Genomic DNA, 136,409 nt, shown 5'->3' on the forward strand with positions numbered 1-136,409 from the left:
TTCTTTCCGGCATCGCTCCCAAAATTCCACCCAGTTTCCACTGCCCACTGGCGGAATTCGGTGCTATACACCTACGCATCCCTTTTCCCTTGGCGCAACTTACGAATCGCGGTATCGGCAGACGATGCACGATCCGGGTCATCATAAAGAATGGCCATGCTGTTAAAGAAAGTGTCTAGGGAATAACGAGCAGGATCTGAGGAAGGCAGCCTGAGGGCCCAAATTTGGGGGTCACCCAAAAGCAGGGTCATTATGAACCTTACTTTCTCCTCATCAGATTGGAAAGAATGAGGAAAGAAACTAAGGTACAGCTTACATGCCTCTTTGAAGACAAAAAATTTAGTGCGATCCCCACTGAACCTTTGGGGAACACAATTTTGGGTTCATGGGGTTTAGATGAGTTACCCCAATTGGCAGAAGAACCCACAGGAGATGCAGGAACAGGATTAGGCGGCTGCTGCGAAGGCCCCAACTGGCGGGTCAGATTGTGGAACCCTTGAAGCAAGTAGTTCTGCTTTTGCTCTTGCTCCTCCATACGTTGCAGCAAGGTAGTGAGCAACATCTCAGTGGAAGTTTGAGGAGATGGTGTAGCAGAGGCAGCAGCGGCTTCGTGACCGTCGTCCTCCATGGCCCGTGATAATGTCACGACCGGCACCCAATACCAGAACAAGTGCCAAACACCCTGGTCTCGGCTCGGCTTCACCAGTAGTGTGACCACCGTTGGGCTTCGGGAGGAGCCCTCAGCTTACTTGGGTGCCACCTGAACTTAATGAGAGGTGCAAGGCAAGATGTTCTGGCTGGCAAAGGGGCACGGCTGTTAGCAGAGCCTTTTGGGCCAAAGGTCACAAATGGATCAGGCAAGAGAATCGTCAGACAGGCTGGGTCGAGGCAGGCAGATATCAAGAATCGTCAGGCAGGCAAAGGTCAAAGCCGGGTAATCAAACAGATGGGATCAGGCTGAAAGAGTAGTCGAGATGCAGGCAAAGGTCAGAGTACGGATATCAGAATTGTCAGGGACAGGCAGGGATCAAAACCGGGAATCACAGATAACGTTTACAGGAACAAACAGCACAAGGCTTCAGGAACCACTAGAATAAAGATTCTATCACCCTCTGGAAGCCCTTTCAGTCTATTTATATGGTTTAAATTTGGCGCCATTGCGCGCTGGCGTCATCACGCCAGCGCACCTGTGCCTTTAAGGGACGCGGAGGCGCACGCGCCCATAGTGGAGCAAGATGGCGCTGGAGCATGCCCGCCGCACAGGTATTCCTATTACACAAAGTTTGTTGAGTAATTTCTCTTTTTTCTTTTACCTTTCAAAATTACATTAACTATATGTTGACCTTGGGGATGTGGCCATAGAGTGGGCGTGACCGCTTCACGTGGCGCCTGTTTTTGTCCCTCTTTCAGGTTCTCAAATGTTGGGAGGTATGGACTAGTCCCTGTATCAACTTGTACTATGAGCTATCTTCCATAACCCTGTATTCCCTTATTTGCTAAAAAGTCATCCAACCCCTTCTTAAAGCTATCTAATGTATCAGCCTGTACAACTGATTCAGGGAGAGAATTCGGCAAAACTCGCCTGCACACCCTGGCCCTCCTTAATAGCTGTTGCTAGGTGCTCAGTCCTTAGGGGATGTGGTCAAAGTAAATTGGGTTCAATACACTCACGATTAGTTGAAATTGTACGTTTTTCTTGGTGCTGCTATCTTCCAGGCACGTGACCCAATGCGAAAAATTGACAGGAATAGGAGAAAAAAGAAGATGCACTCTACACTGTACAAGATGTTGTTGAGGGTGACTAGGGGCACTAGATGTGATACATGAGATCAATAACGTTGTGCTTGACATCTGATACTTGATGACCACAACACGGGAGGATAATTCTGGATGTTTTGTCGGGTTGCCCTTAATATCTGGAGAACTGATAGCCTATGGGACTGCTAAGTATGACAGCTATAAGAGTGGTTGGCAAGATGGCTGACACAAGCTTCAGGACTAGTTGACAAGCTGGCGACGCAGGTTGGACGTCATACGGACACTAACGTGATGTTGCAAACGGAGGACACATCAGGGGAGGTGGAGACTGTGGGGTATTTATGCATATGTGGGGTTTTATGCATATGCGTGTGTATTTCTTCACTGACAAAAGGGGGGGAAGCCCCACAAGTATAGGATTCTCCAAACAAAGTACTGGCACACAATAGCGTTGCAAAGGGCTATACCCCTACATGTTTAGGGTTGCCACCTGGCCAGTAAATATTTTGGCTAATCCCAATGTTATTAATAGGGAAAAAAGATAAATATATAGGAAGGCCGGCTAATCCCAATGTTATTAATAGGGAAAAAAGATAAAAATATAGGAAGGCCGGTATTTTTTTTTTTCAAGAAAAGGTGGCAACCCCATACATGTTTATTGAGTCAGACAAATGGTTCAAAACGTTTCTGGGGCTGGCCCATTCGTCAGGTAAGAGAATTCCACATCTTACCAGCTCTCACTGTAAAAAATCCCTTCCAAATATTTATCAAGAACCTCCTAAATCGGAATGGGGGATCTTGTGTCAGCTGGAAAGACCTACTCGTAAATACAGCATTAGAGAGATTATTATAAGATCCCTTTTATATCTATACATAGTTATCATATCACCCCATAAGTGCCTCTTCTCCAGCGTGAACAACCCCAATTTGGCCAGTCTTTCCTCATAGCTAAGATTTCCCATACATTTTACCAGCTTAGTTGCCCTTCTCTGTACCCGCTGTAATTGAGCAATGTCCTGTTTGAGCAATGGAAACCAAAACTTGAGAACGTTTGTGAATTAGAAATAGCTTCCTTCCTTTTTTAGAACAATCAACTCTTTTCTATACCCTTTTGCTGAATGTTGAAGTCTGTCATTTTGAAAGACATCTGTAATACATTGTCCAGGCAAATACTGTATTTGACCAAACTGCCAATCATATTCTGCATTGTAAGGAGGATTATTTCAGAAACTGTACAGAATTTTAAAATCTATAGAAAGAAAGGAAATGATACCCTTGATTATCTACTAATATTTATATCCACTTTGTTAGTTATAGCAGAGGTCTGACTAGAGTCAGTATAAGTTACTTTAAAAAAAGTATTTTTTCTATAGAGAGAAAAAGGGAAGAGTACCCCGCTTTAACAAGTCAATAAATATAATAGCTCACTAAAAAAACCCAATTCTTCACCACATAATATAACCAACCAAACAAGTTTAAAAGTTGTTAAAATATTAAGCTATACAGTACCATTTATGGTATGTTTAGGGAGGTATATATCTCTAAAGTGCAGTGCAATAATTCCAATTAATTAGTTTAAACAAGTAATTAATTATTCTAATTAAAAAGAAGATCAGTCAATTTCTTAAGCTGGCCATAGACACAAAGATCCGATCGTACAAATCGAGGATTCGTACGATATTCGGACCGTGTGTGGAGAATCCCGACATTTTTCATCCGGCGGACATCAGTCGTTTGGTCAATCGGACAGGTTAGAAAATTTCTGTCGGCTGCGGATAATATCTCTGCGTGTATTGCCGATCGTACGATTTTCAGAGGGAGACTGTCACTAGCTTTGGTCGGACATAACTTTCGTACGATTGCTGTCAGGGGCAGAACATCGGCTGATCTGTTCTTACTACTTCTGAATGGTAAGACTTTGATCTTTATGGTTAGTGGCAGGTCGGGAGATGGGAATGTCCGATCGTACGTTGATTCGTATGATCGGATCTTTGCGTCTGTGGCCAGCTTTAGAGTGTTTATTAATTAATTAATTAATTCTAACATAAAGTGCGTGTATTAAGTCATTCAGATTCATCAATGAACTGAAAATTCATTGCTCTAAAATGCAGTGCAAGGACTATAAATTAAATTCCAATCCCCAATTGATGGTGATGAATAAATAAATAAGAAATATGTGACACAAAATAATATAGGATATACTATAGAACCATTTTGCTCAATTCATGAAATAGTAGTGAGAAATTGAAATGAAAGCAGGTGGAGTTGTCCCAAAACTTGCTGAGTAATATTTTCTTTCCCTGGGACACCACAAAGCTGGAGAAGGCAGGATAACCGGGACTGTGGTCTTGTAAGTAGGGATGTAGCGAACTGTTCTGCTGCGAACTAGTTCGCGCGAACTTCGACCGTTCGCGTCCGCCGAATGTTCGCGAACGTTTGGGAACGTTCGCATTTTGAGTTCGCGTTCGACCATTCGACCATTCGAATTCCTTCGACCGCTAAAAATCGAACGATTTCCATTCGTTCGAACGATTGTAAGCATTCGATCGAATGAAAAGCATTCGATCGAATGGCTTCGATCGTTCGATTCGAATGAAAATCCTTCGATCGAATGATTAAAATCCTTCGATCGTTCGAATCGAACGATTTTAGCGGGTGTTCGAAGTTCGCAAACTGTCCGCGAACGTTCACATTTTTTGCCGGCGTTCGCGAACACCAAATCAGCAGTTCGCTACATCCCTACTTGTAAGTTGCTTTATGTTGCTGCTTTGCTGGGGCCATGAGAGTTTGTGTGGGTTTCTCACACTCCAAAAAATATAGACAGGTTTAAAAGATTGTAAGATCCAGCAGAGCAGTACAATACAAGTTATGACATGTGAGAATGCGTTACTGCCACCTTGTGGTCTGTTTCTAAATCTATAAAAGTAAACCATGTAGTATTAATAGTAAAAACAAAGTTTATAAACATTGAAGTGTCTATTAAATATTAAAATGAATCACAATATTTATATTATAATACATATATTTGCAGTACAAATAACAAGTTAAAGTGATACTAACACATTAGATAGGAACATGCCAATCTTACTTGTTTTGAAACACAGCAATGTTCTTTTCTAGTCAATGGCAGTTTAGGCTAATGGTATCCAATAGCACTGGCTGCTGGTTCAAAATGTAAGGGCTAAAATAATCACCCACTGCTGTGAGTGAGCAGTGTTCCAATCTCTATTCAGGGAAGACATACATGGGTATTATAGTTTGGTGCAAAGATTTAGAATCCCCAAAGCTTTTGCCATAAAGCTGGTTAGATTGTTTGTGCCACTGATGTAAAGGGAAGATGGTACAGTCCGAACAGCCAGTCTGCATACAGAAATGGGCACTTGCCCTGGGAGACACAAAACGCATAGGGCCAATGGGGATGTTGTCCTTTTTTAAATTAATTTTCAATAAATAATATATATTTATACTATTTTTGGTGGCCCTTGTTGAGTTTTTGAGTGACTAAATGCTCCATGGTTTCTGCTATAGGTTTATCTGCCCCTCAAGCTTGGGGTTTGGGGCCCTAAAAAGGGAAAAAAGTCTGGTGGGCCCTGGGCTCTTGTGGGCCTCGGCGACCCAGATCCGTTGCCACGCGCATGTGCACAAACCCAGTGTTGCACGCATACGCACAAACGTGGTGCAGCAAGTGGCAGGGGGGCTGGAGAGGGGCCCTGGGGGGCCCCGAGCACCCCAGTCCGACCCTATTACTTGCTAACAAGTTACTATGTAAATTCATTTTTAGGCTGGAAAGAAGGGGCAAACTCAGAAGGCGAGAAAGTACAGGTGCAGATCTTAAAGTCTTGAATATGTAATGTCACTGCTTTCTTACCTTATCTCTAGAAAGCGATCAATAACATTTAGGGGCACATTTACTAAGCTCGAGTGAAGGATTCGAATGAATGAATTTCAAAGTTTTTTTTGGGGTACTTCGACCATCGAATAGGCTACTACGACCTTCGACTTCGATTTGAACGATTTGAAGTAAAAATCGTTCGACTATTCGACCATTCGATAGTCGAAGTACTGTCTGTTAAAAAAAACTTTGACTACATACTTCGGCAGTTTAAACCTACCGAGGTACAATGTTAGCCTATGGGGACCTTCCCCATCCCTTTTCTAAGCTTTTTTTGATCGAAGAAAAATCCTTCAATCCTTCAATCCTTCAATCGTTCGATTCTAAGGATTTTATCGTTTTACTTTGCGCAAAATCCTTCGAATTCGATATTCTAATTCGAAGGATTTTACTTCGAGGGACGAATTCAAAGGTTTATTAACCCTCGATATTCGACCCTTAGTAAATGTGCCCCTTAGGGTTGGTTCACAAGGGAAGATTTGTCTCCCGCGTTTTTAAAAAGCGAGTCTCGGCGCTAAGCCGCTCACTTATTTTACAGGCGAATATTTCTAGCGATTCCTAACCCACTGTGCATTGCAAGACTATCTCCACCCATAGGGGGAAATTCACTAACGGGCGAAAATTCGTCAGTGACGGCTTCGCCGCCTTCGCCACACTTTGCCAGGCGCAACTTTGCACAGACAATGCTAATTCATCAAGTTGCAAAGTTTCGTCGCCGGCGCCGAACGCTTGCGAACTTGCGCTAGCGTTACTACGGCAGGCATAGCGAAGTTGCGCTAGCGTTAGATAATTTGCATATGGCGGGAAGTTAAATTTTAATGGACGTATATGTTGCAGCAAATACAGTACACTACACAAGCCCAGGGAACCTTAATAAAAGAAAATAGAGTTGTTATATTGCCCTACACATAAGCCCACTGTATATAGTTTATGTGCCATATGTATGGAAATATAGGGAGGAAGGAGGGTACCCAAAAAAAATGTACAATCTTTTTCAGCCTGTCACCCTGTAAAAAGGAAAAGACGCCAGCGTTTTTTGGGACTTAGAAAAAATGTCCAATTTTTTTTGGACCAAGTCCTATCTACTCTATTGCACTTCGCCTGGTCTGAGGTGGCGAAGGCAAGTCTGGCGATAGAGGTAACGTTCAGTAAAAACTTCACTTTTCGCCAGAGCAAAAATACGCCTGGCATTAGAGTGCGAAGTTGCGCTTGAGTAATTACGCCAGTGAAGTGCCGAATTTTTGCCAGCGTTAGCCACTTTGCCCTTTAGTAAATTTGCCCCATAGGGCATACCACACTGCATCATGGGATAGCAGGCAGAAGCGGAATACTGTGTTTTTCTTGGCGTGTTTTCTCAGCATCTTCTCCATTTGGTTCTTTGAAAATGGAAAATAGTGATTTGGCTATTTTATTTTTTCTTTTATACTTCTATTATTATTTGCTAGAGAAAGAAAGACATGAAAGAGCTGCTGCTAGAAAATATTGGACACATCCCATCACAGATCAGTAGTTAAAGAATAACCTGTCAATGCAGAGTGCATTTTAGTGCAGAAATGTTAAAATATGTATTTTAGTGCCCAAATCTGCTCTGTGTATAAACTGAAAGGCTTATTTGGTGCCTGTAAACTTTCACATATACAAGCGAGGAAAAATGACCTGTGTGCCATCAGCCTAAGCATTTACTAAAAATCATTTAATTATCAAATAAAACCAAATGGATTGTTTTGCTACCAATATGGATTTATGCATCTTAGATAACAGATAACAAGTTACTGTTTTATTTTTACAGAGAAAAATGAGTCATTTTTAAAAACTAGAATTACAGGTATGGGATTTGTTATCCAGAAAGCTTGGGACCTGGGGTTTTCCAGAAAATGAATATTTCTGTAATTTGGATCTGCATACCAAAGTCTACTAGAAAATAATGTAAACATTAAATAAACCAAATAGGCTGTTTTTGCTTCAAATAAGGAATTAGATCTTAGTTTAGATCAAGGACAAAATACTGTTTTATTATTACAGAGTATAAAGCAAAACATTTTAAAAATTTTAATTATTTGATTATAATGATGTCTATGGGAGACAGCCTTTCCGTAATTTGGATCTTTCTGGATAATGGGTTTCCAGATAATGAATCCTTTACCAGTATTTACTTAATATGAACTGTATGAAGATAGCCTTCCCCTAATTCAGAGATTTCTGGATAACAGGTTTCTAGGTAAGGGATCCCATACCTGTATTATAAAACTATTATTATCTTTAAATTGTTAATATCAAAGCAAAGTGCCATTGTGCTCAGCTGAACACTATGGGGCAGATTTATCAAAGGTCGAGGTGAATTTTCGAATGAAAAAAAAAATCGAATTTCGAGCTATTTTTTGACTATGGAATAGTCGAAATTCGATTGGAATTTGAAAAAAATTGAAAATTAGAATATCGAAATTTATCATGTACTGTCTCTTTAAAAATTCAACTTCGACTGTTCGCCATCTAAAACCTGCCGAATTGCTGTTTTAGCCTATGGGGTCCTCCTAGAACCTATTTGGAGTTAATTGAAAAATCTAAGATTTTTTTGGGGAAAACCTTTGAATCGAATTCGATCGAATGCGATATTGGTTCTATTCGTACGGTTCAAATATGGCCAAATACAGACCTATTCGGTCGAGTTTTTTCAATTCGAAATTCGACCCTTGATAAATATGCCCCTATGAGTAATATTACACAAAAAAAAGTATGACTCCATTTGAAGGGCTCTGCATGACATTTAGCCATTAGTTCAACACCCCAAACACCATACTGGGAACTGGGAATAATTTGCAATTTGTTTTCATTTTTTATTATTGAAGGTTTTTGAGTTATTTAGCTTTTTATTCAGCAGCTATTCAATTTGCATCTTAACCAATCTGGTAACTAGGGTGCAAATTACCCTAGCAACCATGCATTGATTTGAATAAGAGACTGGAATATGAATAGGAGAGGGAATGAATATAAGGATCGAGGTAATAAAAAGTAACAATAACAATACATTTATTTACAGAGCATTTATTATTTTAGAAGGGAGTCAGCGATGCCCATTTGAAAGCTGCAAGGAGTCAGAAGAAAAAGGCAAATAACTATAAAACTATAAAAAATAAACAATGAAAACCATTGAAAAATTGCTTAGAACTGGCTATTCTACAACATAATAAAAGTTACCTTAAAGGTGAGCCACCCCTTTAAAAGTGTATCTCGAGAACAAACCATTTTAAAAAGTGGATATGGTGGATGCATAGTAACATAGTAAGTTAGGGGGAAAAAGACACACAACCATCAAGTTCAACCTTTTATGTCTGTATATAACCTGCCTAACTGCTAGTTGATCCAGAGAAAGGGGAAAAAAAACCCTTCTAAAGCCTCTCCAATTTGCCTCAGAGGGGAGAAGAATTCCTTCCTGACTCCAAGATGGCAATCGGACTAGTCTCTGGATCACCTTGTACTATTAGCTAACTTTTTCATAACCCTATATTTCCTCACTTGCTAAAAAGCCATCCAACCCCTTAAAGCTATCTAATGTTTCAGCCTGTACAGCTGATTCAGGGAGAGAATTCCACATCTTCACTGCTCTTACTGTAGAAAAAAACCCTTCCGAATATTTAGGCAGAACCTCCTTTCTTCTAACCAGAATGGGTGCCCAAGGGGCTTTTTACGTGGGCTTTTTTAGTGAAAATTAGCCAAAATGACAATTTGCAGGGACATCTCTAGTATACCAAAAGGTGAAGCAGACAATTCGCTAGTAAAAAAGCTTGTGAAAAAGAAGTTTTGCAACGTTTCGCTCGGGCAAGGGTAGTTACTCTGCAATCGTTATTCCTCCAGTGGAAACAACCTCAACTTGGCCAGACTTCTTTATAACTGAGACTGTCCATACATTTTACCAGCTTAGTTGGCCTTCTCTGGACCCTCTTACATTCAATAATATCCCATTTGAGCTCAGGAGACCATATTCGTACCAGCACTCTGTACAGTGGAATAATAACCCCTTCTCCCGAAAATCTATGCCCCTTTTAATACAAGACCTTTATTGCCCTTGCAGCTGCTGACTGACATTGCTCGCTACAGGCAAGTTTATTATCTACAATACCTCCAAGGTCCTTTTCCATTATGGATTATGAATTTTATCTGCCATTTAGCCTTCCAGATTTCCAGTTTGTCAAGATCCTGCTGCAAGGATGCCACATGCTGGATGGAATTAATTGGATTGCATAGTTTTGTGTCATCTGCAAACACTGATAAATTACTAATTGGTTAGTAATAACAGTGGTGAGGTTTGACATTTTCAGAAAATGCTGTTGACAGAAGCAGGAAAAAGCTGAATTAAAGTGCTACAGCTATAGGATTCCTTATCCAGAAACCAGTTATTCTGAAAGTTTGAAGTATGGGAAGGACATCTCCCATAGAGTCCATTTTAAGAATTCTAATTTTAAAAAACTATTTTTTTTTTTCTGTAATAATAAAACAGTAGCTTTTACTTGCTGGTATGCTGCATGAATCCATATTGGCATCAAACCAATCCTGTTGGGTTTACTGAATGTTAAATCAAGAACAGATCCTTTATTTGGAAAACTCCTGGTCCCAAGCATTCTGGCTGATGGATCCCATACCTGTATTCTTCATTTACTATCTGAGATTTGTACTTGCAGGCTTATTAGGAGCAGTATTTCAGTTAATGCCGTACGTCATAAAGATACTCAAATTATTAAAATAGTGGTTCTAAAAGTTTGCATTTTAACTACATTTTTGTGACATTGTGCTTATGAGTATTTTTTATTTCAGCCACAAGATATTCACTTTGATCAGTAAAGATGAAACACAATTGAAATATACATATGAAATACATTTGCTTAATTTGCTTCAACAATAGTTCCTACAGTGGGTGGGTTCCTGTTTGCAAGTGTGTGATTGGACAATGGCAGCCCTGTCAGCTTGTTTTCAGGATGTTTAAACAAACAGACTGCATAGTATGTACTTCAGCTTGAACAGTCACAACATTTAACTGGTTCATTTCTCTGTTGTCAGAAATTATGGTAAGAATTTACCATTTAAAACTGTGGTATGAAGGGTATTGTATGCCATTTTTTCTTCTATGCAAAAAGTCATCACATAGATAAAGAATAATAACCAATAATGAGTTGCTGCATCTTGTCTAATATTTTTATTGATTGTAGTTTTGATGCCATTCATAAATCGTTGCATACATATATGGCATGAAGACTGTTGCTGCCAAAATTATATATTGGTAATGGCTAACTATGTAAAGCTGGCCACAGATGCAAAGATCCGATTGTACGAATCAACGTACGATCGGACTTTCCCATCTCCCGACCTGCCACTTACAATAAAGATCAAAGTCTTACCATTCAGAAGTAGTAAGAACAGATCAGCCAATGTACTACCTCTGACAGCAATCGTACGATAGTTACAGTATGTCTGACAAAGCTAGTGACAGTCTCCCTCTGAAAATCGTAAGATCGGCAATACATGCAGAAATATTACCCGCAGCCGACAGAAATTTTCTAACCTGTCCGATCGGCTAAACGACCGATCTCCGCCAGACGAAAAATGTCGGGACTCTCCACGCGCGGTCTGAATATCATACAAATCCTCGATTTGTACGATCGTATCTTTGTGTCTATGGCCAACTTAAGTGCAGGTAGGTTGCGTGTGTATTGACTGTAGTCCAAACATTTTACTGAACACCAATGTATTTACTCTGCCTCTTCTGCTGCTTTGTTCACAAGTGCACACAATCTTCACTCTGAAAAATTGCATGTGCTGGTCATGGTCACAGCTTGATTAACGAAAAAACATGGCAACTTGCACCAAAAAATTGCACTTTGAACACTGCATTGCTGTCATAAATAAGCATTTTTTACAAGATTCAAATTTCTTAGGTCTCCTACACACAGGCAGTTTGCCCTGATTTTGCCTGCAGTGAATCTCTCCTGCGTTCCACCACAGGGGACAAAATGCAGCCCATTCTTCTTGATCACGCCATACTCACACACACAGACGCATCCAAGCACCGAACGCAGGTGGAAAGCAACTTGATACAGTGGAACACAAGGGAGATCCAATCCAAGGGAACACAGGGAGAAATGCTTGTGTATAAAAGCCCTTAGGTGAATTCAATCTGCACCCTCAAAGTCTGTTTATATTAAAGCACTTGACGGGTGCAGCGTCGATTCCACACCTATCCCTCTACCTCCCCCCACACATCACAATTCTCCTACCCCCAAATAATACATACACACCACTGGTTTGGAGAGAGATGGCCGCAGTTGTTTATTTAACACAATAATACAATTATAACCATGTATAACGTTTTTTAAACTTTGAACAACCATTTGTATAACAAATTTTTAAACCTTTAACATATTATTCCCCCACCCGGGGAGGAGGGAATGGGGGTGGGGTATCTGTACCCAAACTGCCAAGATAGGTTCCTATTCCTTTCTCCCAACCCTAAACCGGGCTGCATACCACACTATGAGGACCCAGGCCTACCAGGCTACTTCCACTGCCTATGACAGACCCCCCTTTTAACTTCCCCTGGGGGTCCTTGCAAAGATACCCCCCGCAACTACGACTAACACACATAATATAGGGAGGGAGGGTGGGATGCTGCATCCTTCTTCCTCCACGTCCCGGCGCCGAATGGTAAGTATTACCGCTGTTCTTTCCTCTTCTCATTCGCCCGGGACTCCCAGCCAATCAGCACCTGCAACAGAAAAAAGGGGGAGGGGTGGGGATAGCTGTCTCCTAAGGCCCCGTCAAGACCCTGTTGCCCCTATTCGGGCCATGGGGTCCCCGAATAAAAGTAGACACATTTTGTAAAGGACAAATCCATAAATCCATAAATTGTGGAGGAAAATCTGCCCATGGACTTCAATGCATGTGACAAATTTTTTGGCGTTTCGTAAATTTTTGACGAACCTGTATGTACTGAAAAGAGGTGCTTATAATATAGAGCTGTCAACTCATCCTATTTTGGGGGAATTACCCGATTTTGGAGCCCTCCCCCTGAACTCCTGTCATCCTACTGAATTCTCCCAATATGGAGTGGGTGCACATGCGCGGGTAGAATTCAGAAGAGCAAATGCGCATGTGCGTGACATCACTTTTGGGAATCTGTTCAAACGCATGATGTCATGTCTGGTTTTTGCCAAAAATGTTCACTTATCTCCCGGATGCCTTTTCTTTAAAGTTGACAGTGATGATAATACATGCAAAAAACTTTGCTAATATCACCACTCTGAGAGCTGCATGAAAAAATGCCAGAAATTGGATGGTGAGAAATATAGATATAAAAGTCAGTTTTTTAACATGAGCTACTAAAATTTGTGATTTCATTGGGGATGTATTATGATGACTTTGTGTGATTATAAATGTATTATTAGTGATTCCATTTACAGAATTGAATATATTGTGAACATGATTGATTACTGATATTACTTTAATGGAAATAATTATATATCATAACACATTATATACTCGTATTTTTTGAACTATTCATTATTTTGGCCATTAGCAGTGTCACCAAGAAAATCCTCAACTTTCATAGCCGATTATATAGTTAACCTAAATGGGTGATGATATGCAGACAATTTTTACAAATATTAGTAAACAGATGACAATATTATTGTGCAGGGGAAAAATATCTTTACCACAAAGAATAGCATTTTGTTATTTTTGAAGATCTTAAACACGATGAGTAAGCAACCAAATGTTGTTTTTATTTAGCTGCAGGTCTGAGGAGTTTTTTGAATGGGATCACTATTGCAGAAACATCCAGTGACGAGATTTGATCTTTTGTACTTGTACTTGGGTACTTGTGAACTTCATGGGAAAGCCTTAATTCTCCATCCATGCTCTGCTGTCCCCAGAACAGCAATATGCAATATGTAAAATTTGATGTTAAAAGGGTTAATGAGTTACCACCCACCCAGAGTCACTCCCCTTCTTGTACACTTCCATGCACACAGCACTGCCTTTCTGTGTGTCCATATAGTCTCAGCTTCACTTGCTCTGTAAGTATGCTTCTGGGGAAATGTAAGGATTTTATGTATGTCTGTAACTGGCAAATTGCAATATATTGGCAAGCTATTTATTACTATGTATTCATTGGTAACAATCGTACTTTCTTTTTCTCCGCCAACAATGAACATGTGCTCGAAGCTTCAAGGAATGTAGCTGTTTAACTATTTTACTGCTAGGTACTTCCTGCTCTTCATGGTGTTGGAGTGCTCTAGATATGTATTGTAGTTCCCTAAAACTTTACTTTCTTTGATTTGGTGTGGGGAAGGGGTTCTGCTGTTCCAGATTTCCAGTAAAAAGCACTAAAATCTTATTTGCTTTTTGCAGGATAGGCACCACAAAGCCACTTGTACTCATATGTAGCTAACTCACAGATAAAAATAGTTCCTCCTCCTGCTGCATTGTATATTTTATCTCTTATATTGCACCATGTAAAATAGACTTTCCCACTGTTTATATTATTACTTCACCACTTTCTATACATCTCATTACATATGGGCAGATAAGTGGGCACATTACACTGCTACTCTTCTTAATCACTAGTTTTATGGTACACTTCACCAAAATAGGATTTCTTCTCAGATCACTGCATGATTTATTTTTTGTTTAGTTTTCTAAGGTTATGATGAAATGCAAAATGTCAGCGTGTCCCTGTTCTTAGCTGCTGATACGTTTTAAATAATGCCCCAGTTATGTATCAGAGGTGTAGTCACAGCAGCTGTACTGTGGGAGACAGGGTAGATAGCTCTTATCAGCTTTTTGCAACAGTTAATAGAGAATGCATCATCCACATCTGAACACCAACAGTTGCTCCTGTAGGGCCAAAAGCAGAAAAAATTATTATATACTTATAAATATGATGTGGAGTTATATTGCCCTTGTAGTAATTGAGTTTCCTTAAAAACCATTTAGCTCCATTGCAGGAGTGAAGGCAGACTTGCAGGATCCTCTTTTTGTCCAGTTTGCATTGTTGTTAATAGGCTTTTTAGAATACAGTGATTAACTGGTTATTATTAATAATTAACTTGATAGATTCATATGTCATATGGCTTGAATACCAGTGCTGCCAAAATGATAAGCTGGTAATGGCTCATAGTGTATTGTGAACCATGGTGGCCAAAGCACCCTTCCTATTGAATGGGAAATAATCTCAGGTATTCTCAGACACCATAGAGTTTGAATGCGTCCACCAGTATTACAAATAATTTCCAGTATATTATGTTAACAAAAAGAGGGGGAAAAGACAGAGAATGGCACACAGAGATAAAGGGTAATATAGAGGGAAAGGTATATGGTGGAGATAAAAAAGAGGGGAAGGAGAAAATAGGACATGGTGAGGGGGGGGGAATGGCCATACTTGTACAGATGTTGTAGTTATATACAAGGTTTTGTGTTATTTTCAGAACTTGTAGAAGCATTTTGATTTGTAGAGCTCAAAGAAAATCTAATACTTCTTTGTGTAGTGACAATTGTGTTGTCAAATGGCAAAAAAAAACAGCAGTGACCAATGGTGGCAAAGGATGGTGGTTCCTTACTGCTGTCTTCCAATTTATGGGCAGTTAGCAGATTTCATGTTAATGTGCCATTGTTCCATATACAGTTTGTTGATAATATCTTTGCATGCATGGCAGCCTTAAGAGAAAAGAATAGCATGGGAATGTGAAGCTAAAATGGCACATAGAAGGTGGAGAAACAAGTGAGATGGTGAACAGAAAGAAGTAATGAGAAAAACTATGTGTAAGTGACAGATAAAACAGAAACGACTGATACCAATTAGTATTGGGAAGTTCTAATTTCTATGAAAATATAGTCGAAGGAGAGAAACTAATAAACACATGTAAATATAAAGAGAGCTCAAAAATAAGGGAGCAGAGACGCAAATAATAATCAGGCCATGTTCTATGCTATATTCTGCTGTATTAGAAGTTGTGGGGCCTAAGAAAACTTAAATTATGATGTCTTCCTTATGCTTTGTTTTCTGAAGTTAAAATAGTTTATACATACCTATACCATATCTCATTTAATGCGTCTCCTGACTGTGGTCACCATGGTAATAGTATTTTTATTATTTGGCCACTAGAGCTTGGCTATGACCATATTGACAGCCACAGGACAGTTTTACTTGAGAAACAATGATATCACTGAAGGAAAATTGTGGTTTTCATCATACCACATTTTTTAACATTAGTTGATTTGTCTAGAGTTTCTGCTGACTGTACTTTTTGTCTATTGTTTTAATTAAAAAATATCTATGTATTTTGTTATTTCTTGCACTAAACAGGGTAACAACTGACATTAAAAGTTGTATTCCAACTTTTTGGTTTTCACATGCTGGTTAAAACAAATAACCATTCCACTCTCTGTATAATGTGCTACACTGATAAGCTCTTTGTATGATGTGCTGCATTTTAAAAGCCTAAAAAGGCTGCAGCTGGTGGAATAGAGGTGGTGTTGGTTTGTACAGAGGGCTTCTCAGTAGACTGGTAAGAACCAGAAAGTTGAAATGTCACTTACTTTTGTTTTCATTCTTTGCCCTGTTTAGTGTAATGTATCTTCAGACCTTTATACTTGTATGCATAAGTTTGCCTAAGAACATTGAAAAACACCAGTAAGATTGTGGTATGGTGCTCCGGACAATTTTGCTTTTTTCCGGACATTTTTTTTTGTTCATGAAAATATACTTTAATTTCATTTGTCTCCATTGGTGCAACTGAAGCTCAACACATACATGCTTAGTTATCACGACTTGCTTTAACTCACCCCGATCCATTGATACCCCTCAGCCTCCACAAATGAATGATATTTGGGTTATTCATACTACAGCTCTTTTCCTCTCTGTACTGTAAAGCCTTCACTATCTATGGCTCCCATTCTCTCAACCTATTACCCTTTGTAGTTAAAGTGGTGGTTCATCTTTCAGTTAACTTTACATTATTTATTTGTTATTATTTGCCTTTTTCTTCTCTCTTTCAAGCTTTGAAATGGGGGGGGCATGCTGCATTAATGTGAAATGAACTGAAAAAACTGTAACTTCCATATATAAACTTTTGTGCTGTTCAAATATAATATCCAACTGTCCAAATGTTAATTTAGCAAAAGACTCTGTATGGAGCAAATATATGAGAAGCCTTCCCCACATAAAGTTTTATTGTTTTTTGCTTCTACTTTTGCATTGTATCTTTTTTACATGTTCTTCTTCTCCCCTCCATTTCCAGTTTTCTCAGATTTAAGTTTTAGCTATGCAGAACTGAAAATTCTAAAAATGCAACAAAATCACTACAAATGTACTAAAACCAGAGAATTAAAGTACAAAGGGTATTGCATTATGCCATATGTGATTATGGTCTTCTCACTTGCAGTAAATTAATATTTACTTAATTAATTTACTTAATTAATAGCCCAAAAACACACAATACAGTAAGAAAAATGAAAAGTTTATAAGCATGTGAGTGCATATTGTCTAAGAATGTGCAAGCACTATAGGTTGCGAAAGGCTCCCACACCCCAAAAAAGTATGTGATTATAAGTGTAAATGTAAGTTGTGTAACAAATGTGTGTTTGTGCATTGACATTTACTTGGCAAAGCAGGAGGATCCCTGGATACGGAGAAAGACTGCTGCTCATGTGGATTATTGAAGGGGAGCCACTCAGGAGGATACAGGAGATACACGCAGCAGCAGATATGTTGTTTTGACATTGCTGCTGCTTAGGGAACCATCAGAACATAGAAGTTACTTTATTCTATGATCTGTGACACTTAGGGGCCCATTTATTAAAACTCAAATTTATCTGGATGCGTTTTTAAAGGGGAAACTCACATTTTTCGAGGGAAAAAAAACCTTGAATTTTTAGAGCTATATTATACTGCTAAAAAGCTGCTAAAAATCTGAATCCAAAACTCAGAATCTCAAATCTGTCAAGGTCATTTCTTTCTCCATAAAGTGTTAAGGTGGCCATACACAGGGAGATTTGGTGATGTTGCCAAATGAGCGGATCACTCCCCGATTTGCCCACATTGAGGGCTGATGCGATTGTGGGCTCTAGGGCCAAATTATCTGATCAGTTGGAGGCCACATGGGCGTTCGGATCGTGGGACCACATCAACTAAAAGATGTGACGAGTTTTTTTAGCCGCCCAATTGACATTTGGCCGACTTTCAGCCAGATATCGATCGGGGACTCCGGTCGGATGGCCCCACACGGGCCAATAAGCTGCCGACTCGGTCTGTCGGCAGCTTTTATCGCCCCATGTATGGGGGCCTTTAGCTTGTAGACGGATCTGCAATGTCTGCCGGCTTGTTATGCCTCAATCAAGCCTATTCTGAAACGGCTGCCCTCCTGTTTTTTTAATTACCACTGTTTTCCCATTCACCTAGGTTCTAAACTGCTTACAAATCTTGTATTTTATTATAATACTAACTTTCTCCAAATTCATAATCTGATGGACCATATGCAATCTGCTTTTTGATCTGCACATTCTAGTGAGACTGCCTTATGTAGAGATGAAAATGATTTGTAAATTTCCAAAGGGCACTATTCTCATTCTGATTTAATACTGTCACCAATTGTTTTTTAATGCAAATTCTCCATTCTCTTTGTATCCCAAATGAAGCCGTGTCCTCATCATCTTTCTATGTTCCTTCTGCTTACAAATCCTCTTCTCAAGTTCAGCTTGTGTTGTGGTACCTCAGGGTTCTTTGCTTGGTGCTCTGTTGTTCTCCCTGTACACAATCTATTGGCCTTATCTGTTCATTTAGCCTAAAATATCACTTGTATGCAGATGACATCCAGATATATTTAGACACCCCTTTATTAATCACTGCCATTTCGACCTTGATCTTTAACTGCCTCCTTATTATTTCCTCCTGGATACATCAGCACCACCTCAAACAAACCTAACTGAAAGAGAGCTTATAGACATTCCACCCATATTAATGCCACTGCCAGAACTTACCTTATCCTATCCTGTTAATACTGAACCGAATCCGAACCCTCATTTGCATATGCAAATTAGGGGCGGGAAGGGGAAAACATTTTTTACTTCCTTGTTTTCTGACAAAAAGTCACGCAATTTCCCTCCCCAACCCTAATTTGCATATGCAAATTAGGATTCGGATTCGGTTCAGCCTGGTAGAAGGATTCGGCTGAATCCGAATCTTGCTGAAAAAGGCCGAATCCTGGCCGAATCCCGAACCGAAACCTGGATTCCGTGCATCCCTACTTACTACATCTCTTCACTTGTGTCCCTGTGTATTCCTGGTCAACGTCTCTGTACCTCTTAGAGGTATCCTCTTTTTATACCATTGACCTCCAGTGCTTTCTCTTGTTTTAAACCTTTCTGTTTTTTTCTGGAAGTCCATCCCTGAATTCTTCCATAAGGAACACTCCCTCAACCTTTTCAAAAAGAGACTCAGATCCTACCCTTTGGAGCACTAGAACAATATCTGGTAAATCTTTGCCCTTAAGGGTCTATGCCCAAACTTGTGCACAGAAGATCTTTTACCATTCTATTTGTGCTTGTATGTTATCTACCCACTTACTAATGGGGCAGAAATCTTTTCTTACATGTCGCTTAAACGCTGGATGTTTTTATTTATTTTTTGCAGTCTATGTCCTCCCTGTTTGTACTTTTCTCCATTGTTAAAATGTACAGCACTGTGTATACTAGTTGTGTTAAAAAGATTTAAATACACATAAATCAGCCTGCATCCCAGTGTAATAATCAGTCACCCTGTTCATATTCTAGCATGTTGCCATGTTGGACACATCCCTTGCATTTGCCCAAAAAACAGCTCACAGTAGTATGTCAATGTATTATAGTGCTGATCAGCATCACAAAGGCTACAAAATCAGTTTTTTGAGTATTTACATTATTTTTATTATAGAATGTACTGAACAATTGTTTCAAGTGAAAGGTCCAGGGCATGAGTACTCAAACCTGCATAGTAATTGAGTGAGCGCATTAAAGAAATATAGGCGCAAAATAATTAATTGCTTGAATTGGTTGGGAATCATCATCCAGGTTTCAGCATTTCTGAATTTTGTGTGTACCATTGATTCCATTGAATTGTAGTTCACATAATATATAAATGAATGCAGGTTGCACATCACTTTTATATAGATTTTTTCTTCCCTTTAGTTACCTTCACCCTCTTGCTATTATTATTTGCATCTTTTTTTCTGCTGTCTCCCACACACATAATCCTCCCCCTTTCAGGCTTCTCCTTCTGTGTAACACCCCCTTCTCCCACGTAAACAGTTTTTAGTCCTTCACTCATTTCTCTCTGTTTCTTCTCTCCTAGCTCTTGAAACTCACAGATTTCTCCAGTAGCAAGAGCAGTGGTGCTGATCTACAAAAAGGTAACACATGCATTTTTACTTTAGAATATTGATACCTTAATCTTGATATGGAAAACCTGAAATAAAGTGAAAAAACGCTTTGAGCATACTCCTTTATATATGTCTGATGGAAAAATCACCTTGCTTAACTAAAACAGGATACATTGAGGTCTCACCAGCTGCTCATGCAGTCATGCTCACTCCCAAAACAGGTATACAGTCACAAATCTAGCTATGTTTACGCCTTAATTATTTGTATATTCCAAATTGTAACATTAAGCAAGGTCTTAAAATATGAGGAAGATATAGTAATAATTTATTATTATGTATGCTGATATATAGACCATCGGACACTAAAATGTCACATTCACCTGACACCCAGGGGATATACAACACTCACCTGTACCTTTTTGGTAGCTGTGACATTTTCACCTTCTAATGCATGGTATAAGTTCATATTGATATAATAAAAATCACTTTTTACACCTGATTACAAAAATGTCCTGAAAGTCTCCTATTCTGGTCCTTTCATTGCTTTCCAAAGTAAATAATATTTGCTATGTTAATTATGCTGCTAATGCAGATTATATGGAGCATGTGCTAGGTGATTAACAAACTTAGTTGCTGCAACAACCACCCTGTCTAGGAGTACAGATTTGTGAGGCTGCATTCATTTTTTCCTTGGAGGGGGGAGGGATATTTGCATTTCAGAGCAAATATAGGAAGATAATTTAAAAATATTTCCAGAAAAAATCTGATATGACAAACACTGAAATATATGAGATTAAGCACTGTTATTTTTATAGTTGTCAGCCATTACATTTGTTTTCCAAGCACAAACATGTTTGATAATGTACACCTTTAACATAATGTATGTATAGTTGATTTTATATCTATTCATCATTTTCTTTGGTTCTGTATATTTAATGTTTAAAGACCCAATGATGCCCTCCCCTCTGCACTTACCTCCTGCTTTGGAGCCTAGCAAAGGTCCACATTGCCAGTTCTCAGAGCACAACTCCATTTTTTATGCAAAAAGAAAAATTGTGCTCATTTGGGTTTTTTTCTGTCCCATTTGCCATTCCAATTGTGTTTTAAATTATTACCTTCTATATTAAAGGGGAAATCACTAGGTGTGCTAATCACTTACCTGATACTCTGGGCTGGTGCTTGGAGTGGCCACAAAAGAACCAAAATGAACTGATAGAGCACAAATTGGTTCACCTACTAGTCCAAGTAAGTCCACACAGCCCTTCACTTCTCCATATTTCAATAGCATTTTTATTGATCATTCCACAGAACAGTTCTGGATTAGTGTAAAATCTAACTTCCTGCATTAGGCAGGGCTGCTTTTATAACTGGGCAAAAGGAGGCATTTAGTAAATAATACATTCTTAGTGTTAGAAAATATATAGGCAAGGCACCAAATGTGCCTTTACTTTTTTAATGATTAAATAAATATATACTTATATCATATAAGATGTAAAAGCTTTCACAGTAGTTACCAGGTCACACAGGCTTCAAAATCCTTAATTCTCAATTAAACGCCAATAAAGAAAAGAAGATTTTAAAGCTCATGGCCCCTGGCAACTACTGTAAAGATTTTTATTGTGGGATTTTGGCTATACTCAACTGAAGAGCAACAACTGCTGACCAGAGAGTTTCATTGGGGCAGATTTACTAAAGGGCGAAGTGGCCGTCGTTAGCAACAATTCGGCAGAAATCTCATCCGCAGGGACATCGCCAATTTACTAACAGGCATAGATGGCAATTTGGTAGCGCAAGAGACCGTCGCGCAGTTTCACCCTATCGTCAGGCACGTTTTTGCTCCACAAATTCACTAAAGTCGAATTTTACAGAACATTACATCTTTCACAAGGGTTTCCTTTGCCACCTTAGACCTGGCGCACTGATAAGATGAGCTTCATCCTCCTCAATCTTATGTCATCCTAGTCAATCATATGTCAGTGACATATCCTGTATGCCGGAAAGTCATAAAAGTTGTAAAAATGCTGGCGTCTTTTTATTTTTGTGTTAACATTTATTTCCAACTATTTGAGAGGCATGGCCCATTTGTTTTAAGGTGGTCTCATGTCTAGGACATTAGAGAATCTCTTTTGTCTTTATTTTGCTTCCTTGGACACTTGTAATAATAAGTGGACACTTCAAGCATTTGCACAAACATCTCTAATAAAGACGTCCATCTGACCTATACGCCTTATTCAAATTGACCTCAGTGTAACAGTACTAACGAAGTTTTGCAGAAATGATCGCTAGTGAATGTTCTCTATGAAATGCTTGTACTGCCGAGTTACGCTAGCAAAAAGTCAACAGTGTTCGGCTGCTGAGACGCAACTTCGCATTTTTTGTGAATTAGCGTAGTGGTAGCATATTAGCACCTGGCAAAGTGGCGCAGAGTGTGGCTGAGCCTTCGCTGATGAAAATTTGCCCTTTATTGAATTTGCCCCTTTGACTTACACAGGGGTGCTCCGCCAAAGAGGCGAGTTGAAAAACTCGCCTCAGGCGGCAGCACCAGATAAGTTACCAGGGGAGGCAAAAAGCCATTCCTGCTATCTTTAAGAGCCGAATTTCCATTTATTTTTTAAACCTGAAATTTGACTTTATTAGTGTGAGAAAGCGCAATTGTGCTCTCAGGGTTTACGGCCTCTCCCTGGACAGGTGTCTCCTGCCTCAGAAACGGAGCTGGACTTACATCAAAATAAATTTGTTTCAGTTGGCTTACAAGTTATTTCTCTGTTACTGAATTTAAGTCAGGTTTGTTAACCTGGGACACACCATGACTCTATTTGGTGTCGTTAGCCTTGTTTATGAGCTAGCTATATGAGTGCTGCCTGCTACTGGCTTGTAGGGGAGGGCAGGATGAATGAGCCTCTTGCTGATGCCACAGTAAGACAGTAATTTACTGTCAAGGACCAGTGTGAGCCTCCTCCTAATACCGGTCTGTAACTCCCTCCATCCATTTGTGCCAGCTCTTTCAGGTATCCATATTTAATCTGGATATATTGCTGAATCGGTTTAGACTAATTTTACGTTGTGTCGAATTACATCTTCATTATCCTATAAATGAACATTAAATACAGATGGAAGCAATACAAGAAACTCTTTGACAGATTAGACAAGGATTACATCTTGGTGAATGGATCTGCAAACTAAACACATGGAGTAAATCCTGAATTGGTCGATTTATAGCAAAAACACTTTTGCCATCTGCAATCATTTCACTTAGGACGTGACCCCACTAAATTCAAGGAAAGGAAGGGATTAATAACAAGGAGCTTAGCTACTGGAATGCTGCATATATTAAATGACCTCAGGTATTTCTTGCATTTGTTATCTCTAAACCTGAATTTAAAGAGGAATGTATCCAAACATCTTGGGGTATGGGCAGCAAATCTTGCCTTATCAAGCAATTGATTTTTTCACAGTGCTAAACAAATATAAAATCAATATTCAGCTGGGAATATTTGCCATAAACACAGAACCGGATGGTTTATCTTCACATTTGCCAAGAGATATGTCTTATGCTGCAGCAGTTACTCAGAATTCCATTGGAAGTGTCCATGGAACACAGAATTGTGAAATTGAGATTCAAATTTGTATTGCAGAACAAGCAACTATTTTGGGCTAATGAGTAATGACTAAACTATTTCACTTGCTGTTAGCTGGCAAAGTCAAATGCCCTTATATCAGTATATTAACTTTAAGGCTGTGTCCAGTGTTGTGGGTTTCCCTTGAAATAAGATAACAATATACTGATAGATCCAATAGATTAAATCCTATAGGAATCATGGTTAAAATGGTACACTGCCTTAATTTCTGTGTTTTCAGGTAGTAATCCTCTATAGTTCTATAGATTACTATGGCACTTGCTTGAATGGTAAAGTTCAACAGGTGACATCAACTTTAATTGTTATGTTTGCTCAGGCTCACTTTATGAATGTGTTTCCTGTTCATAGCTTTTAAAAATAAATACACTGCACAACAAAATGTGCTTGATAAATCTACTGTGACACTAAATGACTCTTCATGGGTAAAAAAAAAAAAAAACAAGATTAGCAGTACTATTTCTTGCATGACACATGATTGTCATCCTCAACACTCGTGAACAGTTTTTTAATTTCCAAGATGCAGTCTATTGGTAGACAATTCTCCTCTGACTTTGGTGTGGAAATGAGTATGAAAATCAGGATCTGCTGACCTGCCCCACCCCTGGGCCTCTTGTCAAACTAATACCACAAAATTCCCTCTTAATAGGAATGAGTTATGACATAAACCCTTTAAGAGGAGTTGAGACTATTGTTAGCTGTATACTTTGCATTAAAGAAAAACATAAAACACTAACAGAAGACTGTTCATAGTTAATAAATTCTTATGGATTATTCATGGAGATGCCCCTCATTTAAAAACTGGCCAAAACACACAATTATTGCAGTGATCTTATTGTCTGAAAGCAGTTCTTAATGAAGCTCTCACTTTGTAACCTATAGTAATTGAATGTTTAATCATAAAACAGCATTGGCAAACAACAGGATCTTCTACCTACTCCCCTTTCTATTTATGCAGCATTCTTTGGGTATGTTGGCCCACCAAATAACAATCCAGGGAATGAAGATATGTCTGCAACTCTATGGATATCCTGGAACTGTTTTTCTTTAACGTTTTGCTAGCAATTATTTGCTCAATGTTCCAGGTGCCCCCTGTCTATGTGCAGTCTTGTTTTCTGCAACTGACACTAGCAAGGTCTTTAAATTATTGAACATTTGGCTCTGCAGGGATGCAAATTCCTCTTGAGAAGTAACCTCAATTCTCCTTCTGTTATAAAAACTTCTCTTCTCCCTACCTTTAAATCAACAGCATAGCTAGCAGGAGAAGTTAATGCTAAAATTCAGTTTAATATTCAGATAATAACTGTTATTAACTTGTCCTCCCTGTGTGTACATTTATATATTGTACTTTTATTTATATTGTTCTTTTAGGCACTGTATGCTGCTGAGGCTCCTTAACCGTGCTTTATAAATAAAGTTATAGATACATACATATTGCAACAGGTCTTATAGATTTAGACTGACTTGCAGTTTAAAAGTTTGCTCAAAAATAAATTCAATAAATGTAATAGTATATTGTTACTGATATACGTATAGTCTTAAAATCCTACTGAATAACTGAATTGCAGGCAGTATTAAGTGGAGGGAAAAGTTCCCCAGCCGCCTCAGTCATGTTATTTTATTTAGTTTTTTTATGCATCTGATAATTTCAACAACTTGACCTATGAAAAAAAAACAATATCTTTTTATCATTTCTATAAAATGTGTGTGTCTATATGCATTTGGGGGGTATATAGATATATTTATAATATATAAATCCATAATACACTGGACGTACAGGGCTTATAGGGGTCAGGCAGTGGCTTAACGAGTGTAGCCAGGCCCCCTGCAAAAATATCTTCAGAGGGGCCCAACGCACTCTTTTAAGGTGGCCATACACGGGCAGATAAAGCTGCCGATATTGGTAGTTTAGACCAATTTCACTAAGACATTAGGGTTTATCTTGATGGACATGGTTTTTCAGCCACATCTACTAATTAACTGGTAACAAAGAAAGTGAAATATTGCCATGTACTTTTTCACACTATATTATAGACTATTTTATCAATATTTTCTTATGCGTATATGTTTCCCTTTGCTAAAAATGAGAAATTTGTGTTTAATGTCATGAAATGACCCATCCAACACAAAACTCATCAAACTGAAATTCCCAGGGTTACTAGTAGACCAACAAAGTGAATTAAGGCTAACTACATTGATTAGAAATTCTGTCTGAAAAACATGCTTAATATTATACTCCCAACGCTATCTGTACACCCACTCCTTATCATCTGTGTCCCTACATGTATGTGATCCCATAAAGATGCCTCTGTGTTGTCATGGCAATGCTATGGAAACTTTACTGTGTTGCTAAGTGGGAGGCATTATGTTGCTATTTGTGTAGAAGAGTGTGTCAGATCAATTTATGTTATAATCATATCTGTGGTGTTGACCAATTAAACTTATAGTATGTCACTAGAGAGCTGCTGTGAAAGATGTTTTTGCATTTTCTGATGTATGGGTTGTAAACTTCATTTTGCAAGGTTATCCCAGGTATATAATGTACTGCAATGTGCTATCCCCACTGCCTTCCATGTGCTATTCAGTTATCTCAAAAGCTGCTTGCTGTTCTTCCCTTGTCTACCAAGTCTGTGTACATTGTTGTATATGGCCTCCTCTTACCTACAGAGTTCTCTCAATTTCTGAAATAAAATACAGACTTTAAAAGGGGTGGTTCGCCTTTAAGTTAACTTTTAGCATGTTATAGAATAGCTATTTTAAGCTACTTTTTAATTGGTCTTCATTTTTTTCTTTTTTTTATATTTTTTGATTTTGTTTTTTTTTTTTGCCTTCCTCCTCTGACTCTTTTCAGCTTTCATATAGTGGCAACTGACCCCATCTAAAAACAAATGCTCTGTAAGGCTACAAATATTGTAAATCCTTTGTTTATTCCTCATCTTTCTATTCAGGCCCTCTCATATTCATGTTCCAGTCTCTTATTCAGTGCATGGTTGCTAGGGTAATTTTGACACGAGAAACCAGATTGCAGAATTACTAACTGGAGATCTGCTGAATAAAAAGCTAAATACCTCAAAAAACACAAATAATAAAAAATTACATTGTGTCAGAATATCACTTTCTACACAATACTAAAATTTATTGTAAAGGTGAACAATCCCTTTAAGTAGCCTCATGTCTGCTCTACATAATATATGCTCAGCAGGGGACCCAAACTAAATGAGAATTAAATATATTGCAATATATGGACAAACAATCTCTGTTTTGTTTAAAGGGTAAGGCATTTTTTAGTAGCTATATGCACAAACGTCTTAAATACATTGATAATGGGTTTACTGCAGAGGACCTCTTGTATTTGCCTAACTGAGAATTATGCCAGCATGCACAGTATTTATTATAACACATAAACATTTTACTTTGTTATGTGCTAATGGGTGGCGAATGTTGGATGTAGGGAAAATAAATCCATTTACTGGGGTCAGTGGCTGGAGTGAATGCAATTTTCTCACAACCCTTTCCTGCTGCTTGTGTTGCCGAGATCCTAAAATCAGTTAAAACTACAAGAATGTGGAAATAAGTGCCAAGGCATATGTTGTTAAGTGATACTGTTAAAGTTTTTAGAGGGGACTAAATCATTTTGTTATAGAGATATACAGGAATGGGACCTGTTATCCAGAATGCCCAAATATCAACAACCACCGTACAGCTTCCACTACCACTCTTAATTCAGCAGCGAGATAAGATTAAGATTACCAATTAACAATAGTTCAATTATAGTAGAAGTTAATTAAGCCTGCATGACTTTAGGGTAAGGGCACACTGGGCGATTCAGGGAAATTTAGTCGCTTGGTGACTAATCGCCACGACTTTGCGGTGACCAATCTCCCTCCCTTGCGCTGGCTAAAATGAAAAATCACCGGCGATAAGCACTCGTTTTCCGAAGTTGCCTCACGAGGAAACTTCAGGCAACTTCAAAAAACGAATCGCCACGTGTGCTTAACGCCGGCGATTTTTCATTTTAGCCAGTGCAAGAGTGAGGGAAGGCGTTTGCAGAGATTGGTCGCACAAAGTCGCAGCGATTAGTCGCCAGGCGAATAAATCTCCCCGAATCGCCCAGTGTGCCCTTACCCTTAGTGATTATATTACATTATCTAATGAGGCTGAGAAAACATAGACCAATTAGTCTCAATTGGATCCATGATGAATCTAATCCCAACAACTAATTGGGCTTTCTCAATTATCAATTCATATATATTAGCGTAAATCAATTAATTACAAATAAAGTGCTCAGTGCTAATGAGACCAATGATGAATTCATCCAATTAAATATAAAGTCCTCTGTGCTTATCCACCATTAATAAATTCATCTGATTATAAAAAGTGCCAGTTCATTTTCCACACCAAACGTATTTAATCAATTCCCGAAACGTGTGATAATCAATATTGCACAATTTTTAAAAAAAAAAAAAAAACTAATTCATGAATTCCAATTATTATAAAATCCAGCCACAATTCATATACTGTAAAAACATGAGTATGAAAAGGAAAAGAGAATTAGATCTGTCCTGATTTCTACTATAAGAAATTGTTTACTGTTATCCAGAATGCTTGGGACCTGGGTTTTCCGGATCACAGCTCTTTCTGTAATTTGGATCTTCATACCTTAAGTCTGCTAGAAAATCATATAAACCTTAAATGAACCCTATAAGCTGGTTTTGCTTCCAATAAAGATTAATTGTATCTTAGCTGGGACCAAGTACAAGCTACTGTTTTATTATTACAGAGAAAAAGAAAATTATTGTTAACATTTTAAATTATTTGATTATGATGGAGTCTATGGGAGGCAGCCTTTCTGTAATTCAGAGCTTTCTGGATAATGGGTTTCGGGATAACGGATATATATATATATATATATATATATATATATATATATATATATATATATATATATATATATATATATATCATAAAGAAAACGCACTCACAGGTCTTTATAGTGCCAAAAGAAATTTCAATTTATTCCTTCAATGTTTCAGCTCTTAAGCTGAAACGTTGAAGGAATAAATTGAAATTTCTTTTGGCACTATAAAGACCCGTGACTGCGGTTTTCTTTATGCTATAGTTAGATATTCACTATTTTATAACCAGCACCCAGGCATTGTTGTATGATTTGTGTGTGCACCAGTATTATTTATAAATTATTAAATTATAAGGATATTAAAAGTTACCGAGGAGTTTCATGACCATATAAAAACACGAGTGTTCTTATACAGGTCATGGAACTCCGAGGTAACTTCTAATATCCTCATATTTTGCAACTGGGGGTACTTTATTTATTATAATACACAAATTTTAGTGAGTCATGTGACAGAAATGACATCAGAACTCACCATTTATAACTGATGACATCACTACTCACCGTTTATAAGGATATAATTTACAAGATATTCATGGCTTTTGTGTATTATATATATATATATGTGTGTGTTCAGAAAGTACCTGCACTCAATCCCTTCTGATTTATGGTGGGTCACCTTGATAAAGGCCCCAATGTGGGCCGAAACGTTGGACACGTGAGTGATGATTTAATAAAATTCACTTTGATTGAACTACTTGGAGTGCGGGTCCATTCTGAAGATTATTTTTATATTATATATATATATAATTATATATTATATATATATAATATTGTATCTAGTGATATCAGATTTGGAGTCAGGAAAGCATGTAAAACATGATTAAATGCGGTGTAAACTGTTATTAAGCCAGTGCTAAAAATGTGGTCAGACTTGATGCATTGGCCACTTGGAAAGTAAAAATATTATTGGGTTATACATTATTACATATATCGCTGAGTGTCCATAGTGGTTTAAGGCATTTTTTTTTTGTTTCTTATTCAGAAGAGGGCTTCACTTTAATTGCTTGCTGTCGAATCTTAGACAAATATTTCAGACTCTTTTATGAGATTGCTGGTAGAAAGAAAGGGATCTCATTAGATATCAATCTTATGTAGTTTCCCAATCATTGCATTTATTTAGACCAAGTTTTCTTTGTTACAGCCTCAACAAAATAGTTTCACTTTGCCAAAACACCCAAAGTAATAATGAGTGAGAAAGAGGGCAATGCAGACAGTCTCTTTCTGAAAGAGGACTCAGCCAAGGACTCAAGCCAAGACGGACGTGTTAACAATTGGCAACATGCAATGAGAAAAAGAGTATCGCGTACAGGCAAGCACATTCGGGAAATGACCTGGAAAAAACTCTGGGGATTCCTCAGACGGAATGCCTTTGTGATACTCACCATTGCAGCGGTGATTCTTGGTAAGGCATGGTGATGTGGAAAATTTTCACATAAGCCCTGGCACTGTAACACTTTTGAGAATTGTTCCCTACATTTCTTTACATTTGTAACGGCTATCTTTAGGTCAGGTTGCAGTTTTAAGTGCATAGAAAGCTTTCCCCACATTTCTTTACATTTGTCTTCAGCTCAGTCCTTTGCGACCTTTAAAGGAGAACTAAACCCTAAAAATTAATATGGTTAAAATGCTAAGTTTAACACGCTGAACTTAAACCAACATAACGTTTCAGTATCTCAATAGCAGCAATGATCCAGGACTTGAAGGAACAGTAACAACAAAAACTGAAAGTGTTTTAAAGTAATAAAAATATAATGTACTGTTGCCCTGCACTGGTAAAACTGCTGTGCTTTGCTTCAGAAACACTATTATTGTTTATATAAATAAGCTGATGTGTAGCAATGGGGACAGCCATTCAAAGGAGAAAAGGCTCAGGTTACACAGCAGATAAGCTCTGTAGAACATAATGGTGTTTATATGAACTATAGTAGTGTTTCTTAAGCAAACACAGCAGTTTTACCAGTACAGGGCAACAATAAATGATATGTTCATAGACTTTAATTTTTTGGTGTTACTGTTCCCTTAAAACTTGTCACAGGGGGTCACCATCTTAGAAGGTGTCTGTGACACTCATATGCTCTGTGGGCTCTGAGCAGCTGTTGAGAAGCTAAGCTTAGGGACCGTCGCAAATTTACAAGCACAAAATGAGGTTTGTCTGTAATATAAGATGATGCTACAAGGCTGATTATTACATTCTGATGCTAATTGCACTGGTTTCTGAGCTGAGGTGTAGTAATTATCTGTAGTAAGCAATAATCAGCTTTATATTGTGACACTTATATTCAGTATATACAGTATATTGTGATTTGGTCCCTAAGTTCAGTGACGGCAGCACAAAGCATGTGCAGTAAATCAGCAGAAAAGAAGATGGAGATCTACAGTGGCATCTTTACTGGCACAGATCTTTCCTGCTAACGGGCCACAGTTGCCTTGGGCTGGTACAGAAGCGCAAAACATAATGTGCAACATTTCTACCCTACTTCTTTAGTTAAGCTTTATTTCTAATTTTAAATAAATGACTGAGTGTAGTATTGCTAGTCTAGCTCCACCATGTACTTTTATATGCTGATTTTTGGGAGCAGAGATGGCATTGAATCCCATATTTATCAGACTGTTAGGTAAGAATTTTGAGTCATTATTGGACAGCTGCATAAATTAACTTTGTATGTGTTTTTAGGTATTGTATTGGCCTTTGCATTGCGACCTTACAAAATGACCTATCGTGAGATAAAATACTTTTCCTTCCCTGGTGAGCTGCTGATGCGGATGCTGCAGATGCTGGTCCTGCCCCTGATTGTGTCCAGCTTGGTGACAGGTGAGGCTTTAACAATTTGTGTGGTTCATGGTTTATACTCAACTGCCATATTCATTGATTAGAAAAATTGTATTGAAATAGCTTGCGGCTGACATTACCTTTTTTTTTTTTAAATCATTGCTGGAATTTTACTTGATAACTTGATTTTAAAAAATTATACCTTTGTGCGTACAACATGTTTTTCTTTTGATTCTATTCTCGTTCCACAGCTATGCTAGTGCATTAGTTTTCAAGAAGACAGTTTTCATTGTATAAGGTGGATAATGTTCTGTACCAGTATGTAAGTTTGATGGCAAAGTGAGGTATTTCCAGTGATTGAGGAAGATTGATCCAGACCTCCTTTTACAGACTGTATGTTGAATATGTTTTTGGTTTTTGTTTCTTTTCTTCTTCTTTTTTTGCTCTGTAAGGATTTTTACTCCATAGTATGGCAAAACATTTTTTCATCTGTTCTAGGAATGGCATCTCTGGACAGCAAGGCATCAGGCAAGATGGGCCTGCGAGCTGTAGTATATTATACTGTAACTACATTCATCGCTGTCTTTATTGGCATTGTCATGGTGATCATTATCCACCCAGGCAAAGGCACCAAAGAGAACCTAAAATCCCAGGGAAAAATTGAGAGAATTCAGGCAACAGATGCTATTCTGGATCTAATCAGGTAACATAATTATTAGCATTTTATTATTCTAAATTTAAATAGAACTAACATATTACACAACACAAAGAATGTTAATCACTCACATTCATTCTAGTTTAAATGCCCTATGAAATGCACACACATTAAAATCTCTTTCATCAAGAACAAGTTAACTTCCTAAATCGTTTGTCAGACACAGATCACCATTACTTGGTCCTGCTTTTTTAGTATAAAAAAATTGCATTGATTGTCTGACAAGTAGGTCCAAATGGATCAGGTTGGAGCCAAGCTGTTTGGATGTGTCCAGTTTAGAAGAGAGAAAATTATATCTGTATCATATATTATTCTCTGTAATAATAGTATGGTAACTAGTACTTAAAGGGTTAGTTACCTAAATGAGAGACTGGGAGGCGAATAGAAGAGCGCCTGTAAAATGAATGGAAGATGAATAGAAGAGGGCTTGAATTCTGGAAACAGTCAGAAGAGAAAGGCAAATAATTCAAAAACTATAAAAAACGAAGTCCAGTTGAAAAGTTGCTAAACATAGTTATACAAATTAGGGAAAACTGTTTTTAATGGCAAATAGTGTGTGGCACTACACCAGGTAAACCTCTTAGAGCATGTTATACCACAGACCAGATTTGCTTTACCATATTATATCATAACATTGTGATGTGATGAAAAGGAAGGGGTGACTATGGCCTATAGCCCTGTGGAAATATATGCTTTAAATAGAGGGTTGTTTAAAAAGATGTGAACAAAGAAAGTTAACAAACCCCAAACACCAGGATTAAAAAGGTAAACAGCTATCAATGTAACATAAAGCTAGTTTCACTTCCAGCAGCTAAATGTTATCTAAATCAATATCATGTCCTCTCTCAGACACCCTGCTGTCCCTCCCCTGCCAAGAGACATCTATCAGCAGATAATTAAAACTCTAGTTTTATTGTATTGGCCTGGCATTTTATACCTGTTTGGTGACTTACTGTTTTATATAATACCTATTTGTCAGATACCAACGGTCATAACCTACCCTCAAGTGTCTGCTTTTGTCTTGTATATGACACTATAAACCTTCTAATCCTTACGCTATAAAACTTCTAATCCTTATGTTATTACTGCTACTGACAGGTGGGAGTGGCCCTGTAGATATTTAATAAATCTAACATCTCTTTTGCTCTTTCATTTTTTCTTTAAAGGAATATGTTCCCTCCCAATTTAGTGGAAGCTTGTTTCAAACAGGTCAGTGAATGAAATATGTTTGAATAATAAATTTGCATTAAATAGGCTAAAGCTTGTTAATTATTTCATGTCCTACATCACCATTTGCTGAACCATTTGGAAATCTCCATGAGACCATCTAGTTGTATAGAGAAAGTACTTAGTAACCATGGACTTTTAAAATAGCATGTCATTATGTATGTTATGAGATTGTATGATATTGTACCTAATCACATGACACTTGAAATTCTCAGCCCTCCTCTATCTTTAAACATAAATGTTTAAGTACTTCTTCTTATCTTCCATGTGCTTCTTCTTTCTTCTAATCTTCTGTGTGCTCTTTAGGGCAATGGCACCCTGTGTGATTCCAGGTGTATAAAAGCTTTGTAAGCAGGCAACAAAATGCTCAGACAATCTCCTCATTGATTTCAGTGGCAAGCGTCTAAACTTATATATGCAAATGTGGGTCGCGTGATTTTTTGCTCCGAAACACAACAGTCACTGACAGGGTGGTTGAACTGTGAGTCCAAACAAATGCCATTGAAATCAATGGAGAGTGAGTCAAAGAATTTTGTCTTACACACAGTTTTGTGCCTGAGCAACAAAACATCTATAGGGGAATGTAATATGTTTAAAAAAGTTTGCAAAGACTCCCTCGCAAAGTTTCGGACAAAACTGGTTTTACCGAACCTGCACAGTGAATATAATAAAGCCATGTTATCCAGATTGGTTTTCTCCAGAGTTGTACCTCAGCAACTATGCCCTGTTTCCATTTCTCCTTTTCTATTTAATTTTTTCAACTGTTCTTAAGAGTCTCTCCCCTATAACCTATTCCCCAATTCCCTATCAATTTTCTAATTCAAATTTTTTATTAAAGAGCATGATGAATGTGGTATATTACTCAGAAGCTGCCTATCTTGTCTGTTACCTGCCTCTGACAGCAGCATATGCTGCAGACACATGTAGCAGTTTATAATTAAATTATAGTTTTCAATTAAATTATATTAAAATTATTGTCACACCTGGACTCCCAAAACCCAAAATAAGACTCTGGTCACAGCTCACGGCTCATATTCATACCAAATCAGAATATGAATCGTAGTCAGGGACAGGCAAAAAGGTCAAGACAGGTAGTAAGTATCAATGTCAGAAACAGGCAAGGGGTCACACAAGAATCAGAATAGTATTGCACCCAGGAACTAACAGCAAACAGAACATACGTTGGGCAATGTATATAATTTCGCTCCTTGCCCAATTACATCATTATGCCGGCATGTCATTGTGCAGCTCTTGAACTCTAAAAAACTGCAAGGGATCTGGGTGCGCACACACAAAGATTGCGGGCGTCACCGCGAACGGAGCGGCGGGCGTCTCCGCTGTCCGCTGGATCACCAGTTATCCTAACATTTATCCTTTATTTATACATGCATAAATAAGTCTCTGTATCCTGGAGGATTTTACTTGGGCTATTTTCTTTGAATTTAACACCACCACTGCTATTATAAAGGATGCTATTCTATCCTTTGTTAAGAAACAGCTGGGATGATCAGTGCAAGATTAGCTACATAGACCTCTGAAAAAAACTGCTTAGGGTATGTATAAATTACCAGTAAACACTACATGTGAAAAATATCTATGACCCTATCAACATATTCTTTCATACGTAACAAGGTGTGGTTACAGCTCTTAATGTTAAGCTTCAGAGATTGCCTTGTGTGAGTAACTCATCCTTTGGCCCCTTCAAGCAGGGAACAAAATATAAGACATTGAACATATGGTGGTAGCAAGGACAGATGTGTCTCTTGGCTTGTTTATCTATTCTGAGCTGCAGAGGATGAAAAGAAACAGACTTTGTAATGTGAAAACCAATATTATTTAAATGTTGCGTTTAGGCTGACTACCTCAAAACAATATACAGTTTCACTATTATATTATTACTTTACACATTTCCTTTATGCTTCTATATAATCTCTGTTTTAGTACAAAACCCAGTACAGTACAAGAGTGTACACGGTACCAGTGTCCACAGATCAGAATTACACCGTGGCTACAGAACAGCTGAATATCAGCAGTATTTTGGAAAATGTGACTCGGGCAATGGGAACACTACAAAAGATGGTGGAATTGGAGGAAGTGGTGCCAGTCGCTGGATCAGCAAGAGGTGTGAATGCACTGGGTCTTGTGGTCTTCTCCATGTGCTTTGGGCTGGTGATTGGAAACATGAAGGAGCAAGGAAGAGCTCTTAAAGAATTTTTTGACTGTCTCAATGAGGCCATAATGAGGCTTGTTTCAATCATAATATGGTGAGACCAAATAAGAAATAGTTTTTTTTTTTTTACAAGAGAACCCTTTATAAGAAACCATTTTAAGAGCACTGTAAAACCTATAAACAATGTTCCCTCCAATCTGTCTGCTTGTACTATGACACAGGGTACTAAAAGTGTGTGCTCAGGGAGAGAGGTAACATTCTGTAAAATCCGCACTATAGAGAATTTGCGGAGCAACAACCATTCACCTGAGCGAAAAGTCGACAGGCGATAGAGTGCGAACAAACGCTAGCGATGGTCTCTTTCGATAGCGAATTGTCGCCTGCGCCTGTTAGTGAATTGGCGATGTCCCAGCGAATGTAAGTCACCAATAAATCTAAAAAATTTTGGTGCAAACAGCCCACAAGACCTTAGAGTAAATGTATCAGACCATGTACAAAATTCAGGGACATCTATAATAAATTGCAGGGCTGTACAGATTGTATTAAATTCAACTGCAACCAGTGCAGCCATTCTAGCTGGGTTCTCATGTTGTAATCCTGCTTTAGAGGGAATATTGTATGAAAATGTAATGGTTTATTCAGTAGTTATTGCCAACTACTCCCTTCTTCCCTTTGGTGTTATAATTCTCAGATGTGAGGGAAGTGGTCATCACTAATCCCATAACTAATTTGTCAATATTTACATAGGTATGCACCAATTGGTATTATGTTCCTGATTTCTGGGAAGATTTTGGAGATGGATGATCTTTTGGTAATGGGAGGTCAGCTTGGCATGTATACAATTACTGTCATTATAGGACTTCTTATACATGCATTGGTGGTGCTCCCTCTGCTGTTTTTCATTGTCACACGAAGAAACCCATGGCCATTTATTGGTGGATTACTCCAGGCTCTTATAACTGCACTGGGGACATCATCAAGGTGAGATGGGAAGGAAAAGTAAATTAATGTAAATGTATTTATTTATACTTAAAAGGCACTTTAACTAAGGCTGTTGGGAGAAATCGTTATTACATAAATAATGTTTGATATAGTTACTCTTCTCGATTTTCCAAATTTACCAGCCAAAAGGAAGTTTCATCTACTAACTAATTTGAGACATGATTCAACTGAACAACAGCTCTGGGCAACAGTGTAGGTAATCTGTTTGTCCGATATGTAATAGACTAGTAACTGCTGAAGATCTAGGTCTAAACAGATGAGTGGCTTGCACAATACTTTTTTTTTAATCTAAAATATATACACAGTTTTAAAAAATGTGTTTCTGCTTTTTTATTTTGCATTTCACAAATAGAGATCATAGTAACAATGGCATGCAATATCAGTGAAAGCTGTAGAGGTATTGTGTTTTCTGATATTAAACAAGAAGAAGCAGTGAAAAAAAGGCAGGGGGGTTGACACAGTAATGCCTTGTTTAATCTTTAAAGGAAAGGCAAAAATTAAGTAATGCTGCTCCGAGTCCTCTGTCAAAAGAAATACAGCATTTCTTTCCTTTATTGTGTACACATGGGCTTCTGTATCAGACTTCCTGTTTTCAGCATAAACCTCCAGGGGAGGGCTTGAGCATGCTCAGTTTGCTCCTCTCCCCCTCCCTCCTCCCATCCCTGCTGTAATCTGAGCTCAGAGCTGTAAGTGAGCAGGTAGAGCAGCGATCCCCAACCAGTAGCTCGTGAGCAACATGTTGCTCTCCAACTCCTTGGATGTTGCTCCCAGTGGCCTCAAAGCAGGTGCTTGTTTTCGAATTCCTGGCTTGGAGGCAAGTTTTGGTTGTATAAAAACCAGGTGCACTGCCAAACAGAGTCTCAATGTAGGTTGACAATCCACATAGGGACTACTAAATGGCCAATCACAGCAATTATTTGGCACCCCAAGAACATTTTTCATGCTTGTGTTGCTCTCCAACTCCTTTTACTTCTGAATGTTGCTCACGGGTTCAAAAGGTTGGGGATCCCTGAGGTAGAGACTCAGGCAGGAAGTGATGTCACACCAAGCTTATATGGCAGCTTCTATCCTAAACAAACGGAGACAGTGTCTAGAGCTGTTTACTAAGGTATGGTAAAGCATTCTGCAGAATAAATATAGCGTTTTAGCTCACACTTTTGTGGCTAATCTGTTGGCAATAAACTGTCTTGGAGCTTTCCTTTTCCTTTAAGAGAACCCAATGTTGCTAGGGAACATTTTCCAACAATATATTCCAACTGGGGGAAAAGGAGTATAACAATAAATAGATATGGTGGCTTTAATTTATTAAAGGAGAAGGAAAGTCATAATTACTTGCAAGTGCCAAAATGTGCACCCCCCAAGTGGTTGTAATCACTTACCTGATACCCCCTGCTGGTGCTCCTATTAGGAGAAAACTGCCCGGCCGGGAGTTCTTCTCTGTGAGCACCACAGAGTGATCTTCTGCTTCTTCTTTTTTCAAAATCCCGGGGCCAACAAACTGCCTATTTTGTTTAAGTTTGGCTTTTCACTGGGCATGTGTACCTGCAAAAAGAAAGAAAAAGCAGGAAGAAGGTTAACTCCATGGTACTCACTGGAAGCACCTGGGCTTGTGCAGTTTTCTGCTTATAGGAGCCCTGGCCCAGAGTATCAGGTAAGTGAATACAATCACTGGGGGTACCTAACATTTGGCACTCCCCAGGAATTGTTTCCTTTCCTTCTCCTTTAATGAAACCTCATTTTAAAAAAAAAGTAGCTGGCTTGCCTACTAATCCCAATAATTTCATTTAAAACAAAATATATCTAAAAGAAAATAATCATATCAAAGAACAATTCATTCTGATTGATAGGCTGAAAAAGTTCAGAAATTATTGCACAAATATGGAAATGTTAAAAAACAATTCCTTTCCTGGTTAAAGAGCAGCAATGTTGAGTGCATGGAGGTAGATATGGAGTGATTTTTAGTAAGTGTGTGACATCCCATATGGAGTGCTGTGCACAATATGACACATGGTTGGATAAATTAATGGTAATCATAGTGTCCCATACACACATGTTATATGAGAACAACTTATTGCATCTGTTACTGCTTATATTGTCCCATATGACCTGGCACTGAACAGCTTTTATTGCAGCAGCAATGTCTTTATCAACATCTGATCACAGTCCCATACGAGAACGCTGCTGTTGGTCCCGCTGCTGGCTATATCTGCTCACTGATTCCAAGCACCAGCCATTTCTCCCCCATATGCCCCAAAATTAGGAACTGTCCCAATGAAGTTTCTCCAGAAACAAGAGCTCACTTGCTGTCACACTTATTCTGTCCACGTGCCTCAATCACTCACACCTCACTACTCCCTAATGGCTGTCACACACTCCTCCTTCACTTTGCATTCCACCAGTCCAAGGAGTGCTATATACAGATGTTCTGAATCAATTTAGTGTTATTAATATTCAAAAATGGTATTACAATGCCATTCAGTTACTTGTTTCACCCTTATTGGGCTTCATCGGGCAACAAGTAATTTCTAAATATTTTGGCAAATCTTAATTAGGCACCTCACCTTTTTCAACCCACCGTTGAACACTGAATTGGAAAATTTCCCCATACCTAAAACAATTTACCCCTTACAACACGAACTTGTTAAATCCGTAAGACCACTAAGAGAGAGGAGCAGCCAAAGGGTCTTTATCTCTCTGTTATAGTCTATTTACATTTATTATATAGTCCATACTAAAAATTCTCTTGTTTAGTGCTGATTATTATAGCAATTGTATGTTTTTTTCCACCTCAGCTCTGCAACACTCCCCATCACATTTAAATGTTTGGAGGAGAACAATGGCGTGGACAAGCGAGTTACCAGGTTTGTGCTGCCGGTGGGTGCCACAATTAACATGGACGGAACGGCACTATACGAGGCATTGGCTGCTATTTTCATTGCACAAGTCAACAACTATGAGCTAAACTTTGGACAGATCATCACTATCAGGTGATCAGTACTACCTACTCTGTGTAGTGTTTTGTGTAATTCAGAATTGCAAACTACTTTACTCAGTGTTATTTCACAGTTCAAAACCTTGTAAGACTTTTACTTTATGGAATTCATTAATTTTGATATTGTTAAAACATGTATAGCTACTATTTTATTTGCATACATGATTATGCTTCATTTTAACTCCTACAAGTCATGGGAGTGGTTTGGTACTATATCTACAACCATAGTTTAACAGGTTGGCAAGATAACAAAATGCAATGGTATATGACAGTCATATAGTTTTTTTTCCTTCCTGCTTATAAGGAGAAAATTGATCATAACTTTTTTCATGATTGTAATTCAATTATTTAAAAGGATACTTTTATTCAGGAAAATCATATGGGTTGTTTTCAGGCAAAAACAAACATTTTTATGATAGTGATAGTTGATGATAGTTTTTAGAGGTTTTAAAAAAATAATTCAGCAAAATATATGGCAGAATCTATTCAAGTATACATAGGTGTCAGAACTGGGAGGCACAACTAGGCTGTGACACCCCCAAAATTCCTAGTGTGATGTTGAATCTTTAAAAAAGTTTAAAACATGGTGTCTTTAAGGTGGTGGCCCTGCCCAGTCTCATGAGCTGCTGGTGTAGCTATGAAAAGCCCAACATCTGATTCATAACTTCACAAAATCAGGCTGCTTTTAGAGAAGTGCAAAGATATAAATTGGGTGCTAAGATTTCATACCTACAAGCAGCTTGTGAGACTGGGCAGGATCACCGCCTATGAGCCACCAATTTTTCAAACCTTATTTAAAAAACACTTGTTCTTGGAGTGCACTTACCCACTGCTTCTTACTGTAATTAATGGTCACACTGCTTCTCACTTTATATAATGTATTTAAATGTATGAGTGTCATTACCTTTTTTTTTCATGTATATGGTTGCAAGGGACCCACTTCCGACTGTACCCCATTGTCTCTCATTATATATAATAATACAACCTTATGTCATCTAAATAAACCATTTTTATAAAAATATACTTTTTAATAGTATGTTCCATTGGGTAATCCTAAATAGAAAATTGGCATTTCAAGTTCTAGGAGCAGCCCATTGGGATCATACAATTTATGGCGAACACAAAAAAAAACAATGGTACACATACGTTAGGTCACATCAGCCAATTACTGGACAACATACTGTCTTTTGCTGCCACACTTCTTCACAGCTGCATTATTTCTGGTCAGGCGATCTCTGAGGGAGCACACAGACCATCACAAAATGATGGCTCAAGGTAAAAGATGTAAAACACCAGTTTTTTACTGATATATATATTTTAGTTTGGTAAAATTCTTTAGAAGGCCATTTAATATGATATAAACTATCCATTGGTTACATATGAATTCTCGGAGTATGTTGTTCCTTTAGGAAGTGTTTTATTCAAAAGTATGTATGTACTTTAAAAGTGGGTGTGGGTTTAATTTTAAAATGGGTGGTGCTTAACTTACAAAATATTATAATTTTTTCAGCTGTTGCCATTTATGCACAATTTGAGAGTTGCATTAGTTTGAACACAAGTTTTTACTTATGGCTTTTGGTTGCTTTTTGTAGTTTATTAAAATTGCTACTTAGACTCATTTATATATATTGTATAAAAATATCACTGATCCTTTGTCAATGATATATTAATATTTTTGTGCCTACTGTTTATTTGTTTTACTGTTCTGTACTATAAATAAATACATGATGACAATAGTACAGACACTTTCGGAATATCACATCAGCCAGGCGCCTGTTGTAACGTTCCATTAATGATACCAAGCGTATCTCTGTGTCAGCAAGATCAGTTTCTACTGATTCTCTGCTCATACTTTACAGAGGGACAGCTAAATCCAGACAAACGTCTTTGCCTGCAGCTCGTTTTTTCTGTCTAACAACAACCACAGGGTACAACAATAACAACAATATATAGCTTACAAAAATGCAGCAAAATGAAAAAAATGTCAGTCTCTTAGAATATTTCTTGCCGACCCCTTTCACAGTCTCTCAACTGTATATGAATCCACAATCGAATATATATATACCCCCAGAGGGGATATGTATAGGAAGCGGTCAGCGCCTGTGGCAACAGAAATAAAAAACAGGCATAGCGCAATATGTTTAAAATATAAAATATCACCCTGTGCGTGCACTAGGATGTTGAATAGGTGTATTTTCCCCTTCTCCTTCGTGAAGCTACTAGTGAGGGTATGAAATGACAATACAGGTGAGAGGAAAAGAGGTAAGTGCTTTCCCTGTATGGATGAGAAAATCTTTCCCAAGGATAAAGTGCCTCCACCTTCTGTACAAAATGCCTACTTACAAACCACTGCCGTGGTATGGTGCATGTAACATGAAAACCCTTCTGGTCACTCCCTCTGAATTCGCTGCTCCTTCCGAGTTCCCAAACAGGAGTAAAAGCGATAATAGTGTAAAACCATTTATTTAAAACTACTAAAAACAATTAAAAAATCACACTCACATTTACCCTCACGGGTTTTTTGCGTATTGAGTCCCAATATACAGTTTTTCTGGGGTTCCCAGAGGCAGTCCTATCAGCTCGCTCCAAAATACTGTCAGCTCACTCCAGGCCCAGCATTAGCAGAATTGAGTCCCAAAGTCCTTTCCAGTTTCTTCCTCTAGTCACTTGATGATATTCCAGTTGCAACTCAGCATGGAAAACTCAGCATGGAAAACCCAGAAACAGACTGGAAAAGGAGAAGGGGAAAATACACCTATTCAACATCCTAGTGCACGCACAGGGTGATATTTTATATTTTAAACATATTGCGCTATGCCTGTTTTTTATTTCTGTTGCCACAGGCGCTGACCGCTTCCTATACATATCCCCTCTGGGGGTATATATATATTCGATTGTGAACAACCACAGGGTGTACACAGTTTAGGCTCTGTGTCAACAATTTCTTGGTTTCTATGACTCTCACTCTGTTTAACTGTTCTTCTAACACTGATTAATGCTAAAATGTTAAAAAAATATATATGACAGCTAGTTTAGACTATTTACACCAGTTATGAAATATATATATATATATATATATATATATATATATATATATATATATATATATATATATATATATATATATATATATATATATATATATATATATATATATATATAAATTCTTTACTAAACACATTGTACAAGTCCAATGTTTCATTCCTTATTAGGACCTTTATCAAGGAAAAGTCCTAATTAGTTTATTTAGGTTTTTATCCTAACCAATCAACTTTAAAGTACATTATCCAGGAACCTAAAGACTTTGCTACTGATCAGTTCTGTTTAAATTATACTGCAGCAATTAGTTTTTGTGAATAAAATATCAACCTAACCTCCTTTGGTATAATGCTGTTCACCTAATGATTCTGAATTAAGTAGTAATAATTAAAGCTATTTTAAATGCATTCATATGGAAAGTATGTATTTCTAATTATCATTCATTTATGCACTAATAATGTATCACCAGTATACAAAATAAAATTCCCAATAAACTCTGATTTTTATTTTATTTTTTTATTTTTCCCCATGCATTTCACTCCATGGAGAGCAGGATCTCTGTAGGCATGCATACTTATTCCCATTATTTTCTTTCCACAGTATCACAGCTACTGCAGCCAGTATTGGAGCCGCCGGCATCCCTCAGGCTGGACTGGTAACCATGGTGATTGTTCTGACATCAGTGGGGCTCCCCACAGAGGATATCACTCTTATTATTGCTGTGGATTGGTTTCTGTGAGTGTCAAATGCATACTTTTCTTACAGTTTTAGGAATATATTGGTGCCAAGAAAAGATCTTGGTTGGAAATATTTAGCCATAAATTGCTTTACAAGTGCGGAGCAATAGTACCTTGTTTAATGATACCAGAGCAGGCCCGGATTGGTAATTTGTGGGATCTGGCAAATGCCAGAGGGGCTGCTCTTCAATGTCACTATTTAGTGAGCTGGTTGAGGACTGTTAAGGCCTATTCTGACTCCCAGTCCAGACCTGTACCAGAAGGTGTTGGCAGAATTGCCATTCTTAATTTAATTGAGGAAAGACAGGAAATTCCTTATATTGAATTCCCAGCATAACTTATGTAAAAAGAAAAATCAGCAGTTCTAGTGACCTAAAGCAATTGATGTGAAGTAGCTTGGCAAGCAAACATCTGATTGGTTGAGATGGGATATTTGAAACTGATATTGCATAGTATACATTGTATATTACTAGTTTTTTCTGAAAGATGGAGTACATGTAATCCATCTGTCTACTGCCTAAATTTAAAATCATGGGGGGTGCTAAATGTTAAGCACCTCCAAATTATTATAATCACTTAGCTGATACCCTGGACTCCTGTTAGAAGAAAACTGCACTGGCCCAGGTTTCCTCTGAAAGAGCACCATAGAGAGTACATCTTATTGCGCATTTTCATTCATCAATGGCCCCAGACTAACACACGTGCAGTCAATCTGGCTTTTTACTTAAAGTTTGCCTTTTCACTCTACTGTGTGTACTTTGCATGAAGAAGCACCCCCCCCCCATAATAAATAACACTACCTCTCTTTTAATGCCAATAAAATGCTAATATTTATTTCAGTTAATATTTGAAGCTCTGATTAAGAAGGAGAAATAGAAGAGAAATAGAATGTATTAAGTATAGTTGCTCATTGTAGCATCTTCTAAAAACAACCGCACTATTTTTCTTGGTTGTCATTGCGAATACTACTTTCAATATCTGAATAAGTAAGCAACTGTAATTAGACACTCTAATATTGTAGAACTTCTGTCACACAGCCATACATGTATAGGAGTTTAGAAGCTGAGATTTCTGTTTCTTCTATGCCTTTCAGAGACCGCCTGCGGACAACAACCAATGTGCTTGGAGACTCTCTAGGGGCAGGTATTGTTGAGCATCTCTCCAGACATGAACTGAAGAGGCAAGATGTTGAGATTGGCAACTCTGTTCTAGAGGAGTGTGAGAAACCTTACCAGCTCATCTGTGCTGAAAATGACATCCAGAAGCACCCTAACTGTGAGACATCCATGTGAAGACAAATGCTGTTATTGGCTTATGCCATACACTGATCTATTCAGGGCATTCTTATCTTTGTCCATGACATCTGAATCAGTCTATCCATGCACTGTTTGAGGTTCTCAGCATTTTTGGAGAAATCTCTTTTTTAAAAGAAGATTCCAAATTTACAGTACTTGTGGGGAAGTTTTGATATTCAACAAATATCTCTGTGGGCAATAGTTAGAAAAAAGGACAATGGTGATAAAATATGTTTAATTCCTTGCAATTAGCAGACACTAAGGTATGAAACCACCCTGCCTATTAGAACATTTTCACAACATGACCCTTTTGACAGCTATGGATACAGCAAATACGTAACAAAAGAGGGTTATTAATAGTTGCTGTCGTGCATTGAACATCTTATTAGTATTACACTTAAATGTTAAGCCCTCTGTACTATGTGTTGATTTTTTGTAACTGAAAATTCCAAGCATTGAAAATTGTCTGTGTATGGAGAAATTGTTTCAGCCATTCTAGCAGATCAAAATGCATTGATCAGTCATGTAAATTACTTTTAACCAATCTCTGTCCAATCAAAAACTTTGCATTAGGAAATTGTTCCGCGATCATGAAATTGGTAAAAAAAATGTATCCATTACATCTGGGGCCTCTAGCTGAAAGAGAGAGATGTAATACAAATGTCTGTTTTAGTTCCTGTCTGAGATAGTACATTACCACACATACAGGGGAATGTAATAAAAGTCGCAAAGAGCAAAACAATTCGCACCAATAAGACTAAAAATCCACATCTCGCAATGTAATATTGTTCCTTAAACTGTTATTGCATTGCGAATTTTAATTGCGCATTGCGAATTTTAATTGCGCACTCATAAGAAGTGCTTGAAGGTGTCGTAATCTTTTGGAGCAAACATAACGACTTTTTCAGTAAGAAGTTTTATTACATTGACTGCGCATTGGCGCAAACTATAAAATTCGCAAATGGTCTTTCACTGTCGGAAGTGGTCGCTAAACAGTTTCCGGGCACGCAAAAGCTATATTAAATTCGCACAAAGCAAAATTTGTTCGCGCAAAGGCATAACTTTTCGCATTGCGAATAGTTTTTCCGTTAGCGATTTTTATTACATTCCCCCGATAGTGGCAAAAACTGTGCTGCAATATTAACATACAAACCTAATAACTGCAATGAAATTCTCATAAACTTGCTTAAGATTTTGCTGAAGTCTCACTACAGGTTGTGGTTTGAAGACCAGGGATAGCTTATGACCTTTAAGGCCTTTTTACCTAATATATTTATTTTATCTACCCAATCTACTATGTCTTGGCCAGTAAATTAAACTCATGGAGCATCAGCTCTGCTAACACTACAGGCCCTATTCAGTTCTGTTATACATTATTACTGTGAATACAAGCAACAGTTTATACAGTTTGCATTGTCCACAGTTCTAAAAACTTGCCATATTAAACTGAGATGGAAGCAGTTGGAAATGTTTAAGCCTAAGATCAAGGTATAGGATATTTAGGATGATTCCTGTTTTAAAGTTGAGGTCACGCCAATTATTGTGCTACGTGAAAGCTGATACCCCCCTTTACCTCCAATGTATACATTTTATAGATTTTACACACCATTAAAAATATAAATAGAGGTTCTGCACAGAGAGAAATATTAATCACCCTATCTGTGTCGATTATGCTTTCTTTGTTTGGGTTTCCTTCCACAACACATAAAGGCAAGTTCAATTATAAAATTGACCCTAGGAAGGAAGGGTTGGCCATACACTATGAGCCGAACGATCGGATTACTAAACTGCGAATGGGTGCCGAGGGGTCGCAGGACCACATCAACTAGCTGATGCGGTCCTGGATCACAGAAATAAATCTATTTTTGGCCTGATATCGATCAGGAGGACCCATTGGGAGCCCTCACACATGGGCAGATAAGATGCAGAATATCAGCAGCTTTAGTCTGCAAGTGTATGGCCACCTTTAGACTTAAACTTAGATAATAAGATCAACTGGGTCAGGAACTAGGATGGGAATGATGAAAGTGGTGAGTAACATGTTGGCATTATATAAAGTATAATATTAATCTATGACACAAATTACCTTAGAAATGGCAGAATTCTTGCTTGATTGTGTCAAACAATAACTCTCTCTGATGGGGGTTGTCCTCATTTTATTCAGAACTGAAGACCCCCCACAAAGCCAAAATATATTCAAAATCCATAACTGGTCAAAATATTCCTTTAAACTGTATTTCATTTTGTATATTTACATTTGCCCAATGGTATGTTCTATAGTCAACCTGTTAGGATCAGACAATAAACGACGTACCAAATGTATCAGGCTCATCAGTATAGCTGCCCATCAGTAGAGTAGTCCAATGGCAGAGAGGATCTGTAACTTCAGAAATGTCCATTTTCGATCCATATGTTTCTGATTTTGGCCAGCCCTATGTGATTGACTGCACAGCACACAGCCAGTTTCAGATATGTTAAATAATCCATACATTTTAGCTCAGATGCTGTTCAGTAACATCAAATGGCTAGAAAATAATGGATGCTCATACCTAAAAAGAACTGGCTCAATCTAATACTGGACAATAATTCTACTTTGTATATTTCTATATATGTAGATACATATGTTAACCTTTATGTGATTTTGTGTTAAATATAGGAAATATTTATTTGCTTGGTAGTGTTGGGAATATAAATGAAAGTGGTGTTAATGGCTTTTATCAATGGTGCATGTGGTATTTCTGAAGGTGACTGAGTGATTAAATTACCTAGGCTATATTCTTTTTCGCAATCTAGAACACTGGTTGCCAGTTGACCCATAATTTGATATAATAAGCCTACAAAAATATATGTACATGCTTCAGGACAAATAAAAGCCGTTTGGGGGGAAATAACTATTTTTAAAGTCTGCAATTTGCAAAGACATTGGGAGACTAGTAATTTTCTGGACCTCCACTGGATTGTTAAATAGTCTATGACAGAGGAGCAAGAGTTTTCTATAGGCTACATATGTGAAGTCATGTGTTCTAGTGTCAAAAATCTACCTAAACCCTTCTTAATAACAAGTGAGCCGTGCCATTATTCCGACAGGACTCCTGACAAAGGAACACACAAATGCTGGCCTTGTGATATATGAATAACCAGGGTAATTTGTTTACCAAAACTTTTGTCTAACAATCCTATTTTACACAGATACTTGAAATGATTCTTGATGTTAAATAGTGGTGGATATTTTGTCTTTTTTAAATCTCGTTACTTTTACATTTTCTTTTCATACTTTACATGGAAAAAAACGATTTTTTATCCCGTTACCCGCTTTCTGTGTCCTAGACATTAACCACAGTATGCAACCACAAACGGCAGTGATGTGAAAGTGATGGAAATGGTTTCCTAGGCCTGTATTGATCAGTGTTTAAGTAATCAGTGGAAATGTTTGGTTGTGCTTTTCCAAGCTGTGAAATGTTTCTCTTTACTGTGGGTCCGTGAATAAGGCCTTTGAGTGGCGACACTGCAGCTGCTAAGTAAACGAACAATAATCAGCAAAACTGACACACTTCTGTTATGGAGCACGTCATTCATATTTCATGTGTTACCAAGGGTGTCAGTAGCTGTTATACTGATTTTTATATGTAAAAAGCCATGCTGTGAAATGTGCCAGTGTATAAAACTCAGGGGCAGATGTTGCCCACCTCCAATATTTTTTTTCCTATAGGTTTGATTTTTTAATATATAAAATCTTTTTGTGATCAGTTATCAAGGCTTTTCAGTGCTCCCCACACTGGGGGCTTTACCAAAAAAAACATGTTCCACCTTACTCAAGGCAAAAACTATTCTATCGTATAGTCTGCTCAGTCCAATTTGGTGGAAAATTCTGAAAAGCTTATAACAAATCTGTAGTGATGACCGAATCTGTTCCGTTTCGCCAAAAAAAATTGCGAAACTCAGAAAAAATTCACGAAATGGTGAAAAATTTGCTAAACAAATTGAAGTTAATGGACGTCAAAATAATTTTGACACTCAACAATTTTTACACGCACAACTTTTTTGTCCAAATGCATAAAAGTCAATGGGGCTCATTTATAAACTTCGCGCAAGGCAGGATGATTCGCACAGTGAAAATATGTGTCCTGCGCCTGGTTATATTTATAAAGCTGAATAAGAGTGTGCTATGAGATTTGCGAATTTGTTTTTCACACTACGAATGTCTAGAAGAGCTTTTTAAATTTGAAAAATCGCAAATTGCGAAAATACTCGCAAAACAGTTTCGCAAATTGCAAACTTCAGTTACTGTACTCACGCACAGACCCGTCTCATTTGCAAAAAATTATTCACAATGCGAATTCGCAAAAACTGGAAAGATGGGCACAGCAGTGCAATATTTTAGCTTTCAGGAAAAAGCATGGGCAAAACAACCATTTGCGAATAAAAATGCGCTGCACGAACTTTATAAATGAACCCCACTGTGTGTCAAAAAATTTTCAACGCGTGACAATTTTTATGCGCACAGCTTTTTCTGTCGCAGCAAATTTTTGCAGCAATTTCACGAAAAAAATTCACAGGTGGCGAAGTGCAGAAATGCGCAGCAAGTCCATGCCTGGCGAATAAATTTGCCCATCACTGCAAATCAGGTCTATAGGAAACTCAAGTAACCTGACCTTTAATAAATGTGCTCCCCTCCCGGTGTCTGCATAGTCAGTAGTCTGTTCATAAGTAAACTTTTAAGCTTTTTTGTATTCTTTTATAGTATTATGTTTTCAGTGAAATGCTATGTTGTTACAGATATTGCTGATCTGGTTGAACTTGTCAAAATAAATATTTTGTTGTTTATTAAGATGTCCGTTGCCTTATTCATGATCTGATGCACAAGCGTATAACATGGATACATGATTGATAACATTGCTGTCAGCCATTGCAAAATGATATAACTCAGCAAACAAGTGTTAACTCCAAATCTTACACTATTTGATCAGGTTGGGCTTCCAAGAGTACCTAAGAGAACAGTATTTTCCCCTAGTTGGGTACTGTCATCCACTATCCTGCCCCAGCCAGAAGCCCCACCCAATGGGCAACACCACAGCCTTACAGGGAAAAACATTCATCTAACCAGCTCTGATACAGCTCTTTTTTTCTATGTGTTATGTTGAACAAGTGGCAAGATCCTTGGATAATGGCTACTTGAAGCAGCCCCTAGCAACTATTGGTTACAGGCAAGCCCATCCTTAAAAAAATGCACAGCATAGTGAAGTAAGTATAGTAGTAGATAAAATAGATACTTACAAACTGGTATATTTTGGATATAATGAGGTTGGATAAGATGTTATGTCACTGAATCAGTATAGGACTGAGCCACCATGGTATGAATTGCTAGTGGGAGCCATTTGGCCTTGTATGATTATTGTATCCCATAGCCATTCCCCATTTCTATATGAGTACAAAGGGGAGAAATGAAGAAATGATGTATGAGAGTACATAAAAACAAGAGACTAGGAGAACAAAGAAGGTAGATGGAGAGGAGAAAAAAATAATTTGAATGACTCTAAAGACAAAAACCCACATTAAAGCATTAAAAAAAGAGAGACAGTGACGTGTTAAGTGTAAAGGATTTTACAACATGAAAACAGACATGTCATGCTCAGAAAGAACTTCAGTATGGTGCAAGAGACAGGCAGGATGACATAGTCAAGAAGAAAAGGAAATACGTCAGCACTAACTATGCAAGAGAGAGACATACATCAGCTATAGCCTGCTCCTTCTCATATCCATATTTTTTTGTGTGTGTGTGTGTGTTCGTGTCATTTTGAACGTAGTGCTGGTGCATCATACATTTACGGTCCTTGTCTTACTTTGCTGTATTAATGCACGAGTGTCCTGTTGACAGATCGTTGAGAAACTAAGAATTTATGCAACAGAGGCTGACTGTTATTGCACATCACAGTCATTACATCATACTGTTATATGGTACAGCCCTGAAGTGGTTACATAGTTAATTTGGATTGAAAAAAGAACAAACTCCATCAAGTTCAACCCCTCCGAATGAACATATATACACACACTTGTACAGATCAATCTAAGCACTAACTTTTATATAGTGAATAAAGTACCCCCTCTTGTAAAATATAAGGATATTATGTTACCGAGGAGTTTTCATGACCATATAAAAACACGAGGCAGAACACGAAATGACATCACCATTTATAACTGATGACATCAGAACTCACCGTTTATAAGGCTATAATTTACAAGATATTCGTGGCTTTTGTGTATTATATATATATATATATATATATATATATATATATATATATATATATATATATATATATATAACAAACAAGGGAAAGTTGTGCTCACCACTATTTTTTAAAACCATTAGGCGGGGGTGCAATGAGGCTGTGACCACAAAATAAATATAGTCAAATACAAGAGTCCTCTGCACTCAACCCATTATCAATATATTTAAGACAGTGACATTTTGTGCATACTGCTACTAAAAAATGCCTTACCCTTTAAACAAAACAGGGATTGTTTGTCCATATATTGCAATATATTTAAGCTGGCCAACTACGTCAAAGTCATCCCATATCTGGCCAGTCCTATGCTCAATTTTATCTGATTCATTAAGAATTCTATTGCTTCATTATACATTTTACAAAGGGACTAAGTTTTACCTGCAACTTACTTGCTGCTTTCAAAGTAAACCCCCATACTTGGCTGCCCTTTTATTAGACACCAGTGGGATCACCTGACTATAGTTGGGAAGGGTGGGAGCTACAACATGGAGCTGGTCACTGCTCCTGTATAACTATAACAAACAAGGGAAAGTTGTGCTCACCACTTTCCCAAGTATGGGGGTTTACTTTGAAAGCAGCAAGAAAGCAGCAAGTAAGTTGCAGGTCCCTTTGTAAAATGTATAATGAAGCAATAGAATTCTTAATGAATCAGATAAAATTGAGCATAGGACTGGCCAGATATGGGATGACTTTGACGTAGTTGGCCAGCTTAAATATATTGCAATATATGGACAAACAATCCCTGTTTTGTTTAAAGGGTAAGGCATTTTTTAGTAGCAGTATGCACAAAATGTCGCTGTCTTAAATATATTGATAATGGGTTGAGTGCAGAGGACTCTTGTATTTGACTATATGTATTTTGTGGTCACAGCCTCATTGCACCCCCGCCTAATGGTTTTAAAAAATAGTGGTGAGCACAACTTTCCCTTGTTTGTTATAGTTATACAGGAGCAGTGACCAGCTCCATGTTGTAGCTCCCACCCTTCCCAGCTATAGTCAGGTGATCCCACTGGTGTCTAATAAAAGGGCAGCCAAGTATGGGGGTTTACTTTGAAAGCAGCAAGTAAGTTGCAGGTAAAACCTAGTCCCTTTGTAAAATGTATAATGAAGCAATAGAATTCTTAATGAATCAGATAGAATTGAGCATAGGACTGGCCAGATATGCGATGACTTTGACGTAGTTGGCCAGCTTAAATATATTGCAATATATGGACAAACAATCCCTGTTTTGTTTAAAGGGTAAGGCATTTTTTAGTAGCAGTATGCACAAAATGTCTCTGTCTTAAATATATTGATAATGGGTTGAGTGCAGAGGACTCTTGTATTTGACTATATATATATATATATATATATATATATATATATATATATACTCCTGTAGAATATCTTGTGAAAAGCTATACGTCTATTCAAATAAGCATGAAAAAAGCCAACGTGACATTCCAGTCCACACAGAGACCTTTCTCAAGGCAACCATGCAAACATCTCAAACAAACATATTTACCAATAAACCAATCAATAGGAAGTGACATCATCACCACCATAAAGTGACTATTACCCATAATTAATGCAAAGTGATCAGTGCTTTAAAGTGACATATGCGTGTTAAAGCTTGTTCATCCATAATTGTTAATAAAACATCATGAGCATAAATTTCAATCATGAGAATCAAAAAAAATTTTTTTTTAAAAAATGCTTTGACATAAAACATTAAACAAGTGCCAATCTTAACCAGTAGTATAAACATATTTACACAAATGCAATTATCAGTGTCTCTGTGAATCTGAAACAGAATCAATGGGCTACTTGAAAGAACATGGGTGTCCACAGATAGGAGTGGGGGGGTACTTGCCCCACCCTGGACTTAAAATTACCATTAAAGGACATGTAAACCCCCTCCACAAAAATGTAATCAGTGACCAGCCTCTTTGAAATCTTTGGATAGCTGCCACTCTGGTTGTTAAAAGGCTAACATTAAGGCTGCAGCATCCCTTTAATCACTTAGAAATCCTTCTCCTCCTCACTCAGCCCCCTCCCTCAGGAATTGGCTTTGATTTTTGATTTATTAGCATGCTCAGTTCTCAGCTCAGATTATTTAACACACAATCCAGTCTAACAGCCAATGAAGAGATGGCATTGCTGGTTCCCATAGAAACTCTGCTCTTGCTGTCTGATCCTATTTTTTTCTCCTAAACACCTCTCCTGAGCTCAGTTTAACCATTAAAGTGCTCAACCCCAGCAGAACTGTTTATCAAAGTTTGTTGTGCCTGTGTAAAGCTGCATTCTGCATTGCATGAACTTTACAGTATACATGTCTCAATGTTACTGTTGATGTGTCAGAGGGGAAAATGGCCTCCGGGTGAAAGCTTCAATTTGTTTTTGGAAAATATGATGGTGCTGGCAAATGGAGGGGGTATATGCAGTACAAATGATGTGGCTTGTGTGGGGAAGACATGTCCAACTTATATACATGGTAGGAAAATGTAGGCTTTACATGTGCTTTAAGAACCTGCAATAAGCTTATAGAAGGCTTAAAACTTGTGGTCAGCACCCCTTCAAATAATGGACCCGTCCCAATGCCTATTCTACTGCTCAGAGCAGCAGTCAGGTTTAGCTCCGCCCCTTCCCTCTGTGAGAAGCTTCCTGCTCCTCAGCTGTGTGAGGAATGAGAGAATCACAGTAGAGAATCTCCTCCCAGGGCAGAGGAGTGTGAATCTATGGTGTTAAGCTTAGAGGGTGAATGCCAGTGTATGTGTGTGTGTGTCAATGCCAGCTTATGTGTCTGTCTCTGTGTGTATCTGTGTATGTTCGTAAAATTAACTGTTAGGGTCAGATTTATCAAGGGTTGAATTTCAAATTTATGGGTGTTTCAAAGAACTCACATCAACTCCCATAAACTTGACATTTTAAAAAAAACAACCAATCTAAATTCATTTAAAAAATAAAAATTTTTAAAAATGGGTGAATATGATCGAGCTACAAATTCAACTCGAATTCGATTCATATGGTTTTTTTTTAAAAAAAGGTTTTTTTCAATAGTCCACCAAACCACTCCAAATTGATTGTAGGAGGTCCCCCATAGGCTAACACACCAATTTGGCAGGTTTTAGATGGCGAATAGTCAAATTTAAATTAATAAGGGGACAGTACATGATAAATTTCAAAAACATTTTTAAATGCGAATCAAATTTGGACTATTCCCTAGTCGCATTACACTAAAATAAACTCGAAATTTAAATTAAAAAATAATAATTTTTAATTTGACCCTTAGGGGCAGATTTATCAAGGGTTGAATTTCGAGGGTTAAAAAACCCTCGAAGTAAAATCCTTCGAATATCGAATTCAAAGGATTTTAGTGCAAAATGTTCGATCAAACGATCGAATAAAAATTGTTCGATCGACGATAAAATCGTTCAAATCAAAAGATTTGAATGATTTTAAGCGATCAATCAAATGATTTTTATTCGATCATAAAAAGTGCCCAAAACCTATCTACAATGTCCCCATAGGCTAACATTCAATTCGGTAGCTTTTATTTGACAAAGTATTGAGCTGAAGGATTTAAAGAGGCAGTACTTTGATTATCGAATGGTCGAACGATTTTTACTTCGAAACGTTCGATTCGATCGAATTTGACCAATTCGATGGTCGAAGTACCCAAAAAATTACTTTGAATATTTTTGGATTCGGACTATTCACTCGAGTTTAGTAAATCTGCCCCTAGTGTAGTGTTAATGTGTGTAAGGGCAACTGTGTGTCTGACTATAATGAACCTGTGTATAGCTGTTGAATCTTATAGGTACAGGTTGGCTGTGGGTTTTGCCTGCAACCAGTCTCACAGTGTATTTGGGGACTGCCAGGAGGGCCCCCAAGGCTCCAGTCCGACCCTGCCTGCTGCTCCATTGTATCCCCAACTATCCATGGCCTCACTCTATTCACTGTCCTCTTTTACCCTTTCCCTTCTCATTCTCCTGAGTTACCCCCACACTCACCTCTCAGTTGCTAATAACCCTCTGCCTCACTCTATATATCTATATAGAAATATCTATAATATTATTATAATATACATTGTTGCACCTCAGTCCCTCTCTCCTCCTGTCCTGTATCCACCTCATTGTTATTTTTGGATGACTCTTTTAACCCTTTTGCCACTTTGGTAGGAAAGCAGCTTTCCCTAGACTGAAACAGAATGTATAAACATAGATTCTATGCTAGTGACATTTTGTTGTGCACAATCTCTTGCTGCTGTTGTTACTCTACTTCATGTACAGTAGAACCCCAATTTTAAATTTTTTAGGGCACCAGAAAAAATGGTGTAAAGGCAGGGAATTGTATTATGCATTGTATATATTGGTGGGACCACAAAAAATGATAAAACATATGGAAAAAATTATGATATGTAAAATGGAGACTTCACTGTATATATCCAGCTGTAACTAGAACTCTAGAGGGAATAACATTCTACAAACCGCTGGCTAGTAATTGTGCTCAGAAAGTAGAAAATATCAAGTGCTGTCCTGACAAACAAGGAGTTTGTGTCACTAATAGAATGGCAATGATATACATGTGCAACTACTTTATATATTTATAGAAAATCAGTTGTTAGGTCTGTATGGAAACCAAAATATGGGGGGGTACAAGTAACTTGTGTAATATGTTTTCTTCCTTGCCTCAAAATTTACTGCTGATGCCCATGCTGAAAGAACCCAGATTTCTTAAGCTTAGGTAAAAGTCAGTTTTGTGTATTGTGTAAGCTGCTGCACATCCTGATATTGTGTCACGGCTAATGTCATTGCATCCGAAACATTTCATTGCAAAAAAGGAACTGCAGTCATATGTCTGGGGTCACTGATCATGATGAGGCAGCAGTGATACTTCAGGATCCCTTTAGGTATGTCATTTATTGATTGATTGATATATATATATATATATATATATATATATTTATATTTCCTATAGATTATATCCTTATAAACAGTCCTAAGTGATGTCTTTAGTTTTAATTAGTACCTAGTGATGTCATTTGTGTCAATTAAACATTTATATTATGACAAATAAAGTAAACTCTGATGTGAAATATGAGGATGCTAGAAGTCACCTCAATGTTTCATGACCTGTATAATATGTCTCCTGCCTTTATAAAGTTATGGAAATCCTTATATTTGACATTAAGGGGTACAATATATATATATATATATATATATATATATATATATATATATATATATATATATATATATATATATATATATATTTACATTTGCCACCAGACTATATTTTCCCAGTTCAGTCTCTTAAAATAAAAAAAAAATCATTGAAGCCAGTGTTTTTAATAGGGAAGAAAAGGTATGTAGATGAAAAGGTATTCTATCGGAAAAGAGGGTAACGCTATCCATATGTTTCAAGTCTTGATAAATGATGATTTTGGGCATTTTTGGACATTGGTCTGTGTTTGTATGTGTATTGTGCCTAGCACAGTTCATATTATGGTAATATAGCCCCTCTGTGTTTTGGTTGTTGGCAGGTTTACAGCAACTGCAAATGAGATATATCTGCCAACAATGTTCTTGTGCTTTACATAAATGATATAAGTGCTTCTGATGCCACATTTTTTACAGTATACTGTAATAGTACAGTATGTTTACATGTATATGGAGCCCTTTTTAGTTTTGTTATATAACTGGCCTTAGAAGAAAATAAATTGGATTGGAAATAAAAGCCACGCTGACAAATCACTACCAGGCTACCTTACTAACAATGAGTAAATTGCCACTAGAGCAGTAACCCATAGAAATGAACCAGCAATTTGTTTTAATCAGTCCTCAGCTGGTTAGACCCTGAGAACAGAAATCTGATTGGGTGACATCAATAGTCCCCAACCAGTAGCCTCAAAGCAGGTGCTTAGTTTTCAATTCCTCGCTTAGAGGCAAGCTTTGGTTCCATAAAAACCAGGTGTAAAGCCAAACAGAGCCTCCTGTAGGCTGCCAGTCCACACAGAGGCTACCAAATAGCCAATCATGTTCGTTATTTGAAGGGTTGTACCGAATCCAGGATTCATCCTTTTTCAGCAGGATTCGTATTCGGCAGAATCCTTCTGCCCAGCCGAACCGAATCCTAATTTGCATATGCAAATTAGGGGCTGGGAGGGAAATCGCTTGACTTTTTGTCAGAAAACAAGGAAGTAAAAAATGTTTTCCACTTCCCATATGCAAATTAGGGTTCTGATTCGGTTCGGTATTTGACTGAATCTTTCACGAAGGATTCGGGGGTTCGGCCGAATCCAGAATAGTGGATTCGGTGCATCCCTAGTTATTTGGCACACCCAGAAACTTTTTTAATGCATGTGTTGCTCCTCAACTCTTTTTACACTTGAATGTGGCTCACAGGTAAAAAAAAGTTTGGGGACACCTGGGTTACATCAATGGTGCAAATGTTGCTCAGTGTCTGAACACTAAGTGGAAAAAAAAAGCAAATGCAATGGGAACAAACAGAAATATCTTGAAATTATTCTGCTATATTATTTCTTTTCTTACTGTTTTTTCGGCAGCACTTTGTGAAGTTTGGACAGAGAAAGATATTAATGGAGTCTGAAATCACCTATGCAGAAATTCGCTTTCCCCAAGAACCCGGGGGCTCAAAACTGACTGGAGGCAAAATAAGTATGGTTCTATGTACCTGTGCCTTCTGGGAAATATAATTATAGAGTTTTGTTGTCACACAATGCTGAACACTCCATGCTTTCTGCAGACCTCCAAATAGTTCCCTTGTCCCAGTCCTTCTTCTTCTGCCCCCTGGACAGGTCCTGACTGAGACTCAAACTAGGCCCTGGCATTTAAAAAACACAGAGCCCTGAACATCCCCTAACAGGCCCAATAACTGGTGACAGTCTATGGCTCCTGCTGGTATTGGCCAGAATTTACAGGCATGTCCTTTAGTAAGACTAAGGTGCCTATTTACTAACATTCAGATTTATTTTCAAACATCAACATTTTTTCCTCTAAAAATTCTTTTTTTTGTAACTCTGAAAAATGTAATTAAAAAATGTGAGATTTATAAAGTGTAAAAACCAGGAAAAACTCTAATACAAAACTTTGCCAAGTAAACGCAGTTGAGGTCCCGAAATAGTCAATGGGAGCTACGCAGATCCGGTTGGACCTTTTTCTTTAGCCATTCAGAAGTTTTTGGATTCTTTTCGCTGGTAATTGTCTGTAAAACTCCCATTTTTTGCGGTTTTCAGACTTTTATTCGGATCGTTCAGCATTTTTTCTTGTCCCTACCTTTTATATTAAGATATTTTGATAAAGATATTTAAGATATTTTAATAAATTATATGGCATTTGTGGCATTCGTTAATTAGTTTATTTGTGGTTTCAAAAACCTCGAAAAACACTAACATGAGAATATTGATAAATGGGCCTGCCCATATAGTACAAAGCTATTTTTTTCCATTGGATTCTCAGAGGATTCTTCCTGATTGAATATTTTTACAACTTTCAGAATCGCCATTGAAGAAGCTTCCTACATCCAAGAGACAACATCTACTTGTGGTACTCACCTGTTGCTCCCTCTTCTTCTTCTGTTTCATAGTGATGACTATAATGTGTGAGTAACAGGTTTCTTGCAGCTAAATCTGAAGTATTTGATCAGAGTTTAAGGATGTCTCCAAAGGCATATGCAAGGAAAGTAAACATATATATTACATTATACAGGTCTGGGACCTATTATCCAGAATGCTCAGCTTTTACAGACTAAGGATCTTTCCATAATTTGGAAATTCTTTTCTTAAAGGGTTTGTTCACCTTCCAAACTCTTTTTTCAGTTCAATTGTTTTCAAATTGTTCACCAGAAATAAAGAGATTTTCATCTTTTATTTTTTACCGTTTTTCCAAAATCTAAGTTTAAAGTTTAATGTCCCTGTGAGTCTGGCAGCTCAGTAATTTAGGTACAGATTCTAAACTGTTACAATTTTGCAACATTTAGTTGATACATTTCTCAGCATCATCTCTGGGGTATTAGCAACTATTGTATCAATTCTAGCAGCTGCCTGTAATGAAACCCAGAGATTCTGCTCAGCAGGGACAAAGATAAGAAATGTATCAACTAAATGTATCAATTTAGGACAGTTGAGAGAGTCGGATACCCCCCCCCCGAGCTGCTTTAGAAGGTCAAAAGATGAAACTTTACACTTAAATATTAGAAAATAGAAAGTAATTATAAAAAATATGTATTTCTGGTAAACTATCTGAAACCAACTGAATTAAAAAAAAGTGTTGGAAGGTGAACAACCCCTTTAAGTTTGCTTAAAAATAAAATTGTAAAAACCCAATAGCATTGTTTCTCACCCATAAGGATTAATTCTATCTAAGTTGGAAGTACAAGGTACAGTTTTGTTACAGAGAAAAATGAGACAGATTTTAACATTTTAATTTTGAATTATTTAAATATAATGGAGTCTGTGGGAAACGACTTTCCCATAATTCAGAGCTTTCTGGATAGCGGGTTTCCGTATAATGGATCCTTATTTGATGTACATGAAAGGGCTTGTTCCCTTAAATTAGTTTGATGTCAAGAGTGATATTCTCTGGCACTTGGTTTTAATTTTTTATTATTTGTGGTTTTTGAGTTATTTAGCTTTTTATTCAGCAGCTCTCCAGTTTGCAATTTCAGCAATCTGGTTGCTAAGGTCCAAATTACATATTAAACAAAAAGAACCTTGTAAAGTGGGGAGTTATGGTTCCACAGTCATTGGGACCCTTCCCTCAAACTTACTAGCAAACTAATTCAGGCTCCAAACTTTCACTTAAAGTTACATAGTTAGCACAAATAGCAAGTTAAAACTTAACTTTTAATAAGACCAATAAGAACAAGCACTGGGCCATACCCACACACCACACCACTCTAAGTAAAAACAAAAAATTTACTGCTGCCAACACACGTGAGCAGTGCAGGTCTGTGACCTTAAAAAACATGCATTAAAAACTTGCATACAGGTTAACCATGAGGGTGCTATATGGGTTAGTTCTAAGTGGTAGGTATACAGTGAACATGCCAACATACAAAAAAATTTTGATAGCCCACTACCGCGCCAACACAATGGCTTCTTCAGGGGCATAGTTTACTTATGTCCCTGAAGAAGCCATTGTGTTGGCGAAACGCGTAGAGTTGCATAGGTGGACAGTGGGGAACCTAACTCCCATCCGTTCCCCACGTAGACAGGTAGAATTAGGAATTCAAGAAGGGAGGGGACATGTTCACTCTATACCTGCCACTTAGAACTAGTGGGGGAAGGGTCCCAATGACTGTGGAACCATAACTCTCCACTTTACAAGGCTCTTTTTATTTAATATGTAATTGTTTTCAAACCTGCGGGATCTCTTCTACTTAGTTCTCACTTACCTAGCTCCCTATCTATATTGATAAGGTCCAAATTACCCTAGGAACCTTGCATTGATTTGAACAAGAGACTGGAATATGAATGAGAGGGCCTGAATAGAAAGATGAGTAATTAAAAGTAGTAATAACAATACAGTAAATGTGTAGCTTTGCAGAGCATTTGTTTTTTTAAGAAATGGTCGGTGACCACCCTTTGAAAGCTGGAAAGATTCAAAAGAAGGCCAATAATAATTTAAAATCTATAAAAAATAAAAGTATTGCTTAGAATTAGCAATTCGTTTAGTTAAAGGCAAACCACTCCTTTAAGGGAACAGTGAATTATATAGATGAAATTATTTTCAGACTGTAGCAGAAAGATGCAGAAATTAGTTGATGCAATGGAACATGACCTTTTATATTCTCCCTCAGATATCTTGGCATCTGTTAACCTTCCTAAAGCATCAGAGGAATACAAAGCCATTAATTCTACCCTTCTGCAGCACCGGGCACAGTCTGAAGAGCTTCAGCTCAATTACACCAAGTTTTTGAGATGCATGATCGTCAGTAGCCAATCTTGTGAGGTGACAAACAGTTCAAACAGTAAGTGGCCTCCATAAAGCACGGTTAGAGGGAGGTGAGCAAGCAAAACTGCTCATACATCCACACAGTTTGGTGGATATTATAGCATGCAGAAAATGTTTAGGCAAAGAGAATCTGAGGTTTTTGCAAGCTACGCTGTGAGTTTTAACTTGTGAAATCTGTGGTTGTTATCAGTGGTCTAACTAGAGTGCACTGGGCCCCTCTGCAAAAAATTCTTCAGAGGGGCCCTGCGCACTCCGATCCCCATCCTCCCACCCATTTTCCGTACTGCCTCTGCCCCGCCCACAACCCACCTCCGCCCGCCCCAACTCCGCCCACTCCCCCACAACTTGCGTCCACCTTACTCGCCACAGGTAAGAGAGCAGCTGGGGAGGAGTTTTTTCTATTAGCTATAGAGAAAGCAGCCCCAACAGTCTAGGCCCCCTTGCGACTGCTGGGTCTGCTTCCTCTATACAGTAGTTACGCGTCTAAATCTCAGTATTTTAAGAAAGGCACATGTTGCAACAAAACACAGAAAGAAATCGCCAATGCTGGTCTAACTCACGCTGTGCCGGTGGTCTAGCTGCTGTAAACACCTTTGTGCCAGTGCTTGGTCTAACCCACATTCTGGAGTTGATCAGCTGCTATAAATGATAAAATGCCTATATTTGTACACAAAGAGAAAGAGAGAATTTGCCAGTGCACGGTTTGCTTTTAAAAATAATTATGGGATCAGTTATCCGGAAACCCGTTATCCAGAAAGTTCCAAAATACGTAAAGTCTCCCATAGACTCCATTATAATCAAACAATCCAAATTTTTAAAATGATTTCCTTTTTCTCTATAATATTAAAACAGTACCTTGTACTTGATCCAAACTAAGATATAATAAATCTTTATTGGAATCAAAACCCACCTTTTGTGGTTTATTAAATGGTTAAATGATTTTTAAGCAGTCTTAAGGTATGAAGATCTAAATTACAGAAAGACCCGTTATCCGGAAAGCCCCAGGTCCTGATCATTCTGTATAATAGGTCCCATACCTGTACAAAAAATGTACCACACTTTGGCCAACATATGTAAACTCACATGCCATGTCAAGGCTCCTCGTTGTACTTAAGAAAAGTTTAAAAAACGCGGCGCAGACCGTGTTAAAAACGCTGCAGAAAAATGTATGTGTGGCCATTCCATAAGGCTACGTACACACGTGTGGATTCTGGCTGTAGTTTAAAAAAGCCGTCTGCTGTGTAAATACACACCGGTCGGCTTTTTGAAAACCACAGTGAAAATCCGTACGTGTCCATAGCCTAAGAGGAAATAAAGGTTTTGCATTAGACCTGCTGTGAGACGATATCCTTAGGGGAAATGGGTTTCTTGCACCTACTTCACCAGCATGAGTGACAGCCATTCTCCTCTGAGGTTTACAAAGCAGATAATAATTAAGCAGTTTAAAATACAATGGGTTTTTTAGTCCTTCCACGGAATAATAACCAGGGGTCAAATGCCGTTTATGGCTCTCTACAGAACTATATAATAAACACCTCTCATATAAAATAAGACATTTATTGTCAAGATATAGTTTGTTTGTAGATGCTGGTTCTTTAAATGAACAAAGTTTGGTTAAATTAGGCAGACATTTTTCAAAGTAGGGCATAGGGAAGGGAACAGGACTAAAGCACCCCCTCAACTTCCACTAAACTCTCCTGTGACATGAGTGCAGTACAGTAAAAAAAACCTTTGTTATTCTTAATTCATATAATAGCAACATTTGCATTTGTAATATTTCTTCCATGTTAAAATAGACCTATACATTTGTACCTGTGATTGATTTGTGCTGTTACTTCACTGAAATAACAGGAAGACCCAATTTCACCACCAAGGAAATGACAAGCTGCCTATTAGAACAGGGCACACCAAGAAATCCTGGCAGCACAAGTTTAGCCTATGGGTTAGTGAGCTTCCTTGTCAGGCTAATTTGTACATAGACTTGTACATAGACTTTTGGGAGCAGCCAATTACTACTTAGTTGAAAGGAGGTCTGATTCAAAACTCTTTCCCTGCTCAAACTGACCTGAATAAAAGCTGAATACCAGCTTGGTCCTAGGGATAAAGTAACATCCAGGCAGTTAAAATATTTCTATGTCAAATTAGCCAAAGAGCTAACTTCCAACTTCTGTGGTACCGAGGACCATCATTTTTCTGACCTACGTGGTGGAGGGCTGATGATTTACCACTCCCCCTTTTAAACCACACCCATGTTACCACTAGAACTTTTAAGATTATATCCACATTAATGGTGGTAGCAGAACAAAAAAAAACAAATTGCTGGTGTTCATACCTCCCAACTGTCCTGTTTTTCGCAGGACAGTCCCAATTTTAACAGCTCAACCTGCAGTCTTGGTTTTTCACTGAAATGTCCCCACTTTCTCTTTGATCTCCTTCACTGAACAGCCAGAAAAAGATACAAAGGGCCAAAATCAATTCAGCGAGAACAAGTTATTTCATGGCTTATCACGAGAAAACACTTTTCTCCAAATTCAATTCCAGTTTTTTCCCATAGACTTCAATAGAGTTTTCACGTGATAAACATTGAGATCAGTTTTTCTGAATTGAATTGCATCTCAAATAGACTTTTCATGTGATAAACCTTTTCCTTACTGAATTGAACTTGGCCCAAAGTTTCAGAAACTTAATTAAATAAGAGGCTTTTTAACAGAGAGCCCAGAGTAGGCAGCACTTGCACTGAGATACATTTGTAACTATTTAGCATAAGCAAAGATACAATTGTAACTATTTAAGATAATAAGGCTTCTTGGGAGAACCAAGATGTTCAGCTGAAAGGGGTGCTTCACCTTTATGCTAACTTTTAGTATGGTATAGAATAGCAAGGGTCAGTTAATCTCAGGATTGATAAATTTATACAAGCTCAGCAGTCACAGGAGGCAGACCTTCATGTGGGGGCCACAAAAGGGGGGGATGCGGCTGCATCCAGCTCTAGGGCCACCAATTGGACAGCACTGCCATAGATAATCTATCAGAAACTCCACATTTGCATCCATTAAAAAAAAAATATATATATATATGTAAAAGAGAAATTGGAGGGATCGTGTGATTTTTATCGTTGGTTTGTAAATACTGTGCTGGTAATACTGTACCTGTGCCCCACTGCAGGTCTGAAGAGCCATATGTGTCCAGTAGGATGGCTAATACATAATGCAAGCTGTTACTATTTCTCAAAAGACAAGCTGACATGGGAACAGAGTAAGAATGTCTGTGAATCCTGGGATTCCCACCTTCTTACAATAAACAGCCTGGATGAGCAGGTAAATGTTGATTTTGGGCACAGAGCTATCATCTCCTTCTGCATCCAATGTTCTCACTACCAATTCTGCTGACAACATTAAGTACTTGATGGACTGGGAAAAACTGGGAACTACCGAAATATAAACAAACTTAATGTAAACCACTTGTTCATAGGGTGTTTCATTCATTATGGGTGGATTCTTTCTAACCAATTTATCAGCAATTTATCTTTTTAGTGTACTAACATGTATTAATGATGCTGCCTGGTTGGTAGGTTAATTGTGCCATAGCAACCATCTGGCAGTTTAAATTCCTGAAAGCTGTAGGACAGAGAGTGTAATTAAATTTTCTGGATGAAATTTACTGAAGATGCTTGATGTTTTGGCCACTTTAATTGTGCCGTTCACCCCATAGCCATGGCTGCCAAAAGAATAATTTATCTTTGGTGGAGATACTATAGTTATAGATGTTATATCTATCACGCTACGCACTCAAAAGGAAGCATGATTGTTGCAGTGGATAGGGCTCCAAATAGGCAAATGAAGGAATGCCTATCTTGCTGTATTGTGGGTTTGTTTAAGCCTATGATTAAGTGCCAGACGGCACGAAACATGTAAGGCTGTGCATTGATCTACTTCTTCCTTTTTTTTGCCCTAAAATAAAGTTTTCAATTTATTTAAAAGCCTGTTCGTGAGATCTCTGAGTGCACTCAGCACTATCTACATCTATTTGTTGTGAGATGTTCCATTTCCGTAAAGTGTGGAACTCCATTGGCTAGTACTCATAGTATGTCAAAACCATACCATAGGGCTGCATTTTGGAAGGAAGATGAGCCATCTACAGCACATTGTGTACAGCATCAAAGGGGCCGGAATTTTTCTGACCTATGTGGTGGAGGGCTGATAATGGAAACCAGTGTTCACCACTTTTAAGGCCATGTATATATTAATGGTGGTAAGACACCAAAAAAACAAATGGTTGGTGCTCCCGTGCTCATTATTAGGGATATTATATGTAAAACAAGTTTATTAAGTCATATTAAGACATACCCTTATATCCACACGCCTCATCCTTCACCGTGGAAAACACAGCAACCCAGAGCACATGATTAAACACCCCTAACAAGTATTTCCAAATGCTAACTAACCCCTACCAGTTTCACCTTCCACAGGCAGAGCAAGGCACATACAAACAGTACGGCAGGTACAGTATGATGCAGACAGGGAGCATAGGGAAGGCAGAGTATGGCACACCCAGAGAGCATAGGTAAGGCATAGTATGGAACACATGGCAGACAGAGTATAGCACACACAGGGAGAATAGGACAGGCGAAGTATGGCACACATAGGGAGCATAGGGCAGGCAGAGTACAGCACACACAGGAAGCATAGGGCAGGCAAAGTATGGCACACACAGGGAGCATAGGGCAGGTAGAGTATGAAACACAGGGAGGACAGACAGAGTATGAAACACAGGGAGTATAGGACAGACAGAGTATGAAACACAGGGAGCATAGAACAGACATAGTATGGCACACACCGGTAGCATAGAACAGACATAGTATGGCACACACAAGGAGCATAGGGCACACAGAATATGACACACATATGGAGCATACGGAAGGCAGGGTATGGCACACACAGGAAGCATAGGGTAGGCAGGGTATGCCACACACAGGGAGCATAGGGCAGGCAGAAAATGGCACACACAGGGAGCATAGGGGAGGCAGAGTATGGGACACTCAGGTAGCACAGGGCAGACAGAGTATGGCACATACAAGGAACAAAGGGCAGACAGAGTATGACACACACAGGGAGCATAGGGCAGGCAGAGTACAACACACACAGAGGGAGCATAGAGCAGGCAGAGTATGGCACACACAAGGAGCAAAGGGCAGGCAGAGTATGATACACAAGGAACATAGGGCAGGCAGAGTATGGCACACACAATGAGCAAAAGGCAGGCAGAGTATGACACACACAGGGAGCATAGGGCAGGCAGAGTATAACACACACAGAGGGAGCATAGAGCAGGCAGAGTATGGCACACACAAGGAGCAAAGGGCAGGCAGAGTATGATACACAAGGAACATAGGGCAGGCAGAGTATGGCACACACAAAGAGCAAAAGGCAGGCAGAGTATGACACACACAGGGAGCATAGGGCAGGCAGGGTATGGCACACACAGGGAGCATAGGGAAGACATAACGGAGCAGGAGACAGGGAAAATTATCAGGACCACAAAATGTGCTACATACAGTGACAGTGCTGGTGCCCCTTCATCTGTTTTTCTGAGGTGTGAACAGATGAAGAATGATGGCACTTTCAGTCTGGGTCTTAGGTGTGAACAGTACAGGGCTTTAGGGGTATGATCAATAGAGGTGTTACAGGTGTGAACAATGTGGGGGATTACAGGTGTGAACTTTACTGTCTGAATTTGAGGTGAAAACAATGCAGGGGCCAGTTAATCTCAGTACTGATACAGCACCTGTTGGACACTGCCTTAAAGGGATACTGTCATGGGAAAAACATTTTTTTTCAAAATGAATCGGTTAATAGTGCTGCTCCAGCAGAATTCTGCACTGAAATACATTTCTCAAAAGAGCAAACAGATTTTTTTATATTCAATTTTGAAATCTGACATGGGGCTAGCCATATTGTCAATTTCCCAGCTGCCCCAAGTCATGTGACTTGTGCTCTGATAAACTTCAATCACTCTTTACTGCTGTACTGCAAGTTGGAGTGATATCACCCCCTCCCTTTTCCCTCCCAGCAGCCAAACAAAAGAACAATGGGAAGGTAACCAGATAACAGCTCCCTAACACAAGATAACAACTGCCTGATAGATCTAAGAACAACACTCAATAGTAAAAACCCATGTCCCACTGAGACACATTCAGTTACATTGAGAAGGAAAAACAGCAGCCTGCCAGAAAGCATTTCTCTCCTAAAGTGCAGGCACAAGTCACATGACCAGGGGCAGCTGGGATATTGACAAAATGTCTAGCCCCATGTCAGATTTCAAAATTGAATATAAAAAAAAATCTGTTTGCTCTTTTGAAAAATGGATTTTAATGCAGAATTCTGCTGGAGCAGCACTATTAACTGATGCATTTTGAAAAAAACATGTTTTCCGATGACAGGATCCCTTTAAAGGAGAATTCAACCCATTTGTAAAAAACCGAGTACCCCCCAGGGAAATGCCCCATACTTTATACTTACCCCTTGGCACAGATTCTGCCAGTGGAGTTGCACACATCCATCTTCCGGGTTCTCGGTTAACTGGCTGGGAGATGGCAAGTTCAGTGTAATTCTGCGCATGCGCAGTTGTCGCTAGCTGCCAAACTGCTCCAACTGTGCATGCGCAGAAATACAGATCTCCTAGTCAGCTTATCAAGGACCCGAAAGATGGATGCGTGGAACTCCGTTGGCAGAATTTGCGCCAAGGGTTAAGTATAAAGTATTGGGCATTTCCCCGGGGGGGCAGTTAGCCTGGGGGGAGGAGAGAGGGAGGTCTACCTGGGGTGGGGGGTACTCAGTTTTTAACAAACGGGTTGAATTCTCCTTTAACTGTTTAAAGCATACAGAAACTATTTTAAATGTTTACCATTCCCCATACTTAAAAGGAAGCCATACCTATTGGTTACTTGCAGTAATTACATTCTTGAATTAGGATACTGTGGTTGCAAGTTTTAAAAATATTGATGACTTTGGACACCATCATACCCAAGTAATGGAATTCAGTCACCCAGTAAAGCCAGTGTAGCCCCCTCAACTGTAGGCACTTCAAAAGAAACTGGTAAAATATATCTATTAATTGGGAGGCCACTCTGATGCTCAGGTAAATTAAGGTGGCCATACACAGGCTGATAAAAGCTGTTGAATTACTGGCCAGTGTATGAGGCCCTCTGATGGGCTTCTTTGACCAATATGTGGCTGAAAATTCCAGTCTGATTGAGGACCACATTGGTTCATTGATGTGGCCCTCAATCCCACCACCTGCATTTCAGGCCTATTGATCTCCCAGTCATCGTCTGGCCCTAACCTTAACCACCTCCTGTGCAGATGTGATTACCCAATAATTGTAGTAGTCATATGATAACGAAGCACTCTCTTCTTTTTTTCTTAGAAGTTTATTACTGAGACACGAAAGTGTGGAAATTGGTGGATGGGCCTCAATGACCTGCAAAAAGAATCAGAATTCAGATGGGTTGATGGCAGTGCAGTGGAAGTGATGTAAGAACTTACATTATTTCCCTTTCCATTCTTATGACACTTATGATTCTTCAATTAGCCATATTGTAAAGAACCCTTTGGTGTTGCCTAAATGTCTTCTATGCCTCTTGATAAGGTTCTATGAGGATTAGCAAGCAGACCGATCAGTTATTATAAACGCCAATGCATTCTTTTTTTTTCTAGGTATTGGGATAGATTGCAGCCTGATAATTATAGAGAAGCAGAACATTGTGCAACAATAGGAGAAATCGGTTGCAGCAGAAAAGATAACAACTGGAACGATGATAGGTGTGAGAGACCCTATTCCTATGTTTGTGAGAAGGAGGCAGAGACTTTGTTGGACTTCTGGGTAATGCTTCAGAAATGATAAGGGCTCATCCTTCGCAATCTTTACCTGTAGAAGGAAAACCTTTGCAGACTTCAACAGCAGTAATGACGCCAGGCGTATGGGATGAAATACTGAATTTAACGGCTTGAATTACAAATTGGGAGATGGATTGGAGTTCATTGTATCCCCCCCCCCCTTCCTTGTTATTTATGAACTAAAACTCTCACTGTTTCTGACTTTGGGTGATGTTCTATACTCTTTTGGGGATCAGATCTAAGTTCTAAAGTTTGTTCAGTATGTGATCGTTTACACCTTTCATTTTTTAGTGGTTCCGTGGCACAAATCAAGTCACTGAGTTGTCACCATATATGTATAGCGTGTTTTCGGATTATTGTTTTAGTCTGGAACTCGCAGTTTGTATACTTATAATATAATATATATATTATATAAAAATGGCTTATATCAAAATTATTAGTTGGAATGTCAGATAGGTTAAACACAATGGTTGGTCCTGAACTTAGTCATTGGAAAACAATGCTAAATTCTCAAAAAGACATGTGTGGGTTAGCACTTTCATGCTATACACTCCCAGTACTCATCTGGATTCTCAGTTTGAATTAACAAGTCCATTTGTGCAAGTTGTGCCTCTTTAAATTGGATGGTTGTGGAGATTATTTTTGTACGTGGTCAACTCCAGACACAGGACATTATTTCCCACCTCTCTTTTCACCACTATTCAGCCTTGATCCTGCGATCACATTTTATTACTTAAATACAGATTGTTGCAGCTAACAAATATAATGCAATTTTCATGCAGAATTCAGAGGACACTGGTGGTATTCAGGTGTTGCTGTTGTATACAGTGGTGCTGTTCTTTAGCCATACGGTCACGTCAACACTTAGCAAAATATTCACGGGAAAGGCACGCACGTCACCATTTTCCTGCTGTGCAATTATTCCTTTATTTAAGCCAGTTTTGCCACTCCAAGTACAGAACAACATTTCGGGGGTTTACACTTCCCTTCGTCAGGTTCACTCCCCTGTATTTAAGAGCCCTTAGGATAGCTAGAATCTTTGCTATAAAGCAAGAGCTGCTCTTTCACCACACATATGCCATGCAAGCACAGATGAAAGCAATTCCTTTTCATTCAAACTTCTCCAGAGCATGAGAATACCTTTATTTATATTGTTTTTATTTTGGTCCCAAATGGTCCAGTATAGTGCAAAATAGTATGGCAGGTCAAATCCCTATTCTGTATAATTTCAGCTGTCATATTTTCCTTTAAGAACACCATCCCCCATATGTGATAAAAGGCACTGTTTTCCTAGGTGCAGTAACCCATAGCAACCAATAATGGTCTCTCTCTAAAACAACTGATCAGGAAATGCTACCTGCTAATTGGTTGATGTAGGCAATTAGACCTGCAGCAAATACATTTAATATAGAACTCCAAAAGTACTGCCCAAAACAAAGACAAAAAAAAATAAAGACAAAAGACAAAAACATTAAATCCAATATATTTCAATATTCACTTTACATGGAAAATAAAATGAAGTCACAATTTTTGCTACCATTAACAATGAGCAAATCAAGAAGCTTTGTCCCTAAAAAAAAGAAACAAAAAAGGGAGGCATAAAGGTTTCACTGGTATTTACAATAGTTTAAACAGCAACAAAAAAAAAACAAAAAAAACATGAAAATATTTCATTTTGATATGAAAATAAAACGACTTCTACGTTATTTTAGAAAAATAAAACTGTAGTTGCCAGTACCTACATACAGTCATTTTCATTTTCCAAGCCTGGGTGATATTAATTAGTGTGGAGTAAATTATCGATCAGTCTCCACTTCAAGGAAAACAAGCCCATTTAATCTTTTATAATGCAGAATTTTTTTTTGTGGACTCGAGTGTCTTTCCCATGATTCAGAGCTGAACTTGGGGATCTTTGACAGATACCCATTTTAAAAAGTGCTGATGTAAAAGCATGGGGGAAAAAAAGTTAACTAATTTTCTACATGGAATTAAAATCTTTCCAGGGTACAATTTTCCTTTGAGGAAAATCATTTGAGCGGCAGTATACACGTCTACCAAAATTCTGACAAAAATCAGACAAGAAGTAACATGTTTTTCTTTGTACCCCAGAATATCAATATAAGGCAAAAGAGAGCCAAAGTCATTGTGACAGATTTACAGTATTGGTCCGTTAAACTATGTTTGTCCATTTCTAGAAATGATTCATTTGTTTGATCCATAACTGCAGGAAAATACACCCCACATTCCTATGGTTATTTTACTTACAAATGATAGTGACAGAAAACAAAGCATGGCATTTCAATTTGTAGTATCTTAAGTATCTTAAGAAAAATGCAGGGTTCCTCAATTAAGGTCAATTTTTTTATGGTCTAAAATATCTCTATTACGACGTCCTCACTGTAATAAGGCATATTTGTTTTACTATACCATGTCCATTTTTATTTTAAAGTCTGACCATAACTGCTATTATTAAGTCATAGTAAGACACCTTTGGCCCAGAATTGCTTTCTATCTATTAAAGGGGATGTAAATGCTTTCAAGAAAATTTAAGTATGAGAATCCCTTAAAAGAAGGAACTTTTGGAACCCATGTTGTCCCCCCCCCCCATTTCAAGCAGATAAAGTAGTCATCTGCTTCTCTCTCTGCTTTCTGCAGCAGGAGGCAATCAAACGTGAGCACTCATGGCGCCTAGCAGTAACATCACTCTTTCACTGGTTTATGATTGGCTCTCACTGCAGAGAACAGGCATTGTGGGCCAACCATGTCAATTTAGACAGCAGGTGTCAAAAACTCAAAATGTGACTTAAAACACATATCCACACCTATTTAGATTTAACCATGAATCTCATCCATCAGATTAAATTTTAATAACTAATCTAAAGCTATTCTGTTTAATAAAATTCTTACATTACAGTTAAAAAACGCTTTTTACTAAGTATAAATATCTAATTAATGTTTATATTCGGTGCAGACTCACATTAATGCTTGTGCAAACCCCAGGCTTGGAAGAGGTTAACCAAACGGCAACTGCAGGAACAAAAGGCCACACTTTCACATTCGTAGATATTCAGCAGTCACTAATCAGGATCAAAATCCTAGTCTAAAAATACACTTCTGTGCAGCCAAACAGCTAGCAGACTTTTTTTTTTTTTCTGTACAAAAGAATGCATTAATGGGCATACAAGTATGTACTTTGAGGACTAGACTGGATGATGGTACTAGCAAAAAAATAAAAAAATAAAAATCCAAGTTTGGAAATAATTTCAAAACCAAAGAAATAACTGCTGTTGATCCAAGAATCCAAAGTGGCAGCTAACATTACTGTACATGTAGAATTTCGTTTTGATAGTCTCACATTGAAGCAAATGACAGGAAAAGAAGCATCAAGGGACCAATAGAAAACGTAACTATATTGAGAAGACAATTGTATACACTAAGGCACTGGATTTCTAAACCCTCTGAACTTAAAGAGGGCTAATGCTGGGCCACAGTAAGGCAAAACTAGCAAAAGTAGGATACAGAAGTTGCATGACAGAAAAGATCTAGGGGGCATTATCTGCAACAGTCTTCGTCTTTACAAAAGAAGATACAGGACACAGGAATCCGTAGCAGGATTCTGAAGGCACCAGAGCCAAGACAAAAAGGGCTTTGCACAAATCTAGACAAATCCCCTCTTGTGCTTCGCCTGCAAGATGCTTTGGTATCTACAAATTAAGACAGAACAATCTCTTTAGAGCATACAGCTGAAGTACAGGAGAGAGTGTACTGTAAACAAAACAGTATCAGTATGGCAAACCCTGTAGAGTTTTACACAAATATAGAAAGTACAAATCATTGCAGCCTTTTAGATACCAGCCATCAACCTATAAAGATCTGAAAACCGTTAAACACCTTCAAAATTTTCTGCTCATGAGGTGGCAATATACTTTCTTCACAATATATTTTTTCATCCAGCAACAGCAGATTCTATAGGCGGTTGCTAATGTGGTACAGCTGCCATTTAGTCCAACAGCTGAAATCATTTGACTTGTTGAATTAACCGAAACCTTCAGAGGACACATGATGCAGACACATTTTTGGCAAATAAAACCAGCCCACTTAGAATTCAGTATAGATGAGGTAAGAGTCAAATTATGGTAACGTAAATTAGATATTTAATGAGTCCCTCCAGGGTGTGGGAAAAGTGAAAAAAAATCCATATCCAAGAGTCACTGCTCAGTATTAGAGAGTGGTAGTCGAAAGAAGAAGAAAAAAAGTTTGCGCCATTATGGAGTCTGATTGTCAGTGCCACTGGGTCCGTCTTCCATACCTACGCCGATATCCACTAGACACTGCAGATGATCTGGGGGAAAAGGATACTTGTGGGATTTTAAGAGGCACTACACTGTAACAAGGCAGACTGCATCAAAGGTGATGAGTTCCCACTTGTCAGGGAATAATAAGGCGAAGAAAAAATCCAGTCTACATTTCTTGCATCGAGTGGTTCAGATCCACACGTTCTCTTTTAACTGGAGGTTGACCGGAAATGCGAGGATCCCCATCTGTATCACTCCCAGGTTCACTGACATCGTCTGTATGTAAGTAAATAGAAATTTGTCTTTAGCACAATAATACCAAAACATAAACCAGTTTAATGTACATATATCAATAGTTTACAGTTACACTACCATTGTAAAAATGTTGTATTTAGAAATTTTAATACCATTCACATAATTATTGTCCGTTTGTGCTTAAGTTATGCTTCTTATAACAAGCCGACAGCTTTGATGATAAACAGTAGAGGGGCAGCTGATCCCTTTGTAATATGCCTACTGGCACTGGGCACAGATGAAAGCAGCTTAGTTTCCCTTGATTCCTCTATGCACCATCTATGAGACTATATCATTACAATCTTAAATTATATGCAATTAAATAGATTATATTGTAATTTTAAAAGATAAAAAATTTGTGTTTTCTATACATTGAAATATAATGTACTGTTACCCTTTACTAAAAAGAGTGTTTGCTTTAGATACGTAAAGTATTAAAGTAATTAAATTAAGTTCAATACTAAATAAAAAATACATACCTTTATCGGTTAGCACAGGAGACATTGAAGCAAAGTCACTAAACTGAAATAAAAAAAAAAAAAGTACAGTACTGTTAATTTACAAAATATATTATTAGACTGTAAGCTTATTTTGTAGGGCTTTTCTCTGATCCTGTCATGCACCTTGGAGCAGGCACTCAATGAGGCAGAGAAGTAAAATTGTTGTGGATTTATTTAGTACCAAGAAAACTTGTGGAATGAACGATGAGATTGGTGAATACTCCTTTAAATATCTTGCAATGGAAGTTTTCATTTAGCCTATGACAAAGTTTTCAAAGCGTAAGGCTGTCTGTTTGTTGGCACTACATGCTCCAAAATACATGACTGATTCTGCTCCCCTAGCTGAAGGCTCAGCACAGAACCCCTGGACCTCCTTGTGAGTTATGGATATAATTTTATAAGTTTCTCTGATCCTAGGTTTATTCTGCAACCGTTGCTAATTAAATTATTGTTAGACCTTAGTTAGTTATAAATATGTGCAAATGCTGTGTTACTTGCTGGCACTACATAAATAAATGATGATAGTAGGCATTGTAATAATTCGATTTCAAGAACCACTAGGTGGTGCTATATCCCCTTTCCCGTTCCTTCTAAAACCAAACCCCCTAAGGCAGAGAAAAACAACGGGTTTGTCTAGATTTTATGGACTTCTGTCACTTACAAGTATTATGAATAGGTTTTCCTATGTATCCTATAAATAGAATGAACAAAGGGTCACAATACTTACCTCCCCCATTACTGCAATGGGAGTCTCCCCTGTTGCCTGTGCCACTCTGTGTTCCACCAAGTAGAACATGTACTCATCATAAAGCAGGCGTATAAGGTGGAAAGATCCAAAGCTGGCAGCACTGCGCAGAGTAAGGTCTCGAATCACCATCGAACTGTCATGGAGAAAAACAAAGCAAATTAATCAAATGTGAAAGCAAAGCCCTTAGTCCCCCCCCCCAAATAAAGAAACTGCACAGATCCAGAGAATGAAACAGAGGTTAATAAAAGGGATAGTGCGCCTTTAAATTAACTTTTAATTTGATGTATGCAGGGACATTGTGAAACCACTTGTAAATTGCATTATTTAGCAGCTCTCAAGTTTAGAATCTCAGCAAATATCTGGTTGCTAGGGTCTACTTTGCCTCTAGAAACCAGGCAATTGTTTGAATAAGAGACTGAACGGTAAAGAGGATGGTCTGAAGATCTATTTCTCAGATATGTGTATTGTCTTAAAAGAATGCCATCAGACTGCTCCTTACTAGCTTGGGTGCTTATAAAGAGAAGACACAATAGTCATAGGTTATAGCTGACCTGTAAAATGACCATTTGAGAAGAAACTGTCTGGCTGCCTTTGGGAAGCTGGGGCTTCCTTCATGTGGTTTCAGCACCTGAGTGACAACATTGTCCAACCAATTTGCCCATTGGTCCAATGAGCTCTGCTGCTGCAGGGTTAGCTTGAAATCTTGCTCCAGTTTCTGCACCATACCTTCTTCACACTGGCACACCCAAGAAGCCTGCTCCTGTGACCAGAATATAAACGTTACAGCTAAAGTACTACTGTGCAGCTGGCATAATACTTTTGGTGGTTAAAATATGATCGTCTTAAAAGTAAAAAGTTCCAGATAGTTACCTGGACATTGGCAAAGTCCACACGATTTAGATCACTGAGCATTTGATTAATCTGTGATGTATTCTGAAGCACAGCTCTTGCAGCTTGAGCCAAATGATTTAAGGACGTGTAACGGCGAAGCGTTTGTGCAAAAGCACTTACTACTCCAACCTGTGAACACACGTTTTTAATTAAAAAGAATAAAACGAAACCCTTCCAACAACAGTACTTATATATTGACATAACTGGCATGATCTAACAGGCACTTTTCAAACTGAACAAGTCAAAATTGCCATCTTATTTTATTGTTCAGCCCATAACAAGTCTTGGATGTCTGATGATGATCTGAGCATGTTTTACCTTGGCATGAACTATCTGCTGTGGGAAATCACACATGGCATTGGTAAGCCAGCCCTCCAAACTCTTGGCAAAATTCCGAATTGCCTGGGTCAAAGTACCTGTATAGCGATAGGAGCAATGTTAATATATTAAGGGCCAGTAACATTGATATACAATGCCTTATGAATGTTTAGACATGCAATTCCAAAACCTTTGCATCCATATATCATTTCCAGTGTATATAACTTGTGGTGGAATATAAAAGGTAAAAACTGTAATTTAAAAAAGCTGAATCTTGCTGCCTCAGTGAGAATGTTTCACTACTACTCTGAGTTCTACAGTTTAAATTGAGCCAAACTTGTCTGTCATTTTTTTTTTATGTCAGTAGAACTCCCCTAGCAACATTATCATATAAATAATACAAAGAACAATAAAAATTATAGATTATGGGCAACAACATTAGTGGGAATTTACTACTCACTGGGAACAGGTCTTAGTACATCAGGGATGAGTATCTCCACCAGCGCTTGGTAAAGAATGTGATCACAGTTTCTCATCCACCTCATAATGGGTTCATATTTACAAAGCACCATCAGCTTGTCTTTTGGGATAGTTGGCTCCTGTTCATCCTCACTGTTAAAATATGCGAAGGGATCAGCAGGATCAGAATCAGCACACTTATTAACTTACGGTTACATGAACAAAGCCCCAAACTGAACTTTTTATATCTTATTCAGTAAAGCTGTCAACAAACACCTTTGTGAAAAGTCCTTTCCATTTTGGTTGGTTACATTTTATTAAAAGGTTAAATATAGTAAAAACAACAATTTCTGATAATTTACAGCATGCAGAAAAACATCAAAAAAAGGTTTGACCTGTAGTCCATAATAACTATTTTCTCTCAATATACAGACCGTACATGTGTGGTATCCGTTATCCGGAAAGCCGGTCCTACACCTGTACTACAACAGAAGCTTAATGATTATTAGTTGCTATGGGTCACCAAAGCAGTTTATGATTTCACTAATTAATCATTTATACCACACTTAACTAAAGCACATTGACAGGTTTTAGATGAGCCCAGTCATCCAAATCAAAGGTTAGATAATCACCTGCTCATTGCACTGGAACCATCAGGAGAAGAAGGCTTGGAGTTCCAGAAAGCCTGCCATAGCTTCTCAATGTACTGGAACTGTAGATTCATCACTACATCAATTGTAGCCTACAAATTCAAGTAAACGCTCACAATGAGTTGCTTGAAAAACATGAGTATATATTTTTGCCCTATGCCTAACTGACAAAAGGAGTGTGTACTCTTCTCAGTTTCATTATTCAACTAAATATGGACTCACCTCACAGTGCCGCCGGTACATAAGCTGGAGATTTTTTATGTCGGTCATAGTGATGCCTTCTGGTAACAGCAAACTGCCCAAATCAGGTGCTGGGAAGTCTGGGAACACATGTGATGTATCTTGAAATAAAAAGTAGGGAGAAAAACAGAAATTAAAACAAAAGAAAGGCAACTACAATGTTACAAAGTCTCCGTTACCCAACATGCACTTGTAGGCTTTTGTCACAGCAGGGGGAGATTTTTTGAAAATTAAAAGGGCACCTGTCACCTGAATTTTCTTTCTCCAGCAGAGGTGCAGGCTTTTAAAGCCTACACTCCAGTTGGGGAAAACCAATAGGTGTCCCTGTTAAGGCACATGCATGCATGAGCATAACGAACAAATATCTAAACTTGCGTATTATGCGCACAACGTCAGCTTGTGAGGCTCCTACAACAGATGCATGCGCATAATTATGCGCATGCATGCTATACATGGAAGCCCGAAACAGGAGCTCCCACCTTAAAAAAATTAAGTTTTAATCGTTTCTCCCAACCAGAGTAAAGGCTCATTAAGCTAGAATCTCTGGTGGGGGAAAATTCAAATGACTCATGCCTTTTAAGACTGCAGTGGACAGTACTAAAATTCCAACCCTACACCTGCCTAATGTTGCAACTCAAAAACTCATTTTAACTGTGCAAATGCAGCAATAAGAATGTAATTTCGTTAATATTTAGCTACTTCAATTAATGTGTTCTGGTACTTAAGTAGGAAAGAACAAGGTTATTTAGCTGTTTTTGTGTGTTCAGTATATATAAACCCATTAATTGTACAGCACTATGGAATATGCTGTGCTTTATCAATATGCGTTAATAGTAATAGTTATTAATAAGTATTCAAGGCCCAACTTGAAATACCTTTACTTGAAATTACCTATAAATTGCTGATGATGCTGACTTTGAGCTGCAACAGATTGTTCTGGAGAGGTATGTTGGCTGCTGTTGGCTGGATTATCTCCCATTCCATCCATCTTCTGTGCAGGCCTGTATCTATCAAAGTAAAATAAGGTTTGAGGGAAGTTGGTGTCATTTACATGCCCACTAGGGTCCTACAGTCCCAAGGAAAGACAGACTGTTAGTATATTGCAACACTGCACTGAGCAGTATCTTTGCAAATTGAAGTTTTTTCTTTTTTAGTAAAGTGTAATTTGAAAAGATGTGACAAGAATATGGAGAATGACAAAAAAACACCTCACCTTTGCTTCTGGTGGATGGGTTGCTGTCTTATTGCCATATACTGTGTATCCTCCTGCAGGCGGTTCAGAGGAGAATCTGGCTTCAGACGAATGCCATAATAATGGTATTTTGAGTTACCTCTGTGCAAAAATAAAATCAACAAATATATATAATATCAACTATATCTCTCTCCATCTCTTTATATCTATATAATAGAACAGTTTTATTGTCTGTTGACATAATACGGTCTTACCTGGTACCAAGTCGTCGTGTTCTCAGGCCCATGAACACTGAGCGAATGAGTTTGCCAAAGGATGCCGCATTAACTGGATCAAGTTTGTGGTCCTGGCAGTGCCGCAGGTAGTGATTATAAAGTGAGCTGCGAGGGAGGCTCACGCCTTCCGCTGTCTCATAATTATCCAGCAGCCACTGAAGCTTAAGAGTACATTAAAAGAAATGTTAGCACTAAAACAGAAGTGTTAGACATGGTGCACTATGCCAAGTGTCATTTAGAATAGTTAAATGGTCAGTGAATTGAACTACAAGTAGGACATTAATCAACAGCCAAAAACATGTTAAACCATATTTTATCCCCTCTGGCACCAAATAAGTTGATTGTATATCTACAGAGTAATACCATATAGAGGCACATGTTTTGGCTGCGCACAATGCATAAAGTTCTAGGAAAAGTATTGCAGTGCAGAGAGTTATAGCATGCTAAAGCTACCTAGACAAGCAGATGTCTGTTGAGGGCAAGCAGCAGAGTTAGAGAACTTACATGGCTGTTGAGCAAGCTGCTTTTGTGAGAAGTGATGCCTTCATTTTTTTGGAGATTTTCAATCGCCATTTCAAGCTACAGAGAAAGCATGCAAAACAGAGGAAAGGTCAGATTGTGGGACCAGAAATGGTTTGGCTGATATTCCTTGTACATGCATCATTTAAGAAAAGAACAATGGCTTTACAGCCTCAAAGATCACAAATGACTTGTGTTTCTAACATCACCTAAAAAAGTTCAAAGCTTCAGTACTTCAATAATGAATAGTTGATAAATGTTAATGCAACACTGTACTAAAACCTGAACAGTTGGGGGTCCTTGCTAAGATGACAACATCTGGTTTAGAGCTATGTGGAGGATAACATCAAAATAAAAGAATGTACGCAACTTTGTATACAATTGCCTCAATAAACCTTAGCGCCCCTATTTTTCATATAGTCCCCGACAAGAGGCAAGCAAATTAGCCTAGCAGTGCAGACCAAAGGTTAGATACATGCAGGAAGAGTTAAGTAAGGATTATACATTTGGTGGGAATACAGGCCATAAAGAACAAATATGAAAACATTGAACTTATCTAAAAAAAAAAAATGATAGTTTATAATGTTCTATACGTGTACTGAATGCAAGCAAATATACATACCGTAGCAGGAAAGGTACGAGAAGTGTGAGAGGGTGTATGGCGAGAATTCTCCAGTCCTCCATGAATAAGGTATGCTCCAGAACTAGAGATGATCTGGCTGCCACTCACATCCATGGCGATACCCACCATACTGTGGGAAGGGATTGCTGTAGGGCTAGAGACCACTGTGGTGACCTGAGCACCGCCTCCTTGAGAGTCAAAGTAGGAGGATCCACTGCTGGGCGCGTAGATCTGGGCTTCCGCATTGTAGGAGTAAGCTGTACGGCTGTGCAAGTAGGAGGTATAATCTCTGGTCAAATGGTGGTTGGGCCTAGTAACCATTCTAAAACTTTGGCTGCAAGCTCGTTTAAGGCTATCCTCTCCAATCTTGCACACAGTAAAAAGTAAGAAGCTGATGCGCTAATGATATACCCTTACAAACTCTAAAACATATTTTTTTATTGCACATATAGGTACGTCAAAAATACAGATGATTAATAACGCAAAAGCTCTAAAACCTTACATTTGTGAGTTTGTGCCAATTATAAAATCCATTCAATATTCTTCAGACTGGTAGCAACAGTTACAAAATACTCTTTACAACATCCATTTGCTGTTTTAAAGCTCCAGTTTAAATATAAATAGATATTTAGTATCAGAAAACATCTAACTAAAAAAAAAAAATGTATTCCCTGAAACAAACTTACATGGCTCCATTGGTGTACACTGTATCCCCTTCCACATACTGCACTTGAGCTGGATAGACATGTTGGACAGTCTGGACCTGCAATGACACAGCCATTCTTAAAATCTGTACAATTTGACTCAAACACTAAGCCCAACAAGGGTTTACTTTCAGTCTGTGTCTTACCTCAGTATAATTATGCTGCCCATTTTCAACACCATATATCTATTGTGAAAAGTCTGGATGTTGTTTGCACATGGCTCATTCTGATATTGTTATGCATATTTACCCCATACATAGTCCTTATTCTTGCGGAGTATAACAACATAAAGCATGTTGCGTAAACATTTTTCCATATGCAATCTAAAATTAGCAAAACTGCATGTGCATCTGTTTTCCCTTATAAAAAGAATACCGTCAACACACAACTGACTTTTCCCCATTTTATTAGTCAGCCATTTAAATTTTTCACTAAAGGGTTTGTGGAGTCTGGTCATATTAGAAGCTAAGGTTTCATATCCTTATTCAGGGCATTCTTTAGCTATAACTCCTTATGGGTCATTCAGGGAGACATTCAGGGGGCTCAAGTGTGAATGTGCACCCCTTGGTGTTCATTCTAGGAGCACTTGACCCCCACCCCAGAGCACTGCTCTATGTACTGAGCACTGTATGGGAAATCCTGCACTCATCAATAAAGTAAAACATATTTCCCAGAAGTACACTACACTTCTTAAAGTGTCAGTACACTCTTTGTTCAACATGAGTGCAATGAGGAGGGCTTCAGCTGAACAAACTTTTTGCCCATCGTTTTAATCACCAAAAATCTGTTTGTTTGTTAGTTCTTGAGCTAGAGAGGGCAAACACCATTGAAGCAATTCGAGTTTGGGCCTTGCAAGGCAGATATATTACCATTGCACAGATAACACACAATGGACTTCTGCTTGCCTGTTCACTGTCTGGTTATCTACCTTGCAAGGAGCAAACACAAAGCAGAACAAAGTATGTTCAGAACAAGTCCTATTCATTGAGCTGTTGTCGACCAAGTGGTATACTGCCATTTTCAGAAAACACTTTTTTCTTTTACAAATTATCCCATAATTACTTATTATAGCATATGCAATAACCATTCAAAACAGCCAAGAAAATGTCACACCAATCAAGTGCATTTTGACATCACAAGCATTTTCCTAAAAAGCAGATGTAGTAAAACACAAAGAATTGTTGTCAACAACTTTCTATCAGTAACAATGAGATTCACATTGAATAGGGCACAGCTAGTTTTTGTGCTATGCCTTATAGCCCCATGCTGTATTGCCCGCATAGTGTTGATGCTGCTGCTTTTTCAAAGGATAGAACCAGCAAAGGTGCTAGCTGCATCAGGGCATGTAATAATAAAAACTGGGTTAGTGAGATTTAAAAACCTATAAGATAATTAGATAATTGGCAACCAGTTTCCACAGAATCCAGAAGAAGCAGGGAAACAATAACTGCATACAACAGGTTCAACAAATCTGACATGGGTTTTCTGCCAGCCATGCAGATATAGATGAGATGTTAGACTCAGCAAAGCAAAAGTCACATTCAAGGTTGTTATAGGGAAAGAAGAAGTATAATAGGGGCACCATACATGTTCAGTATGCAACCCATGAACAGAATGTATGTTTTATAGGCTGAATTCATTAGGCAGAGGGGATTAAAGGGGCAGTCTACAACCTTTTCAACAAATAAAGCATGTGCTAAACATACTTTTTGACTATTGTGTTAATCACAAAAAAGGCAGGGCAAATGGTCCTTGCAAAGTACATAAGATTAATCCTCCTGCCCCAAATAGAAAAAAATTAACTACTCAAAGGTAATGAATTTGTACCACTTTGTATTGCTACATTGGCTTTGCTACATGCGATTTTGTGGGTGCAGTGAGACTGGCTGTTGCAATCAGAATGTGCAGGGGATCAGCACTGCCAGAATATAGCACATCTCAAATAACCATTAAGAAAATAGTTTCCTATAAATAGTTGTATCTAAGGGTACGTTAACCAGAGAAGAGGAACAGTGCTCATGTAAAACTTATGCCACTTTGCCATTTATTATGCCACAGATTGATTTGTGCAGCATTTCAGGCAGATAAACCCTCCCTTCATATGGAAAGCGAGTGCTGTTCCTACTTTCTTGAATTCGCATATACTGTATGATAGTGCCCAGCCAGTCATGCAGGGAATAAAGAAAGCACTAAACTTCACAAGTGCAAGTGAAAATCTATATACAAGTGAGCCAGAAGTATCAAGCCTCCCAAGTACAGTCAGGTCTTTCTGCACGGATTGAAGTGGAAAAAGGGGATAAAAAGTGTTATCTGTGCACTATCAAATATCTCTTTTCCGCTCAATAACTGCATAGTATATGAAGTCAGAGCAAAAGGGGAAAAAATTCACGATTTAATCATATTTTAAAATATATAATTGTTAGCTGGACCAGTGCAACTGTTTTGAGCAACAATCATTCAAGCTGATGCTAGATATGCTCAGAATATAACCATTTTACAGAGTATGAGACATTACTTTTATATTTTAGGCAACTACTGGACATCAAGGCCTCTGGAGACAGAGTGCTTAGAGATCAGAGGACAAAGATAGGCAGCGTGGAGCTGGAATTAGTAGCAGCCAGACATCATGCTCAGACCTTGCATGGTCTTTTACCTGCTGCTGTAACTGGTGGGCTCTGGGTACAGAGATACCCTGACCATGTCCCCCTTTGGGAGCAGAGCCAGACGCCTGAGACAAACTTCTCTGTAAAAAAAAGAAACGTAAAAAAAAAGAAAAAGAAAGAAAGAACAGATGGAGGACATTATATGTTCTGCTCTGCCACTGGATTCTTTTTATTTATTTTTTTTATTTAAAGAACTATTGCTAAGGTACAAGCTGTTAATTTATTAATGTATTAAGTAACATTCATAAAATATTTATTTGAACGTTTTCTCTCACAAAGAACAGATATTTAATATCATTGTGCTTACTTACGCTTACTAGCTGTGTAGAAATTGCTTTATTTGAGTTGGAAAAGTAATGAACCCTCTGTATTTGCAGTAGCCTTACAGCAGTAGAAAAAGGGGGTCTGAGAAGGTAACCTAATCAGTTTTTATGAATAAGCAGCATATACTTTTGCTATTGTTTTTGTAACATTTTTAAAGTTTTATTTTATTTTCCAGCAAATATAGTATCTTTAACATATAACAAAAATTATGTATATTAATATTTGTTCTGGAAGTCTATTGGGAGCCAAAGCCTTTCGCAACAGATTACATCTGTTTGTTCAGCATCTGAAAATGAAATGTATAGCTCAGCAGTATAATCATAGCTTGTATCAGAAAAAATACATGAATATTTATAACTAAAATAATGCAAGCTATACATGGGTTCTGCCTATTTGTAGAGGCCAGCAAACAAGCAGATCTATGCCCAATTTGCCAGCAAGAGGCTGACTGGCCCAATCAAAAAAAGATCACATAGTTTATAGTAGATGTCCCAGTTCAGACCTGTCAGCAGAACATGGCATCAAAGATATTCTACAAATGGTATTTTTAAGCCCTTTAGGTTGATATTTGATCAAGTTCCTAACAAGTAGAGGCAGGCGAGGCCATCATTTTTGCTACTTTATACAGGTCAGTAAGTTGTATTGACCAGCATAACATTTATATTTTAAGCTTTAGCGGTTATTGCTACTGACCCTTTAAAGGAACAATTCAGTGTGAAAATAAAAACTGTAAATGGATAGGCTGTGCAAAATAAAAAATGTTTCTAATATAGTTAGCCAAAAATGTAATGTAATAAGGCTGAAGTCACTTCCTGCTTTTCAGCTCTATAACTGAGCTAGTCAGCGACTGTTCAGTGAGCCACATGGGACATATATGTTCAGTGAGTTTGCAATTGATCCTCAGCATTCAGCTCAGATTCAAGTCTCTCCCTCAAGTCTCTGATTGGTTACTGCCTGGTAACAAGTCAGTATTAACCAAAAAAGCTGAAAAGCAGGAAGTAGTGTTCTGGCTATTATGTTAGACATCCAGTCACTCCAGCCTTTATACATTACATTTTTGCCTAACTAACTATATTAGAAACATTTTTTATTTTGCACAGCCTATCTATTTACCCAGTTTTTATTTTTACACTGTACAATTCCTTTAAGTAAACTTTTAGTATGTTATAGAATGCCCAATTCTAAGCAACTTTTCAATCGGTCTTCATTATTTATTTGTTATGTTTTTTTTAATAATTTGCCTTCTTGTTCTGACTTTTGACTTTCAGATGGGGTCACTGACCCCATTTAAAAACAAATGCTCTGCAAGTTGTTACTCCTCTTTCTATTCAGAACTTCTCCTATTCATATCCCAGTCTCTTATTCAAATCAATGCGTGGTTGCTAGGGTAATTCGGACCCTAGCAGCCAGACTGCTGAAATTGCAAACTACAGAGCTGCTGAATAAAAAGCTAAATAATTCCAAAACCACAAATAATAAAAAATGAAAATCAATTGCAACTTGTATCAGAATATCACTCTTTGGGGTAAATTTATCAAAGAGTGAAGTTCCGCCACTAGAGTGAAATTCCACAGCTCTTAATTCATTTCTATAAGATTTTGAAAGGTGTATTTATCAATGGGTGAAATTGAAAGTTCACCCTTTGATGAATACGCCTTTAAAAATCCCATAGAAATGAATGGGGAGTGGCGGCATTTCACTATTAACTTCACTATTTGATAAATATACCCCTATACATCATACTAAAACTTAATTTAAAGGTGAACAACCCCTTAAAGGGGTTGTTCACCTTCAAACAACTAGTTGGTTTCAGATAGATCACCAGAAATAACGACTTTTTCCAATGACTTTCTATTTTCTATGTGTGACAGTTTTTCTAATATTGAAGTGTAAATTGTCATTTCTCTCCTTCTGAAGCAGCTCTGGGAGGGGGGTCGCCGATCCTGTAAACTGTTCTAAATGGATACATTTAGTTGATACATTTCTTATCTTTGTCCCTGCTGAGCAGAATCTCTGGGTTTCATTACAGGCAGCTGTTAGACTTGATACAATTGTTGCTAATACTCCAGAGATGCTGCTGAGAAATGGATCAACTCAATGTTGCAAAATTGTAACAGTTCAGAGTCTGCACCTGAATTACTGAGCTGCCAGACTCAAACACCACAGACACAAACATTCAACTTTACACTTAGATTTTGGAAAAAACTTAAAAAATAAATAATGGAAAGTATTTGAAAAAAGTCTTTATTTCTGGGGAACAATCTAAAAACAACTGAATTGAAAAAAAGTGTTTGGAAGGTGAACAACCCCTTTAAGACGGTTTACTTTCCTGTTCTCTAAACGCAAGCACTTTTATTTAAGTGTACAAACAAATAGCCCAGTTCTTCAGATGTATTTTAATAAAGTAAAAGTAATATTTTTCCTCATTGTTATCAAGAATGGATTCAGATTTTTTTTCCAGTTTTGCTGACCAAATGTATATCATATACCCATACAAAACAAGGTTTTGATTTTAGATATTTTAAGTGCTAAAAGCAAACCAATTGAAGATGGACAATACCTGTTGAGATGCTGGTACAGGCTGCACTACAGGAGCTTGTGCCGATGCCGATGTTCTTAGAGCAACAGATGTTGCCGAGTCTGATCCACTGTCTGAATTCTGCATACTGGTTTCTGTGCATCGCAAAGACATCACGATTAAACACAGTCAAAATATGTTGAACATGAAAACATCACAGTTTGGCTTGCTGTGTAAAATTAATTGGCTCTTCAATGAATATACGAGGATGATAAATGAATATGAAGTAAAAATATATAACTGATACAAAGTGAAAAATTCTACAGTAATGCAAAAACATCTTAAAAAGATGCTTGACCCATTAAGTATTTCTAATCTTTTGTTTATCTTTATATTAGTTCCTAATGGGGCAATGTTGGATTCAAGTTTTATTTTTTCAGATATTTTTTTTTTCTGACAATAAATTTGTAACAACATAAGGAACAATACTGATAATTTTATCAACATAAATTAGGTTCAAGTCTGACCATGCAAGCTTAGACTGTAAGCTCTACAGGGCAGGGACATCCTTCCTACTGTGGCTTTTATCACGTAGCACTTTAGCTCTGTGTCCTTATATAAGCTCTGTGTACTGTGTATATGTACTGTATTTATTGTCTGACTTGTCCTCCATGTGTGTACTTTTATATATATATATATATATTGTATGTATGCATTGTATGGCGCTGCGGCTCCTTAATAGAGCTTTACAAATAAAGTTATACATACATTGTGATGGAGATGGAGGCCTAAAGCCCAGAATGAATAAGCAGAACAAGCAGCAAAGCAAGTCTGCAGTCATTGGTGAATAGAAGAGAATTCAAATGTCTATCTCTCACAAACTGGAGATCAGAAAGTCCTGAGACAGGAGATCCATTTCCCAGCTGGAGGAAGAGCGGCAGTGCAGAGAAATCAGAGCACCCACTTAACTTCCCCAGGACATTCTGTACATGGGTGATGCAAAGATAGCACAGCCTGGCCTCGAGTAACTAGAGAACCTGGTTCACTTAACTCAAACAGGAGTATAAAGATCTCAGAGAAAAGGAGCCATGGGTAACAAGAGGACACTGGAGAAGTTGTGGCATCACAACCTCAGTTTTCAAGGTAAAAAATAATCCATATCCATAATGCTCAGGAACTGGGGTTTTCAGGATAACTGATCTTTCCGCAATTTGGATCATCATACCTTAGGTCTGCTAGAAACTCATGTAAACATTAAATAACCCCAATAGGCTGGTTTTGCTTCCAATGAGGATTAATTATATATCTTAGTTTGGATCAAGAACAAGGTAATAATGTAGACTGGTATGGGACCTGTTTTCCAGAATGCTTGGTTTTCCGGATAAAGGGTCTTATCCTACTGGATCTTATCAATGTTCAAGTAGACAAGGTATAGAGATCCAAATTACAGAAAGATTCCTTATCTGGAAAACCTCAGGTTCAAAGCATTCTGTATAACAGGTCCCACACCTGTATCGCAATGGCCTGTTTGCAGAAACAAGGAGCAGATCTTAGTTGGGAACAAGTACACGGTACAGGTATGGGACCGGTTATCCATAATGCTCAGGAACTGGGATTTTCAGGATAACGGATCTTTCTGTAATTTGGATTGTCATACCTTAGGTCTGCTAGAAACTCATGTAAACATTAAATAACCCCAATAGGCTGGTTTTGCTTCCAATGAAGATTAATTATATATCTTAGTTTGGATCAAAAACAAGGTACAAGAGGAAACATTTTTTAAAAATTTGAATTACTTGGATAAAATAGAGTATATGGGAGACGGCCTCTACATAATTTGGATAACGGGTTTCTGGATAACAGATCCTTTATCCGTATTACATTTTATTATTCATTTTATGAAAAGAATACTGTATATGTCCTTATATTTTAAAGCAGACATTGTTTTTTTGTGCAGATTAAAGAGTGCAATTATAGATGAAATAACACACTGGGTGAGGGGGTCATTAATTATTTCAAAGCAGAGATTTTTTTTTGTGTGGACAGAGAGTTTGATCAGTCCGTGTTTAATCAGCAGAAAAACAGATGCAGATGTTCCATGTGTAACACAGGCTGCCATGCTTGGCTCTGTTTGCCCTCTACCAGATTGTTACTCTGCAAACACCGGTTGCTAGGAGCGACCGCAGTCCACTCCCGTATCCATGAGCCTGTCGCTGGGCAACCCAGAGATTACATCCCAAACTAAACAATACACCACTGCACTCCCCCCTCCCTCACACACACACACACACACTGCACCCTGCTCTGCTTTCCATCATTAACCAGGCAATGTGTCATCTATTATATCAAACTACAATGGGGGGGGGAAGGAAGTACACATTGTTTATTTGGGCTCAGTGTTCACAAGATTCTGGGTCAAATAATAACGAGGCAAACAAAAAGCAGAAAAGGACAAATCTGTCAGAGATTGACCAACAGTTTGGTGTATTCTGATAAACTTTAGAGAAGGGTAAAAACAACTGCGTTTAGACGTCCAACCGTCTTGCATATATTTTTAACATTAAAAAAAATTGTATGTACGGAGCACCATTAACCATTTGATGTGTAACATTGCATCCACAGAAAGGGAGTACACTTATTTACTGAGAGTTTTTCAGCAGAAGACAGGAGGAGATATGGCATAAGTATCTGCACTTATGATACTATGCACTAGTATCTGGGCACCCCAAAGCTTGGGCGTATCTGATGGGGTCCCAACATATCTCTTGGACTATAGTTGGACTATAAAAGTGTGTCCTTGGCTTGATATATGTCTGAAGAGATCCACAAGTTGTCCTACAATATGCTCCAGGGAACACTTGCCTCTTTTTGAGAATAAGACCGTTTTGATTTATCATATCTTTTTAAAAGGATATACAATAGTTATCACATGTTACTAAAATCCTCTAGGTAACTACAATAGCATATTTCTTACTATGCATTGTGTTTTTATGTAGAGAGTGCTATTCTGAGCAATTTGCCATTGGTTTTTATTTGTGGTTTTTGAATTATTTAGCTTTCTGTTTAGCAGCTATCCAGTTTGGAATTTCAGCATGTAGCTGGTTGCTAGGATCTAATTTAACCTAGCAACCAGGCAGTGGTTTTAAAGAGAGGCAGGGATATAAATAGAGGAGGGCTGACAAAGAAAGATATTAAAAAGTAACAATAACAATAAAATGTTGCCTCACAGAGCAATAGCTTTTGGCTGCTGGGGCCAGTGACGCCCATTTGAAAGCTAGAAAAAGGTCAGAAGAAGAAGGCAAACCATTTTAAAACTATTTTAAAAAATTAGGGATGCACTGAATCCACTATTTTGGATTTGGCTGAACCCCCGAATCCTTCACAAAAGATTCGGCCGAATACCGAACCGAATCCTAATTTGCACATGCAAATTAAGGGTGGGAAGGGGAAAATATTTTTTACTTGTTTTGTGACAAAAAGTTACGTGATTTCGCTCCCCACCCCTAATTTGCATATGCAAATTAGGATTCGGTTCGGCCAGGCAGAAGGATTCGGCCGAATCCTGCTGAAAAAGGCCGAATCCCGAACCGAATCCTGGATTCGGTGCATCCCTATAAAAAATGAAGACCAACTGAAAAGTTGCTAAGAACAGGCCATTCTATAATATACTAAAATGTTAACCTGAAGGTGAACCACCTCTTTAAACGAAGCAGCCCAGAAATAACCAAGACCCCAACTCCAAAACAACCTCCACCCAGTATAAATTGCACGGAATGGAGGTAGTATTCTGCCATGCAGCTACCAGTATATGGTAAATTTGTGAGTGACAGAGGGGTGGCAGGTGAATGGAAACATTATGTGACATTTTAAGTCTTCATGGTGTGGAATGGCTGCTGTTACGAAATGAAATAGAGACTATGCAGCAGGAAGGAATGTTAGGTATGCATTTAGCAAGCATATGTAAGAAAATGGAGAACAAACCTTCATTCAGCATGGCAAGTTGAAACATGCAGGAAAGATAGGTGAGCCATTAAACAAGACTTATATTAAAGCAGTCAACAGAATAAGGCAGTAACACAATATACTGAGGAATGACTTTTGAGTGTTACATAGGTTTGGAACAAAAACAAGTCAGCCAAGTTCAGTGCACTTGGGCATCCACTTGCAAAGCCACACTTGTCAAAATGTCCTTTTTTTTAATAAAGCAGCTGTGAAAATACACAGTTGTTGAGTGCTCTAGATTTAAAGTTTTCATTAGAGCCATTTTAATTTCCAGCTTGCTGGACAGCGATGCAGGAAATAGGACAGGCAGAACACCACATATGCATCATCAACTATTCTATATGCTAGAGGAATTCCCTGGGTGGATAATCTAAGCCTTATTTGTGTGAGACAAGGGTAGATCTGGAATCCCCAGTATCACTGTGTAGAAGGTACTAACTGTGGGTGTTAGTGCGAGATTTGCTAAAACTGTATTCATGTCAAGTGCAAGTTAAGAATCTTGAGCAACCAAGGCAGAAAAAATAAATAAATGAAAAAAAAAAAAATGATAATGGTTTTAGCCCTGAAACACAAGAACAGGGCTAAGATATATGGCAGGCCTAAATAATGCACAGCACTGGATTCTGTTACAATAAATTTTTCATGCATGGATGTACAATCCCTTATTTTTAAGAAACATTATACAGTACAGAAAATAACCAGAGAATATTATAGAATCTTAGATATAGGTAAATCTAGTTTTCACAGCTTGCATTAATATATGAACAACAATATATATGCACGCACATATTCATTGGCACAGAGGCTGCAATTCATTTGACTTCACAGTGACAAGCAGAGTTTTGCCCAAACTGTCAGCAGCACCTCACACATGTAAGAAACAGGCCCATCGCCAGTTTACAGGTACATCTGGAAAAAAACAATGAAGCCCACACTTCACCATAAAGCCTCTAGCTAGTTCAACTTACTAGGGGAGCATATGGACATAACCTACACTAGGTTATGTATAATACTCCTTAAAGATATAAGCAGTGATAACCTGCAAACTGTCAGATTGCACAAGACCTGCTAAATTAGCTATGTGCCCCATCAAAATTATGTGCCCAGTTAGAACCCTCTGCATAAAGAAACTAAAATAGAGAAACCATTTCCACCATGTCTGACACTTATGTCCCAAACTTTTTAGAGCTGTGGAGTCACAGTAGGTAGCCATTTTGGGTATATGGAGTCGGAGTCACCAAAAACGTACCGACTCATAACTTTAAATACAAGCACAGAAAAATAATCAAATCAGATTTAAGAGCTTCTATGAAGGAAGATATGGCAGAAGCAATTATGTTTCTAAGAACAATGCTTTAGTTAATTTTGGTTTATTCGAACAGCTGTTCCACAGCTATATGCCAATTATGTTCAATTAATATACAAGTTATTTTAAGTTTTAAAATTGTTTTTGGTTTATGTAGTTTAATTTTAATTTTGGTTTAGGATAGGGTTTATATTTCTGAGCTTTGGCAGTGATAAAATGCCTGTGTACTTAACTTCTTTCAGTCATGAAAATACACTAGGAACAGTAACACCAAAAAATGAGAGCTGTTTAAAATAATTCATATATAATGTACTGTTGCTCTGCACTGGTAAAAGCTGTGTGTTTGCTTCAGAAACACTTCTATATTTTTTTTTATAAATAAGCTGCTGTGTAGCCATGGGGAAACCAATCAAACTGAAAAAGGCACAGGTTACATCCAATACAATGGTGTTTTATCTATCTGCGCCTTTTCTCCTTTATTCCAGCTTGAATGGCTGCCCCCATGGCTACGCAGCAGCTTGTTAATAGAAACTATAGTAGTTTTTCTGAAGCAGTGCAGAGCAACAGTACATTAAAATTTAATTACCTTGATGTTACTGTTCCTTTAAAGAGGAGTCAGCGTCAAAGGACAAATTGTTCAAGCACATGCTATAACATATAAAGGGGACAAACAGGTCTACATAAATTAATTTTAGGGCTATTCCACACGGGGAGATAGCGACGCGTTTGCGGTCGCGGCGACAAAGCGCCGCGACAGTCGCCGCGACCGGCGCAGGCGACAGTTTTGTATGGGCGCCTATGTAAAAACGCCTGTGCTAACCACACGAGGCGATGCGCTTTTCAACAGTCGCCTGAAAAAGCCTGGCGAGGCATTTTCAGGCGACTGTTGAAAAGCGCATCGCCTCGTGTGGTTAGCACAGGCGTTTTTACATAGGCGCCCATACAAAACTGTCGCCTGCGCCGGTCGCGGCGACTGTCGCCGCGACCGCAAACGCGTCGCTATCTCCCCGTGTGGAATAGCCCTTAAGGGGATACAAAAAGGTTTTGAATAGCCTTTTGGCCTCTATCTAGCCTCAAATGCTAACAAATTGCCCACGGAACCTGGCAAACAGAGGGTTAATTAGTTTTGTGACTGGTTCTCTCCTACTTATCACTTATCTTTGTGTTCATTACCTTTGCTATTCATCTTTCAGCATTCTATTCAAACCACTGCCTAGATGCTAGAGAAAGTGGTACCCTAGTAACCAGAAAGCAGTTTAAAGTCCAATATAGAGAGCAGCAGTTAAATAATTGAAACCTCAAAAGAAAGAAACAAAACAAGGACAATTACAAATTATCCTAGAACACTAAGGGCAGGAATCATTTCAGGTCCCTTGGCACCAGAGATTATTTTGCCTGTACTTTCAAGTATTCAGCCAAGAGGGGTAATTTTTAGCAGGTAATTGTGCCACAGTTCAATAATGCCAAGTGAGACGTGAGGCTGAACAGCGATTACCTGGATTCCTTAATTTAGAAAGCAGCTGAATGATCTGTTCCGACTATACACTGCAGGGATTTGTTTTCCAATAAACACTGGTGGATGGAAAGATTGTAATCAGGAGAGGACAAATGAGGACCCAAAGAAGGTGAAGGGAAGCTGTGCATCGGAGTGGTAATTTATACAGGGTGGGGATCTACTACACCTCTGTGACAATTCATAAATGCCAAAACTGCCCAAGTCAGGCAATAAAGATCAAGTTGCTTTGTTAAAATATTTGTGTTCATTTTTCCCCCCTTTTCCTTTTTAATGGAAAACAGCGAAGTGACTTAGCAGTATGAGCTAAATCTATTGTCTTACATCCAGAGCATAGAGGGGTCATAAGGAATCAGAGACACGCAATTACCAAAAAGCACAGTAATAGGACTGGTTTAGGTGTACAATAAAAACATGCCAGGAAAGTCTTCTTATTTATGTATTGGGGATGCTGTTTCTGCTTTAGACCATGGAAAATGCTTTTGATAAGTAAAAAAAAAAAAGTTTGGGACCAGCAAACAATGGTGTCAAATCCAGGTTGTGGGTATTAATCCATGATTTCCCATTCATGCAAGCATTCTGTGGATGCCTTGTATTGGGGGTGTAGGTCATTAAATAATCTAATCTGCCTCCTCAAGGGTCATCATTTCTAGATTATAGTAACAATTTCCAAATTGTGAAAAAGTAATAAGGCCTATGGCGACAAAAAGGCAGATCAACGGGTTGGAAAGGGGTCGGCCCAAACACACCCACGCAGGTCTTAATTCTCTTATTAGAGAGGGAAAAACCGACAAATGTCCTCAACTACTGTTCAGAACAGGCAAAACCTCACCTCTAAAAAGGAAACCACAAGAAAAAAAAAAAAAAAAAAAAAAAAAAGTCTCCACTTAAGAGCACGGACCTGACATTCTCGGTATCTACTTCTTTCATATAAACTTGCAGATGAAAAGGCTGGTGGGCCCAACCAAATACCCTTTTTGCCCCAGAAGTATTGAAACAAAAATATTATTTGTGAATGTGTGGGCTCCTTTAAACAAAATAAGTCAGTTGGGAGTGAGATTTAAAAATATTATTGCCTCTTTGCCAGGCACGAAATTCCACAGTCAGATTTAGAATTTAAAGAGGAGGGGGGATGTTTAACCCTGCAGTACTCTAACCAGTAGGTGTCTCTGTTCAGCACAAGTTTGAGGAAGTCCCCTTGTGTTTAGGATGGGAACCAAGGAAACCAGAGTTATATATGAAAACATGGTGATGCCGGCGTATTTTAAATAGCGCCTGGAGGCATGAGGATACAGGTGGTGTGGAGGAGGTTTAGAACTTGTATCTCCGGGAAAAACAAATATCTGCCCACTGCTATTGAGATTACATATAAGGTTTAACCCACTTCATCTCAGTATGAACAAGACTTCAATATTTAAAGGTAGAATGTTAAATAACAGGGATATAACACTAATTATTGCTAATGAAGCTCTAGAGAGCAAGGCACCGGCAGGTACTAACTGCAACACATCAGCAGTCTAGGGATGGGCAAATTTTTTTGCCTCATTTCGGCAAAAAAATTACGCCCATAGACTTGTACGGCAGTGTGCGTCCAAAAAAAAAAAAGACACGCGTCAAAATAATTTCGCCGCGCGACAATTTTTTTTGACGCCCATAGACTTTAATGGACATCTGCGACATTTCGCCGGCGGCGAATTTTTGCCGAATCGAAACGGGTCTAATTCGCCCATCCCTAATCAGCACATCTGAAACAGAGTAACACTAAAATATAAACATTGAAAAACATGGCGATAATTAAAAAGAGCCATCAGAAGTTCACCGAGCATAATCCAAAACTGCCTTTTGCTTTCCTACTGCAAAGCAGAGGCTTAGGCTCAATAATTCTGTTTACAATTTAGTTGAATTATTAGGAGTTAGGTGATTTATAGTTTTCAACTTGCATCAAGCATTCAACACACCTAAAGAGGTAGAAGTGAATTTTAGGCAATACTTAACAGGAGCACAAAAGTAGCTCAAAAGCAGTTTCTATGACCCCACCAGAAAAGAAAACATAAAAACACAGGCTGAGCAAAAACACTTGAGACCGGTTTCTCTCCCTGTTGGTTGCACTATGGGGAAGTCATCTAGGCATTCACTTGCATCCCATAAGTCTGAATGTTGCCATGACATCTGCAATGATATAATTTGCCTGCCCCATGCTGATCAAATGCTACCGAGCACAGGCTTTCCCATCCACCATTGACTTGTCACACAAAAAATAGTGCTGCTCAACCACCCCCCACTTAAAATATTTTAACTCCTGCTGTGTTTGTACGGTGCAGTTAGATGCAGTTAGATGATCAATCTAACAGGCTCAAAGATTTCCCTATGCTGATCGCTATATTTGCTTCAGACTGAAGAAAAACAATTGAAAAAAATAAAGAAGATGATACCAGTATACATTTAATTTGAATGGAGGAGCACAAGACCAATTGTTGCAAATCAGATAAGGTGCACCATAAGGGCTCTTACACACAGGCGGTTCTACCTGTGCTCCCCTGCGTTGCGCTTTCTTCCATTCAGCTGCAGGGGAGCGCAGGAGTAGACGCACTCAATTATTGTAAGGGGCCTGTACTCACACAGACACATGTATGCGCCAAACGCAGGTGAAATGCAACATGCCGAGTCTTACCTGCGTTTGTTGCTTACATGCATCTGTTTGAGTACAGCCCCCTTGACAATAATTGAGTGTGTCTACTCCTGCGCTCCCCTGCGGCTGAATGGCAGAAAGCGCAACGCAGGTAAAGCCGACCATGTGTAAAAGCCCGAATTGTAAGGGACTGAGCCACAATAAAATAAAAAGTGACCCCATTGTGAAGTCAGTTTTCCAATGTCGAAAAGATGTAGCGACTGTTCTACAATTCTAACACTGTTACAAAGTAGTGTGTATAAAAGGTTTTAAGCATGAGCACCTGCCCTTTTATGCAAGGCACACTGCAGCACTGTAACACCATGTACGAGTCTCTAGATACAAGTGAAAAGCAAGTACTACAGGTATGCTTATATCCTGCCTTCTATATGCTGGGTGCAAGTCAGACATACATTTTTACACCCCATCCTAAGACTCCATTAAGTTCTCAGCTGTTTTTTATTCTGTGGATCATCCGCAGAAATATACATTGTACTCTACCTAGTTAGATACAGCTAGACCATAACCATGACTGACATGGAAAAAAAAAAGGTGTGATTTATAACAAAGTGACTTTTGCACCCAGAAGGCCAAAAAGAATAGGTAAATGAAGGTAAAAGAATAACTATTCACTTGGCCATCAACCCAGAGATGGGGGAATGTAATAAAACCGGGGCAATTGTACACCAGTGCAGACACCCATAACAACCAATTGGATATTTCCCTTCATTAGTCTGGCTGCACTATGCCATTCAAAGGTAATTGCTTATTAGTTGCTATGGGCTACGGTGCTGAAGTAAAATTGGACCTATCTAAGTAATAAACAGTTTCATGAGAAGGACTACAACTGTAGTAAATACAAGCTAAAATCTAAGTGATTATTAAAATCCTGGACATGAAACTGTATGGATGATCACTAACAGAGATGGACAAGCGATTCTGTCTTACTAAACAAGACCGAAGTATTTAAGAAACATTAAATTCTGCATATTCTCGAAGTTTGAAGCTCATGGACCTGAAACAGTGCTGTGTAGAAACTGTTTTATCAGCCTGGTAAGTGCCTTTAACAAAGTCCCCAAAAAGTATAATTGGGAGACATAACTCAACAACAACAAATAAAGAAAACTTAGATTCTATTAATTAATACTGGTGTTTGAAATTACAGTCTTGGTGGTATTCTAGAAAAGAATGCAGTATCTACAAAGAAGCTTCTTTATTAAACCCATGACCCTCAAAAGGTCAGTGCTTTGCAGCTTAGTTAAAAATACAAACAGGACAGTACAACAGGTGTGTGAAAAGTAGATCTATCTGCACAGAGTAGTTCATGACAAGGCAACGACAGTAACAACTTACAAAAATTAGCTTGTGATTAAAGGGGTTGTACATCTTTTACATTAACTTTAGATAAGTAGACAGTGACATTTATGCTATTTCTTTTCATTTTTAGATTTTATGTGATTTCCGGACGATTCTGATTTTTTTGTTTTTTTTTTTGAGTTCAGCAGCTCCCTAGTTTGGAAATGTCATTAGCTATCCAGTTACTGGGGTCAAGCTTACCCTAGAAACCAGGGTGTGGTTTGAATAACAGACCAGAATATGAATAGAAGAGGGCCTGAATAGAATAAATAAAAAGGAACAATAAAATTGTAGTCTCACAAAGCAATAGTCTTGACTGTTGGGGTCAGTGACCCCCACCGGAATGCTGGAGAGGGGCAGAAGAGGGAGGCAAATAATTCAAAAACTATAGAAGGTAAACAATGAAGAACAGATGAAAAGCTACTTAAAACAGAACATTTTATAGCATACTAAAAGTTAACTGAACTTTTAAATTGTATCAGTGAACCCATCTAAACAAAAGCTTCTTACACACAGGCTTTTGATGTGCTTTTGAGACACAGGTTTAAGAGCACCCAGTTAATTGATTCTATTATATTCTGCTTGGTTCAGAGTTGCATTTTTTTTAGGTGCATGTTCAAGACAATAGAAAGACACAATGCCATTGGCCATGGGGGAGATGAAAATGGGCAGATAGTAGTCTCCTGTATCAATTTAAAAAGAGCATGGATGTTGTTCCCTGCAAGGCATCTCCCTAAGCACTGCACAGAAACCCACCCCCTGCTGGACCCCAAGGCTGGATGGAACTGGCTGTAGATTATAAAAATTGGAGTGGGTGGGGCTGGTTTTGCTCCCCAGATGCTGTTTTGTGGCTTTCTTTATAGAACTAATTTTCTGCTGGGGGGGAAACTGCCCATGAATGAATTTCTCCCCAATAAACTGGGGCACTCTGCAAATGAGAGAGATAGAAGAGATTCGAGCATCTGGCATTCAACAGCATTGTTACTATGACAACGCGCAAACTTGTAGGGGCCCAAAACTCAAGAGAAGTCGAACTAGGAAGCTCGTGTCGCCCCGGAACTGGGTAAGGGGATTGCAAGCAGCCACAGACGAACAAACCATGGATCTGTAGCAGCACATGAATACTCTTACGGAACTACATCTGTGAAAATGACCCGGTCTACTACAAACACCAGCTGTCAACATTGCCCCGCTGCCGCCCAAATCTACTTAGCCACCCTCTGACCCAGTGCCATTTTAAAGTTATTAGGGTAAGCGGTTCACCTCCGTCCGGCTACCCAGGTAGTTATAGCACGCGGTGCTGTGTTGATGATGGCTCCGCGGTCCCCGGGTTACCTCTCCGGCCACTGCTGCTCCGTGTGTCTCCGGTTGGCAAGTAACTGTCTCCACGGCTACAGTCACTATGGCGCCGGGGGTCTCAAGGCAACTGTTGCTACCCTCTCCCTCTGACGTCACTAACCGCCGTTCCACTCCCAGCGCCTTCCTCCTCCAACATTCCTATTGGCTGCCGCTCGTTGACGTCAGCCTCTTAATCGAATCAGCTCCACCAGTAGGCGTGATTTATGTTATGATATCACGCCTTCCGTAGCTGTGTTCTGTATTGAAGGAGAGGGCTAGGCTTGCGCTTTGGCGCCAGCAATGGCGGGAGGAGGTGATTGGCTAAGTGTGGGGGAAGGGCGGTTGACTAGGCAACCGGCAAACTCCGGGGAAGTGACGGCGCGGAATTCTTTAAAGGGTCCGCGCCATTTTCTTTTCTTCTGGGTGCGCGTGTAAAACTTTAATATGTGAAATGCGATATTTTCGAATATTTCGCTCTCTTTGTTATTTGTATTTTCGCTGCGTATTTGTAATAGACCAACGCACTCGCTTTTGTACTAGAAAATACGTTTTTGTTCCTTCAGACAGAACAATGAACATGTTTTAGCGATCTTTAGCCGTCATACTCCCGCGAGTGAAACTTTTACAAGTCTGCCATTTTATTGCACTGTCCTGCTGCTGGTCTGTCACTTGACTCTGAGGGACCTTTATATCACGATCCGGCAATAGGGGATGAATACACTGTGTCTGGGTGATAGGGCACGTTGGTTCTTATTATGATGAACCATTTGGGGGTTTTAAAGGGCAACTAAAGTCTAAAATACAACAATGTTACAAATGCTGTATTTTGTATACTAAATATAAACATGAACTTACTGCACCAGCAGCCTAAGACAAATGATTTATGCTTTCAAAGTTGGCGCAGGGGGCTGTCATCTTGTAACTTTGTTAGACATTTCTGCAATATCAAGACTCGCACATGCTCAGTGTGGTCTCGGCTTCAGTTGGGAGGCTAAGCTTAGGGATCGTCATAAATTATCAAAACAGCGCAAGTCAAATAATATCTGCCATAGAAGCCAATACAGCAAGACGATGATTAATAATCAGATTATAGAGACTGCACTGAGTCTCTGGATACAAATCTCTATAGGGAATCCAACATTGCTGCTCGAGTTCTGGGAAGTAAGGTGGGGGTGCTCCCCTGCCATTTGAAAGTATGATCATTTACCTGCACAGCAGTTGGGGACCGTCTGACAATTCCTATTCACGGCAGTAAAAGAAGGGGGAATTTCACTCCATACAGTCAGGTTTATTATAAAAACAGTAGACATTTTTTAATTAAATAAAATTGGATATAGATTTATTTTTCATTAACGAAAGTAAAAATGGGATTTTATATTTTTGCCTTTACATCCCCTTTAAACAGTTAGAACTTACGTGCGCTGCTCACTTTGGAATACGTTGTCATAGTTATATATTTTTTTTTACACTTTTGTATCAATCCAAAATTGATCTAATGCCAAGTTAATAGTTTAAGAGGGTTATACGATTTGCTACGTTTCGAGAAAATGTCTTAAAGTTGTTCTTTACTTTAGGGTTGCCATCTTTTCTGGAAAAAAATACCGGCCTTTCTAAATATTCAATGTCAGACTGGCCCTGCGGGACTAGGGTTGCCATCTGGCCGGTAAAAATCATGGTTGATCGCAATGTTATTAATAGGGAAAAAAGATAAATCTATAGGAAGGCCGGTATTTTTTTCCAGAAAAGGTGGCAACCCTATGTGGGACACAGGGAAAAAACACGTTGGGCACCGACCCTCATGGTCCCCCGCCAGGCCAGACCCCTTCTTAGGGTTGCCACCTTTTCTGGGAAAAAATAGCAGCCTCCCTATGTATTTATCTTTTTTTCCTATTGATAACATTGGAATCAGTCATCATTTTTACCGGCCAGGTGGCAACCCTACCCCTTCTGCGGATGCCCCCTCTCCTCCAGATGACCCCCTTTTTGTTTGGCACAATGGTGTAGCAATGGCGGAAATTTAAGAAAGGCTATATGGCACAGGATAAATAGTGGAAAACAGATAACACCATTATGTTCTACAGAGCTTATCTGCTGTGTAACTCAAGTCTTTTCTCCTTTGAATGGCTGCCCCCATTGCTACTCAGCAGCTTATCTGTTTCTGAAGCAAACACAGCAGTTTTACCAGTGCAGGGCAACATTGGTTTTACTTTAAAACACTTGTTCCTTTAAGTTAAAAACATGCTCAGTAATAGTACGTGTCTGCTCCTGAAAGTTGATTATTAATCTTCTCTACAGTACACACCTAAATCTGGTATTAAGAGTCTTCTTAAAACAAACTAAAAGAACTACCTAAACTGGATGCTACTTGTAGTGGCAGTAGGCCAACTTTTATTAAATTTTTTAAAACTGGGCCTAAATCAAATTCTTCATTAAAAAAATTAAAGCAAAGAGTAGCTTTTTTCAGTAGATGATAATTATCTTTCCATCACTAATATGGCATTCTCATCCCCATCCCTACAAGGGCATGATAAGTATACAATGCTAGATAAACAAGTCCAGCTTTATTTCAAAATGTTATAAGTGATTGCAGAGTTAAATTTACCATGCATTCCTTCTCATGTCAATGAGTTTGGATACCCCCTCTTCCAATCTTCAGTGCGCTGGACCTGACAAGGAAATTTGTGCATGCCCACTTATTAAGGGGAGGGGGCAGGGGCAACAAATGGCAGTAGGCCTAGGGGTGCCTGATATGTACAGCCAGCCCTGTGCCACCTTCCACAATATATACTTTTACTGTTTCTATAGGCTACTTTTTTTCAACCTATAGTACAACAATTGAGTTCCTATCTATAAGACAGCACACATTTTATTAATGTAATATCACACCTCACTATACCAGAGGGCTCTTTGTGGATGTCAGCAGCCTCTACATCAGTGCTGTCCAACTTCTGTGGTAGCAAGGGGTGGAATTTTTCTGGCCTACGTGGTGGAGGCACACACAGGGAGCATAGGGCAGGCAGAGTATGGCACACATATGGAGCATAGGGCAAGCAGAGTATGGCACACACAGGGAGCATAGAAGAGGCAGAGTATAGCACAAGCAGAGAGTATAGGGCAGGTGGAGTATGGCACACAAAATGAGCATAGGGCAGGCAGAGTATGGCACACACGGAGCATAGGGTAGGCAGAGTATGGCACACACAAGGGGCATAGGGCAGGTAAAATACAGCAGGAGACAGGGAAATCTATCAGGACCATTCTAAGATAAACAGTTCATACTGTGCTACATACAGTGACACAATGCTGGTGCCCCTTTGTCTGAGATGTGAACAATGTGGGCACCTTCACTCTGGGTCTGAAGTGTGAATAGTACAGGGCTTTAGGGGTGTGAACAATAGAGATGTTACAAGTGTGAACAATGAACGGTGATTACATGTGTGAACAATAAAGGGAATTACAGAATTTGAGGTTTAAACAATGCAGGGGCCAGTTAATCTCAGTATTGATACCTTTTAAAGTTTACACAAGGTAAGCAGTCACAGCGGGCAGACTTTCAGGGGGGTCACTGGACGCCGTTTGCACGGCACTGCTCTAGAGCATCATTCCCTATCAAATATTCTTCATGCCTGTGCTAAAGCTCTGTGCGATTTTCACAATGGCCATCCACAGTTTTTAGTTGAGCTACTAGATCTTATTCTGTCGCACAATTATTTTATATTCAAGGATACCTATTATTTGTAAGTATTTGGGACAGCTATAGGATCAAATGCTTCTCCTTCATTTGCCAAAACTTACATGAGTGAAAATGAATGGCAATACATTTTCCCTCTCAAAGATGGACCTATTGCATTTTACAAAAGGTACATTGATGACCAATTCCTTATCTGGCATGGTATTGAGGATAATCTTTGTTACTCTGTTAAACAAATTATTTCTCTGCCTTCTGTAACATTCAAGTTCAGGCACTCTAACATTCTTTTCATTGATTTCAATATTTCACTAATGAAAAGTTGGGTACTTTTTTTTTTACATAGGAGACAGAGGCACCATATTACATGCTAGGTCATACCACCCATCTAGAACATCCAGAGGGATCCTCTATTCCCAGTTCCTACATGTTACATAGAATAACTGTGCAGCAAGCAGCAGAGCATCAGCTCACTGAAATTGCAGGACATTTTTGTAAGATGGGGTATTCTGATTTAGTAAACATCTGTCAAAGGCCAAACTTCTAAAACAACATGACCTCCTACACAATAGGAAGGCTGACAGCAAACATGATGACCCACCCCTGATTTTTGCCAGCACTTTTTGCATGGCTTGCAAAGAGATTTGAAATATTGGAAATAAGAGACAGGAAATTGTCTGAAAACTCTCTATCAAGTAAAGAGACCTATGTTTGCTTATATGCATGTCAGGTTGGATTTACATAAGGGAAATTGATGTTTTCATTGCATGGGCTGTCTTAATTGCAGTGGCATGGTGCAAGGGACTACTTTCAGCCATCCCCATATAGGACACAGATTCTTACGATATGTTTCACTTCACTGTGAGGATTCTTTGTATTTAGACCACCGCTTAGGCTGAAGGTAACTGTGCATGTCGTTTCCAGTATGACCCCTTGGGTTATTCTTTAACTACCAATTATTCACTTTGCTAAACTGTTTTTAGCCAGCCTTGATATTTTATTTAGAATTTTAAGCATTTGATTTGTCATATTCAGATGTATCATTAGATACTTTTATTGTTGTTGTAATTTTCAATTCCCTATGGTTAATTGTTGAACTGCTATTCTGTTATTCTGTATTCAAGTTTCAAGGCACTCTATGGTGAAAGTTTGCTACTCATGGGTCTTCTCTATAATACTATTCTAATTATTCTAATAATCTCTATTATCTTAATGACCAGTGGCGTAACTATATGGTACCGTAATGTTGATAGATACTTTTATTGTTGTTGTAATTTTCAATTCCCTATGGTTAATTGTTGAACTGCTATTCTGTTATTCTGTATTCAAGTTTCAAGGCACTCTATGGTGAAAGTTTGCTACTCATGGGTCTTCTCTGAAATACTATTCTAATTATTCTAATAATCTCTATTATCTTAATGACCAGTGGCGTAACTATATGGTACCGTAATGTTGATAGATACTTTTATTGTTGTTGTAATTTTCAATTCCCTATGGTTAATTGTTGAACTGCTATTCTGTTATTCTGTATTCAAGTTTCAAGGCACTCTATGGTGAAAGTTTGCTACTCATGGGTCTTCTCTGAAATACTATTCTAATTATTCTAATAATCTCTATTAGCTTAATGACCAGTGGCGTAACTATATGGTACCGTAATGTTGAAATTGTTCATTATAGGGCCTTGTGGGGCCACCTATATCTCCTGGGCCCCCCTGCAGCCACAGGGTCTGCTTCCTCTATAGTTATACCTATGACTATTGGGACTTTTGACTCTTCCATAAACACCTGGTTTGCCTGTGGGCTCATAAAGCAATTGGACTGTAATGCCAATAATAGTGATATGGCAGTCTCCTTGTGGCTCTCTGTCTAGGAGCTCTCTATGTACTTAAAGTTGTTCTGTTCTGCACTGCCCTACTACATGAGCGGCACCTATTGAAAACATAATATAGTGAATAAAGTACCCCCTTTAGTATAATATATAGTGAATAAAGTACCCCCTCTTGTAAAATATAAGGATATTATAAGTTACCGAGGAGTTTCATGACCATATAAAAACACGAGGCCGAAGGCCGAGTGTTTTTATACAGGTCATGGAACTCCGAGGTAACTTATAATATCCTCATATTTTACAACTGGGGGTACTTTATTAATTATAATACACACATTTTAGTGAGTCATGTGACAGAAATTACATCACTACTCACCGTTTATAACTGATGACATCACTACTCACCGTTTATAAGGATATAATTTACAAGATATTCATGGCTTTTGTGTATTATAAGGATATTATAAGTTACGAGGAGTTTCATGACCATATAAAAACAAGAGGCCGAAGCCGAGTGTTTTTATACAGGTCATGGAACTCCGAGGTAACTTCTAATATCCTCATATATTACAACTGGGGGTACTTTATTTATTATAATACACAAATTTCAGTGAGTCATGTGACAGAAATTACATCAGAACTCACCGTTTATAACTGATGACATCAGAACTCACCGTTTATAAGGATATAATTTACAAGATATTCATGGCTTTCATATGGTCATGAAACGCCTCGTAACTTATAATATCATTATATTATACAAGAGGGGGTACTTTATTCACTATATTATGTTTTCAATGGGTGCCTCTTCTCACTTTGCTGCAATTTTCTAGTTTTTAAACAGTAGGTCACTTCTGGTTCTGGTTGTTTATCCCTGAGGAATGCAAAGCTCCATAAGACGTAGTTAACATTTAGAAGTGATTTGTCTTAAAGGAGATCTAAACCCAAAAAATGAATTCATGTAAATTTACTCAGCGTACTTCTCTCTGCGATTTGCATTATTTTATATTTTTTGTGGTTACTGAGACTGCTTATATCAAGCTTTTCTGAAACCCTAGGGTTAACTGACTATATAGGATGTGCATAGACAGGGTCTCTGACACTCTGAGCTTCGATCATAACTGTTGACCTGAAAGCCAGCTATCACTAGTGTAAAACAGCAGTTTAAATGCTTTGCAATCATATATAACTAAAAGGTGTACAGTTGTGTTGATGTTTATATATGCATGAAGGGTTTGATGGATATAGAAGAGGCAGAACTGAGATTACGAAACCTTTGGTGGCTAGGGGTGCAGGTGTTTTTGTGGAAGGGATTGTGGCCAGGGTGACTAGGTGAGCTATCTTAAGACTAACTAATCTTGTCCTTGGTTTGCAACAAACTTGGAAAATGTCCAAGAGTGTAAGCAAAATGTGGATCAGGTAACAGGCCATGCAGCACACCAGCCTCTTAGTAGATTTCTCAGGAGCCAGAAATAAGCAGTGACAGAGTAACTGAATAGGCATTCCAGTTGGTTCCACTGATGTCAGTGATTGACACTATTGCAGCAGCAACACCTCAGCACACATTTTAATGGGGATTAAGGCATGTTTTTTTGTGGGTACCTTGTTCGTATCACAGTAATAATAGCATGTAGCCACTAGTTTTGGAAAGCTTGATGGGGTTGTTCAACTTCCAAACACTTTTTTTTAGTTCAGTTGTTTTCAGATTGTTCACTGGAAATAAAGACTTTTTTTCAATTGCTTTCCATTTTTTATTGTATATCATTTTTTCCAAAATTGAAGTTTAAATTTAATGTTCTTGTCTCCAGTGTTCCAGTCTGGCAGATCAGTAATCCAGGTGCAGATTCGGAACTGTTTGCTACATTAGTTGATACATTTCTCAGCAGCATCTCTGGAGTATTAGCAACTATTCTATCAATTCTTACAGCTGCCTTTAATGAAACACAGGGATTCTGCTCAGCAGGGACAAAGATATGAAATGTATCAACAAATGTATCAATTTAGAACAGTTACAGAGTCAGTGAAACCCCCCCCCCCCCACAGAGCTGCTTCAGAAAGACATGAATTGAAAAATTAAACTTTACACTTCAATATTAGAAAAACAGCCAGGAATAGAAAATAAAAAGTAATGTGGCATCCTTGCAACACGATCTTGACAAACTGGCAATCTGGGCAGCTAAGTGGAAAATGAGATTCAATGTTGATAAATGTAAAGTCATGCACCTGGGACTGCACTAGGCAAATCCATTATGGAAAAGGACCTTGGAGTCCTTGTAGATGATAAACTTGGCTGTAGCAAGCAATGCCAGTCAGCAGCATCAAGGGCAAATAAGGTCTTGAGCTGTATTAAAAGGGGCATAAATTCAAGGGAGGAGGGGGTCATTCTTCCACTGTATAGAGCACTTGTAAGGCCCCATCTAGAATATGCCATACCGTTTTGGTCTCCATCACTCAAACAGGACATTATTGTTTGTATTAGAGAAGGTACAGAGAAGGGCAACTAAGCCGGTAAAAGGTATGGAAAATCTTAGCTATGAGAAAAGACTGGCCAAATTGGGGATGTTCACGCTGGAGAAGAGGCGCTTAAGGGGTGATGTGATAATTATGTATAAATATATAAGGGGATCATATAATAAACTCTCTAATGCTTCATTTACCAGTAGGTCTTTCCAGCTGACACGAGGTCACCCATTCCGATTAGAAGAAAAGAGGTTCCGCCTACATATTCAGAAGAGGTTTTTTATAGTGAGAGCTGTAAAGATGTGGAATTCTCTACCTGAATCAGTTGTACAGGCTGATACATTAGATAGCTTTAAGAAGGGGTTAGATGGCTTTTTAGCAAGTGAGGGAATACAGGGTTATGGAAGATAGCTCATAGTACAAGTTGATCCAGGGACTAGTCTGATTGCCATTTTGGAGTCAGGAAGGAATTTTTCCCCCTCTGAGGCAAATTGGTGAGGCTTCAGATGGGTTTTTTTTTGCCTTCCTCTGGATCAACTGGCAGCTAGGCAGATATAAAAAAAAAAAAAAAGGTTGAACTTGATGAACGTGTTTCTTTTTTCAACCTTACTTACTATGTTACTATGTAATTAAAAAAAAATCTTTAATTCTGGTGAACTATCTGATACCAACTGAACTGAAAAAAGTGTTGTAAGGTGAACAACCCATTTAAAGTAAACCAGCACCATCATGGAATAGTATGAATTGATCCATATTCAGGTCTCACCTGGGGTTGGGGCTAAATGTTTAATCTTGTACCTTCTCACTCATTCTATCTGAAGTGATGGGCCTAATTCTCCGGGACCTCTTCCAAACCACTATTTCCCCCTCCCTTCCAAAAATGCTGGCTTTGTGCAATAGGTTTATTCACCTATTTGTCTTTTAGGGATGACACTTTACTGCACCCCCAAAAAACTGTTGTTGAGATGAGGACACTGCAGCAGGGACCTTAAATTATTTCTAAGTTTACTTTTATATCAAGCACAGAATACAGAATGCTGCAGCTAGGAGATGTCTCTTTAGCCTACTATTACATAAGTTTTTTAGAATGTTGAGTAAATATCATTATCATATCATTATAATTCCTTTAATTTCATCTGTTAAATTTGCGTATATCACTATGATATGCTATATTGTTGCATTATTTTGTCATTAAATCACAGATATTATTGATTATATATATTGTATTGATTATTGATATAAAATATCTGTGTATATATATATATATATATATATATTTATTTAAATTTCTTATCAAAAGACTTTTAATGCTCAGCCCTTACACATGTAGGTAGTTTTGCTTTTTTGAATGAGTGCTGCTTGATACTGGATAATTAATTACACTATATTACCAAGTATCTCATTACAAAACCACATTGTTCCTCCTTTTACTTCTATAATAACCTCTACTGTTCTGAGGTGCCTTTTAACTGGATATTGGATTTGCTTCCATTCTCCTACAGAAACATTGGGGAAGTTTGGCATAGCAGGAGGGTAATCAGGCCTATGTAGCAGTTTGCATTGCATTGCGGTTTTTCTTATAGGTGTTCAACAGGGTTCAGGTAAGGGCTCTGTTTTGGTTAATCGAGTTCTTTACAGACCTTACTTTGCATGGTGGCATGACAATGCTTAAAAAGTTAGGGGTTTTCTCCATACTGTTTCCAATAGTAGGAGGTGTGGCATTGTCATGGATGTCATTGTACAGTGTACACTAGAACTAGGTATTCTTTGAAAACCATAAAACCAGCCCTGGCCTATAGCCCTGCCTGAGTCTTATCAGCCATACAGTGTGTATATACAACATTTTTAAATATTCCCCTGTCATTAGTGTGATGTCTTATTTTTCTAATTCTTCATGCTGCCCCTTGATTTTTCCTGCCTTAGGCCTGGTCCTTTGTGGCCTGCCCTGATGCTATTTCTAATAGTCAGTCCCAGTAGCCACCTATTGTCTATCTGAATCTAAATAATATAGACAATATAGACAAGAGTACTAATACTGGGAAACACAGCTCACACTGCTTCTCTGCTCATATATGGCTCATTGGCAGTGACAACACCCTGGCTATATAGGGTGAGACCAAGTCTCCCATGCTAAGTGCAAACAAAATCATACTTAAAAGTTCACCAACATTAATGGCCATTCATTATTGTTACTCATGTTAGGTACTCCTGCTACTCTTGAATAAACTCTTCATCATTAACTTTTATAATATACCCTTAAAGGAGAACTAAACCCTAAAGTTAAAAAAACTTACCTCCCCTACCCTATACTGATCCCCCCCCCCAGCCTAGCTGCTACCCGGGCAAATTCCCCTAAGTCTTTTCTTACCCCTCCATGTAGATTCTGTCGAGCGGAGTTCTCAGCAGCCATCTTCTTCTCTTCGGTAATCTTTGGAATGAGACGGGCGTAGGGGTGCATGCGCAGTTTAAGCAATTTTTTGCTTCGCGACAACTGTGCATGCCCTGAAACCCACAAAAATTGACGAAGCGCTGGTCTCATTCCGAACATTACAGAAGCCCGTGAACTCTGCTGGACATAAGCTGCATGTAGGGGTAAGTAAAGACTTAGGGGCATTTGCCCAGGGAAGCAGCTAGGCCGGGGGGGGGGGGAAGAAGGTAGGAGGAAGGGTCTATGTAGGGTTTTTTTAACTTTAGGGTTTAGTTCTCCTTTGATATGAACTCCTGTTTGGAACTCTACCTTAGGTTGAAGCCACACAGAGCTACTAGTAGCAGCAGCTACTTCTCAATATAGAACATAGTGATAATTGGCTTTGCAAAGACACTACATGTGTTTTAGCAGAGACAATTCTCAGTATTGTCTATGGCAGGGTGTTTTTTTGTCATTTTGTAGCCACAACAAGTAGCTCCATCTTCTTGTCAGGGCTGGAACTAGGGGTAGGCAGAGTAGGCACGTGCCTAGGGTGCAAAGCCAGGGGGGGGCAGGCACATAACTTACCTGCCTTCTACCTCTAGTCTGGTCCCCTCTGTCCTAGGTGATTTGTGCGTCGATGCACAGGAGCGTCAGTTTGCGCATGTGTGCATTGATTCGCGCATGTGCACTAGCGTCAATTTGCGCATAAGCGCTTCCAGTCAGTGACGGACCAGCAGGTTGCTTAGGGTACCTGGCCGGTCTGGCTTGGCTCTGCTTGTTGTGGTTAGAAATGCTGTGAATTGCCTCTGCTAAAACACATGCAGTGTCTTAGCAAAGTCAATGATCACTATTGTCTATTTTGTAGCCATGATAAGTAGCTGCTACTAGTAGCTCTGTGCGTCTGTAGTTTACCTTTATATTTCCATTTTGCCATGATGTAGACAGTGATATTCAAAGACAATTTGCAATAGTTTTCAAATTATTTTGCTGTTTGTTCAGCACCTCTCCATTTTAAAATTTCTATGACTGTGTCATGGCTAAGGCCCCAGAACAGAAAGAAGAAAAGTAGAATCCTGACACCTAGTGGACACATTCTGTAATGCAGAAATATCAGGCTGAGTGGAAAAGCTAGCATTTCTTGTAATAGTATAAGTCTAATTTTCCTACATTTACTTGTAAATAGTGTGTTTTTTTACAGTGAAGACCTCCATGAGAACTGACCCTCTTCCTCATGGAGAGCAGGGGACATGCACATAATTTTTTTACATTTTCTAAAAATTTTTTTAAAATAACTTAAGATCTTGATTTTGGACCCTAGGTATATATTACAATATGTAGCAACTATGCCAGAGGAAAGAGGCAAGCAGAGGCTAAAGGGAAGATGATTGTTTTTTACATAGTTGCCTATCCTGATCCATTGGTAGGGTTAACTGCTAGGATAGATTATATTATTAAGAAAAGTATTTAAAAGAAAATGTAAAGGTTAACTAATATAATTTACCAGCTCATATGTTTTGGTCTGTGAGCCTTAGGCAGCCATATGTAGGTAGATGCATCATATGGGGATGTATAAGTATTTTCCATATTAGATTACAGATTTCTGCCATTGGAATGTAAAATTAAGGGCTAAAAGTTTAACTACATCTTGAGGAAGACCAATATTAAGAGCTTCCGTCTTTTCTGGGTTTATTTCCAAACCTGAAATACGACCGAATAATAACAGTGAACTATATAGATTCGGTACGGATGTCATTGTTGCTTTAAAAACAGCGTCACATCATCAGCAAATAAGCTGACTTTGTGATGATGTGTCTTGACGTCTTAACCTTTAACATTGGTGTCAGCCCTGATAGCGATCGCAAAAGGTTCAATAGCTAAATTGAATAGCAAGGGCAACAGAGGGCACCCTTGGCGAGTACCTCTAGATATAGGAAAAACCTCTGATAGATTTAGATATAATTTAATTTTTATTGTCTCCTCATTTTGTGCTGTGCATGTTTATGTTACTTAAAGGGGTGATTCACCTTTGCGTTAACATTTAATATATTATAGAACAGCCAGTTCAAAAGCAACTTTGGTCTTCATTACTTATTTTTTATAATTTTTTTTAATTATGTGCCTTCTTCAATGCTTTACAACTTTCAAATATGGATCACTGACTTTTATGTTCGGTAAAGCTACACATTTATTGTTATTGATACTTTTTATTACTCATCTTTCTATTCAGGCCCTCTCCTATTCATATTCCACTCTCTTATTCAAATCAATGCATGGTGGTTTCAAGTGTTACTACACCATGACTGTAATGACAATGTAATCTGATTCACGGGCACTGCTGTCCAAATTATGATCCAAATTAAATTAGGCTAATGCTAATGGCATACGGGTTGTTTTCTCTGCTGGCATTTATGCAGCAGAGAAAAGCTGATCCCCAGCCTTCCACTTTCTAAATGTATGTGAGCAGGGTCGGACTGGGGGGCTTGGGGCCCACCGGGGCTGCTGCCCCAGGGCCCCCCTGCCGCTCTGGCTCGGCGCATTCGTGCGCATGCGCACGGAGCATTTGTGCGATTGTGCGCATGCGCGTGGTGCAAACAATGAAACATTGCAGAAAACCCGGTTTCCATGGAACTCACTCCATTGTGCTCTTCTGCGCTGCTGAAAGTTTCTAATGAGCTGGGAAGGCTCGGTCTGCTCTGTGCAATTGTGTCTGCTCCCGGCCCAGCGCCTATCTGCTTTCCTCTTCCCCCGCCCCCGCCTTTTCCACACGCTCTCTGCTTCTTTTTAATCAGGCACGCATGCGCAAGATTATCAGAGCGCCAGCATTAAAAAGTGGATCTGGGCCGGTAGGGCCCACAAGAGCCTGGGGCCCACTGGGTTTTTTCCTGGTGTCCCGCCGGCCCAGTCCGACACTGTATGTGAGCTGGAAGTCATGCTATTTCCCGTGATTTTCAGTGCACACACAATTAAGATGTATAAATACCAGTTGTGAAAACAACCTGCTTGCCATTAGCCTTAGGGTTCCCATAATGGGTGGAGACGTTATCTGTTTATTAAAACAACAAATAGGTGCCACCAAGTAACCAATGTAAATAACTCACCAAGTAGAATCAGTGGTCCAGGTGCTCCAGCCCCAAACCCTCAGCCAAAGGAGTGGAAAACCATTAATTTTATAAACAGACAAGTGTGGGCTTCCTGGCACTCTAGAAAATCCACAAGCCACATTTGTAAAAGTAAAAAACACTTGCCATTAGCCTTAGGGTTCCCATAATGGGTGGAGACGTTATCTGTTTCTCAAAACAACAAATAGGTGCCACCAAGTAACCAATGTAAATAACTCACCAAGTAGAATCAGGGGTCCAGGTGCTCCAGCCCCAAACCCTCAGCCAAAGGAGTGGAAAACCATTCATTTTATAAACAGACAAGTGTGGGCCTCCTGGCACTCTACAAAATCCACAAGCCACATTTGTAAAAGTAAAAAACACTTTTATTTAAAAAAAATTAAATGTAGACCTCTCCAAAGCCCTACACTTTTCATGCTTAGAAGGCACTTAGTCATGAGCCCAGATTCCTATTTATTACTCATGTGAAAGCCCCAAAGAGGATCACTGTAACAGCATAGTATAGTGTGATAGGACATTACTCATTCAGCAAATGCAGTGTTGTATAACAAAGTTGATGTTTTACACATTTGGCTTATTTAACTAGGGGCCTGGGCATTTCTTGTGCTTACAAAAATGTAAATACAGTAAGGGGTCTAACTATAGGAGGAAGCAGACTCTGGGGAACCCAGTAAGTATAAGGGGTCCAGAAGGGCAATGACTGATTAATCTGTTAAACTGTTTTAATTTATGTTTATGAAAACTATTTTTATTCTTTTTTGCTTTAACTCCTGAAGAACCTTTCTTATACTTTATCACTGAATTAATTGATTTTTTCTTTTTACTTTACAGGAATATGTTTTTTTGGCCATGGTAAACAGATGATCAGATACATTGGATGAAACCAAGAGCAACTAGGTGAACAAGGAAAAAAATGTAATGTTATTTAAATTTACTGTGGTGGTATTCATAACTGTACATTGTATAACACACTGTCCTCCACCCAAATTATGAAAAAAATATTTTGAAACAATATCTAATTTAAGGCAAATTAAAAATAATTAATTAGCAGAGGCGGAGGGGTGGGGGCGAAGGGGTGGATGCTGTTAGGTGCGGGCCAGTGATGTTGGGGGGAGGTCCAGTGATGTCAAGGGCAGGCTGATGATGTAGGGGAGCTGATGACTACAGGGGGCGGTACTGATGACACAGGGATCAGCAATTGGCTGATCTCCATGTCATTAACTTCAATGTCCTGTCTGGATTTCCTAATTTGGAAATTTGGACAGGCATTTTTCATCCAGACAACCCTTCCAAAAACCAGGCTGTCCGGGTGAAATCCGGACAGGTGGTAACCCTAGGGATCACATTAAAGATGGCAATCAGTGGAAAGCTTGAGCCTAGGGTGCAACAATGGGGGGGCACTAGGCAGGTACCTTCCAAACAGTCTGCCTACCCCTAGTCCAGGCTATCTTGCTCATGCTGTCGCATCATCATAGCTCAGGCACGGGAACACAGGGGGAGGCAAAATGGCGTAGGGTACCCAGTCCGCTTGGCCTGCGTGTGTCTCCTGTGTGAGGACAGGTGTTGTCCGTGTGACTCTTACGTGGGAGCAACTACCTCTGTGCAACAGGAGAGGTATTTGGGTAGGTAACGCTACCTGGGAAAGTTAAGAGCTCATGGGGAAAAAGGACTATGACTGAGAGTGAGATTTTACCTGGTAAGGACTGTGCCAGGATTGGACTACCACACAGGATCCCCAGGGCAGGGTTTATTGATATGTGATTTTGTTATACTCTGCAGTTTTCAATTTATATAAAGTTTTATCTGTTTTACGGCAACAGTGTGGTTAATTATTGTTTCCTAGTGGGGCCATCCATAGGTGTATCCTTGAATACCACTAGGTGGAGGTACTGCATGTGAGAGAAATTCCCAGTACCCTTTCATTTAGCAAGGGATTCAGGACCTGTGTATGGTAAGATATTAATGATGTAAATCCTATAATACAAGTGTTGGCAAAAAGGGTTACATATACTATAAATCAACAGTGTCCTATCATCAATAAATATAATGTCCTATGCAGCACCTGCCATATAAGTGCAACTCTGAAAAATTATTCTCACCCCCTTTGTACAAAAAACACAAAACTCTCTCTCTAACTTTCTCAAAAGTAAAAAAAAAAAGACAATATACAGGGAGTCCTCAAGTTATATACACCTGACTTACATACAACATTTACAAAAAGAGGCTATTACAGTACTGTTGCTTGGCCTTTATAAGCATTTACAGTAGCTTTAATAAACCACCTGCCCCAATCCCCTCTGGTGGGTGTTGTCCATTGCAGAGCACGAAAAGGTAAGAATAAATATGCACAGAAAGGTAAAAATAAATTCTGTGTTAAAGGGGAACTATCGTAAAAATAAAATTTAATACAAGCTTCCTCATACTGAAGTAATGAACTTTCTAAATACAATCAATTAAATATTCTGCATTGTTTCTGAAATTAGGGATGCACCGAATCCAAACACTAATTTGCATATGCAAATCAGCGAGGGGGGAGGGAAAAATAGTGCCGCGCAGCTAAAAAACTTTTTACTTCCATGTTTTGTGACGAAAAGTCACATGATTTTAAGGATGCGGATTTGTTTCGGCCAGGCTCAAGGATTCAGCCGAATCCAAATCCTGCTGAAAATGGCCGAATCCTGGCCGAATACCGAACCGAATCCTGGATTCGGTGCATCCCTATCTGAAATAATCAAGTTTATATTCACTATTCCTCTCTCAGCATCTGTTTCTCTTCATTCTATCTGCATGCAGTTGGGTGTCAGATGAATGATCCAATATATCTTATAGGGGGGGCTCCCTTTTTAGCTGATGTATTAGAGCTCACTCAAATAACTGATTCCAGTACAAACAAAATCTAACAAAATAACTGCCTTTTGCACAAATTCTTCATATAGAGAGACAGGATTTCTGGTGATTTAAATAGAGAGAGCTCTAATACTTCTTCTAGGCAAAAAGAGACTCCCTATAAGATATACTGGATCATTCGTCTGACACCCAATGTCTGAATGAAGACAGAATGAGGATAAAAAGATGCTGAAAGAGCAGAGCCGGGCCAACCCAGCCAGGCGTCCTAGGCAACCTGGCTGGCCACGGCGCCGGCTGAGTGCGTGCTGTGGTGCGCATGCGCGTTACGTTGCTATAGCGCGCATGCGCGAAGTTGCGCAAAAGCGCAATTAAGAAAAAATATCCACGGCAGTCGGGGAGAGACAGGGCCAGACAATGGGGTGGGCGACAGAGCAGGTACGTGCCTGGCGCCCCCCCAGCTTTGCGCCCTAGGCACGTGCCTACTCTGCCTACCCCTAGTTCCGGCCCTGTGAAAGAGGGAAAGTGAAGATAAACCTGAAACGGTACAGAACTTTTAATTGATTGTATTTAGAAAATTTCTTATTTCAGTGTGATGAAGCTAATATTAAATTTAAATTTTTGCGATAGTTCCCCTTTAAGACAAACATCTGTCTTGTTGCATTTAATAAGTAAATGTATATGTGTCAACTTACATACAAATTCAACATAAGAACAAACCTACAGCCCCTATCTCATAGGCGACTGCCTGTATCTGGTATATAGCTTCCATGTTTTATCAATTTCAGCTTTTGGCACATATTTGGTAACTGGTGGTGGGTTTTGTGCAGGTCTCACAACCCATACATAGCAACCAGCAATCTGTTGGCTTACTGCATTTATCATAATGTTGTCCTGGGTTATGAGACTTTAAGCAAATGTTGCCACCAGAGCCGGTCAGGCCGGCCGGGCGCCCTAGGCAACCCGGCTGGACACCCCCCACCCCCTGCGCAATGGAGAGAGATTGGGAAGGGGACAGCGACGGAGGGGAGGGAGGGGTCATCGACGGAGGGGAGAGGAGGGAGGGGATAGTGACGGATGGGTGGGTGACGGAAGGAAGGGAAGTAGGACTGAGGGGTGCGGACTAGGGGTAGGCAGAAGACAGGTAGCTGCCCAGCACCACCCTATCATTGCTCCCTAGGCCGCTGACTCCTCTGCCTACCCCTAGTTCTGGCCTTGGTTGCCACCACTGCTATGGTTTGGTTTTCCTAAACATTTCAGTGAAATCACATGGTAAACTTGGAGGGGTCTAAAGGGTTGTGGACATAAAATTTGCCATGACACGTGTAGCACAGCATTGAAAACTTTGTCTGCTGCCTATGATCTACACTGCTAGTGTTGCTTATAGTCAGTGCCTTATTTTCTATATATGAAATGGAGGGCCTATGCCAAGAGTGGCAGCTTTAGGGGTTGCTGCAAGGGTATTTATATGAAAAACAATCCTGGACTAGAATATAGTGCTGCTTGTGGACGTCATCTATCCTCCAATCAAGACTTCAATTCTCACAATGTTTGTGATAAAAATCTGCTGCACTGCACTGTTCAACCACACTTCTTTCAAGTTGTTTCTGGACTACAAATCCCAAAATATGTAAAAATGATCAAGATTAAGGCATACAGGTAGCTGTAGTCAAGCAACATGAGACAATATATTTTTCTCCAAATTTCCAGAGCCCGTGGATACATTAGTTAAAAAATGCTGGCTCCATGTTTTTTTTCTGCAGTTGGAGTGGGAAGCAATAAAGACTTTTTTCCTTTGCATTGAAGAAGTTTACTCTTTATCCCCAGTACTGAAAATGTGTTTTTATGCGGGGTAAATCATGTTTCATGGAAGGGAAGGGAGGGGGTTATTGGCAATTTGTTAATTAATCTAACAATCTGTTACAAGAATAGAGAATTCTGAATGTGTTTAGTGACATAGGTTTAATCACAATGTCTATTAAGAATATGAGAATGTAAGCAGATTTGTAAGGGAGATATTTGTCTGATTTGTAAGGGAGATATTACTATGGAAAATTACTCCAGACTGCTCCTTCTGGAAGAAAGATGTGGCCATGTCATTATATTGTGCTGGTCAAATGGTTGCTCTAGACAACAATGAAAAAATACAAATGAATTCTACAGACAATAGACTGTAATGTAATGATGCAAACCTTTCTCTGACTGTAACCTTTGAAATATTCTCTTGTCTTCTCTCAAGCGAGCAGTTTATTTTGGCAACTACAGGGTATATTAATAAAAAAGTGAAAATAAAGATTGCCACAGTTTGTCAGGGAAATTCACTTTTTTCTCATTTTTATAAATATTCCTTTAAAATCCTATACAAGTGAATAGAATGCTGGGAGTTCACTTATCATTAAGTGTATTTTAACTTTTTTGATAAAGGTGTACTAAGATGTAAATTGCAATACATGTTATACATGTACAACTCCACAGGGTGGCACTGTAAACTTTACACTGCAATGTAGGGGATCTGCATTGAGCTCATTGCAAGTGCTTGTTATGTTGTGCATACTTTGACAGCATCACAAAAAACAGTCCAGCTAAACAAAGATATATATGAATATACTAACTGTCAGATATAGATGCATATACAAAAGCACACAATCTAACGTTATCTGGTACAACTTAAATTACAGCTGTAGGGATCAGATTGTGTAGGAACTTGTGCTGTTCATTTCTGTTGCATGACAACATTTTGTGGGTCAGATAAAGTCTAATCAATATCTCCTATGTAGTTTAGTTAAATAAGTGGAGGGCAGCTCAGCACAACCATTGCTGCCAAAGAATACTAAGAATTTGCTGTATATTTGCTGTATAATTCATCCAGTTGCTCTAGCTCATTGGTGTCTACGACTATTTGGCTTTTCCTTCCTGTTTCTCATTGCCTCTCTATCTTTCTTTCTCCCCACCCACCACTGTTTTATTTGCCCCTGCCATCATTCATACTCTTGCCTTTTACACAGTGCTTATTTTTGTTTTCTATATTTTGTAAAGTAAATATCTGGCAAATATAATGTAATGGGGAAAAACAGGGGATTTCCTACAGTTCTGGGGCATATGCACTATTTTTAGTATTTTATTGGCAAGTAGACATATTTGTAAAATCGTTTCTTTCAAAAACAGTGTACTTTGCATGTATATTTTTAAAGTGCTGAACACCCAATTTTCCATAAAGCTAAACTGCCCATGTAGTCAGATGGCCCCTTATTTTCATACTCCTCTGTCAGCTGAGCACAGTATGACATTGGGGTTCATTTACCAAGACCCCAGGCAAGTGTACAAGAACATTAAGTAACGCAAGAATGTGCTCCTTAGTGCTCCCACACAGAGGACTTCTGACAGGGGTTTGGCTGCACTTTGCAACTAAAAAACACAGAGCTGTTAGCGGGTGCAGTCCAGCCTCTTACCTTGTGAAACCGGGAAAGTGACATGTACAGGGCTCCACTGCAACAGGAAGGGGTGACTTCAACTCTCCTGACCCTTTTGAATACAGTACTGCTGAACCCAGGTAGTGCTATATTCATGTGGTGCCCACAGGTCTCCACTCTGAAATGGAACACAAAGGTCGAAGTTAAAAAAAATGTGAAATTTGAATTTAAAAAGACCAATCGAATGGTGGTCGAAGTTTTTTGAGGTCGAAGTGGGCCTACTTCAAATCGTATGATTCGAAGTAGCGCTACTTCGATTCAAAGTTTTTTTACTTCGACCTTCGATCTCCCAAACCCCCCCCAATTGCCTCCATACATGTTCTAGGAGGTCCCCCATAGGCTAAAACAGCACTACGGCAGCTTTTAGGTGGCGAATGGTCGAAGTCGAAGTTTTAAAGAGACAGTACTTCAAAAAAATTCAACCTTCGAATTACGACATTTTTTTCAAATTCTAATCGAAGTTGGACAAAAAAATAGCTTGAAATTCTAAGTTTTTTAATTCGAAACTTCACCTCGACCTTTGATAAATCTGCCCCAAAGACTCAAAATTCAAAGAGAATGGAATGCAAGATGCAAAATATTCATCTTCTTTTTTTACTTGTTACAACCAAAATAAGAACACTTGAATAAAAAAGGAATTATGAAAAGGAATAAGAAATGCTACCAGACAACACCCAGAACTGATCACATGGTGTGCTCCCTCTATTCATGGGGGACTAGCTACCTCAAGGAAACTGGGAAAATTTCAGCACCAGCCCAGGGTCTAAGGTAAGTGATTATATTTACTGGGGGTGCCTAACACCTTGGCGCCCCCAGTACACTTCAGTTGACATCCTTTTGTTGGGGTCAGGGCTTTCTTAACTCATAACAAGGTTCAGATATTTGAAAGCACTTTCATATCTATTCATATTCATATATGGGACTTTGGATGCAGATGGGAAGGACAAGAGACAAGCCTCAAAGCAGTCACTTTTTAAGTACTAGGTAGACATATTGCTATTGGGGAAAAAGGAAATAGCATCTGTGTCAATCGGATTTGTAGGTTCATTCCTCATTCACATGAAAATCTATTATGGGGATGGTCAGCCCCATCTAACCAACTGAAATCCTTTAAAATAAAGCTCCACACAATAAAAATCCTATACATGTGACCATCATGCTCTACTTGCTTCATATTCCGTTTTCACATATTTAATATTTCACCTCTACTATACCTCAGTGTATGTTCCTCTGCAAGCCTCATTCTCATCCCTTTCAATATTTTCACCACACGTTCCTCTACATTCCACAGCATACTTTTCCCTACATCTTTCCCATCCCTCAAAATTTTCTATGCCCACAAATCAACTTAATTGTATCCTTTTAAGAGTGTAAGCACTAATGAGTGGGTGCTTTACCTCCTGTTTCAGTCTGTACTTGTATGGAATGAGTATGATGTATACATCAGTCTATTGTACAGTGCTGCTGTGCTTTCCCTCTGAGATGAAGAGGGCTAAAATCATTCTATAACATTTCAGGTGTTTTAATAAAGCAGTGTCCCCTATTGAAAGAGCACAGTGTCCTTGTGCCTGCAGGTGGCTGTGACAACAGTAATGTACTGCCTGCTGATTGGATGAACTTTGTCACTTGCAAGGGACAGCATCCTTACTACTTACATAGTTACATAGTTAAATCGGGTTGAAAAAAGACAAAGTCCATCAAGTCCAACCCCTTCAAATGAAAACCCAGCATCCATACACACACCCCTCCCTACTTTTACACAAATTTTATATACCCATATCTATACTAACTATAGAGTTTAGTATCACAATAGCCTTTGATATTATGTCTGTCCAAAAAATCATCCAAGCCATTCTTAAAGGCATTAACTGAATCAGCCATTACAACATCACCTGGCAGTGCATTCCACAACCTCACTGACCTCACTGTAAAGAACCACCTACGTTGCTTCAAATGAAAGTTCTTTTCTTATTTTCTTCTAGTCTAAAGGGGTGGCCTCTGACAGTCTACCCTCATAATTTAAGTCTTCCCTGTTAACCCCTCCCATTATGTTTAAAACCAATCATGGGAGGGGTCAACAGGGTTTAAATACCGGTTGGAACATGCTGTCAATAGAGACACCTATGAGTATGTGCCGGAGGGTACGAAACGCGTAAGGTGGACCATGTGGGGTCAGTATGTATCGTATTTTTAATGCAACTCAAATAAATAATTTTTTTAACTAATGAAAAGCCTTGGGACATATATATTTTGATATACATTTTTTGTATGCTGATTGCCTATGGAACTGGGGCAAGTCCCCCAGATGTGGATTTCCATCCAAATATTGATATTTAAGAAACAATGCAGAATTGTTAATTGATTGTATTTGTATTTAATAAGTTTCTTATTTCAGTATGATGACACATATTAAATACTTTTGCGATAGTTCCCCTTTAAGGAAAAAGCTGTATATTATTCCTCAGTATGACAGATAACAAATATTAGCCATGTGACACAAATGTAAAACTACTATGCAACATTTAGAGATGACAAGTGACGCTGAGCTCTAATACCTCAATGAAAAGTATGATTACTCAAAACACATCCAGGCAAATGATTAAGTTCATCTTCTTCAGGGTTGGACTGTCCCACGGGGATACTAGAAAAAAATCTCCATGAACAACGCCAACTGCCGAATGCTCATTACCCAGCTGGGTTGTGTCATGCCTTGCTGGACCCTGCTGACCACCTGTTGCCACTGTGTGTGTGCTTGTGTATTCCGCTGTGGAATGCATGGCCATCTTTCCATTTCAGCTATGCAGGCAGAGCGAGGCAAGCAGCATGCATACCTCCCAACTGTCCCTTTTTCAGAGGGACAGTCCCTCTTTTGACAGCTCAACCCGCAGTCCCTCATTTGTACTGGAAAGTCCCTCTTTTCTCTGCACTGAACAGCCAGAAAAAGAAACAAAGTTTCTCACTTAATTGGCTTTTAGCAGAGAGCCCAGAACAGCTAACAGGTGCAAATAAGATACTTTGTAACAATTTTGAGACACAAAAACACAGTTTAGATAAGGAGAAATATTTTCAAACTTTCATAACCTGACAAATTTTGTAAAACAAACATGGTAATTAGGGGGTGTGGCCACAGAAAGGGGTGTGGTCAAAAAATTTGCTGCGCTACGCGCAGAAATTTTTTTTGTCTGTCCCTCTTTTTACTTCCAAAATGTTGGGAGGTGTGAGCATGGGAGGACAGGAAGAGAAGAAAAGTTTGTGGTATTCTGCTTGTGTAAATGTGGGCGAAGTCAGCAGCGTTTCAGACCCCTGTGACCAATGATGCCACCCCCACCCTGCTTAGGTTTTTCCCATTGGAGCAGGTTGAGGGGGTTGCATCGCTAGTGCTGAGGGTGCAATAGTGCTCTTTGCACTAGAAGATTCTAAGTTCTGATTTTAAAAAAAATAAGAATTTCAGCTCTTTATGTTAACAGAAGTGGCTGTTTGATGCCCTTGCGTGCTGCTACTGACTAAGGCAAATTTCTCACTTGCAGCAGTGGCTGCAGTGTCCCTGGGTGAGGTAATGCTTTAACGCTATCCTTTCTTATGTAGTTATCTTATTGCCCAGTTACAACAAACAAATTTCAGACCAGGTCAGACCACAATCACCATTTTTGGCCCAAAATATCTCAAGGGAGCTAGGGTTCTCTCCAGTGTTTAAGAAAAAAAATAAATAAATTAAAAAAAATAATATATATATATATATATATATATATATATATATATTTATATATATATATATATATATATATATATATATATATATATATAAATATATATATAAAATAGAACTTATTCTAGAGGCTGAATGGCAAGTAGAAGCCATATTAGGCTTCAGTGTGTGCATAAAATAAAGAAAAATCATCACTAATTAACACATGGGGGCCGATTCATGAAGCTCGAGTGAAGGATTCGAATGAAAAAAATTCGAATTTCGAAGTATTTTTTTGGTACTTCGACCATCGAATTGGTTAAATTCGTTCGAATTCGAACGAAATCGAACGAATCGACCATTCGATAGTCGAAGTACTTCCCCTTTAAAAAAAACTTCGACCCTTTACTTCGGCAGGTAAAACCTACCGAAGTCAATGTTAGCCTATGGGGAAGGTCCCCATAGGCTTGCCTGTGATTTTTTGATCGAAGGATTTTCCTTCGATCGTTGGATTAAAATCCTTCGAATCGTTCGATTCGAAGGATTTAATCGTTCGATCGAACGAAAAATCCTTCGATCGATCGATCGCAGGATTAGCGCTAAATCCTTCGACTACGATATTCGAAGTCGAAGGATTTCAATTCGAGGGTCGAATTTCGAAGTATTTTTAACTTCGAAATTCGACCCTTAATGAATCTGCCCCTAGATGTAGCAGTGACTAGAACTTGCTCAGTCTAACCTACATAGTGGAGTGAACCGGCTGCTATAAATAATATACAGCCATTATCCTCATGCAAAGAGAAAGAATATGATTTCCAGTGCATACTTCCAGCCTTTGAAAATATATATAATTATTGCTAAAAATTAGGCATTAGTATTTTCATCAATATATGTAAGCTCACATGCCATGTGATAATTATCCCCTTTTGTTAATTTTTTACACAAGCTTTGATAGCACATATCAGTTAAGATTTCATATATATGTATTATACTTTAGCAAGTCCATTTGATGTAGATTAATCAATACACATACTGTACATTATGACCTGCATGAAAGAATACTTTTATAGGCATATATTTATATATTTCATATAGTTCGGTGTATCTGTTTCCTTTTCCTTGCTAAACCTGTGTAGTAAATATTCATGAGCCTTTTAGATAAAGGGTAATCTATCCTCCTTGCAATCTACTATACAGCTAGATAGGGATTTTACTGTTTGCTACAAAGGAAATTGAATTGAGCCTGGATAGGCCCCATGGTAATTCACCACTGGCACAAATATGTCCTGCCTATGCGTTGATTGGGCGAGGGAAAGGGTAGATGGACTCTGCATGACCTTATATTATAGGATGCACCTTTACACTAAATCTGGCCATACACTGAAAGATACTTTCATTTGGCAGGGTCACTTTAATACAAAAAACTATGGGCATAACCCAATGCCAGGTGTAGAAAAGGTGGGCATAGATGAGCTTCTGATTATGTGAAATTTTAATATGATCATATGCAGATCATATTCCCAAAGGATAGGTGATAGGATATGAGAGTTAACCAAAAAAGATTCTCACGTGCCTTCCGGTTACACCACATACTGTAAAACAGATAAGCATTTTAGTTATTCCAAGCTTGCAAGTTTTTTTTAATGTTCTGGTAACTGTACAAAACTGAGAGCCTCATATGCAAATACCCATTTATTTCCTGTACATTTATATCACAGTAGCAGGAATTCTTATCTGCACTTCCTCTTCTAGTGCCTTGTGTAAAAAAACATAAAACTGGGACAGAAAAATTGCACTTACACAAAAAGGATGAAGGAATACATGAGCACTGCAAAGTACAAATAAGCACTGACCATTCTCCATTTCCTCTTGAGCGAATGTCTATGCTGTCACCTTCTTTCTCTGCCTGTATACTCTTGCTTTAAAGGAAATTAACAGTATCAAAACATCTAGTGGAATCATAGAAGAATAGAGGTTGGTAAAACAGCAGCAGAGGAATCAGCTCGAAATAAGCTAATGAAAACCGAAGGCTTTCAACAGTGGCTTAACTAGATGTTACTGGCAGGCCCGGACTGGCAATCTGTGGGTTTTGGCAAATGCCAGAGGGGCTGCTGTAAGATGCCATATCAAGTGACTATTAAGGGGGCTGGTGGGGGGTATTTGGGCCTCTGTGTACTTGGAATACAAGGGCCTATTTTGAATCCCAGTCCAGACTTGGTTACTGGGCCCCAAAGCATTGGTAAGTTGACCTATTCCACCCAGATATATTGAAATTGCTCATTAATTGTGGCCTTACTGGGCCCCTCTGCGTCTGCTTCCTCTGTAGTTATGCCCCATACTGCATGAAGGGGCATAAAAGGCTGCATTAAAGTAAAGAATACATTTATGTTTGAATCTCAGCTAAAAAGCAGGACAGATCTGCTACTTTACACTAGCCTACTCTGGGAACATGATGGGAACATGTCTAGAATGCTCCAAAAAATAGTCAAAATACATCCAGGCCTGTTCAAGTTAGATAAGTGGTATGCTTTAAGAGGGTGGGCCAAACAATACAGATTTACACCCTTTAATTTCAATAACCAGAATTCATGATCCTATAAACAAAAAAAATCATATTAAAAATCCAACTAAATAAGATCACTGCAAGCAACACTGTTTTTATTTTTTCATCTGCATGAAATCTATTTTAATGAAACCTAGGGGGGTTATTTACTAAACTCCGAATGCAAAAATCACAAATTTTTCAGAATTTATTAAACCCCGAGGATGGAAAAGTCAGAATCTGAAAATCCGGCATCTCGGACCTGTCAAGGTTGCATATAAGTCAATGGGAGAAGTCCCAATGATTTTTTGATGTGCACTGGGTTTTTGGTAATTCTCCGAAGTTTTCGGGCAAAATTCTGAGTTTTTGGGTGAAAACTACGAAAAAAATTGTGAAAAACTGATTTTTCAAATTTTTTCACTTTTTTTCCTGCAAACAAAATTTTTGGGAAAGTGTATTAATAAATAAGTCTCTTTCACTCAACCTAAAAAATAATCTGAGCAATCCCAACCAGACATCAATTTAATAGCGCAAAATCTCTATTTTTGCTTGGCATCATGTTATTACAAATAAGGATCAATAACCATAAGGGCTTTAGTACATGGGCAGATTCGGGGAGATTTAGTTGCCTGGCGACTAATCACCTCTTCTGCGGGGCGACAATCTCCCCCGAACTGCCTTCCCCCTGCTATAATGAGAAAATGCCAGTGCCAATGCACTCGTGGCACTTTGATTTCCGAAGTCGTCCGAAGTTTCCTTGTGAGGCAACTTCGGAAATCGAAGCTCCACGAGTGCGTTGCGCTAGCGTTTTCTCATTAAAGCAGGTGGAAGGTAGTTTGGGAGATTGTCGCCCCACAGAAGAGGCGATTAGTCGCCAGGCGACTAAATATCCCCAAATCTGCCAGTGTGCTAGTTCCCTAAAGCTGGCCATAGATGTTGAGATTTTTAAAATATCAGATCCTGATCGTGAGACCACGATATTCTCGGAACGATCGTACGAATTTACCATCAACTAAAAAGACCAATTTGCCAGGAAAACAAAGGGGAGCTGTCAGCTTGGCCCTGCAAACATAGATAGATTGCACTGGGACCGACAAAGATTTTTTGACCTGGCCGATCAATTAACTCACAGATGTCGGCCGAAAAATCGTAAGATGTACGATCGTTCGAATCCCACTAACCGCACGATAATTTTGAAGGATTGGTCGGGCTTCCCTAAAATCGGAAGTTTGGCAAGAAGAATCGTCGCGTCTATGGGGAGCTTTACTGGGATGGAAAGGGCATTTCCCTCCCACAAATAATAGAGCAGACCCGCAATATGAGAACCACTGCCACAAGGTAACCTGCCCTTTAGGGCTTTAGCACATGGGCAGATTAGGGGGGATTTAGTCACCTGGCGACTAATTGCCTCTTCTGCGGGGTGACAATCTCCCCGAACTGCCTTCCCCCTGCTATAATGAGAAAACGGCAGCGCCAATGCACTTGCGGCGCTTCAATTTCCAAAGTCGCCGAAGTTTCCTTGTGAGGCAACATCAGAAATCGAAGTGCCGCCAGTGCATTGGCGCTGGCGTTTTCTCATTATAGCAGGCAGAAGGCAATTGGTGGAGATTGTCGCCCCGCAGAAGAGGTGATTAGTTACCAGGCGACTAAATTTGCCTGTGTACTAGCTCCCTTACATGTGTTACGAGCAATTTATAGCTGATACTTTGTAGCTGCAGACTAAAATAGGTTTGATTATTTTCTATAGAGCATGCCATGCCACAAGGAATGCACATTTAAATGCAACCAGTGTCTACATAATGTGGGTAACATAATTTAGTACCACAAATTGCTTCGAATGCTGTTACTAAAGCATGACTTGCCAACTGACTGTGTCACGACTGATAACTGTATTTATGGCAAATCAGCTCAGCCATTTTACAACAATATACAGCATTTATAATCAAGCCATCGCTTCCGGAAACGCGGTTTCACGTCTACTGCACCAGCTGCTACGAGTCTGAAACCCATTATACACGAATCTATTTAAAAAAACAAACAAAAAAAACCTGTTAAACATTTGGAGTTCCTGGCTTAACGTTGGGGTTGTTCGCTTTCTGTCCCCCCAAAGGTTTACTGAGAAATGACATCTAGGGAACACGCCCAATGTTTTACGCAAAGCCATGCTGTTACCATGACGTCGCAGCCCTGCCTCGTTCTCACCTGACCACATGCCACACCCACCCAAAGCAATAGGTTGAAGTTAAGGCGCGAGTAGTGCAGTAGACATTCACCTGGGGAACTCGCTGTGAGTAACATTATCTTTACTATCGAAATGCCGCGAACGCGATACTGACTAGATTGTAGATGTACAAGCGTAGGGCAGTCTCTGGCGTTTGGTGTTACGGGAACATAGTGTAGTTCCTATCATTTGTCTTCGCGTGTAATGATGACTATTAGTTGGACAGAACTGCTGTGTAATGGAGTAATGGTTTTTAAAAGACTAATGTAGCAGCAAGTGAAACACAGCCGGTTCCCAAACTCTCAATAGGCGAAATACATGTTTGTCTTCCGCTTTTAGAGGGTATACTGTACTCCAGCGCGAAATATTGCTTATTAGTCCGCCGAATGCAACATGGGATGCGCTCTTTTTTCCCCCCTCTATCGCCAACATTAGAATTCTCTGTGACAACTGGCACTTCCATTTTTACTGTCCCTTTAACAGAGTGCAAGTAATTCAGGGCTCTGTTATTCTTTATTAAACACTTAACTAGTATCAAGAACATTGAGCTTCCTTAGTAACACATTATTTGCCAAGTTTTTGAAGTAAGGAAAAAATCTATTTCCTCATTAGTGAAATTGGAGAGACAGATGGGTTATTTTGCCTGCTAGACTAGAAACTATTAGTTAATAGTGCTGCTCCAGCAGAATTCTGCAATGAAATCCAACAGAGCAAACAGATTTATTTATATTCAATTTTGAAATCTACATGGGGCTAGACATATTGTCAGTTTTCCAGCTGCCCCCAGTCATGTGACTTGCGCTCTGATAAACATCAGTCACTCTTTACTGCTGTACTGCAAGTTGGAGTGAAATCACCCCCCCCCCCCAGCAGCCTAACAAAAGAACAATGGGTAGGTAACCAGATTGCAGCTCCCTAAAGCTGGCCATAGACTCTTTCTTCGATATGGCTATATCGGGGGTAATCTGAACGGTCGTCCGCATGGTCTAATGATCGGATTACAATACACCAAGGGACTCTGACGGGTCGGTCGGGTTAAAATCAAACCATCCCGATCTATATCATAGCCAGATATCGATCGGGAAGACCCATCGGAAGCCCCCCATACACGGGCAGATAAGCTGTCAAATTGGTCTAAACTACCAATATCGGCAGCTTTATCTGCCCGTGTATGGCCACCTTAACACAAGATAACAGCTGCCTGAAAGTAGTTCCACAGGCACAAGTCACATGACTGGGGCAGCTGGGAAAATGACAATGTCTAGCCCCATGTCCGATTTCAAAATTAAATATAAAAAATCTGTTTGCTCTTTTGAGAAATGGATTTCAGTGTAGAATTCCACTGGAGCAGCACTATTAACTGATGCGTTTTGAAAAAATAATTTTTTCCCATGACCGTATCCCAGCTTGATAGACCATGTCTCTTTCCCCTCTCCTCTTTTTAATCTCAGCTGCTGTGTAATTTCCATTGTCCTTTATGAATCCAATTTGTTTCAGTGATATACAACGCTCTGGCTTCTGTATACAGGATAAGCGTCCGATGTCATGAAGACTGTGTGATTTGCTTCAGAGCTGTTAAGTATGATTTGGAGAGGGGTTAGTGTCGCCGCCTCACAGAATGCCTTCTTTGTTTGTTTAAGCTTGTGTTCTCCCTGAGCAGAGCTGTGGAGTCAGAAGCAGTTTTGGGTATCTGGAGTCGCCAATTAATGTTCCGACTCCTGATAACTTTAAATACAAGCACTGAAAATAATCAAATCAGACTTAGCAATTCTAAGACTTAGTTAATTTTGAATTATAGTTAATAGCTAATCTACAGCTATATGCCAGGTTCAATTGATATAGAAGTTGTTATAGGTTTATCAATTGTGTTTGGTTTATGTAGTTTAACTTTGATTTTATTTTAAGGATCCAAAGGATAGGGTTTATATTTCTTGAGCTTTGGCAGTGATAAATTGCCTTGTGTGTTGTGTACTTAACTTCTTTCAGTCAACATAGAAATTAGATTTGGAATAGTAACACCAAAAAATGAAAGTAACATATAATATACTGTAAGTATACACTGGTAAAAGCGTGTTTGCTTCAGAAAGACTACTATAGTTTATATAAATAAACTGCTGTGTAGCCATGGGGGCAGCCATTCAAGGTGCTTGGAAAAAGGCACAGGTTACATAGCACATACCATAAGCCCTTTCCAATACAATTGTGTTTTATGTTATCTGATATGTTACCTGTGTCTTTTCTCCTTTTTTATCAGCAGCTTGAATGGCTGCCCCAATGGTCCAGAGCTGCTTATTTATATAAACTATAGTAGTCTTCTGAAAAATACACCCAATTTTAACCAGTGCAGAGCGACAGTACATTCTATTTTAATTACTTTGATACACTTTCTCTTTTTGGTGTTACTGTTCCAGTACTTGCTTGGCTTCCATACAATAACAACAACTTTAATCTGGAGTCTTCAGTGAATGAAGATTTCATATATGATCTGGCCTGGGTCTTTTGTCTAAAGATGTGTCCCATGGAAGTGAATTTACACACTGAACACAAGTAGGACAAAAGAAATTGCCATCAGTTAACCCCTTCACAAAAAAACTTATGGGAGGGCAGTTGCAAACACCCATGTTTTTTTTTTTTTTTGTTTTTATTTGGAAATTTTGAAAAAACAAATACAAATCAACAGGCCCGGAAGCAGACCTTTGATTATGCCTTTATTTCTCTTTCCTAATGAAAGTATACCTTTTACTAAAAAAACACCATTATTGGTCCGAGAAAGAGGCCTTCTTCTAAGCTATGCACATTACTTGGGAATGTGTATTTCCACATAGGCAAGGCCAGTGGCTACTATATGTCTCCCTTTCTTTGTCTTGAGTGAGGGTGCATGTGAAGTGTGGAATCTTCTTCACGGCTTACTATATTGAGCTTGTACCTGGGTGAGAGGAATACCTCAAAGCAGAATAAATTGTTTTATGCCCTAAAGAAAGGAAACTGTGCCAGTGAGGCATTTAAAGAAGTGGTGCATCAGTTTGGGAAAAAGAGCTGGTGTTCATTACTACTGTATTAAATTTCCCTCTCCAACTGCACTGAAGAAAGCCTGTCTGATGGCCCAGTTCCCCTATACTGCTCTTGAATATGCAGAGTTGTGTAAAGGTATTCCAACCTGACTCTGACTTCTGGTTCTCTTCTGTCTTGCATCAGTCTCCAACCAGGAGCGTGCAGACTTGATACAAGGAACGGTTTGTTTTCATGGGCTCGTGCTCCTGGTCTGCAATTGCCACCAAAAGCAGAGGGCTGAATATCAATCCTGCTTTACAACTCTGAATTTTAAAGAGCGGTATGGGGTAGCAGGACTGCCCTGCTATTCTTTGCATATTGGGGAGCAGTGTGCAAATATTGGGGACCCTTAAATAAAGTTTGTTTCATTCTTGTTTAATTTATTCTGATTTAGACCTATCCGTCCTTTGTAACATATAAGTGACTGTTAAAATGTCCTTTTTAAATTTGTAATCTCTTCCTTGAGAGAAGAGAGTAAGAAATGTTCTGCCTATTACAGTATATACTTTTTTTCCACCCACAACTATTGGTATTTGGACTGCTCACTATTCCTTGCACTGACAGTAAAAACACGAAACTAACTATACTGAGCCTATGATGTCATACAAAGAAGTTGCATGGGAAATGTGTGCCTTTATAGTCACACTTGGCTCCTCAGACTCTTGGTGATACTACATATTTGGTACTTGGTGCTAAATATTTGACTAATGCTCATATGTTTGTATTCATGACCTAATATCATGGGGATGGCACCTTGTTTTGTTAGAATGATTAACTTTGGTGCTACAGCAGCCCACCAATACAGACCTGACTAGTCACTGTACCAGAAGCCAGGTTACATCTTATCTGTCTGTCTGTATAGGAGCAACCTGACTTTTGGTGCACTGCATGGGTTGGGTGTCTTGGACTAAAAAATACCATTATTTCTTTAAATCCTCCACTGGAGCTGAATTAGTTTAACAAGTGGTAATGAGCTATATTTAGACAACCCTCCCCAATCACTCTTTGTTGTGACTGTTTTTGTTTACAGCACATATGTTCATTGTGCTTACAGATTATCTGTGTACTGGTAATATATCCACCTCACGAGCTAAACACGGAGCCACTTCAGTTTCCCTGTTTATCTCAAGAAATATAATAAAAATGCATTTTTTGTGATTGAAACAATATGGGGAAAATGTGTGTTCAGCGCAAGTCCTGTAGGGCGTATACTGCCCCTTAAAGTGATCCGTTTCATTTTGATTGTTCTGCCGTATGGTCTATATCCTCACATCATGGGTACGTACATTCAACAGAAAAGAATTTCCATGTATGTAAATACACATCATTTATATACTGTAGTTTTATTTTACTTTGTAATAAGTCCTAGCTATATAGTTTCTGGTATGAACAATTCTATGTAGTAAACCTTTTAAGAACTCTGGCAATCTGTGTATAATTTGCTGAAAATCAGGGAAGCAGCAGAAGCGCAGCAAAGGAAGTAAGGCATTCTTGCAGCATAATACAGATAGCAGAGGATATGTTGTATGAATCGGGGAATGACCGAGAGTAACCTCTGTTCTTCCCACCCATAGTTGTGCAGCTGCTTTTCTCTTTATTACTTGTACATTTCCTATTGGAGGAAGCTACGCCAACTACCTCCTCTTTTGTGTGTGCCTAGAGCTGCTAAATGCAAAGTGCATTATAGCACAGATGCCTTTCACATTAATTATATCAAGTGCTGTCCTGGTGTAATAGTTAGTTAACCTGTTCACTTGTACCTTTAGGGCTCTTACAGACGAGCATTTTTACCTGCGTTCCGCGTAGACGCATTACATTTTTTCCAATGGGGCTGTACTCACACAGGCGCATGTAGGCGCGAAAACGCAGGTTGAGACGCAACATGCTGCATTTTTCCTGCGTTCGGCGCCTACATGCGCCTGTGTGAGTACAGCCCCATTGGAAAAAATGTAATGCTCGTCTGTAAGAGTCCTTATAGGGAGGTAAATACATTTTTTCTACCACAATTACCACAATCACGTGTTTTTGTGCTCTATAAGGGTTAAAGGGTTACCTGAGCCAAAACTCCAACATGGGTAAATTCTCCTCTGCAGTTGTGCCAGTCCCTCTGAGCTGGGAATGCTTTGGAAACAGCAATCCATGTTCCCATAAACAGATGAAGCGGTAGTATTAAAAAGGCACAAGGAAAACTTATTGTTGTCTGATGGCCCTGCAGGCATTTGGAAGGTGTCCCCCCCCCTCTTTTGTTGTGTATAATAAACATATATAAGCACAGTTACTATGCCAATTACTTGTGATATTTTGAACTGGTTTGTCCTTTCTGGAACATTGCTGTGTACTACGCAGCCAGGAAACAATTTATTTATTGTGAGTGTATAGTGGCATATAAGAATAGTACTGGTTGTATGTGGAAGGAAGCATGGGGATACTAGTGTGCACAGAAGTGTGTTGGGGTACTTGTCTTTAATTGGTTTGCAAGATAGCCAGTTCCTTTATTTTTCTATGTCAAGTAGGCTGGGCAACAAAATTGACCTTGGTTATACATTGTTGCATACAGAGCAGGGGTCAAGGTATTATTTGCTCCATGTCTATGTAAATAGTTTGCTTATTCTATGTCCAACTTGTTAGGCAACACTAAAACATTCAGGAAAAGGTGAATATTTACATATAAAAGGGGTAAAGCAGACAGATGTATTGCACTTTAAAATATTCAGCATATTGTTCATTTTTCACATAAGCGACTGCTTAGTGGAGTTCTCAATGAAATGGCATTGTTTTGTTACCCCTAGCATGCATGCATTGTTAATTTTATCAGGAACCAGTTATCCTGCATGTATCTTTTTAGAGTGTATGCAATATCCAGAGAATATACAAATGCCATGCAAGTGTGATAATCTAAATGTAACTTTAAATGGCATTTATCAAATGATCAGTAATATCAAAAAGTTAAATTTTTTTTTTTTTAAAAAAATTGAAGCTTGTATCTTTTGTTCTAGAACCTACCAAAACATTTCATGGCAACCAATTTTATATAAGATAGGTATTCATTATATAGTTCTGTAGGTAGCTATGAATATTTGACTCCTGTTTCTCTTCCTGGTAAGAATTAACCCATTGTATTTTTCAGAGCTTATCTGCTATGTAACCTGTGCCTGTCCCCCTTAAAACTGGCTGTCATGCAAAGTTGTGCTGAACCTCACACGTTTAAATACACTTAAAGTGGTGGTCCACCTTTAAACAACTAGTAACAATTTTTTCCAATTACCGTATATACTCGTGTATAAGCCGACCCGTGTATAAGCCGAGGTACCTAATTTACCTAAGAAAACTGGAAAAATGTATTGACTCGTGTATAAGCCTAGGGGCCCCATGTCAGATTTCAAAATGTGAATGTGACCCAGCCGCAACAATTGGGGGACACTGGGCAGGTACCTGTTACTGTCTGTGACTGACTGTGTCGCCGACCGGATTTCATGTTTGCTTCCCTCTGCCACCCCTATTTCATGTTTGCTTCCCTCTGCCACTTCCCCCCCATCTGTCGCTCTCCCCACCCTGGCTGCTCTTCCCTCTGTCCTTCCCTCTGTCACCTCTGCTCTTCCCTCTGTCCTTCCCTCTGTCACCTCTGCTCTTCCCTCTGTCACCTCTGCCCCAGCCGGACTGCCTGTGACTGCCTGTGTCGCCGCCCGGAGCAGGTCCAGGAGCTCCGGGCGGCGCGTCCTTCCCTGCCGGCGTTCGCTTTCAAAATGGCGGCGCCCATGGCCGCCACGTGGGTAGCGGCCGGCGCCGCTACCCACGTGGCGGCCATGGGCGCCGCCATTTTGAAAGCGAACGCCGGCAGGGAAGGACGCGCCGCCCGGAGCTCCTGGACCTGCTCCGGGCGGCGACACAGGCAGTCACAGGCAGTCCGGCTGGGGCAGAGGTGACAGAGGGAAGGACAGAGGGAAGAGCAGAGGTATGACCCGCGTATAAGCCGAGTTTGAGTTTTTCAGCACATTTTGGGTGCTGAAAAACTCGGCTTATACGCGAGTATATACGGTACTTTCTATTTTCTATGTGTCACTGTATTTCTAATATTGAAGTGTAAAGTGTTTTTTTTCACCTTCTAAAGCAGCTCTGGGAGGGGGGTTACCGACCCTGTAACCTGTTCTAAATTGATACATTTCTTCTCTTTGAGCCTGCTGAGCAGAATCTCTGAGTTTGATTACAGGCAGCTTAGACTTGATACAATAGTTGCCAATACACCAGAAATGCTGGTGAGAAAGGTATCAACTAAATGTTGCAAAATTGTCACAGTTTAGAGCAGGGGTAGGCAACCTGAGGCTCCGGAGCCTCATGCGGCTCTTCATCCCACTTGCTGCGGCTCGGTCTTGCAGCTTTGCAGGTCGGCTATACAGCCCTCGCACCTGCTGGCGGCTGCTTGAGTGTGTGACCAGGGTAAGTTGATGGTTAGCTTACCGCATTTGCACACTCAGGAAGCCGCCAGCAGGTGCGAGGGCTGCAGGGCCGGACTGGGGGTAAAAAGCAGCCCACATGTCCATTCCCAGAGACTATTATCTCACTGCTACTATAGACACCATCTCTCCCTACTATACCTGCTATCCCACAGTCACACTCCCTTCCCAGAGACTATTATCCACTGTTACTATAGGCACCATCTCTCCCTACTATACCTGCCATCCCACAGTCACACTCCCTTCCCAGAGACTTATCCCACTGTTACTATAGACACCATCTCTCCCTACTATACCTGCTATCCCACAGTCACACTCCCTTCCCAGAGACTATTATCCACTGTTACTATAGGCACCATCTCTCCCTACGATACCTGCTATCCCACAGCCACAGTCCCTTCCCGCAGACTATCATCCCACTGTTACTATAGTTATCCATCATAAATAGACAGCAGTCATATTGTTCACTCGAAATGCAGTGACCAGTCATGTCTCCTGCTCTCCAGGAGGAGGAGGAGGCTCTGGGATTTGCACGGGCTGAAGGCTGCTGAGTATTTTTACCTTGTGCGGTTCAGATCACGTTGCGCACAGACAAGGTGACACTCCTGATTTACTGGCCGAGCAAGTCCCCTTCCCCCTCTGTACTGTGCTGTACTATAGTGATCGTGTGGAGCAGTAAAACAGACCTTTATTGTAGCCCCGCTGTCTCCTGTACTTCTAACAATCGGCTCTTAGCCGGCAGGCTGCAGACGGTGTAATGTCGTGCGCACTCTGCAATCCACTGATCATGTCTGCTGTTTGCAGCCTGCCGGCTGAGAGCCGATTGTTAGAAGAAGTACAGGAGACAGCGGGGCTACAATAAAGGTCTGTTTTACTGCTCCACATGATCACTACAGTACAGCACAGCGGGGGAAGGGGACTTGCTCGGCCAGTAGATCAGTTGACTCCAGGACAGAAGATAGGAGCGGCCCACTTAACAAAAACTAGAGCGGCTCCTCGGGCATTTTCCCGTACAGACAGATTGTCAGTCCGGGCCTGGAGGGCTGTAGAGACATCCCAGGAGTGACAGGCAAGACCGAGCCGCAGCAAGATGATTCATCATGGTCCTTACCGCGGTCACAAACTCAAGACAAGATCAGCATTTTACTTCAGAAACAGAATTTACATTAAACAGATGAGAACATTAGCATTTAATAGGGCTATTCAGTGTTTAATTTATTTCAAAGTAGGCCTACACATACACACTGCACTTCTGTTTGTTGTAATCTGTTGTTTTAACAGTTAAAATTTAAAAAAGGTTAAAACTTTTAAAAGTTTATAATCTGTTTTATGTTTTGCAGCTCCAGACTATTTTCTTTAGTGGAAGAGGGGGCAAAATGGCTCTTTTGATAGTAAAGGTTGCTGAGCCCTGGTTTAGAGTCTGCACTTGAGTTACTGAGCTGACCAGGTCTCAGCAACCTTTACTATCAAAAGAGCCATTTTGCCCCTCTCCCACTAGAGAAAAATAGTCTGGAGCTGCAAAACATAACACAGCTTATAAACTTTAACCTTTTTTTAATTTTAACTGTTACAACAACAGAATACAACAAACAGAAGTGCATTGTGTATATGCAGGGCTACTTTGAAATAAATTAAACACTGAATAGCCCTATTAAATGCTAATGTTCTCATATGTTTAATGTGACTTCTGTTTCTGAAGCTCCATGCTGATCTTCCCTCTCGTCTTGAGTGTGTGACCGCGGTAAGGGAACAAGATAGAGCAGACGCACACCCACGGCAATCTCCTATAGATAACGCCTGGTGCTCAGTAATAGGAGATACGGCAACCTCCAACTGTAATCCGGAAACAAAGATACCGGCACACAAGGCTTGCTTGCAGGAAACCCTTGCTTTAATTCAAGCTTGAGAAAGGGGCGTGTCCCCGAAACGTTGCACTTCCGCACTTTTGAATTAAAGCAAGGGTTTCCCTGCAAGCAAGCCTTGTGTGCCGGTATCTTTGTTTCCTGACCGCGGTAAGGACCATGATGCTGTGGCTCAGTCTTGCCACTCCTGGGATGTCTATACAGCCCTCGCACCTGCTGGTGGCTTCTTGAGTGTGCTTACCGCTGTCGCACACTCAAGAAGCCACCAGCAGGTGCGAAGGCTGTAAATACGACCTGACAGGCAAAGCCGCAAGACTGAGCCGCAGCAAGCAGGATGAAGAGCCGCATGTGGCTCTAGAGCCGCAGGTTCCCTACCCCTGTGATAGACTGAAACACCATAGACAGAACATTCAACTTTAAACTTAGATTTTGGAAAAAACCGTAAAAAAAAAAAAAGTCTTTATTTCTGGGGAACAATCGTAAAACTGAACTGGAAAAAGTGTTAGGAAGGTGAACAACCCCTTTAAACTGTCTGTTTTTACCTCTGAAAAGGTATTAAAATGTTAATAATAAACTTTCATGTAAACCCAAACTTGTGTATTTGAGCATGACTCTAGCATAGGGTCGTTCATTGAACTTTAGATAGTTCCGAATAAATATTTCTGAGTTCAGTGGACTGTTTAACGTTTCACCATGTCC

General features: G+C 39.0%; 3 protein-coding genes across 4 annotated transcripts; 2 read left to right on the plus strand and 1 right to left on the minus strand.

The window, feature by feature from the left end:
- Nucleotides 1–13,632: 13,632 nt before the first annotated feature.
- On the plus strand, nucleotides 13,633–45,322 carry slc1a6.L (solute carrier family 1 (high affinity aspartate/glutamate transporter), member 6 L homeolog). Its single transcript, XM_018255155.2, has 11 exons — nucleotides 13,633–13,713; nucleotides 20,022–20,079; nucleotides 29,741–30,001; nucleotides 31,274–31,411; nucleotides 31,868–32,072; nucleotides 33,251–33,293; nucleotides 35,253–35,575; nucleotides 36,229–36,462; nucleotides 39,276–39,470; nucleotides 43,115–43,249; nucleotides 44,345–45,322. The coding sequence occupies exons 3-11, from the start codon at nucleotides 29,785–29,787 to the stop codon at nucleotides 44,541–44,543; spliced, it is 1,689 nt and encodes a 562-aa protein (XP_018110644.1). The 5' UTR covers nucleotides 13,633–13,713; nucleotides 20,022–20,079; nucleotides 29,741–29,784; the 3' UTR covers nucleotides 44,544–45,322.
- A 10,159-nt stretch (nucleotides 45,323–55,481) lies between these two features.
- Nucleotides 55,482–69,100, plus strand: LOC108712762 (CD209 antigen-like protein E). The gene is made up of 7 exons (XM_018255165.2): nucleotides 55,482–55,724; nucleotides 57,381–57,492; nucleotides 58,331–58,435; nucleotides 60,635–60,805; nucleotides 63,955–64,106; nucleotides 68,215–68,321; nucleotides 68,505–69,100. Exons 2-7 carry the CDS (start codon nucleotides 57,414–57,416, stop codon nucleotides 68,686–68,688), a joined length of 798 nt encoding a protein of 265 aa, XP_018110654.1. The 5' UTR covers nucleotides 55,482–55,724; nucleotides 57,381–57,413; the 3' UTR covers nucleotides 68,689–69,100.
- A 1,051-nt stretch (nucleotides 69,101–70,151) lies between these two features.
- On the minus strand, nucleotides 70,152–98,909 carry LOC108712768 (DNA-binding protein RFX2). 2 transcript variants are annotated; one of them, XM_018255179.2, is made up of 18 exons: nucleotides 98,005–98,909; nucleotides 85,939–86,051; nucleotides 83,045–83,134; nucleotides 80,374–80,450; nucleotides 79,688–79,952; nucleotides 79,051–79,125; nucleotides 78,526–78,707; nucleotides 78,293–78,412; nucleotides 77,971–78,086; nucleotides 77,062–77,180; nucleotides 76,822–76,931; nucleotides 76,191–76,342; nucleotides 75,731–75,828; nucleotides 75,392–75,541; nucleotides 75,073–75,281; nucleotides 74,501–74,654; nucleotides 73,753–73,795; nucleotides 70,152–73,255 (listed from the first exon to the last, which is right to left on the minus strand). In XM_018255179.2, the coding sequence occupies exons 2-18, from the start codon at nucleotides 86,041–86,043 to the stop codon at nucleotides 73,146–73,148; spliced, it is 2,175 nt and encodes a 724-aa protein (XP_018110668.1). In that variant the 5' UTR covers nucleotides 86,044–86,051; nucleotides 98,005–98,909; the 3' UTR covers nucleotides 70,152–73,145. The 2 variants fall into 2 exon arrangements, with proteins under 2 accessions (XP_018110668.1, XP_018110677.1); XM_018255188.2 differs by lacking the exon at nucleotides 83,045–83,134.
- Between the last annotated feature and the right edge of the window lie 37,500 nt (nucleotides 98,910–136,409).

This window comes from Xenopus laevis, chromosome 1L (genome assembly GCF_017654675.1).
Source record: "Xenopus laevis strain J_2021 chromosome 1L, Xenopus_laevis_v10.1, whole genome shotgun sequence".
NCBI lineage: Eukaryota > Metazoa > Chordata > Amphibia > Anura > Pipidae > Xenopus > Xenopus laevis.

Coding starts and splice junctions, on each gene's coding strand:
- slc1a6.L (XM_018255155.2), top strand. CDS start 29,785: ATGAGTGAGAAAGAGGGCAATGCAGACAGTCTCTTTCTGAAAGAGGAC. Junction 30,002..31,273: donor CATTGCAGCGGTGATTCTTG/GTAAGGCATGGT, acceptor ATGTGTTTTTAG/GTATTGTATTGGCCTTTGCA. Junction 32,073..33,250: donor GCTATTCTGGATCTAATCAG/GTAACATAATTA, acceptor TTTTCTTTAAAG/GAATATGTTCCCTCCCAATT.
- LOC108712762 (XM_018255165.2), top strand. CDS start 57,414: ATGGAGTCTGAAATCACCTATGCAGAAATTCGCTTTCCCCAAGAACCC. Junction 57,493..58,330: donor ACTGACTGGAGGCAAAATAA/GTATGGTTCTAT, acceptor TACAACTTTCAG/AATCGCCATTGAAGAAGCTT. Junction 60,806..63,954: donor GGTGACAAACAGTTCAAACA/GTAAGTGGCCTC, acceptor GCCCCACTGCAG/GTCTGAAGAGCCATATGTGT.
- LOC108712768 (XM_018255179.2), bottom strand. CDS start 86,043: ATGCAGAATTCAGACAGTGGATCAGACTCGGCAACATCTGTTGCTCTA. Junction 75,542..75,730: donor AGCAGATAGTTCATGCCAAG/GTAAAACATGCT, acceptor GTGTGTTCACAG/GTTGGAGTAGTAAGTGCTTT. Junction 73,796..74,500: donor CCATTGCAGTAATGGGGGAG/GTAAGTATTGTG, acceptor TTTTTATTTCAG/TTTAGTGACTTTGCTTCAAT.